Source organism: Sciurus carolinensis, chromosome 4, assembly GCF_902686445.1.
Source record: "Sciurus carolinensis chromosome 4, mSciCar1.2, whole genome shotgun sequence".
NCBI classification, from domain to species: Eukaryota; Metazoa; Chordata; class Mammalia; order Rodentia; family Sciuridae; genus Sciurus; species Sciurus carolinensis.
The window spans coordinates 110,145,621-110,288,455 of NC_062216.1; the positions used below are offsets into that span (position 1 = coordinate 110,145,621).

General features: G+C 45.7%; 3 protein-coding genes, 1 non-coding gene and 1 pseudogene across 10 annotated transcripts; all 5 read right to left on the reverse strand.

Annotated features, from left to right (window-relative positions):
• Nucleotides 1-6,196: 6,196 nt before the first annotated feature.
• Nucleotides 6,197-40,403, reverse strand: Nckap5l (NCK associated protein 5 like). Of its 7 annotated transcripts, XM_047548384.1 has the most exons (14): nt 40,274-40,356; nt 38,812-38,921; nt 20,432-20,491; nt 18,191-18,319; nt 17,498-17,566; nt 17,369-17,407; nt 16,500-16,619; nt 13,877-13,990; nt 10,326-12,940; nt 8,625-8,787; nt 8,276-8,357; nt 7,670-7,978; nt 7,453-7,592; nt 6,197-7,091 (listed from the first exon to the last, which is right to left on the reverse strand). In XM_047548384.1, exons 4-14 carry the CDS (start codon nt 18,299-18,301, stop codon nt 6,879-6,881), a joined length of 3,975 nt encoding a protein of 1,324 aa, XP_047404340.1. In that variant the 5' UTR covers nt 18,302-18,319; nt 20,432-20,491; nt 38,812-38,921; nt 40,274-40,356; the 3' UTR covers nt 6,197-6,878. The 7 variants fall into 7 exon arrangements, with proteins under 7 accessions (XP_047404340.1, XP_047404336.1, XP_047404338.1 ...); XM_047548380.1 differs by lacking the exon at nt 38,812-38,921 and having other exon boundaries at nt 40,274-40,403; XM_047548382.1 differs by lacking the exon at nt 38,812-38,921 and having other exon boundaries at nt 18,191-18,349; nt 40,274-40,403.
• Nucleotides 40,404-50,775: 10,372 nt separating this feature from the next.
• Bcdin3d (BCDIN3 domain containing RNA methyltransferase) lies at nt 50,776-55,450 on the reverse strand. Its single transcript, XM_047548386.1, has 2 exons — nt 55,182-55,450; nt 50,776-51,938 (listed from the first exon to the last, which is right to left on the reverse strand). The coding sequence occupies exons 1-2, from the start codon at nt 55,416-55,418 to the stop codon at nt 51,369-51,371; spliced, it is 807 nt and encodes a 268-aa protein (XP_047404342.1). The 5' UTR covers nt 55,419-55,450; the 3' UTR covers nt 50,776-51,368.
• Nucleotides 55,451-75,263: 19,813 nt separating this feature from the next.
• On the reverse strand, nt 75,264-76,390 carry LOC124982879 (bone morphogenetic protein 4-like; annotated as a pseudogene).
• Nucleotides 76,391-85,572: 9,182 nt separating this feature from the next.
• Nucleotides 85,573-113,869, reverse strand: Faim2 (Fas apoptotic inhibitory molecule 2). The gene is made up of 12 exons (XM_047551235.1): nt 113,717-113,869; nt 111,059-111,254; nt 108,078-108,181; nt 107,632-107,696; nt 107,140-107,193; nt 101,383-101,433; nt 101,092-101,131; nt 100,586-100,623; nt 99,994-100,081; nt 99,667-99,762; nt 98,026-98,079; nt 85,573-85,826 (listed from the first exon to the last, which is right to left on the reverse strand). The coding sequence occupies exons 1-12, from the start codon at nt 113,729-113,731 to the stop codon at nt 85,677-85,679; spliced, it is 951 nt and encodes a 316-aa protein (XP_047407191.1). The 5' UTR covers nt 113,732-113,869; the 3' UTR covers nt 85,573-85,676.
• Nucleotides 113,870-137,482: 23,613 nt separating this feature from the next.
• On the reverse strand, nt 137,483-137,589 carry LOC124984062 (U6 spliceosomal RNA). The gene has a single exon (XR_007108535.1). It is a non-coding gene; the product is annotated as a U6 spliceosomal RNA (small nuclear RNA).
• Nucleotides 137,590-142,835: the final 5,246 nt, after the last annotated feature.

The following is a 142,835-nucleotide window of genomic DNA, read 5'->3' on the forward strand; positions in this document are numbered from 1 at the left end:
GAGAATCTGCCCAGGCCTCTCGCCCAGCTTCTGGTGGTTGCTGGCAACGTCGTAGATGCATCACCCCTACCTCTGCTTTATCTTCCCATGGTGGCCTCCCTGTATGTTGTGTCTAATTTTTCCCTTTAAATAAGGATGCCAGTCAAATTGGACTAGGGCCCAGTCAACTGACCTCATTTTAACTTGATTATGTTTTTAAAGATTCTGCTTCCAGATAAGGTCCCCTCCTCAGATTCTGTGGGTTAGGACTTCAGTATCTTTTGGAGAAGAGAAAACAATTCAACCCACAACATACCTCATACTCTCGATTTCATGCATCCAACCTGTGACCACCACTTCATTTCTTCCCAACTTCTTTCTGACTCATTCTCACTACTCTTCTCTCTCTGAAATTCCTTTGATTCCACCAAGTCCTCCAACGGATTGATTCTGTCTCCTTCATGCCCCTTCCTTTCCTGTCCTCTCTTCCCTCTTTATCTAACTTAAAATCTAAAGTCAATTAATAGACATACTGTCTTGCATACACCTTAGATTCCCTTGCTCACTCTCTCTCCTTTGTCATATGCACTTGGCAAATTGCCAGTTCTGGCTAATCCAACTCACTGCCTATTCTGTGTCTAGCATGGATGGAGAAGAGAACAAACACATTTATGTTTGTAAGAACCCTTTAAATTCCTAATTGCCTCAAGTAGATCCTTTGGGCTGTGTGGTAATCCTACCACCTTTCCAGTTCAGTCTTTTTTTTTTTTTATTTAAGGTATTGGGATTGAACCCAGGGCTTATAACATGCTCGGCAAGTGCTCAAATGCAAGTGCTCTACTACTGCGCTATATATCCCCAGGCCCCAGTCACTCTTTTGAGTTAGGTGGCTGTTCATATTTTCTCCTTTCTTCTCAGACTTCAAATATCTCCTTCCCCCATCCTTCCTCTTAGCTGATGTTCTTAATTATTTCCTTGAGACAATGCAGCACAGAAGGTACTTCTACAAGTAGACACCACAACCTATACCTGGGTCAGTGCCTTCCTCCTTCCTGTACCCAGGTATACTGTTTAAGGTCACTTGTGCACTGGAGACCAGTTCCCTTTTCTTTCTTCTGCATCATCAAATTGTCTCTATTTTATTATTCCCAAACATATAAGAACATACTTTCATGGGGTCCAGTGGTGTGCACCTGTAATCCAGCAATTTGGCAGGCTGAGACAGGAGTATTGTTTGAGCATAGGAGTTTAAGGTCACCTGGACAAAATACTGAGAACCTGTCTCAAAAACAGCAAACATGAGGCCGTCGTTTAATCCCCAGTTCCCCTGCAAAGCTTTAATTTCTTCTATGTTTAAGAAACCCTCTCAACTGGGCGTGATGGCACATGCCTGTAATCCCATGCCTGCATCTCAGTGCCTGAAATTACAGGTGTGTGCCACCATGCCAGACCTGATGGCCATTTCTGATTTTGATGGTCTTGGGGATATACAGGAAAACGCCCTTGTTTGGAGAAAACAAAACTGAGATTCTAGGCATGTGCCACTGTGCCTGATTGAAACTTCACATTTGACTATCTTCCTCTCTCACTCATTTTCTCTACCTCTTAAATGAGTTGTCTATTCTCCAATTCTTTCCCATTTTCTTCTGACATACTCCAAACAGCTTACATTTCTACCACTGTTCTTGTTAAGGTCACCAATAGGTCATTGCTAAATTCAAAAGACAATTTTAATCCTCAGTTCACCAGATATGTCAGCAGAATTTGACAGCAGAGAATTTATTTCTTCTTGAAACATTTCCTTCACTTACATCCAGAACCCCACATTCTCCTGGTACCACCTTTTCTATCTCATTTGCTGTTTCCTCCTCATTTCCTCTGACCTCTAAAGAATAGAGGATCCTAGAGTTCAGGACTCAGATCTTTCCTCTTCTCACTCCTTTGGCGATCTCATCCAGTCCTCTGGTTTTAAATAACATCCACATGTGATGACTTATTAATTTATATCTTCAGTTCAGACCTCTTTTCTAAACTCTGGATTTCTGTAACCAACTGCTTATTCCAAATTTTCCTTTGGATGTTGTCCAATAAATATCTCAAATTTAACATGTCAACACTTAACTCCTGATCTTTTTTTCCCCAAGTCTGTTCTCTTCACAGTCTTCCCTAAATTAACTGATGGCAATGTCACCCTTCTAGTTGCTCTAAAACTCTTGGAGTTATCTTAGCTCTTCTTTCCCTCACATCAATTACATTCAGAAACCCTATTGTCTCTATGCCTCCACCTGGTCAGGTTACCGCCATCTCTCATGGGGGCTACTGAAGAGACCTCCTTAGTAGTCAACTTCCATACTTGCCCTCTAGTCTATCCTCATCACTCTGTGTGTTCCTTATTGTACTCCAAGTAAAAGCCACAGTCCCTACCTTGGGCTACAAGACCCTACATGATCTCTTACTCCTACCAAGTTGGCTAAGAATAAAAAGTTTGATAATGCTCAATGGGTGGAAAATATGGGGAGGTAATTCCACTTAATGTTGTTGATGGGAATGCAATTTATTTATTTCTATAAAAAATAAATTAAGCATACTCTATGACCCAGGTATTCTATTTATAGGAATTTATCTTATGCAAATACAAAAGTACATGTGTTTCACTGCAGCATGTTACAGCAAAACCAGTGCCATGCAATGGAATGGAGTACTATGCATGATAATGGGAGATTCATGGACTTTGGAAGGACCACCAAAATATTAAACACTAAAGGGAAGCATCAGATCAATTAACTATAATGTCCTTGTTAATAAAAGGTAAACATAAATATGCTGTGTTTGTGCATTTTAAAAACATCTGAAAAGATTACCAACTAACTCAGGTTGGTCAGGGGAGTGAGAGAGAGGAATGTGAGGGAGAGTCTTGTTTTTTTATTTTTGAGACAGGATCACCTGAAGGTGCCCCAGCTGCCCTTGAACTTGTGATCCTCCTGCCTGGGTCTTCTGAGTCACTGGGATTATAAGCATGCCCCACCATGCCTGGGACAAACATGTACTTTTAAAATTTGTACGTCTAATAATTCTTTAAAGTTTTTAAAAAAGTTCTTCCATACCCCTGGATCATAGAAATGCTCCTATATTTACTTCAAATTCATGTGGTTTTAAAAAAATGATTTTTATGCTTGAATGAATTCAGGATGACAAATCAGGAGTATACATCTGGAGTTTGATGTGGAGTGTGATTCTTTTTTAAATCCTTTTTTGATAAAGAAAACAAAACAAACTATTTGTAGAAAATCTAGAAAAGGTTAAAAAAAATAAAAATAAAACCACTGGCACCCTAGAGAAAACCTTGGTTAACATTTTTAAAGTCATTTCCTTCAAAAGGCAGAGTGCCCAGTGGAGTGGAACCTACTTCTTCATCTTGTGCAGATGCCTTGAAACCTTTTGTGGAATGGGCAGGTATATGGCAGTTTTGGCTTCATTTGGGAAGCTCAGCAGAAAAGGTCTTATACAATGATTAAAGCAAACATTTGCCCATTGGGATGTGTGTGTTTGTGGTACTGGGGATTGAGCATTCTACCACTGGGCTACATACATCCCCAGCCCTTTTTAGTTTTTATTTTTTAAAAATATTTTTTGATGTTGACAGACCTTTATTTTGTTCATTTATTTATATGTGGTGCCAAGATTTGAACACATTGCCTCACACATGGTAGGCAAGTGCTCTACCACTGAGTCGTTTAGTTTTTATTTTGAGAAAGGGTCTTGCTAAGTTGCTGAAAATTTGCAGTCCTCCTGCTTTAGCCTCTGGAATCACTGGGATTACAGGCCTGTGCCATTGTGCCCAATAGCCAAACCCTGAAGTGCAAGAAGAAATTGGATTCCCTAGTGTTTTTTTTTTTTTTTTTTTTTTTTTTGAGACAGGGTCTCGCTAAGTTCCTGAGGCTGGCTTTGAACTTGTGACTTTCTGCCTCAGCCTCCTGAATGACTGGAATTACAGGCGTGTGCACCACACCCAGCCCTAAAGTGTCTTTAAAAGTCACTTGCAAGTCCTCCTCTACACAATTATTTCAGACAGAACACTAGTCTGTGTGGAGGGCATACAGTCATGTGGGCTGAGCGATGACTCCACTAGGACCAGCACCCCTCTGTGGCATCTGGCAAGGGCGGGGAGTTAGGCAGAACAGCTGGTAAGCAGCTCATAGGAGATAGCTGGTAGGTGCCTTACAGCACCAGGTGTACCTTGCCCCAGTGCCTGACAAAGGACATTACCCCAATCGGTTCATACTGTCCCAAGGTGACACCTTGCATTTGCAAACACTATGGAACAGAGCCCAGCAGCAGACCTGATCAGACCCCAGTAGGAAGAATGTGGATGGATCCTTTGCTCTCAGCTTGGAAGAGGCAGAGCCAAGAATCAAGCCCACCATGCCAAACTTCTTCCCAGAAAGGAAATTGGAGAAATACCCTATAGGCAAACAATTCAGTTTTAACTAGGAAATGAGGTAATTCATTAGGTTCAAGCAGGGGAAATTTTTCGAAAACCCAAAAAATAAAAAATTAGGATGCAGGGCTGGGGAGATAGCTCAGTTGGTAGAGTGCTTGCCTTGCAAGCCCAAAGCCCTGGGTTCGATCCCCAGCACCGCAAAAAAAAAAAAAAAAAAAAAAAGTTAGGATGCAGACTGCTTTGAGCTCACTTAAGAAGAGGCAGAGATTTGCAGATTGGTTTTGTGTGTGTGTGTTGCGGGGGGGACAGAGGTTGTTCTGGGAACTGAACCCAGGGATACTCTTCCACCGAGCTACATCCCCAGCTCTTTTTGTTTTTAGACAAGGTCTTGCCAAATTGTCCAGGTTGCTCCTTGTTTGGGATCCTCTTGCCTCAGCCTCCCAAATTGCTGGGATTATAGGTGTGCACCCCCACCCCCCACAAGACATGCAGCTAGATAATATTACAATTAAACCATAAGGACAAAGGGGCGGTGGGAGAGGTACCTGGAAGTAGAAGTGGGTAAGAGAATGGGATTCTGACTTTAAGTAAAACCAAGACATTGAACTCAGCTGTTTTCTAAGGGCTGATTTCTTCAATGATGACATTAAGGAAAACAGGAGTGGGAGATGCCAGATGCAGGAGGTGGTAAGAAAAGCACACACTAAGGAGGTCTGGCTGACGGGACTGTCACCTTCCCCATGCTCAGCTTTCTTTGGTCTTAGAATTCAAGACTGGTATTTAGTGATACAATGTTTTTTTTTTTTTTTTTTGTGATACCAGGGATTAAGCCTAGGGGCATTTTACCACTGAGCTACATCTTCAACCCTTTTTATTTTTTTGAGACAGGGTTTTGATAAGTTGCTGAGGCTGGCTTTGAACTTGTGATCCTCCAGTCTCAGTCTCCCGAGTAGCTACTGTGCCCAGTTACTACTGGTTTGAATGGTCCCAGTGTTACCCCATCCAGTCACTTCTGACTCCAGCCCATGGTGCTAACACAGTGGGACACTATGACCATGTGTCTACTAAGGGACCCCACCTCTCACACACTGTCCAGAGTCTCAACCATAAGACCCAAGGTTTCAAGCACACATGTTGTCCTGGTGGCTTTCAGAGGTTATATGTCATGGGGAGGTGACAAGTAATGCTGCCCTTGAACCTGACAGGGAGGAGACCTTTCTCAATAGCTGGCAATGCCAGATGGGCTATCTGCCCTTGGCTTATTTACAGGTCCTCACCCAATTTCTGGCCCAAAAGGAAATCCACACAAAATTCGGAAGAGCTCCTAGAAACCAGAACCCTTCCCTTCAGTTCTCATTTCTGGCCTCCCTTTCTGAAATTGAGAGTTGCAGAATTGGGGGAACTTCTGGTTGAAATCTGAGACAGAAATTGGGCCTTTTTCAGATCCTCTCTCCTTAAATATGAGATTAGAAGGTGGCAGTGATTTAAGACTCAGTTGTGCCTTGCTTAATTTCATGGCAATAGGAGGCTACAGTTTACCCTCCAACACCTGAGGTTCCAAATTGGCCCACTTTGAGTGCATGCCCATAACACCCTCCCTACCTCCCTCCCCAAGGAGCTGCTCAGACTTGTGCCCCACCCAGCCCTGGCCCAGGGGAATCTCCTGAAGCCCACAACATACTGTTCCAGGCTTAAGCAAGCCCCATTTCCCCAACCTCCTAGGGTGATTCCACTTGTCCACCCTGAGTCCTCCCATATGACAAGCCAAGTCAGGGTGGGAAGGGGCCTCCATGTTTTATTAGGGATACGGCAGAAGCAGAGGCTGGAAGCAGAGCAGCCATGTTTTTAACAACAGATAAATTAACCGTAGTGTGGGTTGGGGGATAGGAACTGGGCCAGGCGCCTTAATAAAAAAAACAAAACAAAAAGACAGACAAACAGACCCCAAAGACATGGGGCAAGGGAGGGCAGCACCATTCAGACAGCAGGGAGGACCAGGGCAGAGAGAGAAGGCAATGTGTCCCCTTACCCCAAACTCCACCAGCAGGGGCCTCCAGAATGGCCCCATGGAGGCTTTGGGACAGGAGAGCAGCCAGGTTGGGCAGAGATGGCACAGCTGGTGGGCAGAAAGCCCAGCACCACAAGATGGCTCAGCCTGAAGCAGCAGCTGAGGGAGCTGAGGCAGTGGCTTTGAACCCCCAGTCCCTTAGAGGAAAAGCCTTATTCTGGGTGAGTGAAGGAACCAAGGGTGGGGTCTCTCCCTGAGCTGAGCATGGCCATCTCCTCCACAGCAGCGGTGGGCAGTGGGGCGTGCCAGGGACCTCTGTCATGTTCTTATCCACCTGCCTCTTTGGTCCCTTCAGACAGGGCCCCACTGGCTCTGAGGCATGGGGTATGAAGAGAGTGGGTCCAGTCCGTGGTCCCCAGATCCAGAAGGGGCTGTGGTGGGTGCAGCCCCTCAGCCCTGACTCCCGCAGGAGGAGAGTGAGTCATAGAGTGAGTCACTGAGGGACTCTGAGGTCTCCAGCCCTGGAGCACCCCCACTGGCCACTCTGCCTTCCTCACCCATGTCCGAAGTGCTTGGGGTGCGACTGCCCCCAAACGCCGGGCCCTGAGGTGTAGAGGCTGGGCGGCTAGGCTCCAGGTTCCGCTTCCGGTCCACAGGCAGGGCCTGGAAAGGAGGGACTGCTTGGAGAACTTTCCTCCCCACCTCTTGGCCCAGCTTGTGAGGCACTGGGCTGAGGGACATTCTGCCCACCTGGTGGGAGGTGCTACTATGGGTCCACTTGAGAGGTAGTGGGCTGCAGGTATAACTATTCACAGACCTACCAAGCTCCAGGGAATAATGGGAATCCTTTCCCCAAGAGGGGTGGGTGGGTTGCCCAGAGGGGCATCAAAGGGATGCTCCCTCCACCCTCCTCCCGGGCAGTGCTGGGTCTCCTGGGATATGCAGGACACGTGCTGTACTACTGTGGCCTCATATCATTCCCGCCTGTCCCCTAGTCCTCTTCTCATTCCCCTTCAACTCTCACCATGGGGGTCCTGGGCAGCCCCTCCAATTGTCGGGGTGGGCACAGGAATGGGTCAGAGGAGCTGCCAGCTGCCCTGGTATTGGGGAAGGTCCAGTTCTTGGCCAGCTGCATAGGAGAAGGGCCTGGGTCTTCACAGGGATCTGTGCAAGAACAAGAGGAAGGTGGGTGGAGCTGTCTAGTTCCTGGGGATGTTCCATTCACCCGCCAGGACACTCACCATCAGGACAGGTCTGGTGGCCCCGATGGCCTGGAGTAGCAGTGAGCAGTGCAGGAAAGGCTGGCATGCTGGGGTGCCGCCCACTCACTAGCAGCTCCTCTATGCCCGGCACCTCCCGCTCTAACGTATGGGCACGGCGGGGAACTTTGGTAAGGGCTGGGGGCCGAGCTGGGGGCACTCCTGGGGGAGGTTCCAGCCGTGGTGGTTTGGTCTTGGGAAGATTCTTGCTGGGGGTCCCACTGTTGCCATGGTCTGGGGGTGGGAAGGTCCCAATGCCACTGTCCAAGGTTCGTGTCAAGGAGCCACAGGCTGGGGAAGAGAGGGCACATGGAGGATGTAAGGTGGAGGCTGTGCCCTCTGCCTCCTTCCTCTAGCTTCCCACTCCAGTCCAGGCTCCACTCCAACTCTCAGGGCCCTCCTGGCCCAACATGCCCATCCTACAGAAACTGCCTGCCCACCCTCATGGGTTCTGGCCTCAGAGTGGGTACCCTTGATGGTAAAGAAGGGTTTCACTTCTGTGCAGACCCAGAGTTCACTTGGTGTTTGTCCCCAAGATGGCACTTGGAGCCTGTACCTGCCATGTACCTCAGCCCCGGTCCCACCAACCTGTGAAGTGTGAGCTGGGCACTGGCTCGGCCAGGCTGTCTTCTGAGGGCATCTCTTCCCGCTTCCCTGGCTCACTGCTCAGCTGTGTGGGTACAGAAGACCTGGGTGTTCATTCCCATCCCTCCTCCAAACCCTGCTGTGCCTCTGGGAGTAAGAATGTGAGTACAGGAGCAGAGGAGTAGGGGCATTAGGGCCTTGGAGGATGGCTATTGTTGCAGGCCCTCTGGAACCCCCTCTCCTCTCCTCAGTTCCCCTTACAGACCACAAATGCATCCAGCAGCTCCCAGGATCAAGCGAAGGGAACCCTCCAGAGTCAGTCCTCCTACCCAGTCCGACCCCAAGAACTTACCTTTCCAGGAGGTTTCCCACAGCCCTGAAGTGGGCCCACCAGGCCATTTCGGGGCCCACAAGCTGGCCAGGGGTTCTTGGGGTCAGAGGACACTGGTTGGAAATCCCCATATTCAGCTTTGGGCTCCCGCCAACTCTTAGGTGGCAGCTCCTTGCCATCCACCCTAGGGGTAACAGGAGAGGGAGGTGAGGAAGGTGAGTAAGGTCAGTACTCAGAAGACTACACCAGCCTCTATGGTTTGGATATAATTTGAGTGTTCCCCAAGGCTTAATACCTCATTGCAAGGGAATGAAAGTGGAAACTTAATCTACAGTGTTTAGAGGCAGAACCTTTGCAGGTGTGTGTGTGTGTGTGTGTGTGTGTGTGTGAGAGAGAGAGAGAGAGAGATCAGGATTAGGTATGGTCACTAGGGTGGAGACTGTGTGGCTGAACACTGGTGGACTTCTGAGAGAGAACAGCAGAGGCACACATACTCATGCTCACTCTCTTGCCATGTGACATTCTATGCCACCTCAGGACTCTGCCAGCAGGAAGGCCATCCCCAGATTCAGCTCCTAGACCTTGCACCTCCTAAACTCTGAGCCAAAATAAACCTCTTCTTTATAAAGTAGCCTGCTTTGGATATTTCATTACAGTAATGAAAAATGGACTAATATACCAACCTTTCATTTTCCAGGTGTTGCACCTGCTGGCAAACATCTGGGGGAAGGGGACATATCAGGGGTGGTTGTTCCCACCAACCTCTCCTGACACTGGCAACAGGTAGGGACTCTGACAGGTGGGGGGAAACCCAGGGAATAGTAGAGGGAGGGAAGGTGAAACACCTCCTCCAAAGCTACCCAGGGTCAATGTGCTCTGGTATATTGGCAGATCAGGTCACATCCTGGTCCATGCACAATATCCTGCCTGCTCCCCCTGAACTTCTGAGCACATCTGCCACCCCAACCTCATACTATTGAGGCCCAATTCCTTCAGACTTTCTGTTTTATAAGCACAGAAAGTGCAATCCCAAGATGAGTGGGTTTCTTTTCTAAACCACAGATCCCCCTAGTGGCAGGTGTCAAAGTGTGAAATGGGACGAGACCTTCCTTGTTGCTGGAGGAAGACTTTTATTAGCCTCAATTAGGCTCTAGCATTCATTTGACTCCCATATGCAGGCACCTTAGGCCAGCTTATCTGACACAAGATAATCCTGAAAAACAGGACTGGTAATTTGCTGGGCATAGTGGTGCACACCTGTAATCCCAGTGGTTTAGGAGGTGGAGGCAGGAGGATTGGAGTTCAAAGCCAGCCTCAGCAACTTAGTGAGGCCCTAAGAAGCTCAGTAAGACCCTCTCTTTAAATAAAATATAAAAATAGGGGCTGGAGAACGTGGCTCAGTGGTTAAGCACCCCTGGGTTCAATCCCTGGTACCAAAAAAACAAAACAAAACAAAACAAAAAAAACCAAGACTGTTAACTCCTCTCAAATTAAAACTGGTCTCAGCAAATCTGGATGACAGCCAGCCAGTTAGGAGGGGAGTAAGGGGTATAAGCCCGACTTCTGATTTGAATCCTCCAGGCCAGGTCACTAACCCCCAGACTTCCTAGCAGCATCCTATCCCTTTTGACCTCTGGGAAGCCCAAGTTGCCAGAAGGGCAGTCTTAGGTCCAGAATCAGGTGTGTCTGCTAAGAATCTGCCAACTGATCCCAGGTCCTCACCTGTTGAGCAGTTGTTGCATGAAGGTGTCGGCACCCTGGTACATACCAGCCACCTGCCCTAGACCAGGGCTGGGTGCTGTGGTTGGGCCCCCAGGCCGTGGGCGGGCCCTGCTGCTCAGGTAAGCCTTCTCTTCTTCCAGGGCCCGACGGAGGTCTTCTGCCTTCGCCATCAGCTTGGAGATGTTGAGGCTCTCAGCCTCCAGCTTGCGGGCTTCCATCTTGACCTCCTTCCGGAGTGGGGAACCCCCACTAGCCCCTTCCTTGCTTTTGGTGGCCTCTGTTCGGCGGTTCAGTGCTGGCAGCTTGCTCTTCTTAAGGCCAAACCAGCTGGCGATGCTGCTGGTATTGCGGTGCTTGGCCTCAGAGCCTGGTGCTCGTTCCTGGCCCTGGAGTCGCAGCACGTTCTCCTCAATGCCCTTCATCACCTTCTCCTCAATGGCTGAATGTGGGGCTGGCCCCTCAGGGCCCTGGCTTGGGTCAGAGGGGCCAGGCACAGGGGATGTAGGCTGGCCTGTAGTGCTACCACAGTCTGTCCAAGGAGGTCCCTTCCCCTTTTCAGGCTTGGATGGCTCCTTAGTGACTGGGGGGGCCCCAGGTCGTGGCACCACCTTGGTAGGTGACTTGGAGGGTAGTTTTGTAGGGCTGCTATGAGGGCTCTTGTTGGGCTTGCCCAGGCTGGGGGCCGAGGTTGGCACTTTTGCAGGGGTGCGAGGCACCTGGGGGCACAGGGCCCCTGCCAGCCGGCTCTTGGCCAGTTCCACTTTGGTGAGGCAGCTCCTTGGTGAGACAGGCTCCAAGTCAATCCGGGCCCCCATGGAATGGGATGAGTAGACACGGGCCCCAGGATCCCCAAGTCCAAGTCCAGGTTCCTGCTGCTTCAGGCTGCTAGTGCCTAAGGCCACTGCCCCCCGCAGGACCACCTTTGCTTCTGGCTGCTCAAGGGGTCTAGTAGAGGTGGGCACCATATCTCCAGTACTCTCCCCTGACCTCCCTGGTCCTCGGGCCTTCTCAGTGCTAGGCCTGGCAGGCACCCCATTTTTCTCTGTGCCCAGGGGCCCCTCAGAGCTTGTTTTCAGTTTTCCCAGTGCTGCCAGTCTGTCCCGCAGAGGTGTGTAGCTGGTATCCCCAGGTCGCCGCCCTGACCCCTGGCTGGGCTTCTTGGACGAGCTGCCCGGGGTCCTGCGGCTGGGATGGGGAGACTCTGAGCCTGCCTTGTCCAAACTCTTCTCCTGGGGGCTCCCATAGGGGCAGGATTCTGGGAGGCAAGGGCTGGGGGGCACTCCAGGGCTTCTGAGTACCTCAGGAGCCTGTGGTACCTCTAGAGTCAATTGTGGATAGGTGGGCACCTGCAGTGGGGATGGAGGTGGCTCTGGGGAAGGCCCCCTAAAGGTGCCCCGGGAAAGGTCCAGGATGTTTTCATAGCAGGGAGAGACCACTGGTCCTGGGGATAGTGTGGTAGACAAGGCTGACTGGGGGGGTCTGAGTTGTGCAGAGTCTGGGACTGTGGAGCAGGGTGAAGGACTAGTAGGCAAGCCCTGTGCCCCCTCTGGGGATAGTTCTCCAGCCAGACCCCTGCGGGCCAGCAGTGGGGAGGGGCTGCCATCTGAGCCACTGTTGCGACAGGGGATTCGGGAGTTCCGGGGTAGTTGGGGGCTGAGCTGGGGGCCTCCTGGGCTAGGAACCTTCTCTGAAGCTGAAGGCAGCTTGAGAAATTTGAGGCCTCTGGCAGGAGAGGGCAGAAGGGGTCCTTGGGCTTCTCCAGAAGGGGGCCCAATTTGGAGCTTGCTTTTCACCTGAGATGAGGAGTGGGGTTGGCCAGGCCGCGAACCCAGTGGGGCATCCCCAGCACCCATGAACATACTGAGGAAGGGGAGAGGCCCCTGGCCCTCTGAGGTAGCACCAAAGCCCAGCCTGTGGGCCTCTGGGGTACCCCCACCCCAAGCTGACTTAGAGAGGCCTTTGGACTTGGACAGCTGCTGAGGCCCCTGGTCTGGGGACGATGGCTGCCCAGGACCTGGGTGGTCCCCATTGAGTGGGCCTGTAGCCCCAGCCAGGAAGGCCTGCAGATAAGTCTCTGTGTCCTCAAGGAGCTGGCCCAGGTTCAACTGCTTGCGGGCTAAGGCACCCAGCAGGGTGTCAGGACTAGGTGCCTCATTGGGGTCACCTGCCTCATCAGAAGAGGAGGAGGAGCTACTGCCTGGGGCACAGTGTGCACCAGAGCTAGTGCTCTGGGCTTGTGGTGGGGCCCTGTTAGGGCTCCAAGGCTGCCTGGTACCCTCTTCCTCCCCTGGGCCCCCCAAGAGGCGCTCCCAATGCAGCAGACCTCCTAGGTTACCAGGTCCAAGTAGCAGGTAGGGGGCCCAGGGTGAAGGTTCAGGTTGCGGCGGGCCACACAGCTCTCCATTGATGGGCTCTGGGGAGCTAGGACCCTGGCCTGAAGGCCGCCAGGGGGTAGCAGGTGAGCACAGAAGCAAGGGATCAGTCTCTTCCAGAGCTCGAAGCACCTCCAAAATCTGGGCTTTCTTCCGAAGGAATGGGGATAGGGCATCTAGTGCTGGTGGTGGGGTGGCTGGGGGACCTGGGCCTCCTGGTCGCAGCTGCTGCTCCCAACACACCTGAGAAGGAAGTGAGAAGACTTAGATATTGGGCATTCAGTCTAGGCCCAGGCCCTAAGTTGGGCATGAAAATATGCCAGGAATAGGGTTGACCTGGTTGTGTGTCTGTGATCCCAAAAGAAATTCATAGCTCTTGGGGTATGATGGCTCAAGGGGTGCTGAGATCTGGTTACCCCAACTTGTATGTGGCACACTTCCAGTAGAGTGGGCACCCTGCATCCCCTTCTTAAATCCCAGCCTCCTATCCCAGCTATAACTATGACATTTATGCTTGTCTCAGGAGGGAGGCCTGTCCATTTTTCATGTTCCAGAATGAATGGGGACTCAAGAAGCGAGTATGATGTGGCTAAGACCTAAGTCACTGTAGGCAAACGCAGGCTTTCTCTATCCAGCCAAAATGCTGGCCTGATCCCCAAAAGGAGAAGTGGCTTGGGAATAACTCCATGCAAACCTTCCCTGCTGCTATCCTGCTCCTTCTTGAGTCTGGAACAGTGGTTAACTACATCCTCTCTGGAGTCAGACTGTGAGGGTTCAAGTCCCAGTTCTACCTAGCAACTTGACCTTCAGCAAGCTATTTGACCTATGAGCTTCATAGTGTCATCTGTAAAATGAGATGGTAATTATGTTTAAAATCATAAAATAAGATAAAAGAGCCCCAAGGTGCCCTGTGCAGTGCCTGGCATGGAATGAGTTCCATAAGTGTTAACTATGACTCTCACTGCATTACTAATGCATTTGCTCACAGACCAGGGGTGGGGGTGGGAATCTGGTTTTCTTGGTTATATGGCTGACGGCTGAAGGCTCATACTTCAAGCATGGACAAGAGTCTGAGCATGAGAAACAGCGTCCCCTGCATCTTGTTAGGAACCAGCAGTGGAGCATTGACTGACGAGCCCCTAGCCAGGAGGCCAAGACCACTATGCCCACCTCTCCTACCTCTCTGTGACCAGCACAGCGACCCAAAGGCAAAGAGGTGGCTGGTCCCTCAGCGGCACTCAGGGAGGGGGTGGTTGGTGGGTCTGAAGGTGGCTGGAGAGGAGTGAGTGGGATCTGCAGAGGGAAAAGGAGAGTTAGCACAATGCTGTCATGAAGCCAGGCCTTCACATCCAAGTGTGCCTCCCAGGGACATTTCCTGGTCCAAGGTGCAGTTCCTGCTGCTGCCACTAACTGCTGGTTAAGAGGAGGATAACATGGGACAGGGAGGGGGGACTTTGGGGAGAAAGATATGTGCCTTAGGTCTGGAGAGCAGTAGTGGGTCTAACCCAGGGTACCTATCTCCAGCACTGCTCTATTTTTCTGGGGTGCTTCCTCCCCTATTTAAAAGGGAGTCACCATGAGGTCTCTTTCTGTTATAGCCACCTATTATTCCAGCAAGGCTGAGACTGATATCTTAGAAAAAAGATGGCAGGGAGCCATTATTTCTGCCTCCCCAACCTAGTCTCATCTATTCTGAGGATTGCAAAAGTAGGATTTAATCAAGGGCCACTTTTCTCAGTCCTTGAGAATGTGATTTCCTCTTCTCAGTCATCTCAACTGGTTATGAGTCAGTTTTAACTCTTCCCTCACCCCCACTCCCTACAGTCTTTAATCCTAGTCTCTGTAGCCTCTCTCAGCCTTGCCTCTGGTCATCCGCCAGCAGTGAGTTCAGTCTGAATTTTCCCACTTTTAGCCTGGATGCTGCTGGGCATTTCAATCAGTTTCCTTGACCTGATTTTGTAGCCTTTCCACCTCCCAGCACAAGGCAGCCTAAAGCATCTTCTTTATCTTTTTCCTAAAGCACTTGTGTGCTCAATGTGCCTACCACTGTCTGAGGAAACAAGTCTGAACTCCCATGGGGCTCCTGGCCTGGCCTGCAGGTTCCCTGGATATGTCTTCCCCTGATACTTGTCTGTAGCTTTTATCACTCACTGTCCTTTCACATATCCTTTGTTCCTGCCAAGCTGAATAGCTTGCTACTCCCTAGGCTTCCTTGCCCACAGATCCTTACTTAGGCTCTTCTTCCCACAGGAAATCCCTTCTCCCCAATACTCATGTCATTCGTTGTGAATCTCCTATCAATCTAGCACAGGTCTAATGTTAATTCCCAATAGGAATCTTCCCCAGTCCTTCTGAGGGCCCGTCTCCCTCCTGAGTGGGCTCTTGGACAGACAGCACTGTTGCATTCAGTTTTGTAGCATGGCCGTCTATAGATCTTGTGGGGTCATGAACACCCTGCACAGGCCACAGCCCCTAAGGCCTTGAGATCCAATTCAATTCCGTATATGCTGGCAAATGCACTGCTCACAATAAGAGCTTAATTAGCATTTGCTCAAAGAAGTGTTCATCCTAACAAACATAACTTTGAAATCACATTAATAATGATAAACAGCTACCATTTATTGATTACATGCTGGGTCAAGCACTATATATTATCTAATTTAATCATCGCAACAATATGCAATATAGGTATTTTCATGCCCATTTTTGAAGATAAAAGAGTCTAGTTTTCAAAGTTAGATAATCTGCCCAAGGTCACACTTAGCTAAGAAGTGGCTAAGTTAGGGATCTAACCCCAGTTTATATGAGGCCAGGGTTTTCCTTCTTTCCATTATGTCCATTTATCTCTGGGGAGGATAAAACTATTGGTCGAAATCCTAAGAGGTCCCAGACTTCATTTTGGTAAAAAATACATGATTTAAGGATGTTCAATCCTCTGTCATCAGCAGTCACTGAGAAGGGGTGAACTTGGCTGGTGTGGTTGGACCTCATGGGATTTCTGAATGGATTCTTCAAAGCAGGGACGACTATAGGGCAGGGAGAACTATAGTCTTCACTGCTGATGCAGAATCAGTTCTGCAATGTCTGGGTGAGATGGGGCCTTCAGAAACATCATCATGGTCATGAGTTGCTCCAGATCTTCCAACCACTATGTCTTAACCATATCCTTGGGAGTTCCTGAAAGAGTAACCTTAAGGGACATCTTGGCCCAGAATTCACCAGGAGCCTCTTGCTGCTCTGAGGAAGGCAAGAGTCAGGGCTAACAGCAGAGGCCACTGTCTATGACATGTGTATACACCAGTGACAGGTGTACGTCACTAAGTGTGCCCATAGTTATCAGGAGTGAAACACCCTTCCCGACTGCTCTGTCACAACACAAGCCCTGGGCTGCCTTATGTGTAGCTCCACCCCTGCCCCTGGCCAGGAAGCACCATGTCAGTGCCAAAGGGGCCTCTTGGGAGCTTGAAATAATTGCATTTGCAGCCTCCACCCATCTCCTCACACGAGGCAGGAGCAAGTATGAACCTTCTCTGTCAGCAAGAAGGGATGCTGTTCAGCTGGGTGGGGAGCAAGTAGGACGCAAGGGCCAGCCAAGCTTGCGGGAACTCAAGTAGTTTTTACTCCATCTAAAGTGTAAAACCATCAGGCTGGGCAGGCTTTTCCATGATGGCTACAGACCCCAGTATGAAGTGGGGGTCGATGATGGCCTGTTTTTCTGTGTGTCTGTGAGCAAAAACAGCACGGATGACAGGAGACAGTAGGAACCAGACTAGGAGAGGGCAGAAAAAGGGCATGTGCCCACCTGGGGGAGGGAGCCTGTTGTGAGCTGAAGTTTCTGCTGAAACAGAGCACTCAGCATCTGGTTCTGTCGTTCCAGGTCAAACACCCTCTTCTTTAGCTTGATGCACTCCTCTCGTAGGTCCTGCACCCGTCCAAGAGGCAGAGGAAGTGAAGGGAAGGATGGTGGGGACAGGAAGAGCAGAATGAGCACAGACCTTTTCATCCCAGTAGGGGGCACAGATCCTGCCTAGGAGCCCAGGGCACTTGCTGGGCATGTCCTTCTCCTGCAACTTCCTACAAGGGATCTGAAAGTGCCTGTATGCAAATACAGCCTCTTTTGGGGATGGTAAGTTTCTAAGGGTTACCACCCTGATGGGAGATAAATCCCATCCTCTTTCCATTTTTCCTATCCCTGGAGCCAACTCTTTGCTTCTTAGAAACCATACATCAAAGAAAGGTGTATTTCAGATGGAAGAAGACCTTGGAGTCAGAGTGGTCCTTATGTCAAGAAGTGATCCACAGTACTTGAGTAAAATTTATATCCCACTTATGCTCACAATATCAACATTACTATGAGAACCATCACAAACTGGGGAAACCAGCTGTGACCAGGGTAAGGGGAGGATTCAAGTCCAAACCATAGTTACCATAGCTCAGAGACCTGGCCTTACCTACTCACACCTCTGCCTCCAGGAAGAAAAGCATGGACCTGACCAAAACAGGTAGAGGGGGATAATTGGAGGAGGGGGATAGGTCATCTCCTCCAGTTCCTAGTGAATGCTTAGCTGAGCTAGTTGGGGGGTCCTGGGGAAGGCCCTCCCCATCTGCATTCAGGGCATTTCCCCTGGGTAGCTGGGCTTGAGGGTGGGAATATTTCCTGTGGTCACTCACCTTCTGGTTCAGCAATGCCTGCACCACGTGGTTAGCAACCTAAGGACAGAAAGCCCCAAGGCTTATTAGCAAGCAAGCCATGTCTCCCCACCCCCAACCCAGCACAGTCCCACCACAGACTCCACAGACCTCATCCAGGCAGCGCTCATAGGTTTCCCTCTGGTTCTCATTGGCCTGGGCCAGCGCAGAGTTTTCTGCCTGCAGGAGTGAGGAAGAAAGAGGGTACGAGGGAAGCTTTGGGGACTGCTTTCCCCAGGGCAAATTCCTTTTAAAGAAGAGGAGGAAAGAAATCTACAAGCTACAGTTCAGGTGGGGAGGCCTGCAGAGGTGAACCAGGAGTAGCAGAAGGGCAGAGGTGAGACAACTGGGTTTCTGTAAATCACAACGTCAGGCAGTGAGGCTGGAGAGCTCAGTGAGTAATGCCAAAAGTAACCCTGGGAGGTGGACACTGGAGGCTGGAGGGAGGAGGAGAGGGTCTTAATGTGGCAAGGTGTTTGGTTTGAAGATCCACACCTTGTACTTCAACTCCTGGGCCCTGAGTCATCTGACCCCTTCCTCCTATGTCCCCTGTGACCATCTGCTGCCCTAGAGCCAGTAGAGGTATAAAAGCAGGGGTGAAGAGAGACATTTGGGGGTTAGGACAGCCCACCCTGTGCTGCCACTTGGGTTGGAGAGCTTTAAGAGCAAGAAAAGGGCTTCTTGGAGAAGCTCTGTTGCAGCAATAATCAGTCTCCTCTAGCCTGGCAGCAGGGTGGAGAGGTAGCCCAGCCTCCTCAGGGGTCTAGCGTGCACTCCCATTCCCACTAGCTCCCAGACACACACCTCTAGCTCCCGCAGTCGGTGCAGCAGCTCCTGGCAGGTGCCTGGCTCCATGCTGCCATCACCACCCTCTCCTGGCCTCAGGTTTCCAGGATCACTGGCTGGCTGGTCCATGGCCTCTGATGTCAGGCTCTGGGAACAAGTGGGAGAAGCCCTAGAAGGCTACTTCAGGCATGAAGAGGGGTGAGGGAGGACAACAAAGATGAAACTCTTCCTATTTTCAGAGTTTAGATAGGTGTAATCTATATGCCACAGACATTGTGACAAACTCACGGTCAGCCTGGGAGGTTTCTGCTCACTCTTCCTATCTTGAGAATAGAGCATTGTTTTAAAAACCACTGTACTGTCTGATGGTACCGTAGGTCGGACAGACACTGAGCAAGGGACTGAAAATCTTGAATTCTCTGTAGGTGTCAGCCTGGAACTGGCAAGTCAATCAAGCTCTGGACTCAGTGTTCCCATTTACAAAATAACACCCCAAATCACCTAATCTCATTCAGTACTGACAAACAAAATATTAGGTCCATAAAAGTGATTTGAAAACTTAAAAAAAAAAAAAAAAAAAAAAAAGACTTAGCTGTGGTACAGTGCATGCCTGTAATCCCAGCTACTAAAAAGGCTAAGGCATGCTGGGCGTGGTGGTGCACACCTGTAATCCTAGTGGCTCAAGAGGACGAAGCCGGAGGATTGCGAGTTCAAAGCCAGCCTCAGCAAAAGCGAGGTGCTAAGCATCTCAATAGACCCTGTCTCTAAATAAAATACAAAATAGGACTTGGGATATTGCTTAGTGGTAGAGTGCCCCTGAGTTCAATCCCTGGTACCCACCTCCCTGGCCAAAAAAAAAGAGGCTGAAGCAGAAAGATTACAAGTTCCAGGCCAACCTCAGCAACTGAGTGAAACCCTGTCTCATAAAAAGACTTAAAACACATGACTATTATCCATAACAGTAGTAGTAATACTAATACTACCTAAATAATATACATTAATATAACAGGTAAGACGATGAGGATTTGTCCAGGGGATCAGAGGTCCCTTGTTTGAGGCAGGTACATGCTCAAGTTAGTGGGGCCATGGGCAAAACCCCTAGCTTTGTAGCTAAAAGGCTCTAGCTGGCTTTGCCCAATGTAAGCTGGATGAACTGAAAACTTTGCTTGGTTTGGTCACTCATTTGGTCAACCAACTGATCCTCAGTTTCCTAATTCTGAGAAATGCTCAGGGCTTCTTGACAGGGCTATTGAGAGAGTCAAATGAAAGCACTATGGGACAATACCCTGAGATGTGGCCTCCAAAGGGTGGATATGACTGACTCAGGGGTTCCTGTGAACAGAGTTTCAGGAGGGGCTTGGTGTGAAGACCCAGCCCTGGCTTGTTTCACTTGCTGGATGACCCTGGAGCCAGGCCCCTCTCCCTAGGCCTCATCTCCTCCTGAATACCTGCTTGCCTCCAACTCTTCCTCTTCCAGTTTCAGCTGCCCTAGGCACCCAGTACCCTGGGAGGAGTAGAGGGCACTGCCAATGAGGTCCCAGCAGACCAGCCTCTCTGCTGGGGACTCCTGATACCACTCCCTCCCTCCCACTTGGCTAGACCTCCCACACCAAGCCCCTCCTGAAGCTCTGTTCCTTCCTCAAGGCTCTTACTCCAAATCTGGGCTGGGTACTGCTCCTGTGTTAATTCTGAAACAGTCTCCCCACTAGGCTATCAGTTCCTGAGGGTAGGGACATTGTACTCACTTCTCTGTCCCAACCCATACTCCTCTCAATGTGATACCTGACATGTAGGAGACATAGTAATGATGAAAAAGTCTCCTATGTCACCAACCACACAAATACAGCAGTGTTCTGACCCCACAGTGCTAAGTGATCCTCCTCCTGTTGCCATCATTAATTTTAACTGTCTAGTCTTTATCTTCCAACTGAGTTTCAATTTCTCTGTTAGAAGAAAGCACTCACTTTCTTCTTTGGCATAAAGACTGAGGATTCCAGCAGATGGGAAGCCATTCTTGCTGTAAAAGTGTAGATACCCTTGTCTACCACTGACTACTCCATTGCCTCTTTCTTGTCCCACTGAAACTCCAATGAAAGTGGCTAGAGGCTTTGTACCAGAGAAGAGGGGGGCCCTCAGCAGGTCACCTCCAGGCATCTGAACCTCACTCCTGTCTTCCAGTGTGGCGCAGGGACACCTCTTCCACTTTCAGTGCCCCTCTTTAGTCCCCATCACCAGCATACACAGGCTCAAGGCCCTTACCTGTCTCTGCCCCTCACCTAGGCTGGCACACTCACTATGGCAGCTAGACAGTCACCTCACCTGTGGAGAAACAGAGGGAGATGTCAGTCATGCACTTCTCAAATATTTCCTAGGCAGTGCTATGTGCCAGGTGCCAGGGCATAGGGACGAACAAGTCCAAAAGCCCTGCCTTTACGAAGCTTCTGCTCTATTACTGTGAGAGGCAGACAAAATACAACGTTGGGCATGATTAGGCACCGAGGGGATGACGATTAGGCAGAGACCTGAGTGAAGTCCAGATGAAACCCCAGGATGGAAAAAGCACTCATGGCAAATGAAAGAGTCAGTGCAAAGCTCCCCAGTTCCTTAGCCAGGATTCACTCAGCTAACAGGTAAGACTAAGAGTCACTCATGGTGCTTTACTGCCCTTCCAAACATGCATTGTCTTTAATCCTCATGACCACAAAGGGAAGTAAATGCTACCATGAAAACCTATATTTTAAAAATTTATTTACTTATTTATTGCGGCGCTGGAGTTTGAACCCATGGCCTCATGCATACTAGGCAAGTACTCTACCCCTGAGCTACATCCCCAGCCCAAGGCCTATATTTTTTTAGATGAGGAAACTGATGAACTGAATATCTCATATGCTGCATAGTGCCCGAACTTTTCTATTTTGCACTATGACATCTGATTTTGCTCACAACCTTGGCAGAGGGCATCAGCCTGGGAAAAAAAGCAGGCTCTGGAGACATAAGACACTGCTGAAGTCATATGGCTAGAGCATACAGCACACTGGACAGGCCTGGATGTCCCTGTTCCTCTGTAGCTTCTCTGTACACATCCAAGTTATACTGCCAACTTCACAGAATAAACTACATGCAGACTCCATATAGTCCCAGGGCCCCTGGCATACAGACTCCTGGAGCCTTGCAGTTGGACAGACCTGAACTGAAATCCTGATGCTGGAGAAACCTCTTTCATTGCTTATAAAATAGGGGTAAAGATACTTGGTCCAAAGAGTGGTTGGAAGATAAAATGAAAGCATAGTGGCCAGCATAACCTCAGTAACTGGAAGCTTTTCATATTATGGTGGGCTGAAATGCACAGCGCCAAGCCTGGGGTTGCTGTGGAGCCTGCTGTTACCCTCAGCTGCTACACAGGCAACACTGGGTCCCAGCTCCTCACCCTTAGGTCTCAGTTGCAGGGGCACCTACAGATCTCACATACTACCCAGCCTGCCTTGCCCTCTCAGGCCCCTCCCTAAGTCTCCCCTAGTACACCAGCACCAGGGTGGGCCCAGCCTCCATTGTCTCTGCCTCATACCCTACAAAGGAATCAGTTGGAGGTTTTGAGGTCAGAGGTAATGGGCAAAGGGAGAAGTCTTCTTTCTGAGTGTGTATGTGCATACCATAGTAAAAAGGGGACTTCTGAAAAAAATAAGAAAAGGAAAAACTGTGTAATACTTATTTTTAATACTCCACAACAATTCAAAGTTCTTTTGTTTTCTGATATGGTAAAAATGCATTGAATATAACTTGGTTTGCTCTGACATTATCATGCTTGATAAATTTAGAAATATACAAGCCTGGGAAAAAATGACAGAAATTCAAGAAATATTCTCTCTCCCATACAAACAGGGTTAGAACCAAAAAAGGCCTCAGGTTACCTCTACCATTCAACCATTTCCACCCACTCTTCAACTCTGGTCTCTGGACATCATCTCTCTCCAGTGGGTAGCTCCCACTGCCCTAGGCCTGGCTCCAGGGATCACTAGTTTCTCCCTTGATTCTATACTACTTGTTTTCCCAGTGGCAACTTCCAGGAAAGAGAAGAGTTGAAGTGTGTATGTTCATGAGCATCTGTGTGCACTATGGAGAAAGAGAAAGCTAGGAATGCAAAGCAAGGGAATGGAACAAATAGGGTCCAGAAAAGAACAGAGCTAAAGTTAGGGGAAGTCCCAAGTTTTGTGTTCTTTGCAAAAACAAAACAAAACAAAACAAAACAAAACAAAACCCAAACACAGGATAATGGCAGTTTGATAGAATATCTTTTACTAAAAAAAAAAAAAAAAAAAAAAAAAAAAAAAAAAAACAGATAAGAGCAAGGCCTAGATGTGAAGGCTCACTGTTAATAATTTTCTTTCTTTTCTTCTTCTTCTTTTTTTTGTGGTACTAGTGATTGAACCAAGGGCCTCACACATGCTAGGCAAATGCAAATGCACTACCACTGAGCTATGTCCCTCAGCTCTTTTTATTTTTAAAATTTTTTAGGGTCTCCCTAAGTTGCTGAGGCTGGTCTTGAGCTTGCAATTCCCCTGCCTCAGACTCCCAAGTAGCTGCAATTACAGGTGTACACCACTGCACATGGCCTGGCTGTAGATTATGTGTATGTGTATGTGATAGTTTTATGTACTGAGGAGGGTTGAGACCCAGTACGCCACACTAGCTAACCACTGCCACCATCCAAATCTGAGCCCCTACAAATCCCAGGGCAGGGTAAGGCAGGGTGAGTACCTTTGTGAATTACGGTAGGCCTTCTAGTTGCTAAGCCTCCCAGGGGTAATATTTCTCTCCTGCATACACTGCTCTGTAGGCCCCAGCTGAAGCCTGAGTAGAGACTCCGGAAATGTTGGCTGAAGGAAGGCTGTGACTCATCCCCACACTTTGGGAGAAATGTTTTCTGCCCTTGCACCCGATGGTCTGGGCCAACTCAGGGTGGAGAGTCTTCTCTGTGTCTGCAGGGCTGCCACAAGCAGAGGGCAAGAAACTGTCAGTCTGACTGGGGAGGAACATATGCCTATGGATCTGAATTTGAGATTTCTTAAAAAAAAAAGCCACACAAAAAACAAAACAACAACAAAAACAGCTGGGCATGGTGACATAAGCCTATAATCCCATTTACTCTAGAGGCTGAGGAAGGAGGACTGTGAGTTCAAGGCCAGCCTAGGCAACACAGTGGAAACTCTTATCCCCCAACCCCACCTTTTTGTAGTCCTGGGGATTGAGCCCCAGACCTTGCTCATGCTAGGGAAGCACTCTACCACCGAGTGACATTTCTAGCCTGATTCAGTCTCTTAAAAAAAAAAAAAAAAAAAAAAAAAAAAGATTTCTAAAAGAAAACTTTCTGTGTCTTTATACCCCTCTAGGAACTAACAGAATGCAGACAGACACTACCACCTCCATCTCCAAAACAGTCTAACTAGGAACTTGGCTCTTCAGAGTCTTCTAAGTCAGTTCTTCAGTGGCTCTCCATCTGTGGTGTCAGTACCCACTTCAGGGGTCAAGCACCCTCTTCTTCCCTCAGGACCCATGACTCCTACTCACGGCCTCTGTGCTCAGCTCTGTGTAGACCCTGGGAAAACCCAGGCCTGGGCCTTTCAGGATGGTCCTGGTTCCAAACATCCTTCTGCATGGTCTCACAGCACAACTCAGATGTTGGGTCTGGAACGCTTGCTACAGCCAGGCTGGGCAGAGAACTCTAACTTGAACTGGAAGCTTCTCCCGCCAGAACTGCCAACGAGAGGTTCCCCCCTCCACAAAGGCCTGATTCAGAAGGAGGTGACTTTAGTGCTGAGGGGAGGGGAGGGCAGGGCAGGGAGGAAGAACAGAGAGCTCGCTGGATGTCCTTTAGAGGGCGTGGCGCGTGGGGGGGGGAGGGCAATTTTAAAGAGTTAAGAGACAGGAAAGGGAAAACTTCTGCTCAGGAATCTCTGGGAAACCTGGAGACATTGCTGAGTGAGTCTGGATGACTGCTAATCTCTTTGGCCTTGGTTAGATAGAGCCCTGGTTCCGCACCACCTTTTTTGGTGGTGCTGGAGATTGAACCCAGGGCTTCAGGCCTGTTAAGCACACAGTCTACCACTAAGCCACAACCCCATCTCCAGCCCTGGTTTCTTTAAAGCCAGGGGTGGACAGGAGCTTCTAGGACCATTCTGGCCTTTCTGTCTGCCAGAAAAGGGTCTATAGCTCCCATCCATCTCCAATCAGGGTACAGGCAAAATTCCTTCCTGAACTCAGAGTCCAGGTCTAGGAGGAGGGGCCAGAGAGGTGGCAGCAAGCCTGGTCTCCATCCCAGCTCAACTTGTCCCTCAGCCAAGGCCCTCTGGCCCTGGAGGATCCCCTCACTCCCCAGCTGTTCTGTCCAGAGTCCTCCAGGGAGAGAAGCCAGGGGCTGGGGTGGAGGAGGGATGGGCAGCTGCAGGAAGGCAGAGAGAGTTGAGGAAGCTCAGAATCATCCCTAACACCAGGCGGTCCCTTCCACTCCCCTCCCCAGCTGCTTTCTGGAATTCCTTTCATCAGTCCCAGTGTTACACCCAAGTCCACTTGTAAACAGCAACTTATTCACCCACAGCAAAGACCAGCCCTGGGCTGCCAAAGGAAAGGATGTAAGGACTGAGGCCTGGTTCCCATAAGGCACTCCTGGCCTGACAGTGGCCACTTAATCCCTGGCCCAAAACATCTTTTAGCTTTAAGAATTTCAACTGGTCCCCTCCCCACCTCACCAGGGAGAGGGCAGACAAGAATTTCCTTCCCTCCTCCTGACAACTGGCACCAAAGACACAATAGTCCTTCTGAAAGGCATCTGTCCTTGGGGAAGGGCCCAAGCATCCCCCTCCAGCTTCCTCTTCACAGGCATTCCAAGAACCTCAGCTACCACCATGGTATGGGATCTTTGGAACAAAATGGACAGCCAGATCAGCCCCTGCCCTTTCAGGTTGGTCAGGAGAAAGGACAGTCACTTTAACAGTCCCAAAGGCTTCTAGATTTCAACATCCCCCTGCCCCCGTCCCTTGTCCAGAGTAGAACCCAGCAACAAAAATAGCAGCTGCTGGGGTGGGGAGAGAGAAGGGGTTCCAACACAATGGGTTTATTTATAGGACCACACACCAGGAGTTCTGCAGCCAAGCAGCATGTCCCCCCCCACAAAGTCCTGGCCAGGCCCATCCTAGCCCAGTCAAAGGAAAGGGAAAAGCCACAGACCAGAAGGCAGAGGCTTGAGTTTAGCCTAATTCTGCAATGTACTTCTTGCTGTGTGACTTTAGGCAAATCACTCAGTTTCTCAGGGACAAACACCTTCTACCAAGTGCAGACTGCTCTAGTACAGTGGTTCTCAAAGAGTGGCTTGGGGACCCGAGGTCCTTTCAAGTTACCCATAAGGTCAAAACTATTCTTTTTTTTTTTTTTCCAAAACTACTTTCGGAGTACTACTAAGATACTGTCTGTTTTTAGTATTCTCATTCTCTCATGATTTTCCAGAGACTATGCTGTGTGAGATCATAACAGACTGAATACAGAAGCAGATATGAGAATTCAGCTGCCTTCTACTAATCACACATGAGAGATTTATAGAAATGAACAGTGATATTTTTTCCCAATATTTTTGTATTGAAAAACGGAATTATTTTTCATAAAATATATTAACGTGCAATGGTTTATTGTTATATTTACATGAATGAAATAAATGTTTAAAATTTTCAGCACCCCCGGCTTCCTTACTAGGGGCTGATCCCAGCTAGGCATGTGCTCTAACACTGACCTACTTTTAAAGTCTCACTAAGTTTCCCACACAGGTGTGCACCATCATGCCTGGATAAAACTCCTACGTTCTAACTTACACTGTATAACTGTCAATAAATAGAACACACATAAATGAGAGCTCTTTAGGGTTTTCAATTTTTTAAGTGTATTTGGGGTTGGGTCTTCAGACAAAAAAGTTTGAGAATCACTTTTCTGGTAGAATTTACTGTGATGAAAATGCTTGGTCTGGGCAGTCCACTATGGCAGCAACTAGCTACAGGTGGCAATTGTGTACTTGAAATATGGCCAGTTCAACTGAGAACTGAACGTTAAATTTTAGACAGCCACATGTAGCTAGTGGCCACTGCATTGGATGGCAAAGTTTGAGAAGACCGCTGAGATCTCTTGATTAGAACACTGTAGGTCAACAGACAGTATCTTAGTAGTACTCCGAAAGTAGTTTTGGAAAAAAAAAAGAATAGTTTTTACCTTATGGGTAACTTGAAAGGTCCTCGGGTCCCCAAGCCACTCTTTGAGAACCACTGTACTAGAGCAGTCTGCACTTGGTAGAAGGTGTTTGTCCCTGAGAAACTGAGTGATTTGCCTAAAGTCACACAGCAAGAATGGGAGTGGGGAAGCGATAGGACCTGATGCTCACTGCTTACACTATTTTTCACTCTCTCTGCCCCAACCAAAGGAAAGCCATGTCAGATACACTGTCAGTCTTGGTGGCCATTCTATTTGTTGGAGTTGCTCTCCAATTCTCTGCAACGACTCTATTCCCTTTCTATTCTCCTCATACTTCTGGGCTACTACCTATCCTCCTGTTTTCCCAGAGGGTTAAAACTGGCAGGGGGACACTCCCTCAAATGTCCTGCCACTATCTTCCCAGCCCCATGGGAATCCTACCTATCCCCTCATCTCCTCTATTACAATGGAGGGACTGCCTCTACTCAGCCAAGGCCAGTCCCTCCTGCCTCAGACAGCCTCCATTTATGTCCTCAGAAAGAACATCCTGAAGGGATCTTTTCCATTCACTTTTCTTTTTTGTTCTGGAGATTGAACCCAGGGACACTTAACCACTGAGCCACATCCCCAGACCTTTTCTATATTTTATTTTGAGACAGGTCCTGCTGAGTTGCTTATGGCCCGATAAGTTGCTGGGGCTGCCTTTCAACTTGGGATCTTCCTGCCTCAGCCTCCCGAGCTGCTGGGATCACAGGTATGTGCCATCACACCTGGCTCCTATTGACTTTTTTTTTTTAATATATATTTTTTTTTTTAGTTGTCAGTGGACCTTTATTTATATATGGTGCTGAAAATCGAATCCAGAGCCTCACACATGCTAGGCAAACGCTCTACAACTGAGTTATAATCCTAGGCCCCCTCCCATTTGCTTTTTATTTTTATTTTTGGTGCTGGGGATTGAACCCATGACCGCAAACAATGGTAAGCATATACTCTATCATTGAGCTAAGACCTCCCATTCTTTTTTTTCTTCTCTTGTTTTGGTACCAAGGATCCAACCCAGGGGCACTTTACAACTAGCTGCTGCTGTATCCCCAGACAGGGTCTCACTAAATTGCCCAGGTTGGCCTTGAACTTGTGATCCTCCTGCCTCAGCCTCCCAAATTACTGGGATTACAGCCATATGCCACTATGCCAGCCCTCCCAGTCACTCTTTTTTTTTTTTTTTTTTTTTTTTTTTGTACTGGGGATTGATCTCAGGGGCACTCAAACACTGAACCTCATCCCGGTCCTCTTTTTTGTATTTTATTTAGAGACAGTCTCATCGAGTTGCTTAGCACCTCATTTTTGCTGAGGCTGGCTTTGAACTCATGATCCTCCTGCCTCAGCCTCCCAGGCTGCTGGGATTATAGGCGTATGCCACCACGCCCGGCTCCCATTCACTTTTAAAACTTGTTAGGCATCTTTCATCTTAAAAACAATCCTTTCCTGACATTTCTGCAGACACTGCCCATCAAAACCAAACTAATAAATAAAAATAAAAAGCTGTCTCCTCATCCTTGTCTAATTTAGCAGTAGCTACAACAATAAACCCAAATATTTTTCAGGCTTCATTGCCTTCTCAGGTATAAGTGCCTTTGAAGATCTCTTCCTCCTGAATTTTTTCTTTTCTTTTTGGTGGCACTGGGGATTGAACCAGGGGTGTTCTACAACTGAGCTACATCTCCAACTCTTTTAATTTTAATTTGACACAAAGTCTCACTAAATTGCCCAGGATGGCCTTGAACTTGTGATCCTCCTGCTTTAGCCTTCTGAGTTGCCAGGGTTATAGGCGTGTGCCACCCCACCCAGATGTACTTTTTTTTTTTTTTAAGTTTTGAAATACAGTTCACATCCCTTACAATTCACCCATTTAAAGTGTTCAATTCAATATTTTGTTTGTTTGTTTGTTTGGATTGAATCCAGGGGCACTCTATCACTGAGCTATATCCCCAGTCCTTTTTAAAAAAATCTAAAAAATTTCAGATAGGTCTTGCTAAGTTGCCCAGGCTGGCCTTTAACTTGTGATCCTCCTTCCTCAATATCATGAGTAGCTGGGTTTATAGGCATGTACCATTGTCTGGCAACCTGGGCACTTTTGCATTTTGGAGAATGTTTCCCAACTTGGATTTGTCTCATATTCTTGCTGATCAAATTAAGGTCATGGTTTTGGGGAAATACACCAAAGTGTGCTTTTCTCAGTGATTGTACTGGAGATATGCATGAGGTAAAGATGTCTCACTATTGGTGATGTTTTAACCTTGACCACTTGGTTAGGTAGTATCTATTTGTGAGTTTCTCTACTGCAAATTTACTGTTTTTCCTTTTGTATTTAAGCAATATTTTGGAAGGCAGTACAATGTAATTATTCAACTATTCTGATTCTCTTTAAAATTTCATTCACAGATTTTAGGCTTTATCAGTGGATCTTGCTTGTAGCAATTACTATGATGTTCCAATGATAATTTTCCATTTCCCTTGTATTCTGTAAGGAAGAACTGTTCATTCATTCCCATTTATTTATTTTTATACTTACATTGCTAGAATAACTTATATTACTATGAACTAACTGATATTTATTTTATTCTGTGGGTTATAATCCAATACCATCCTCAGTTATTTTATTGTTCACACTCTGGCTTTGGCCATTGAGAATCTTTCAGATTGCTCATGCGTCCTTTCAAAATGCCTTTTTATTTTGGCACTTCCTTAATTTCTGGCTCCATAAGATATTCAGTTTATCTTGTATCTTCCCTGTCATAATCACTTTTCCAAGGAGCATTCTACTGAAGCCATTTTCTAAAACTATAAATCTGATTGTGTTTTTCCCACTTCAAATCTTCCCACAACCTCCTACTTCTTTGGGGACAAAAAAACACCCTCAACATGACCCTAGAAGTCTGTTGGTCTGGTCCTAAAGCAATTCTTCTGAAAAGTTTTCCTGGGTTGATGTAGCACTCATTGGTCTCTCTTCTTAAGGTGACTCCAGCAGGATTCCTATTTCGAAATGCAATGTGTCCTGTGTTCAAACAGATCCTGTGAGGAGGGATTTCCTATGCTCTGCTGGAAGGAAAGCTCCCTGGGGAGGGAGGGCTGCATTTTTGGACAACACCCCCCCCCCCCCCCCCCCCCCCCCCCCCCCCCCCGCACACCCTGTGCCAGTGTACCCTCTTGCTAAGAGGCTGCATGGCCCTGAAAACCTGTCTCCAACCTGAAGGGATTGATGCTCTTCTTTTATTTAAGCCAGGAACAAAACAAAACAGAAAAAAAAAAAAAGTGACAGAGTGGGGAAGAGGCGTGGGGGTGGGAGGGCGGGGAGAAACAATCCAGAAAGAAATGATAGGTAAGAATGTGCAATGGCTCATCAAATTCTCATAAAGACCCACAACTATTTCCCAGCCCAACGACTCTGAGGACCCACAGACAAACCATACTGAAGGTGAGCAAGGGACATTTTTACATTTGCCTCTGACACTGAGATGACCTTTTCAAAGCCCTCAACCACTCCCAGGTCTCAGTGATTCCCTCAGGCAAACAGGATTAACCTATTCATTCTATGGATATTTTTGGACAGATCATCCAGTATGAGAATTACAGGCATTCCTACCTGCTGGGGGAGCAATTAATTTTCTAGGATTCATTGAACTTTCAGTCTAGTAGGGGACATAAGATATGCAGGCACAAAAATTTGTAGTATTTCTATAAAAAGTAACAATAAACTATCAGAAAAAAGAAAACAATTCCATTTGTAAGAGTTATAAAATAATAAAACTCAGGAATAGATTTAATCAAGCAGGCAAGCCTGGCACAGTGGTGTCCTCCTATAATCCCAGTTACTCCAGAGGCTGAGGCAGGAGAATCACAAGTTTGAAGTCAGTCTGGGCAACTTAGCAAGACCTTGGCTCAAAATAAAAAGGGGCTGGGGATATAGCTCAGTGGTAGAGCTCTCCTGGGTTCAATTCCCAGTACTACCAAAAAAAAAAAAAAAAAAAGAGGAATAGAGCAAAGAACCTGAATAGACATTTCTCAAAAGACATATAAACAAAACAGCCAATAGGTATATGAAAAAACGTTCAGCATCTCTAATCATCAGGGAAATGCAAATTAAAACCACAATGAGATAACCTCTCCCACCTGTTACAATGGCTATTATCACAAAGACTAAAGATAACAAGTGTCAGTCAGGGTATGGAGAAGAGGGAACCCCTGCACAGTTGATGGGAATGTAAACTAGTACAGTCATTGTTGGAAACAGTATAGAAGTGCCTCAGAAATTAAAAATAGAAGTACCATATGATCCAGCAATTCCACTACTGGGTATATAGCCAAAGGATATGCAATCAGTAAGTTGAACAGAAATCTGTACTCCAATGTTAATTACAGCATTATTCACAATATCCAAGAGATGGACTTAGCCTACATAAACAGATGAATGGATAAAGAAAATGTGATACATATACATTGTAGAATACTATTCAATCTTAAAAATGAAGGGAATTCTGTCATTTGCCAAAACTGGATGAATTTAGAGGACATTATGCTAAGTGAAATAAGTCAAGCACACAATACCACAAGATCTCACTTACATGCAGAATCTGAAAAAGTAGAATTCAGAGAAGCAGAGAATAAAATGGTAGTTAACAAAGGCTTTGGGGGCTTTTCAAAAGATACAAAGATTTCAGTCAGAAGAATAAGTTGTATGGGGACTATAGTTCACAATGTGTTATAAACTTGAAAATAGCTAAGAAAGTACATTTTAAGTATTCTCACCCAAAAGTGAGAAAATGCATATGCTAAATTGCTTGATTTAGCTATTCTGCAATATATCCATATATCAAAAAAACATTCTGTACACCATAAGTGTATATAATTTTCATTTGTTAATTTAAAATAAGACAGGCAAATAACTATTGCAAAGGAAGGTTCACTTGAGAAGTCTTATGAACAACTTAGAAAAAGGCATCAAGTGAATTGAACCCTTAAAGACAGACAAGATTTAGATAGAAGGGAAAGAGGATCATTTGAAGGCATCAGAGAGGCACCCGGAGAAGTGAGGAGGCAGAAACCTCAGGTGTATATGTAAATGGAAAGACTCAGAACAGCTGGATCTGGGGGCACCTGAAGGAAACCTGAGTGTTTCCTGCTCCCCTAGTCTGGGCCAGTTCACAAGTTGCCAAAGGAGGGAGTCAGCATCTTTTTAAGATCCTAGGCATAACTAGAAAGTACGCCAGGTCCCATAGGAGGAATGGAGGCAGAGAGTCTCCTGGAGGTGATAGTGGAGCTGACTGTTGAAATATCAGCTACATACTCTCAGATCTGAGATGAAAGGGTCTGAGTTTTTAGGCTGTACCTACAGGCCTGGAGAGCTGGGCAGATACACTTCCAGCTCCCCACTATGTCCATCATCTAGTGCCCACACCCCCAAGCTTCATACCCTGCCTTCTTCTATAAAAGAATCAGGCTCTGGCAGCCTTCTGCACCCAGACAGTTCTAGTGCTACATCAGTGGGTGCCATCCAGCCAGTGCACAGATGTCACTTTCTAAGCTGCCAGCTCTGTTCCAGAAGACAGCAGCTCTGGTTCACCCACAAACTTCTACTGGGTTCTGCTCTTGTTTATGCTTACGAATGGGAGACAGGCTTTTGGATTCTGGTTCTGGCTTGGCATGATCCTTGGGGAAGTAGAGAAAAGTCGAGAACTCTTCTGGGCCTCAATTTTATTATCTTTAAAATGGAGATAAGTCCTCTCTGACTCCTCTCTCCCAGCAAGGCTCAGAAGAAAAGGATGATATCATGACTAGGAAAGGACTGCAGCTGAAAAGACAGGTACCCTTGTGCAGAATAAGTGGGAAGGGTAAGGAACTTCGCCTGCCAGCTTTGATGTTGTCTTTCTCCAACAAGGGCTGCAGGCTTCTTGGGAAAACAGTGGGGGAGGACAGAGGAAGGGAGAGCAAAGCCAAGAGCTTTAGCCTTCTTCTAGCCTAGAGGACAGGAAGTGAGGTGCTGTCTACAGAGGAAATGAAAAGCGAACACCCCCCAACTTCCCTTCAGCCTGTAACCCTTAGCCAGCTTCAGGAACCTGCAGGCTCAGAGTTGGGGAACTAGAAGGCCACATGGTGGGGTGGGAAGGAGGCATTATCAGCACCATCTGGCAGAGAATGGGGGTCTCTATCTTGGACACTGTAACACCCAAGGGGCCCAGGATATCCCACAGATTGGGGAAGAGATGAGAAGAGAAGCCAATGAAGCCAAATTGAGAAACCCAGTACTCATGTGTTTGTGTGGTGTGGTACCATATCTGCAGTCCTGGCTGGACTTCTGCCTCCTGCCTCCTGCAGGGTGTCATGCCAAGCCCTGGGCACATCCCTCCCACAACACGCCCACACAACCCTGTGTCCTTATTCTTACTACACATCCTTTCTGTCCTGGGGTATGAACCCTGGGGCACTCCACCATTGAGCTACATCCCCAGCCCTTTCAATTTATTTCACTTTAAAACAAGGTCTCACTAGGTAGCCCAGGTTGGCCTTGAATTTATGCTCCTCCTACTTTGGCTTCCTGATTAGCTGGGATTACAGGCATGTGCTACCATACCCAGATATTTTTATTTTTTAACTGACATATAACTGTACTGATTTATGAGGCAAAAATACTGTAATTCAACACATAATGATCAAATCAGGGTTGCACATGTCCTTTCTTTGCAGCCCCTATCATAACTATAATTCTAGAACTGTTAAGTTATTTGATGAATGTGGACTTTTTTCTTTTGGTCCTGGGGATGGAATCCAGTGGTGTTTAACCACTAAGTCACATCCCTAGCCCTTTTTCTTTCTTTCTTTCTTTTTTCTTTTTTTTTTGTGATGCTGGGGATTTGAACTCAGGGTCTTATGCTTGCAAGGCAAGCACTCTACCAACCGAGCTATATCTCCAGCCCTATTTCTTATTTTGAGATAGGGTCTCACTAAGTTGCTGAGGCTGGCTTTGAATTTGTGATCCTCCTGCCTCAGTCTCTCAAGTCACTGGAATTACAGACTTGTGCCACCATGCTCTACTGAATGTGGACTTTCTTGATCACCATTGTAGCCCAGAGTCTAGCACAGTATAAGCATACATTATGTTCTAGGATATCTACTGCCTAAATGAATGGCCTGACCAGACCTGAAAATTCCTCACAGGCTTGTTTGGGCCTAAATCCCGACATCTAAGTGAAGATCAGAATACAGAGGTGAATGACTCTGCTCATGGTTTAAGGTCAACTAGGGTAGCTTTGGTCTCTATGTTTGCATCCCCACCCCTCTAAATTTATACACTGAAGTCCTAACTTCTAAGATGATGGTATGAGGATGGTCTCTAAGAGGTGATTTGGTCATGGGAGTGGTGCCCTCATGAATGAAATTAGTGTCTTTATAAAAGAGGCCCAAGAGAACTCTCAACTACTTCTACCACATGAGAACATAGAAGGCTTTGTCTAATGAACTAGAAGCAGGCCTTCACAAGACACTACATCTGCTGCCACCGGGATCTTGGACTTGCCAGACTTCAGAGGTATGAGAAATAAGTTTCTGTTGCTTATAAGCTACCCAGCTTATGGTACTTTTGTTATAGCAGCCTGATAAGACTAAGACAATCAGAAACAGCAGATCTAACAGAGGCAGCAAGTACTTTCTAAAGCTCCTCCCAACTGTGGTCATCCATCTTCTTCCTGTATGAGAAGGTAGGGACCACATCCCTAGGACATGGAAGCATGTGAGGTCTGTTCAGATGAAAGTGGGGACTGACTACAAGACACCAAGGCCCTCACTTCCTTTCTCCATAAAGCTAGGAGAGGCCCTTGTTCCTCCAGGCTGTAGTGTGGCATGGTATCACTACTATTGAGTAGCTAGTCAGGGGCACTTCTGCCTATTTAAGAGCTGGGTTCATTCTAGCAAACTGGAAAGGGGACAAAGTCTAGCCAAGAGCAAAGGCAAGGGTAAGAGGCTGGAAAAGGGGAGAGCTTGAAGTAGATGGGGGTAAGGTTGGTAAATGACTCCTGGAATGAGTGACTGGAGATATTGCAGACACGTTCTAGGGGTGTCTCAACAGATCTATGCACAAAAGGACCAATTATATCCCCCACATCAAGCCAGCTAAGGGTAAGGTGAATCAGCCTCTGGGAACTTGGCTGCTGAGAACTCCAGGGCTGTACTCTGGGAGTTTAAGGGCCTTCTGCAGCCCTGTCTAGGAAATGTCATTAATCCTTCCCCCAGAGGGTCAGGGTCAGAAACAAATCCAGGCTGAGAGAGAACTGTAGACTAGTCTCCCTGAAATAGCATCCACCACACAAGTTCTGTGGGCTAATGGAGAGCAGAATGGGGTATTCCTGCCTTTAAAATAGCTATAATTTTAGCTGGACACAGTGGTGCACACCTGTAATTCCAGCAACTCAGGAGGCTGAGGCAGGAGGACTGCAAATTTGAGGCCAGCCTCAGTAACTTAGTAGACCCTATCTCAAAAAGGAAAACAAAAACGAAAAATGGGTTGATGGTGTAGTTCAGTGGTAGAGCACCCCTGGGTTAAATCCCCACTACTACTACTGAGAAAAAAAGGACATGTAAGAGCACTTGCCTGGCATGTATGAGGTTCAATCCCAGTAACAAAAACAAACAAACAAACCAAACAAACAAACAAACAAAAACCCAGCTATAATTGTATTTATTTAAAGCTTAGTGAGTACTGGAAAACTCCTAGAGCTCAAGGACCAGCATGAGGTTCAGGGTGCTATGCCTGAATATGTTCTTCTCAGCAGCTGCTGGGTTTTTAGAAATCAGTAATAACAGCAATGATAATTCACCTTAATAACAGCCTGGCATCTCTGTGCCTCTTTCATCTACATAACTTCCAGAGCTGGGAAAATGGTAATTATGGAGCAGGTACCACACCCCAATGATGATGTGTTATTAATCCTTGAGTACTAGCTGAGAAACTGAGGCCCAGGAGAAGAATCCTACCTTGCACAGAATTAAGAACCTAGATGTGGAGGGCAGCTGTGTGGTGGGGAACTAGAGATGACAACTCTGCCATACCTGCTGTTTGGAGAAGATGCTGAAGACAGGGGCACTCATTTCAGATTTGGGTTTGGCAAGAAGGTGAGGAAAGACCCTGAGAGTTTGTCCCAACTCCCCTCTTCAGGTCCTCTGCTAGGAGTTCTTGAGCTACTACACTACTTTCCTGCTGTGTGGCAAAGTCAGTCAATAGCTACCTGAGCATCCTCACCATCTCTATGGTACTCTCAGGCATCACAGGCTAAGTGAGGCCTGAGTCCTCTGAACAGCTCCATACTATAGGCACAATCCATGGTGAGGGAGTAGAGTGCAGCTGGCAGCTGGGCAGGAGGATCAGATCAAGAGCATGTCAAGAGGTATTCTTTTAGCTCAGTGGCTTGTCTCACATACCCAAAGCTCTGGGTTCAATCCACAGGACCAAAACAAAACAAAAAAAAGTGGGGATCCCAGCTTATCTTTGTAGACTCTGTTAATCTTTGGCATTGATCCAAAAATAATGAGATATTTCCTTCAGATAAGGTCTGTCTGGTCACTGCTCTAGAAATTTGTAGAGAAGGCCCAGGATGGAAAGTTTGGGTAAAAAGTCAGTAGAGCAGGGCTAGGATTGTGGTTCAGTGGTGAAGAGCTTGCCTAATACGTGTGAGGCATTGGGTTCGATTCTCAGCACTGCATACAAATAAATAAAAAAAAGGTTCATCAACAACTAATAAAATATTTTTTTAAACAGTCAATGGATCAAAGCTCCTGGTGATGAGGAAGCAGCAGAATCAAACTGTAGCATGGAGAAAATGGGCAGAAACCGAAACTAGTTTGGAGGAATAAAGACAGAGGCATTGCATATGCAGATGCACACACAGCCTACTATGTGCCGGGTACTGTGGCAGATGCTGGGAAGAGACAAAAACCTCAGCTCCAGGGCAAATATTAAGTGCTAAGCCAAGGAGCAACTAATGGCCTTGTCCTCTACCCCTCCAGGACAGTGTCTAGGGGAAAATATTCAGGTCTTCTTCTAAGGGATTTAAGGTTTTTCTTCAGTATGTCAGAAAGCTAACCAGAGTCCCTGAAGGCCCTGGGATGACCCTCAAAGTGCCAGCTCTCTGCAATCTAGGTTCAAAAACTGGCATTCTCTGCTTAAATACAACCACAGGCTCTCTCATGAATGAAAAATTACAGCAGAATGCTACCACGTAAAACTAAAGACCAGAGTCAAGCGTCCTGCTTCTGACAGACATCCACCACCGCATGAATCATTTCCCCCTCTGGACTTCAGTTTCCCCATTTTAAACTTGAGGGCGTTGGACTAGACTGTTTTTAGGATTCCTTCCAGCCTGTGGAAGCTCCACGTTGTTTTGATGTGGTGGCAGATCTCAGACTGATTTACATAAATTTGCATGTTCAATCAGAAATCCCAAACTCCAAGTATAGAAAATCCAATCAGTCCATTAGCACAACCAGACAGGCTGGAGAAGCCTGCCAGGTTCAGTTGAGGGTTGTCAAAGCAGACAGTGGTAGTAATGGTGATTTGGGGGAGAGGCTGGGAGAAGCAGGAGTGAAAAAGGGCATTTGTTCTGAGAAATGCAGCTCTGGTGTCCCAGAACTGATGGGGTTAGGAACCCTGCTCTGGCAATCAGGTAAGGGTCCTTCTTTTATCCTTCTGCTTCTAACGGGGCCTCTGGCTGGCCAGCCTCAGAGCCACACCCCAAGAAGGAACAGCAGTTTCTGCCTAGCAACAGCTGCATCCTTCACTCTGACAGGGACTCTACCATTAGCCACTTTCTGGGAAAATGACCTCTCTGGGAGCTTCCATTACCCATTTCAAGAGCTCACAGTAGTGAGGCAGGTTTCCTTGGGGTCTGACCTAAATACCTCCTGCTGCATCTTCACTATATATACAGGGAAGAAGGTTTCCCAGGCCCAATAGAGTCAGCAGAGGGTAAAGCAATGCAGGAGAATATGCCTCATATTCAACTAATTTCAAGGCCTCTCTAACCACCACCTCTCCTTCAACATTCCCCTTCACCTGGGAGACCAAAGATGAAAACAAACAAGAACGTGAGGCCTTTGGCTCTTGGGCTGGAGAGCAAGTCCCAACCTGGAAAGCCCAACTCCTGAGAAAGCCCTACCCACAGGAGACAAGGGGGCTGGGAAAGATGGGGTGGGGGTAGCTTCTTCTTGCTGGGGCTGCTTGGTTGGCATGGCAGGATCTGGGAGGCTGACTGGGCTAGGTGAGGGTAGCAGGGAAGAATCCTTAGCCCTTTGCCTGGGAGCCGGGGCTGCAAGTACAGAGGTGAAGTGGGTAGGGCCAAGGGGTGGGATGGGCAACAGCAGTGGGGCCCTCCTTGCCCTTTTCCCATAAGAGGTAGATGAGTGTGTTGTGCTTCCTGGCCCAGATCCTAAAACAAGTCCCAACAGCTGAGATGCAGACTGTCTCCTGGGAATCTGCTTACCCTGCTGGCCCTTGGCTGCCTCCTGCTCTCAACCCCTCCCAAAAGGTCCAACTCAGAGACTGGCTGAGCCAGATGTCTCATCAGAGGCCTTGATGGGTGGGCCAAATCCAAGCCAGCAGGAGTTCATATCCCAAGGCACCAGGGGTGAATAGGACAACGAGTATTCTAGGGCAGGACAAGGGAGTCTACTCTTCTCTAACTTTAGTTCAATCCTAAGCAACTATGACACCTCACACCGTAGCTGTCTAAATGGAACCAACCTGCCAGAGGATCATTCTCACCTCTAGAGTTGCCTACCAGTGTAATCATTCAATGTCAGAAAGTGAAAGGGGATTTTAGAGCTGTAGTCTCACTGTTGAATTTAAAAGATGAAGGAAACTGAATCCCAGAGAGGGAAATTGTCTTGGCAAGGTCAGATAGCTCGATAGGAAGAGTAGGGCCCAGAGACTCTCTGGGTATATGTATGAGAGTATATGTATGTGTGTGACTTTATTTATTAATCTAGTGTGTGTGTGTGTGTGTGTGTGTGTGTGTGTTTATTACTGGGGATTTTTTTTTTTTTTTTTTTTTTTTGCGGTGCTGGGGATCGAACCCAGGGCCTTGTGCTTGCAAGGCAAGCACTCTACCGACTAAGCTGTATCCCCAGCCCTATTACTGGGGATTGAACCCAGGGGCGCTCTACCAACAAGTTACAGCCCCAGCCCTCTTCAAAAATTTTTGGACACAGATTCTAAGTTACCCAGGCAGCACTGAATTTGTGATCCTTCTGCTTCAGTCTCCTGAATTGCTGGGATTATAGCGTGCACCACAATGGGTCTCTCAGTCCATATTGATATCAGCTCAGTCCTCATACACACAGGTTTCCAACTTCCTATCATGAAGTACCTTCTGCAGTCAAAAACATTGGCCTCTCTGGGTTCTCACTCTCCCCTCAAGGGCCTGAACTGGAGAAAGATGCTGGAGGACCAAAAGCACAAATGCACAGACCACAGATTCTGAAAACAAATTTGAAATACTTGGGATTACCTCCTTAGACAGGAATATATATGATTTCTCTGGGGCAAGAAACTCACTAATCACAGCTTGGTTTTAGGAAGGGGTGCGGGGAATAATTCGAGAGGTAAATTTTGTGTCTTCCTTCTGGATGGACAAGGGGTCTCAGAGAGCCAGCTGTCATAACGTCTCTAAGAGAGGGTCTGCAATAAGGCAACTGGGCTACATTCATTTTTGCTCCAAAGCGCTGACCACGTAATGGTTAAATACTGATCCCCTCTCTATCCGCTCCCAGACCACTCCTGTCCCAGGCCTCTGCCTCCAACTATTTCCTCTGGCTGACAACTGTGCTTAGGCAGGAGGACTTCGGGGAGGCATAGAAGTGGTAGGGAGGGAATAGAGGGATTGCCTCTAAAGCCTAAGACCTAAATAGCAGCTGGGCAGGCTGGGTGGGATTGGCTGATATATGTCTGAGCAGCCTGCAAAACCAGGCCTATGGAAGGTGGGGGCCCTCTGTGCACTTGGGGCAGTGCCAAGGCTGGAAAGATCTAGGGGCCTCGGGCCTGGGATAAGGAGAGGGTAGCTAGGGTAACCTCCAGCCACTTTCTTAGGCTCTAGGCTAACTAAACCAGGGGAGCGGCAGGCATAGATTCTCTGCATTCTTTTGACACCAAAGCCAGGACCCTGTGAGCCTTTTCTGCAGGCATTGCCCTTCCCTACTCCTGGCCCAACCCTTCTCTCTTCCTCAGTTTTTCTTCAGTTTTCAGCCCGCCAGTCTCCCGCCTCCTTCACGCAGCCCCTAAACCTTCAGAAGGGCTGTTCCGGGACACCAGGTCTCTCGGCCTTTTCCCGCCCTACCGCCCCAGGCCATGGGGACTGGAAGAAGTGCGAAGAGGAGCCTCAGGCTCGTCTCCGCGCCTGCGCTTTGGGGACAGCCCCCCCCCCCCCCGCAACAACCTGGCACCGCTAAGCGGCACCCGGACGTAGGGACCCGGGTGGGGTAGGGTGCGCAGCTGGAGCAAGGTCAGTGCTTTCGAAGCGGGAGGGAGACAGGCCACCGGAACATCCCCCACTCCCGAAAGTTTCCCTTCCGGGGCCACGGAGTGTGCGCGAGGATGGCGCAGGGGGCGGGAGGGGGTGGGGTGGGGGTGGACAGAGTCTCAGCCAGACCCCCTGGGGAGAGTGCAGCGCGAGGGAGGGGCACGCGGCGAGGTACGCGCAGGAAGCCGTGACGCCCCTCCGACCCAGAGCTGCCACGAGAACCTTACCCTCCACACTCCCCAGCCCCTTGCCCGGAGCTTACAGGCTTCCCCACCTTGCCGCCCTTTGAATTCCAAGTAGGCCCGGAACTCACCGAAATCAGGTGTTGGGCTGGACCAGGGAAGGCCGGATCCACCGGGTCCATGGCCGCAGCTCGGGGGCGGGGGGCAGAGAAAGGGGGGTGCCGGAGCCGCCTCTTGATGTCAAGGCTTTAAAGGGGCCAGTGAACCCCGCCCCTTACCTAGACTCCGCCTCCTTCGTCCTGCGCAGCCAATCTGTATTCAATCTGGATGCACGCCCCTCCCACCCCCTCCAGATGTTCCCAGGACAAGAGCTAAGTCTGCCCGGCTGGCGCGCGCCGCTTCCGCCCGGGTGGGAAGGGCCTCTCCCCCTATGGAGAAATACCCTAGGGCTTCAGGCCCTCCTGGGCCTGTCACACAACTCCCCAGTGTCGCGGTCGGGGACACCGGGCTGCACCAAGCAGGGGTAGAATGTGGCCGTCTACCGCAGAGAAAACTTAAGTAGGTACGCGCGGGCCCACGGGCATGCGCGTCGACTTTCGTGGGGCTGGGCGTGCACGTGTGTATGGTTTTGAACATTGGTGTTTGCAATTTTGCCTTCCTAAGTACATGTTGGGTGTATATCCATGGGAAGAGTCTTGAGTGCCTCCTTCGTCCTCCAGGGTTGGATCTTCCCAGTAATCTGGAAAACTGGGCACTTAGAAAACGGCTATGCTTGTGGGTGAATAGCGCTGTCCGTTTCCTTACTAGTTTAAGAGCAGGCAAAGTGCACAAAAAGAATACAGCCTTGTTTGGGGCCACTTACTGTCTTCGGGGAGGGGCGGGGAGACCAGTTTGAACCACCTGCTTAAAAAGGAAATAAGTAAACAGCCCACCAAGCCCATACAGAGAATCAGAGCTCTCCTCAATGGCATTCTCATTGTCCTTAGTTTAACATCTGTTTATCATTGTCTGGATAATTTATAATCCTCACAAATCCTCATCTGGGCACTGGCCAGGATATGCAGGTTCTGAACCATATTCTGCAAGGAAATACAAAGATATCACTAGACAGTGTTTGCCTATTGCTTCTGTTGCAGATATACACAGGATGTGACTTCTAAGTCGCATATTAGTCCAATAAAGGATTATAATAACTGAGCGAACATAGAGTGCTTAAATGGCTAGAATTAATTAAGAGCTCCTCTCTGAAGGAGACTTCTTATTTAAAATGGAATTTTAAGGGCAGAGAGAACTTGAGTAAGATCTAGGCAGTGTAAGGACAGAAGGAGACTCTGGTAGGAAAGAGCAAATTATCTGCATGAGACAGTAAGCAGATTACCTTAGTGGGAAGTGGGAGAAGTTCATGCCCCAGGTTTTCCATGGAGATAAAGAATGAGGTTATGGACTTGACAGTTGATAAAGAAGTCATTTTGGATTCTGGGGCATAGGACTAACTTGATGAAGAGAGTATCTGAGGACAGTAATGGTTGGAGCCTAATAGAGGTCATGATGATTATCCTCACTAACTCTCTCAGTTTCTTGCTTAAAACTTTTTGTATTGATTTATTCTTAACATGCAATAAAATGCATGTTAGATGTTGTTTAGTGAATTTCAACAATATATAACCTATGTAACCAACACCCCAAACAAGATACTGAATCATCATCCCAGAAAGTTCCCTCCTGTCTCTTTACAGTTGATTACCCTGTGCCTACCACTACCCTTCCTGACTTCAAATTTCATTACCATAGTTTTGTCTGTTCTCCTACTTCATTTAAGTGGAAGCTTAGAGTAAGTACCCATTTGTGCCTGTATTCTTTAGGTTAAGAATGTTTTTGAAATACATCTACACGTACTAGTAGCCTATTCTTTATTCTTTTTAATTATGGAGTAATATTCCATTGTATGACTATATCACAATTTAAATGATCGATTCTCTGGTTGATGGATATTTGAGTGCTTCCAGTTTGGGACTATTATGAATAAGACTGCTATAGAAATTCTTGTGTAAATGAACATATTTTCATTTCTTTTTCACCTTATTTCTTGATTACAGACAATGGTATCTCTGGAACCCTACAACATTGATTACTTGCTATTCTGTTATCCAACATTTATTAAATAGAGATCAGTGGCTAGTCCTGGGATTATAAGAAAAGTTAGACATGGTCATTTCCTCAAAAGACTAAAAAACCCCATATAACTCTTAAGTATCTGCTGCATTCTAAGCCTTGGGATGAAAAACCTTGAAAGTCTGCCAGGCATTTCTAATTATTATTGAATGTTTGCAAATAACTGAATTTTTGGAAGCAAACAGAACATCTAGACAATGTCCTATTTTTCATTCAGATGTCTGCCCTTATTTAATAAACAGACAAAATCTGCACTTGTCAGAGCAAGTACCTGCCTTCCTTAAAGGCACAAACACTTGATAGATTAGGCAGATCAATTCAGATTTTGACAGATTTTCTATGCTTCACAAACCTTCATCTTCAGTGTCAGGAGGTGAAAGTATAGTTACATTGCCCCATGCTCCTTTTCTGTCTTTGATGAGGCTTAAGACACTTTCATTTGCAGTGTTATTATTTACTTAAATTATTAAAAATTAGAAGTCCCAAATTTGGTTCTCCACCCATGTTATGTACCACTAATCATATATTGTCCCTTCCTTGAGTTATTACAAAGTGAGCCAGGTTTCCTAGGTATCTGGAGCTGTAAGCTGTTGGTAACAAATCAGTTTGGTGGTGTGGCAAAACTATGTAGACTGGTAGAAGATCTCAGAGAACAACCTCCTCACTGCTCATGACAGTTCTTTGAATAGGGTTTCCCACTTCATATTATGTGGTCATTCCTTTTGTGTTGGCGCATTTTTAATCCTCAGATGTTCACATTACAACAATTTAGCCACTGTGTTACACTGGTTGATAAGCTGACCCAAGTTTAGAACTCATGACATCAAGATGGTCAAGTTAGTAACTGGTCACTCAAAACATTTTAATGTGGCTATTCTCCAAGTTGGATTGATTTCTAGACACAATCTTGATGTCTTTCTTGCTCAGTAAGAGGAAGGAAGAAACTAGTTAATGTTTGATTCATTTGCTGAAGGAGTAGATGTTGCTACTGCTTCTTAATTCTGCATGGAACAGTCATGTTCCTTGGATTCTGACAGCATTGTCAATATTTGCTTTAAAATCTTTTTACCTGGCATAGATATGATGGATCTGCCTAGATTCTTGAATGTTTTTCATCTTTCAAAAAACAGTTGTGCCTTTATGCCAGCCACTGTGCATATTGTATTAGGTAAGTGATATGGGTAGGATATGCAATGAGATTGGAAAGGTAAGCAATGTGAAGATCATTTTTTATCCTAAGAGCAATGCAGAACCTTTGAATTACTTTAAAGTCGGGTAGCATAATCAGATTTGCATCTTGGAGAGATCACTGTGGTTACAGCATAGAGAACAAGATTAAAGCCAGAGACACCAGAAAGGTTTTATAGAAACTGAGAAATGTGAGAAATGATGTGGTCTGGATGAGGAAAGTGATAGATGGATAGATGACTTCAAGAAATAAATAGGCTGGGTTGGTGGTGCATGCCTATAATCCCACCGGCTGAGAAGGCTAAGGCAGGAGGATCACAAGCTCAAGGCTAACCTCAGCAATTTAGTGAGACCTATCCCAAAATAAAATAAGGACTGGGGATATTGCTTTGTGGAAAAGCAACCCTGGGTTCAATCCCTAGTACCAGAGGTTGGAAATGAAGAAATAGTAGTAGAGTCAAAAGAAATTTGGATTGGAAGGGAAAGTGGAGAGCTATGCTAAGATCTCTGGATAATTTGCAGATGATAGGGGCACTCACAGAAATCGAAAGCACTGGAGAAAGATGTGGTTTTGGGAATGGCATGCCATTTCCAAACATGTTGACTTTGAAATGCCTGGAGGACATCCAAGTAGAAATGTCTATCCAAGAGATCAACTTCCCAACTATTGTGCCTCAAAAAGAGGTTACAGATGTGCTGCATATTGATCTCACTTCTTAGGGCAGCACAAGCTCCCTGAGACAACGTAATCTTGATTGTATTGGACTGCATCATCCAGCTTAGCAAATGCCATCATTTTCTGTGTGTGCCATGATGTGGAAAAGCCTGGAAAACAATGATGTAAGCAGTTGGATAAATAATTCTGAAGCTTAGGAGAGGGATCTAGACCAAAAAGATTTGTGAGTCATCAAAACATTGGGAGTAACCGAAGCAACAGAGTGGAGGAGATCATGCAAGAAGAGGGATTAGAACAGAATCTTAAAGAACATTAGAGAGGGGTCTCCAGAGAAGAAAGAAAAAAGGATGAACAGTGTTATCAGAGCCCAAGAAAGAAGTTTAAAAAAAAAAAAAAAAAAAGACCAAATAGTTTCCAGTGTTACTGAGGTCAAGGACAGTTGGATTAGGAATGTTCCTACTGACTTTTGCACATTATTGGAGGGTGCCAAAACCAGATTTTGAAGCATTGAGAAACTTGTAAAAAGTAAGGAACAGACAGGAAGTGCTGAAAACTCTTCCAAGAATTTTGGCTATGCTATGAAGGGAAAATTAGGCAGTGAGACAGGTGGGGCAGTAGGGGATAAGTGTTTTAGACCAGGCTTGGAGGCACATAACTGTATCCTTAGCAATTTGGGAGGCTGAGGCAGGAGGACTGTAAGTTTTGAGTACAGCCTGGGCAATTTAGTGTGACTGTTGTCCGAAAATAAAAAATAAAAAGTATTGGGGATGTAGCTCTATGGTAGTGCCCCTAAGTTTAATACCCACTAACACACACACACACACACAATTATTTTAGAAAGTTGTTTTTAATGAAAGACATGCTTAAAATTTTTAAAAAATATGTGAAATTAAGTTTTTTAGAATAAGTGCATATGGTTAAAAAAGCAACATGGGAGCAATTATTTGCTGTATTTCCTAGCCCCAGCCATGAGCCATTTTAACCTGTTGGTTGATTCTTTTACATGACCAAATATGCTTATATTATTATTTTTTGCTGTTTGTTTTCTATACATGTATTCTTTTTAAAAGGTACAAAAGCAAGATGTTACCATTCACACTAATTTGCACCCTACTCCTTACACTTAAGATTATCTTGGAGACCTTTCTATATTGGCATATATAGATCTATTTTCTTCTTTTAAACAATTACATAGTAATCCATTTATACCAGTCTCATGTTGTTTGTTTCCTGCTTATGGGCATTTAATTTGTTTCTAGGTTTTTACTTTTATCAACTAAATGCAATGAATTAACATTGCATACATATCCTTGCATAATTATATATATGAGCATATTGGCAGGATAAATTCCTAATGGAATTCCTGGGTATATGCAGTATTATGTACTTTTTAAAATACATACACACACACACATTTTGGTTGTAGATGGGCACAGTACCCTTATTTGTTTTTATGTGGTGTTGAGAAGTGAATCTAGGCAAGCATTCTACCACTGAGCTACAACCCCAGCCCTGTACATTTTGATAAATATTGACAATTGCCTTCCGAAATGGTCATGCTAATTTAAATTTCCATTAATAGGGCGTAAGAATACCTATTTTCCTACATTCTTACTATCACTGGTTTAAGTTTGTGATATTATACTAATCTGTGATAAAACATTCTTTTGTTTTTATTTGCATATAATTGACAAGATTAAACAAGTTTTGAGGTATTCATCTGCTATTGTTTTCTGTGAATGTCTTTTTTTCCGATAGATTTATGAGTTATTTGTATTATAATGAAATTAGCCTTTTGTCACATTGCAGATAGTTTTCCTATTGGTAGTTTATCATGCAACTTTATTGTATTTTCTTTTTTGACTTAGTCAAATTTATTGATATTTTCCTTATGGCTTTTTTTTAAGTACTCCATTTTTTAAACTGATGTTATTTTCTGGTGTGTTTATGGTTTTCTCTTTACGTATAAATAAATATTCCATCCAGAATCTAGTTAAGCAGCGAAGATTACTGTTACTGGATAAAAGAATTGCATCCAGCCTAAACTAGCCCATCTTTTTTATTCTGAATGTGCAAACACCCATGCCTATGTGCCCTTTCCAAGAGATCCTTTTCTCTAGGCTTATAGGAAATGCCTTTTTCCCCCTCTTGTCCTTCATTCTACAAGCTATATTCCTTTCAGAGACGGCTCAAGTCCCACATCTGTTAGAAAGTTTCCATGCCCACTGCAGCCCACAAAGACTTTTCCATTTCTGAAGCTAGTATGATAAAATATTACCTTCTATGAGCCTCTCCTTTTCTCAACTTGAAACCCACTTTCTGAGTGAACTGAATCTAACCTTTGGATATTTGGGATTGTTTTATCTACTTTCCCCCCTTACCCCTATAGAAACTAAAAACATGCTGAATATTTGGAAGGAATTAAATAGTACTTCTTGATTTGCCATGACTGGTACAAGTGGAGTTGAAGTGTAAGTATAAAATGCATACCAGACTTTGAAGACTTAGTATATAAAAGTATCTCAATTTTATATTGACTGTATGGTGAAATTATAACATTTTGGAAATGATCGGATTATATAAAATATATTTTTTAAAATGTTAAAGTATGAGCTGGGTGAGGTGGCGTGTGCCTGTATCCTGTAATCCCAGCAACTCCAGAGGCTGAGGCAGGATTCCAAGTTCAAGACCAGCCTCAGAAATTAGCAAGACCCTGTCTCAAAATAAAAAAAATAGACTGGGGATGTAGCCCATGGTAAAAAGTTAAAGTATATCCAGGACTATTCTCTATTTAAGTATACTCCAGAGAGGTGGTACATACCTACAATCCCAGCAACTCAGGAGTCTGAGGCAGGAAGATCAGAAATTTGAGGCTAGCCTCGGTAATTTAGTGAGACTCTGTCTCAAAATAAAAAAAATTATAAAGGATTGGAAATGTAGCTTGGTGGTACAGCATCAGTGGGCTTATCCTCAGTAAAACACACACACACGTGGCTCATTATTCTTGGTGCTGACTCCTAAGCCAAAGATATTCTGACTCCGAGCGCTCTAAGACCATTATGCAATCATTAACTTCTTGGTACCAGGGCCTCATCTTTATGAGTGCTAATTACACATTTTCATTTATACTAACTGCCACAGACTTGAAATATAACAGTCCCTCTCAACAGGTCAGGTAACTGCTTGGCCAATAGAATGTTACTAGGAAACAAATCAGGTTCAGATACTGAAACATCTCCCAAAGTGGTGTGTGGTTTTAAATGTTCTCAGTTAACCAAGTAGACACAGCCTCTGTATATCCATTTAGTCACTGGGGCTATTTGCCATCATCAAGTTGTTTGGGACAGGTGCTACTTGGCTTTGTAAGCCAGTCTCATTTTAGTTGGAGCCCCTGTGTTACTTTTACTGCTACAATAGATCATCACAAACTTAGTGGTTTAAAACAACAAATTTAGTCTTATAGTCCTGCAGGCCAAAAATCTAAAATCAAAAGTTTTTGCATTCCTTTTGGAGGCTCCAGGGAAGAATTTCTTTGCCTTGTCTATCTTCCGAACGCTGCCTGCATTTTTTGGTTTGTAGGCAGGCCTTCCTCTTATTACTCCAATCTCGTTTCTGTCATTACATCTTCTACTGTGGTCTCATCACATCTGCAAAGTCCCTTTTGCTATCTCAGTTAGCATTCGTAGTTGTTTGTTGTTTTTTGTTTGTCGTTGTTGGTACTGGGAATCAAAACCAGGGGTGCTTTACCACTGAGCTATATCCCCAGTCCTTTTTATTTTTTATTTTGAGACAGGGTCTTGTTAAGTTGCTGAGGCCTGGTACTTAAATCTTCCTATATCAGCCTCCTTAGTCACTGGGACTACACTGAACCCAGCCTGGATACTATTTATAGTTTCCAGGAAATGGTATGTGGACATCTTAGGGGTCTATTTATTATTTTGCTTACCTCTGCCCCATAAAAATTTCTTTGCACCACCTTGGTGAAGGGTGATAGGAGAGAGCACCTTGCAGGATCAAAAGGTTTATAGGTGTTCCTAAATTAAGATCTATAGAGAATGGGTAAACTCACCCCTGTAACCACTGTGATCACTGAGATCATTAAAAACTGGTCTTGGGCTGGGGTTGTGGTTCAGTGGTACAGCACTTGCCTAGCATGTGTGAGGCACTGGGTTCGATCTCCAGCACCACATAAAAAAACTAAATAAACAAAATAAAGGTATTAAAAAAAAAAACAAAACTGGTCTTATTTCCGTTAACTCCATATCCCTCCCTCCCAATACAGCTTCATCTGAATGCTCTGTATTAGTGTTAGGTGTGGTGATGCACGCCTGTAATCCTAGGGACACAGGAGGCTGAGGCAGGATGATCCCAAGTTCAAGGCCAGCTTCAGCAATTTAGGCCCTAAGCAACTTAGCAAGACCCTGTCTCAAAATAAAATATTAAAAAAAAAAAAAAAAAAAAGAAAAGCTGGGGATGTGACTCAGTGGTTAAGTGCCCTTGGGTTCAATCCCCAGCACCCCCCCCCCAAAAAAAAAGAGGAGGAAAGAAAGAAAAAAAGAAGCTCTACAGTGCTGAAGCTGAACTTATTACTACATTCTGAAAAAGTAATTAGACATAGTAAGATGCAAGTTTTCTATGATTTTTTTCCTCATAAACCTTTGGTCTACCAGGTATAATTGTAGTCTGCACCATGCTTGGAGTGTCATCAGAAGGTAATAGCACCATATTTTTTTGCTTAACACTATACTCTGCAAAATACTTTCACATTGTTTAGCTCACTTAGGCACAGGAAAAGGAAGGTTTTGTTGTTGCTGTTTTGGTACCAGGGATTGAACCCAGGTGTGCCTACCCACTGACCCTGAGACCTTCTTTATATTTGATTTTGAGACAGGGTCTCACCAAGTTGCTGAGCTGGCCTTGAACCCGTGATCCTTCTGCCTCAGCCTCCCAAGCTGCTGGATTACTGGCATGCCTCACTGCAATGGACTGTATTATTTCAGTTGTACAGATGAGTAAACCATGATTGCAAAGCAGGGAATGGAATGGAAGTTAGGTGACTTAACATAGAAACCTCTGGTAGGCATCAGCCACATGGATGGAATGAGTGAAATTTACATGTTATTGGTAGAATTGGCTGGATTTCCCAGCTACCTCCCAGGCTGAGGTAGGAGGATTGAAAATTTGAGGCCAGCCTCAGCCAGCCCTATCTCAAAATAAAAAATAAATGTGGATGTAGTTCAGTAGTAGAATGCCTCAGTTTCAATCATCAATACCAAACCAACCAAACAAACAAAAACCCAAACAAAAAAGAATTGGCTGGACTTCATGATTATTTCAGCATGGCAAAGAGTCAACTGAGGTTTCTGATTTGAGCAATCAGTGGATGCCACAAATTGTGACAGGATTAGATTTGGAAAGAAGGTATTGAGTTTGCTTTTGTGATATGTTGAATTTAAGATGCCTTAAGAATTTATTTAATGGGATCGATTATAAAACAGGAAAAATATTAATCTGAAACTGTGGGGTAGGACTAACCAGTATATTCAGGGACCATTAACATATAGGTAGGTGTTAAAAGCATGGGAAAAGAAATCACCCAAGGAAAAATATGTCAAAGGCTGAATGGAATCCTAAAGAACCCTAAGCATTCTAAGTGTTGTCTACTGCTTGCATCAGAATCATCTGAGAGGGCTGGGTTGTAGCTCAGTGGCAGAGCACTTGCCTAGCATGTGTTGAAGCACTGGGTTTGATCCTCAGCACCACATAAAAATAAACAGAATTTAAAAAAAAAAGAAAAAAAGAATTACCTGAGGAACCTGTTAAAAACAGAATTCTTCAGGGTTCAGCAACACACACCTGTAATCTTAGTGACTCAGGAGGCTAGGCAGGATGATTGTAAGTTTGAGGCCAGCCTCAGCAACTTAAAGAGACCTGGTCTCAAAATAAAAAAAGAGCTGGAAATTTGGCTCAGTTGTAGAGCTTCCCAAGTTCAATCTCTAGTACCCAAAATAGCAAAACAAAAAACAAAAACAACTAGAATCCACACTATGAACATGGTGAATGCCACATTAATTATACACTTAAAAATGGTCAGCATGGTAAATTTTGTTATAGTTTACCACCATAAAAGAATACAAGAAGATAGAATAGATTTCTAAGTCTTAAATCCAGACCTGAACCACTACCTCTGGGTTCATAATTAAACCTTTTAAACATCTTTAAATACTAATTAATAGATCTTTCCTAGTATCTGTAATTGCTATGCCAAGCCTGAGCATATTAGAGACTTGACCTGCCACAAAAAGATACTTTCCCTACTAACCACTTCTTTTGGTCAGGCCAGTGGCTCTTCATTACAGATTGCATTGTGAGTTTTGCCCAAAGGCAGGTCTAATTAGTCCAGAAAAACACCTGAAGAAATCAGATCAGATTTAAGGAGCCCAGGGAACTGATATCTTCTAAGGCTACATCTGGTCTAATTTTTTTTTTTTTTTTTTTTGTACCTGGGATTGAACAGGAATGCTTTATTAGAGACATTCCCAATCCTTTTTCTTTTTTTCTTTTTTTTTTGTGGTGCTGGGGATTGAACCCAGGGCCTTGTGCTTGCAAGGCAAGCACTCTACCAACTGAGCTATATCCCCAGACCCCTTTTTATTTTTTTGAGACAGGTTCTCGCTAACTTGCTGAGGCTGGCCTTGAACTTGGAACCCTCCTGTCTGTCTCTGGAGTCATTGAGATTACATGCTTGTGCCAGCAATCATGATTGGCTTAGCCTGGTCTAATTTTTAATGACCTTTAAGGGTTAGGGATGTATATCAGTGCTACAGCATTTGTCTACCATGCACAGGCCCTGGGTTTAATCACCGGTACCACAAACAGAAACCTAGGAATAGTCTGTTCCACGTCCTACTACTAAGGATCATACTCTGTCCAGATACCCTTGCTCACTGATCTATGGATTCATTCTCTTCAGGGATTGTCCCAAATAATGGGGAACAGACATTGTTTCTTTCAGTTGCATGCCTTGGACATTTTGCCAAAATCTTCTGCTAGGTTTTGAGGCTGTCTCACTGTTCCAGGGCAGTGAACAGAATACTCAGTTTAAAATCTCTTCAGTATCTCTTTCTGCCTTTCCATTTTACTGCCTCCAGAATCTTAATCTGTTCCTTTCTTTCTCTTCTATCAGTGACTCAGGGATCAGATGCCCTGAAGAGTAGAAGGCTTCGGTCCCAAGTGGTGTTGCCAAAGCAGCATACTAATTCCATGCCATGGTCCTGGGTCAAGATCTGCACAATCTGATTTGCCATATCACCTCGGATGGCAAGGGAATGGAAGTGATCAAAGTCATGGAGTCCCAGCTTTCGGAGACGCCTTGCAGCTGCTCGGTAACACTTCCAGGGCTGTGGTTCCACGAGGAGGTAGCGGCAGAGGGAGGAAAGATGGGCGAGGAACTCCCACAGACCATGGTCCCCATGGTTCAGATGAATCCACATGGTTATTGACATGCAGAAGCCAATGTCAAAAATTGAACGTCCAAATTGACTCAAGAAAGAGCTCAAGAGAACCTTCCGGGTCCTTTGATTCATGAAGTCCAGGGTGATAAAAGTCAAGGCATCGGGAAAAGGACATTCTTTTTTGGCTCGCTCCACCAGGACTGGATCTATGTCACAGCATAGGAGACGGAGTTCTCCGGAGGCATCTGAGCAGTTCTCCCCATCATGTGAGGAAAGGAAGTGTTTGTATAGAGCCACACTCAGATCCTAGAGGAATCCAAAAGAGCTTTGTCATTGCAGTTTTCAACAGTGAATGTAAGAGAAAGCTCACTCTCATCCTCTGAGACTGCCATACTTACCTCTGGTTTTATAGGATGTGAGGCTCCTAAATCATAACCTACAGAGGTTGTAGTTTTTCTTGAGCAGACTCTCAGCGCCCTCCAGGGGTCATAGACTGTAATGCATCATCCCTGTATTTTTCTGATACTGCTGGTTGGGTTGTATGCTTCAAAGTGATAGCCTAATCATGCTGCAAGGGAGCCTAGAACAATATTTTCTGGCTTAAGTAATATGCTGGTAAATTCATTATCTTTTTCTGGGTATCTCAGACCCAAGGGAAAAGGAAAGGGTTCCAGAAGCATAACCAGTGTCCCTTACCAGGAAGGTGAGGAATAGAGCAAGCACTATATTACAAAAACCTGTTTCTCAGACCTGTGGTTGGGAAAGGTATGGATTCCAAAAATCCTCCTTTAGCCTTCATTCTACACCTTTTAGTTTACATACTGTTTTATACTTCATCAACTCCTTCTGAGACTTATTCTGCTTCTGCAGCCATCATTCCCAAGTCACTACTGATTTCCTTCTAGCTAAATCCAATGATTTATGATTTATGATTTTCACCATTTTAGCAACTTTTTGACTCTTAAGTCACTCTGTCCTTTTGCTAACTTTGATTTCTATTACCATTATAGTTAACTCTAATTTGTGTTTTTCTATATAGTTTTTTACATTAGGTTTCTTCCTCTGTATCAGGATTCTTAAGCTTATCCCCCCACCCCCCACCCAGTACTAGGAATTGAACACAAGGCCACCAAGATAAATACCCTGTCCTTTTTATTTTTCATTTTGAGACAGAGTCTCACTAAGTTGTCCAGGCTGGCCTCCAACTTGCTATTATCCTGCCTTAGCCTCCTGAATAGCTGGGTTTACAGGTGTGTGCTACCATGCCTGGCTCAGTTGCTCGAACTTTAATGGACACCTAAATCACCTATAGGTTATTCTAAAATATACATGCTGATTTAGTAGTTCTGGGGTGAGGGCTGAGATTTGTATGTATGAGTGTATTTTTTGTGGTGCTGGGAATCAAACCCATGGCTCACACATGCCAGACAAGTGCTGTACCACTGAGCCAAATTCCCAGCCCTGAGATACTGTATTTCTAATAAGCTGTCAAATCATGGCACTGTTAAAAAATTAGTATCAAGGTCCCAATCCAGTGCTTATTTTCTTCCCATTCTCTGTTCACTTCTTCCCTGTCTTCCTCTCCTTATCTGATCTCGAGTGTGGCCCCATTTAACTAGTCACTTCATCACATCAGTGCCGGGCTGGATCCCCAGCACTATGCAAAAAAAAAAAAAAAAAGACATGGATATTTCCCAAGTAATTAAATGAAAAGCAAGGTACAAAATAGTGTGCTTCTATTAGTAAAATTACAATATGAGGGAGGGGCTGGGGTTGTGGCTAATTGGTAGAGCACTTGACTAGCACGTGTGAGGCACTGGGTTTGATTCTCTGCACCACATATAAATAAATAAATGAATAAAATAAAGGTCTATCAACATCTAAAAAACTTTTTAAAAAAAGATAGAGGATATTTAAACATGTGTAAATGCTGGGGTGCATAGGATGAATACCCAAGCAATTACGTACATCTGTGCCATTGTGTACGGGGAAAAGGAGGATGTAGTAGAGACTTTCTTTTTACTATAAAGTCATCTCTTGTTATCCATGGGGAAAGAACTGGTTTGAGGATCCCAGAGGTACTGAAATCCAAGGATGCTGAAGTCCTTATATAAAATGGTATAGTACAACCTACATATATCTAATATGCTTTGAATTCTCTCTAGAATTACTTATATACCCTGCTATAAAATAAAAGCTATGTAAATAGTTGTTTACTAAACTGTGTGGTTTAGGGAATAATGATAAAAAAGTCTGTTTGTGTTCAGTACACTTTTTAAAAAAATATAATTTCAATCCATAGTTGGTTGAATCTACAGGTGCAGAACCCATAGAAAAGCCAACTGTAGCCTTTGTATTTTGATTTTTTAAAAATGTTGATAGACCTTTATTTTATTCATTTATTTATATGTGGGGCTGAGATTTGAACCCAGTGCCTCACACATGCTAGGCAAGCACTCTACCACTGAGCCATGACCCCAGCCCCTGTATTTTCATTTTTTTCAAATCAAATATAAACATTTTTTAAAAAGTGCAAAATAGAAAGCTCTTTAAAATGCATGGTCACATTTGGGACCACTTCTTTAGTTAATTCCAACTATGTCCTTGCTTCTAATATGTATAAGATATACTATTCAACTTTAAAATCTCTGGTGTTTTCTTAATTCCTTTTATGAAATTCCAAGCCATAAGCCCAATGTCTCTTTTCCATTGCTTTACCCCTCTGATTTCCTGTATCATAATGGTGGAGAAATGTGTGCAGGGGACACCTGACACCCACACATCTGCTCATTCCAGTCTTTGGACTGTATCCAGATGTTCTCCTGTGTCCCTCACGGTCTTCCATCCTGCACTAAAGTCTTTTGCCAAAGGCCATTGACAGTAAAATTCTCTGCACCTCTTCCAGCCCCTACTCTGCTGTGATGAAGATGTGGAGTAGGGGAACCAACTTTTGAAGCATTTGCCATCATGGAGTGAGATTGCTTGCTCCTCTAGGATATCCCACTGGCTACAAATAGGCGAGAGGCATTTCCATATTTTGCATGTAGTTTAACTACAATTATTTTATGTCTAAGAACACTCAATAGTAAGAAGAGTAGCAAGGCCTCCATCTGGCTCCAGGGCCCATCCTGCACTGTACAGCATGGCACATATGAGTATTAGTTTCAGGCATATTTCTATCGCTACAGGCTCATCTCTCCCAGTTGACCAATCCCAATTGCACACTCCCAAACATAGATCCCCGGAAGCCGCCTCTCCCTAGTCAAGCTGAGAGGCAAGCGCCGGAAGTTCAGGTACCGTAGCCCTCCCCGGGTCTGGGCGAGAGAGCGGGAACTTGGAATGTGGTTGAGGATTCCTCAAGATTCGTAAGAGATGGTAGTGGCACCTTTGCTAGCAGGATGAACCGCAGGGGGTCGGTCAATGTTACGTCTTAAGCCTATTTTAGGCGAGTTTTGGTGGTGTCATGCCACGCCCTAGCCAGACCCACACAGGACGTGGAGACAGCCAACCACTCATTCCCGCTACTCGGATCCCTAGCCCGTCACTCACCCCGGAGTTACACCCCACGTCGAGCCCCAGGATCGGCCTTGCCTCGGAACGCTCGAGAGGGAAGAGCCTTCGAAGCAGCTCCGGGGGCAGGAGGCGAAGCCTTTGCTCTGGAGGGTGGAAGCGGGAATAATGAGGGAAATTTCCGAACGGAGCGGCCCCGGGTTCCAGAACCCGTGGTTCCTCTTCTGCCGCGTTCTCCTCAACGCCCCCTCCCGCCAATTTGGCAGACGCCGCCATTAGCCTCAGCCCCGCCTCCGGCCTAGGGAACCGGAAGCTGGCATCCTGCGGCCAGAGGGCGATTGCGGCACCCGCGCGTGCGCAGAGTGGTGAGGGAGGGCGGGCTGCAGTGCTGCGGGAGGTGAGAAGGTTCGTTTTCCGAGCAGTCTTTGTGTGCCTGGTTCTGTGTTGAGGCCCTGGTTTAGCTTTATCTTATAACGCTGGCCACAGTCCTAGGAGGGGTTTAGCAATGTCATCCACTGTTTACAGGGAGGGTACAACGCAGAAATCCCACAAGCCCAAGCCCACAGTTTGAAATGGGCCGCTTGACCAGAACCAAGGACATTGTTGGCATCTTGGAAATCAGTCTTGGTCTAACTTTCTTTCTTTACAAATGCATAGAGTAAGACCATGAGAAAAGAAACTATTTGGATTTACACAGTTAAATTGTGACCCAAACATGGTTTGAGGAAAGAGTAGCCAGGAGCTACAGGTTACTGATGCCAGAAGTCTCAGATGACCCTGCCTGCCAGGAGGGACAGGGTGGACAAGGCAACTTTAGACAGTTGCACTCATTCAGAGGCAAGGACCATGCTCTAAGATTCCGAATTTACCTTCTAAGCCCTTTACATATATTAATCCTCACAGAAACCTGGTAAGGAAAGGACCATAATTACGATTCTTTTTACATAATGCACAGTGAGTAGTGTTCTAAGTACCAGTGCGCAAGAAATCAAAAACGTGCTCAGAAGTGGGTCTGTTGCCAAAAGCTCAGTCCTTGTTCCTGATGCCAATCCAATAAAAGGACAAGTTTTGAGAAAAAGGAAAAAGGTTTATTGCTTTGCTAGCAAAGGATAAACACAGGGGACTCCTGTCCCAAAGGCTGTGTTTTCTCCCCATCAGCAGGACTGGCTTTTAAAGAGGTGACTTAAAGGCTACATTCCACATGTTCTCTGTTGGGAGTTGTAATTCACTTATTGATTTGGGAGATTCTCATTTCTGGGATTTTCTGGTATCATCCCCAAAGTCTGGATTACTTCCTTCCTGTAGTGGGTGTGTACTCAAGGACAGATAAAAATGCCCAGGATGGGGAAGAAAGGTAATCTTGTTTTCCCTAAGCTTAGGGAGGAGGAGAGGTTGAGAAGTAGCAGGGAGAGAGAAAGAAAAAAAATGTCGATTTAAAAAATAAATTGCAGTTGGTAGAGCAGCAAGGGCTATATTCAAAGCATAAAGTGAACCACTGTTTATTAGATATGGAAAATGAAAAATCCTCCCCTAAAGCGACATTAATCTCCTTCAGAGTAAGTCTCCAGATGCACACAGACCCCTGATCCAAAAGTTCAAATTCCTGAGTGCTTGAACTGACACATTCATTTGCCAATAAAACAGACCCCATAATCTTGAGTGCCCAAGAAAACTGATATGCTCACTAGACCACCTCTCAGAATAACCTATATAAGCCCAGTACCTTTCTTTGTTCAGTGGCTCATTTTTCTACCAGGAAAGTGGGTTCACCGGCATCACCCTGTTCCTGCATAAAACTTCATTTCTGGATAAACAACTGAGATGATTTGTGAGGTTTGCTTCCTGGCCTGGTCTTTTTGTGCTAACACTGTGTAAGGAATCCCACGAAAACCACACCGGACACGGGAAATCACATAAGGGAGTTTATTAAGCAAACAGAGTGTCTCCCTGCAGGGTGAGAGAGAAAATGAGAGGACAAGAAAGGAAAAGAGAAAGGGCACGCACTAGAGAGAGAGTGGAAAAGTGAGGAGGAGAAAGCAAGCAAGTGTGTAGGAGAGAAAAGCAAGAGAAAAGGTGGCAGGGTAGCGACTGTGAAGCAGTTGAATTCTGCCGGGCTAACGGGACCAATAACAGAGAAGGATACTTGCAAGCTGACTGATGAACCAATAGCTAGCTAGGATGTTCACAGACTCACAGTAGTTGGGAGGCGGGGAAATGGCTGCAACGGAAAGGGCGGGGAGAGCAGCTTTGTACATTATTCACTGTTACATATCAGCAAGTCAAAGTTGCACTTGTGCAGGAGGGTGTTCCCCCAAAGGGAATCCAGGGAGCAAGCATGCCTGGGCAAGCAGTCTGTCATTTTTTGTTTTGTTTTGTTTTGTTTGGTGGGGTACCAGAGATTGAACTCAGGGGCACTTAACCACTAAGCCACATCCCCAGCCCTATTTTGTATTTTATTCAGAGACAGGGTCTCACTGAGTTGCTTTGCACCTTGTGGTTGCTGAGACTGGCTTTGAACTAGTGACCTCCTATTTTAGCTTCCTGAGCCTCTGAGATCCCAGGCATGCACCACTGTGCCCTGCCTGTTTCAAGAAGCTGGAATCACCTTGCTCTGTGTGTGTGTGTTTTGCTGGGGATTTACCCCAGGGCTTTGATCATGTTAGGGCAAGTGCTTTACCACTGAGCTATCCATCCCTAACCCCAATCACCTTGCTTTCCTAAACATGTTTTTCTGTGTTTAAGTCCCTCCTCCTTTAAGCCATCCTATTCTACTTTTTCCCTTCCTTCCTCCCTTCCTCTTTTTCTTTCTTTCACCAGTAAAGAATTAACTTTTACTAAGGTCATAGGCATGTTTTGAGTTCTCAAAACACTGTTTACCAGAAGAAAAATAGGCAATAGACATAGATGGAGAATAGCTGGTTTCCCCTGAGCGGCAATTCGTGCTGAAGCAAAGATAGATGTAGGCTTCGTAATGTTACTGGTGACCTAAAATGCCTCACAGGTGACCCTATAAAGAGATCTTTTAGTTTGAGTCACTCTGATGACCTTTCTAACCTGTGCTCATTTTGTAGAGTCTGATCAACCCCAGGTGACCTGACAGTATGCAGCTTCTGGGCCAGGGGGTTTAAGTAACGACTCTCAGCACCTCAGGCAGCTGTAGTAGCCCCTAAGAGCTTGTTCTGTACTTTGGTCAGCCAGGTTTTGTGGAGTTTGATACTTAAGACATTTCCCAGGTATGTATGATGACAGAGTGGGGGTATCCTCTGCAAAAGAAAAAAACCTCACCAAATTACAAATATAAAAACATATGAAAGAGAATATTTAGTTCAAGCACAGTGGCACACACCTGTAATCTCAATGACTCAGGAGACGGAGGCAGGAGGATTACAAGTTCAAGGCCAATCTTGGCAATTTAGCAAGACCCTGTCTTGGAATATAAAAGGAATATAGCTTGGTGGTAGCATGTCCCTGAGTTCAATCCCCAGTACTGCAAAAAACAAAATAAAGATAATATTTATAACAAGTAACAACAAATTATAAATATTAAAATTATAAATATTAAAAACTGTATTTCAATCATCATAAAAAATTCCCATAATAGTTTGATTAATTAGATACTAGTCACACTCAAATATTATCTTTTCTTCTTACATTTTTTTTGACTGCATACTACTTGATTACTTCTTTGCTTGATTACACCATTTTAGAGAGTGACTAGAAAGAATTCAGTCTTCTTAGCATGGTGGATCAAATTTGTCTCAATATTTGTGTAAGAACCCAGAAACCACTCTGGATGTGGAAACTCACGCAAGAGAGTTTATTAGGCAAACAGGCAGAGTGTCTCCCTGCAGGGTGAGAGAGAGAAAATGAGAGGAAGAGAGAGAGAGAGAGAGAGAGAGAGAGAGAGAGAGAGAGAGCGAGAGCGCGCAAGAGAGAGTGAAAGCCAGGAGAGAGCATGAAAGCGAGGAGGAGAGAGAGAGAGAGAAAATGGCGGGGGAGCCATTCTTAAGCAGTGGAATTTTGCGGGCTAATAACAACAGACCAATGGTTGGCGAGGAGGTTCGCAGGCTAACAGTGTGGACCAATTACTGGCTAGGAAGTTTGCGGCCTAAGATCTGGGTTGTAAGGTGGTGTCGGGGAGCAGAATAAAGGCAGTGGCAAAATAGCAAATTTGATGCCAACAATTTGATAGTTTATAAGAGTTTCTTTTAGGTTTACAAGTTGTTACTGGCAATGTCAGTTCAATTTTTAGATTCGTTATCCAACTGGGGAAAAAAGCTTAATCATATTTCTTTCATTGGGACTTGGGGTGCATTGCTTAGTAGTAGAATGCTTGCCTAGCACATTCTTGGCCCTGGTTTTGATCCTTAGCATAACACCCCCACGCACACCAAAAAAAATTTTTTTTCTTTCATTTCTGAGTTGTAAAAATTTTAGGGCATTTAAAATTTTTTGTGCGGGAAATAATCTTACACACACTCTTCAAGTTAACTATATTCATTAGCCAATTTATTTGAAAATCTCATTATGCAATTATACATGGAATAAGTTTTCTTTTTCTTTTTCTTTTTTTTTCTTGGTACTGGGGAATGAACCCTGGGTTGCTTAACCACTGAGCCATATCCCAATCCCCTTTTTATATTTTATTCTGAAACAGGGTGTCCCTGAGTTCTTAGGGCCTCACTAAGTTGCTGAGGCTGACTTTGAACTCTCAATCCTGCTGCTTCAGCCTCCAGAGCTGCTGACATTACCGTGCCTGGCCATGGTATAAGCTTTTTTTACTACCTGCATTGATATCAGTAATTTGTGCCAAGTCATCATCAAATTTAAACAGGAGCCTGGTGTAGTGGCACAGCCCTGTACTTCCAGCAAATGGGAGGCTGAGGCAGGATTGAAGTTTGAGACCAGCCTGTCTTAAAATAAAAAATTAAAAGGGGATGTAGCTTAGTGGTAGAATGCACCTGGGTTGAATCCCCAGTATTGAAAAAAAAGTTTTTAAACATAGGAATTCTGATAAATTATATTTTGTACAATTCTCATCAAAAAAGAAAAAAATACAGTGTATTTATAATTATATATGCTGTGTTGTTGAGTATATTGCCTGAAGGTCAAACTTGTTTTGACTGGTGTCCATATGGGATGGAATCCTCTGCTTATTTTTTTGCATGGATGATGTTTGGAACAGTTTTCTTCAGACCAACTTTGCTTCATGTATTTTTCAAACCCTGATTCTTTACTCCCACATACTTCTGGTGCCAGGTGCTGTAGGATATGTTTATATCCTGATTTCACCTCTGGCTGTAGACCTACAAGTCACAACACGTGGTGAGTCATATGGTGGGTAGATAAGAGTACTTCTGGAAGGTAGTCTTGCATCTGGGCAGTGGGTAATACAGTCACATGGAGGTGACTGTAAACCATATGAATAGATCTAAAATGAGTCTGTTCTCCCCTAAAGTTCCCATTAGGTGGATCCCCAAAATGCCTGTGGCCACTCCTCTACCATCCAACACAAACTGGAGGGGAAGTCAAACTGGAAGTAGATGGCAACCTTAACCAACTCCAATAAAACATCTTTTTCAAATTTTACAGAAAAAAAGTGACCTCATGTACACATTGCTAGGGTCTTGGAAGGTCCTGCATGGGAGTGAAGACCCTGAATCTTGAGCTTCATTAGATCCATGGGAAACCCATCTCTGCCCTGCACAGGACATGTACTAAAGCACAGCTGAAATGAATAGGTATCTCTTATATGCTGTTAGTGGGAATGTCAGTTAGTACAGCCATTATGGAAAAATTAAAAATAGAACTACCATGTGATCCAGCAATCCAACTATTGGAATATAAACACAAACAAAAGGAAATCAGTATGTTAAAGAGACATCTGCACTCCCATGTTTATTGTAGCACTATTCATAGTAGTCACACTATGCAATCAATCTAGGTGTCCATCAACAAATGAAAGGATAAGGGAAATATGGTTTATATTCACAGTGAAATATTATTTAGCTATAAAAATAATAAAATCCTGTAATTTGCTATAACATCTGTGGAACTGGAGAACATTGCATTAAATAATATAAGCCTGACATAGAAAGACAAATATCACATGTTCTCATGTACCTGAGGAAGCTAAAAAAATTGATCTCAGAAGTTGAGAATAGAATGGTTACAGAGGCTGGGAAGGGTGGTGGGAAGGAAGGAATGGAGAGGATGGTCAATGGGTACAGGGCCCATTGGATAGAAGAAATATTTTCTTTTCTTTTTTAAAAAAAACTATTTTTTATTTTAGTTATACATGACAGTGGAATGTATTTTGGCAGAATATACATACATAGAGTATAACTTATTCTATTTAGGTTCCTACTCTTGTGGTTGTACATGATGTGGAGTTACTCTGATCTTGTATACAAATACAAGGCTAGGAAAGTTATGACCAATAATTCTACTGTTTTTCCTATTCCCCTTCCTGTCCCTTCTGTTCATTCCCCTTTGTCTAATCCAGTGGACTTCTATTCTTCCCCTTCCCACCCTCCCTTATTGTGGATTAGCATCCACAACTCAGAGAGAACATTTGACCTTTGGTTTTTTGTGATTGACTTATTTCACCTAGCATGATATTCTCTAGTTCCCCATTTACTGGCAAATGCCATAATTTCATTCTTCTTTTTTTTTTTGACTGAGTAATATTCCATTGTGTATATATACCATATTTTCTTTATCCATTCATTCATTGAAGGACACCTCAGACACCTCGGTTGTTTCCATAACTTGGCTATTGTGAGTTAAGCTGCTGTAAACATGGATGTGGCTGCATCACTGTAGTATGCTATTTTTAAATCCTTTGGGTATAGATCAAGGAGTGGGATAAGTAGGTAAAATGGTGGTTCCATTCCAAGTTTTTTAAGGAATATTCATCATAGTGCTTTCCATAGTGGTTGTACCAATTTGCAGCCCCACCAACAATGTATGGGAGTACATTTCTCCCCACATCTCACCAATATTTATTTATTCATTTATTTATATGTGGCCATTATTATTATTGTCCTCCTTTACAGATGAGGAACATAAGGACCCCAAGAGGCTGAGTCACTGGCCACATTTAGCTAAAAGTGGCAGTGCCAGTATTCAAACGTAGGTGATGTGGCCCTGGAATCTGGGCTCTGAGTCATTTCACATGTGGCCCCTCTGAGGGGATAAGTATCACTGAATACTTACTATTTTTTTTATTAAAATTTAAAAAATTTTTACAGACTGCATTTTGATTCATTGTACACAAATGGGGTCAACTTTTCTTTTCTATGGTTGTACACAATGTAGATTCACACCATTCATGCAATCATTCATATACATAGGGTAATACGTAGGATCTGTTTCATTCTACTATCTTTCCTTCCCCTACCCCCTCCCACCCTATTTTCCTCTACACCATCCAAAGTTCCTTGATTCTTCTCTTCCCCCCATCACCCTCCCTTGTTATATATCATCATCCACTTATCAGAGAAAACATTTCGCCTTTGGTTTTTAGGGCTTGGCCTATTTCACTTAGCATGATATTTTCCAACTTCATTCATTTACCAGCAAATGCCATTATTTTATTCTTCTTTATGGCTGAGTATTATTCCATTGTGTATATATACCACAGTTTCTTTATTCTTCAACTGAAGGGCATCTCACTTGGTTCCACAATCTAGCTATTGTGAATTGAGCTGCTATGAACATTGATGTGGCCCCATCACTGTAGTATGCTGATTTTAAGTCCTTTGGGTACAAACTCAGGAGTGGGATAGCTGGGTCAAGTGGTGGTTCCATTCCAAGTTTTTTGAGGAATCTTCATACTGCTTTCCAGAGTGAGTGCACCAGTTTACAACTCCACCAGCAATGTACAAATGTGCCTTTTTCCCCACATCCATGCCAGCACTTATTATTGCTTGTGTTCTGGATAATGGCCATTCTAATTGGAGTTAGATGAAATCTTAGGGTGGTTTTGATTTGCATTTCTCTAATTACTAGGGATGATGAGCACTTTTTCATATATTTGTTGGTCACCTGTATATCTTCTTCTGTGAAGTGTCTGCCCCGTTCCTTAGCCCATTTATTGATTTGGTCCTTTGTATTTTTGATGTAAAGCTTTTTAAGTTCTTCATAAACTTTGGAGATTAGTGCTATGTCTGAAATGTGTGTGGAAAGATTTTCTCCCACTCTGTAGGCTCTCTTTTCACATAATTGATTGTTTCCTTTACTGAGAAAAAGCTTTTTAGTTTGAATCTATCCCATTTATTGCTTCTTGCTTTTATTTCTTGCACTATAGGGGTCTTGTTAAGGAAGTCTGATCCTAAGCCAACTTGATGGAGGTTCAGGCCTGCTTTTTCTTCTATTTGGTGAAGGGTCTCAGGTCTAATTCCTAGATCCTTGATCCATTTTGAGTTGAGTTTTGTACAGGGTGAGAGACAGGGGTTTAATTTCATTTTACTGCATTTGGATTTCCAGTTTTGCCAGCATCATTTGTTGAAGAGATTATCTTTTCTCCATTGTAAGTTTTTGGCACCTTTGTCTAGTATGAGATAACTGTACTTATGTGGGTATGTCTCCGTGTCTTCTATCCTGTACTATTGGTCTACCTGTCTATTTTGGTGCCAGTACCATGCCGTTTTTGTTACTATTGCTCTATGGTAGAGCTTAAGGTCTGTTATTGTGATACCTCCTGCATCACTCTTCCTATCCACGATTGCTTTGGATATTCTGGGTCTTTTTGTTCTTCCAGATGAATTTCATGATTGCTTTCTCTATTTCTGTGAGAGATGTCATTGGGATTTTAATTGGGATTGCATTAAATCTGTATAGCACCTTTGGAAGTATGGCCATTTTGATAATATTAATTCTGCCTTCCCAAGAACATGGGCGATCTCTCCATCTTCTAATGTCTTCTTCAATTTCTTTCTTTAATGTTCTGTAGTTTCCATTGTAGAGATCTTTCACCTCTTTGGTTAGATCGATTTCCAAGTATTTTATTTTTTTGAGGCTATTGTGAATGGAGTTGTTTTCCTCATTTCCTTTCCAGATGTTTCATTGCTTATAAATAAAAATGCTTAAGATTTATGTATTGATTTTATATCCTGCTATTTTGCTGAATTCATTTATGAGGTCTAGAAGTTTTCTTGTGGAATTTTTTGGATCCTCTAAATATAGAATCTTGTCATTAGCAAATAGTGACAGCTTGAAATCTTCTTTTCCTATTCATATCCCTTTAATTTCTTTGGTCTGTCTAATTGCTCTGGCTAGTATTTCAAGGATGATGTTAAATAGAAGTGGTGAAAGAGGGCATCCCTGTCTTGTTCCAGTTTTTAAAAGGAATGATTTCAGTTTTTCTTCATTAAGAATGATGTTGGCTGTGGGTTTAGCATAAATAACCTTTATAATGTTCAGGTATGTTCCTACTATCCCTATTTTTTGTAGTGTTTTGAGCATGAAGGGGTGTTGTATTTTGATGCTTTCTGTGCATCAATTGAAGTAATCATATGATTCTTAACCTTAAATCTATTGATGTGATGAATTACGTTTATTGATTTCTGGATGTTGAATCAACTTTGCATTCCCCGGATGAACCCCACTTGATTGTGGTGCACTGTCTTCTTAATATGTTTTTGTATGCGATTTGCCAGAATTTTGTTAAGGATCTTTGCATCTATATTCATCAGCAATATCAGTCTAAAATTTTCTTTCCTTGATGTGTCTTTGCCTGGTTTGGGTATGAGGGTGATACTAGCTTCATAGAATGAGTTTGAAAGGGTTCCTTCCTCTCCTATTTCCTGGAATACTTTAAGGAGTATTGGAATGAGTTCTTCTTTGAAGGTCTTATAGAACTCAGCTGAGAATCTGTCTGGTCCTGGACTTTTCTTGGTTGGTAGGTTTTTGATGGCTTCTTCTATTTCATTGCTTGATATTGATCTGTTTAAATTGTGTATGTCCTCCTGGTTCAGTTTGGGAGGATCATATGTCTCTAGAAATTTATCAGTGTCTTTGATATTTTCTATTTTGTTGGAGTATAGATTTTCAAAGTAGCTTCTCATTATGTTAGGTATTTCAGTGGTGTCTGTTGTGATATTTCCTTTATCATCACAAATTTTAGTAATTTGAATTTTCTCTCTCCTTCTCTTTGTTAGTGTGGTGAAGGGTTTATCTATTTTGTTTACTTTTTCAAAGAATCAACTTTTTGTTTTGTCAATTTTTTGAATTGTTTCTTTTGTTTCAATTTCATTGATTTCAGTTCTGATTTTAATTATTTCCTGTCTTCTACTACTTTTGGTGTTGTTCTGTTTTTCTTTTTCTAGGGTTTTGAGGTGTGATATTAGATCATTTAGTTGTTGATTCTTTATTCTTTTCTTGAATGCGCTCCATGAAATGAATTTTCCTCTTAGTACTGCTTCCATAGTGTCCCAGAGATTTTGATATGTTGTATTGTCATTCTCATTTAACTCTAAGAATTTTTTTATCTCCTCCCGGATGTTTTCTGTTACCCATGCTTCATTCAATAGCATATTATTTAGTCTCCAGGTGTTGGAGTAATTTCTGTTTTTTTATTTTGTCATTGATTTCTAATTTCATTCCATTATGATCTGATAGAACACAAGGCAGTATCTCTATTTTTTTGCCATTACTGAGGGCTGCTTTGTGGCATAACATATGCTCTATTTTAGAGAAGGATTCATGTGCTGCTGAGAAGAAAGTGTATTTGCTCATTGTGGATGGAATATTCTATATATGTCTGTTAAGTCTAAGTTATGGATAGTATTATTGAGTTCTATGGTTTCTTTGTTTAGTTTTTGTTTGGAAGATCTATCCAGTGGTGACAGCAGTGTGCTCAAGTCACCCAGAATTATTGTGTTGTGGTCTGTTTGATTCCTGGAATTGAGAGGGATTTGTTCAATGTACATGGATGCACTGTTGTTTGGGGCATAAATATTTATGACCATTATGTCTTCCTGATTTGTGGTTCCTTTAAGCAGTATGAAATGTCCTTCTTTATCTCTTCTGACTAACTTGGACTTGAAGTCCACTTTATCTGAAATAAGGATGGAAACTCCCGCTTTTTTACTGAGTCTGTGTGCATGGTAGGTTTTTTCCCATCCTTTCACCTCTAGTCTGTGGATGTCATTTTCTATGAGATGAGTCTCTTGAAGGCAGCATATTGTTGGGTCTTTCTTTTTAATCCAATCTGCCAGTCTATGTCTTTTGATTGATGAGTTTAGGCCATTAATATTCAGGATTATTATTGCAATATGATTTGTATTCCCAGTCATTTGGGCTTCTTTTTGATTTTTAACTTGACTTGTTTTCCCCTTTGATTAGTTTTTCCTTTAAGGTAGTTCCTCCCTTTGCTGACTTACATTGTTGTTTTTCATTTCCTCCTCATGGAATATTTTGCTGAGAATATTCTGTAGCATGGGTTTTCTATTTGTAAATTCTTTTAACTTTCGTTTATCATGGAAGGATTTTATTTCATCTTCAAATCTGAAGGTTAGTTTTGCTGGATATAGGATTCTTGGTTGGTGACCATATTCTTTCAGAACTTGAAATATGTTGTTCCAGGCCCTTCTAGCTTTCAGGGTCTGGGCTAAGAAATCTGCTGATATCTGTATGGCTTTCCCCCTGTATGTAATCTGATGCTTTTCTCTTGCAGCCTTCAAAATCCTATCTTTATTTTGTGCCTTGGTGTGGATCTGTTGTGATTTTGTGCATTTGGTGTTCTGTAAGCCTCTTATATTTGATTTTCCACTTCATTCTTCAAGGTTTGGGAAATTTTCTGATATTATTTCATTGAATAGGTTGTTCATTCCTTTGGTTTGTATCTCTGTGCCTTCCTCAATCCCAATAATTCTTAAATTTGGTCTTTTCATGATGTCCCATAGTTCTTGGAGGTTTTGTTCATAATATCTTACCATCCTCTCTGTTTGGTCAACTTTATTTTCAAGATTAAATATTTTGTCTTCATTATCTGAGGTTCCGTCTTCCAAGCGATCTAGTGTGTTTGTGATGCTTTCCATTGAGTTGTTTATTTGGTTTATTGTTTTCTTCATTTCAAGGATTTTTTTTTTTTTTTTGAGAATCTCTATCTCTTTGTTGAAATGATCTTTTGCTTCCTTCAGTTGCTCTTTCAACTGCTTATTGGAGTAATCATTCATTGCCTGCATTTGCTCTCTTATCCTTTGCTTCACAAATCATTTTAATTATGTATATTCTGAACTCCTTTTCTGACATTTCTTCTACCATGCTATCACTGGATTCTTTTAATATAGAAGCTAAGTTTGTTTTGATCATTTTCTTCCCTTGTTTTTTCATGTTGTTCACATATCTTTCCCTCTAGAAGAGCAGATCTGAAGTATTGCAGTTTCCCCCCATAGGCTTATAGTGACCTTATAGGTTTCCAAAACCTATAAGGAGGAGATCTTCTTTAAGGAGGAGATCAATATTAGCAGCATCCAGTAGACAATATGCAGCCCTAAACCAAATAGCCCCTATGAAGATGTTAACAGTATTATCATAATAAACAGAATGATTTCAATTATTATCTTCAGTATAACAAATAGATTTGCAATAAGGTCTGCATTTTCTAATGGAGGACAAAGAGGATGGGGAGGGGTGTAGAATGTAACTCTTAATGGGATAAGAAAAGAGTATATAGAAGTTCTAGATCATAGAAAGAATAAAAGTGCAATCAAAAGAAGTTGGTTATTAGCATGAGAAAGGGAGAAAGAGACTGAGGAAACAGGTAAACAAAAGGAAAATAGAGCAAGAAAAGTAAAGAAGTAAAAACTTAAAATTTTTCAAAGAGGAGAAAATAGAAAGAAAGAAAGAAAAAAATCTACACTTTAACAGTATTCAAACCTCCCAGTCTTCTATAGCCTGATGAATTAGAGGTACCTGACAATGAGCTTCCAGTCTCCAGCAGGCATCTCAGGATGGGATTTGCCCCACCTAAAGATGGGAGCTACCACTTCCAGGATAATCCAAGATAGCCACTCTGGTTTCCAAATGTGTTGGCAAATGGGGAGCCGCAGCTCTGGGTGTGGGCTTGGTCAGTCAGGGGTCCTGGAGGCAGGGTGCAGTTGGTCGGGCAGCGATCCTGGAGGTGGGGTGTAGTTGGTCTGATTGAGGGGTCCTGGAGGCAGGGCTTGGTCAGTCTGGCTGGGGTCCTACAGGTCCTGGCTATTGTCTCAAAATGGCAGCAGCCACTTGTAACCAAACCTGTAGGTACTGTGACAGTGGACTCCCAGGCAACAGCAGGCAACTGGTGATCCACTAGCAGTCTGCGATCAGTCTGCTGGCTACTGGTGGATGATCAGCAGGTGGACCGCAGGCAGTGGGCGATGGGTAGGTGAAAGGCAGGCAATGGGCAAGCAAGAGGCAGGCAAATGGTGGATGAGAGGTGCCAGTCAGTGAGCAATCTATACTCAAAAAGTAGTCGATATGCTGGCAGACTGCAGGTGATCGCAGTAGACAAATGGGGTAAACAGCAGAGGATTGATAAGCAGCAAAAACTGCCTCACCAAGAAACAGATATCCTCTGCTTGAAATCCGAGTTACGGAGTAACAAGGAATGCAGCCCCCCTCTAGTCTGCCATCTTGGATCCTCCAGATCAATATTTATTGTTACTTGTATTCTTTATAACTGCTATTTTGACTGGAATAAGATGGAACCTTGGTGTAGTTTTAATTTGCACTTCTCTAATTGCTAGAGATGTTGAACTTTTTAAATGTTTTTTGATTTTTCATATTTATTCTGTGAAGTGTTTGTTTGGTTCCTTTGCTAATTTATTGATTGGATTATTTATTTTTCTGGTGTTAAGTTTTGAATGAATATTTTCTAATGTTCTATAGCATAGTAGAATAACTGTGACTGGACAACATTTAATTGCATGTCTCTAAAAACCTAGTAGAGAGGATTTTGAATATTCCCAACACAAAAACATGATAAATGTTTGAGGTGATAGAAATACTAATTGCCCTGATCAGATCATTAAACATTATATACATGGATTGAAATAGCACACCGTACTCCATAAATATTTATAATTATTGTGTGTTATTATGGTCTGGATCTTAAATGTCCCCCCCCCCCCAAAAGTTCATGTGTTGAATACTAGGTCCCCAGCCAATGGTTCAGTTGGGAGGTAGTGGAACCTTAGGAGGTAGGGCCTACCAGAAGGCAATTAGGTTACTAGGGCATACCTGTCAATGTGATATGGGGTCCCCAGCTCCTTCCTCTGTCTTTGCTTCCCCGCCACCATGAGGTGAGCAAATCTTCTCTGCCCCACTCTCCACATGATGATGTTCTGCCTTGCTACAGTCTCAAGCAACTGTGTACTGAAACAGTGAGCCATGCATGCTAGGCAAGTACCATACCACTGAGCTACAGCCCCAGCCCAGTCCTCAAGAGTTTTAAACCACTCGGAAATAATAACCAAACAATTTATTTATTTATTTTGGGTCCCAGGGATTGCACTCAGGGGCACTCAACCACTGAACCACATCCCCAGCCCTATTTGTATTTTATTTAGAAACAGAGTCTCACTGAGTTGCTTAGTGCCTTGCTTTTGCTGAGGCTGGCTTTGAACTCATGATCCTCCTGCCTCAGCCTCCCCAGGCAGGCACGCTTGGACAAACAATTAATTAATGGAGTGTTATAGTTAAAAGCCAATGGGAGAACACCCATTCTAAGCCCCTTATTTTCAGATAAGAAAACAGACTTAAGGTAAAGGCAGTTTCTCCACAGCTAGGGCTCAATTAGGGTAGGCTAAGGGCTGTAAAAATGAGCCTACATCTCAGTGGCTTTGAATCATAAACTTATTTCTCCCCCATATCATAGGCCTTATGTGAGTCATGGCAGAGAGAGAGAGAGAAAGTGAGTGCTCCTTTTCAGAGATTCCATGAACCCATCTGGAAGTTCTACCTTTCCCTGGGAGTTCTTGGAGGCCTCCCATGAATGCTGTGTATCTGGCTGCAGATAAGGGAAAAGAGATCCTGGAGAATCTCAAGGGAAGATTTGGGGGCCAGAACCAGAAAGGTGTTCCTCACTCACATACACATTCCATTGACTGAACTCAGTTCCCACAGTCTGTTAGCAGGTAGTTTAGCAATGTGTCCAGGAAGGGGAAAAAAAAAAAAAAAAAAAAAAGGTTTAGGAGAAAATTAACAAGCCTCTGTCCAGGAAGGATGTGAGAGGAAGAGTGATATTTGTGGAATATTGACCAGAAGGTTGGCTCTGAGTTTTATACATTATTTAATTTAATCTGGTTTAGACATCAGGTTCTCCTATTCCCATGTTGGCATTTTTTTTCACTTTGGTCCCAAACAGAAGGTGAAATAGAAATAAGAATATTTCTCATCTTCCATCTCTGTCCCAAGACACGGTTTAGACCTCAGGGGGTCCTTAAACCCGCAAGCTGTCTTCACTAATTACAGAGAAGATAGAGAATGAATATGAAGATCTTTGGACAGACTTTTTCTGGCCTACCTTGTACAAGGTGAACTATTTTCTTGTCCCTTTAAAAACACCACAGGACCTGTAGATGACTGGCAGACAATCTCATCATCTGTTTTCAGAATCCTCTCTTTTACCCCTCTGAAATAAAACACTTTTGTCACATCTCTCTGGATTCTTGGTGGCAATCAACAGAAATTGGCTCTGTCTGATAAACAGAAAAGGAATTTATTAAAAGGATATTCGAGAGTTCATAGATTGTAAAAGGAATATAAGAGAATCAGGCTTGAAAGGGGAATAAGAGAATTCCAGTTAAACATGGTGGATTTTTCACACACACACACACACACAATTGTTTTTGTTCTGTAAAACTCCACTAAAATGATAATGAAAGGCACAAATTCTCAAGGACAAAGAAAATGGGAGAAAGGACAATAGTAACAAGTGTGGAACACAGGACATAGCCCACCAAGAGAGTTGACTCCTATGTGATTAAATGGGAAAATCAAGAAGCAACATAACATATACTAGAGGTCTGTAAAATTTCAGGGACTTGGACTGGGGTTGTGGCTCAAGGGTAGAGCATTTGCCTAGAATGTGTGAGGCTCTGGGTTCAATCCTCAGCACCACATTAAAGAAAAACAAAAAAAACAAAAAAAATTAAATAAAATGAAGTGTGTCCATCTACAAATAAAAAGTAAGAAAATTTAAAATTTTTTTCAGGAATTTATGCAATAGACACTTTGATATATGACATGTAGATGTGTCTCAAAAACAAATTATTTCTTTCAACCAGTGTTGCTTAAACAATTAGATATCAATAGGTAAAAAGAAATAGAATAAAAGAACCAAAACCTCAAAACCTATGCAAAAATTAATTCCATGTGGATTATAGATTAAATACTATGTAAAATCACAAAACTTTCAGAATATAGGAGAACATCTTTAGAACCCAGGACTCAATAAAATATTCTTTAGAAGTGACACCAAAAGTATGATTCACAAACAAAAAAAAATCAATGAATTGAACTTCATCAGAGAGAAACACTTTGCTTTGTGAAAAAATTCCATGAAGAGGATAAAAAGATAAACTAGAGTTAGGGAGAAGATTTACAAACCATGTATCTAAAAAGGATTTGTATCTAAAGTATACAAAGAACTGTACAGCATAAAAGACAAATCTAACTAGAAAATACATAAAAGATCTGGAGACATTTCATAGTTTTTATGTTCCCTATCCTAATAGATGTATAGGGTATCTCATGATGGTCTTATTTGCATTTCCCTCATGGATTGTGATGTTTAACATCCTTTCATGTGTTTTGTTCTGTAGATTTTTCCCATGATGGGAATTGTTAAATAAATAAATTTCTTTTCTTTTTTTTTGTCTTTTTTGGAACTGGGGGTCGAACCCAGGGCTTTGCGAATGCAAGGCAGACGCTTTGCCACTGAGCTACATCCCAGCCCAAATAAATTTCTTTACCTTGTTTTCAATATAAACTGTTAGTTTATATTTTATATTGGTCAGATCTAGATTTGGGTCTTAGCAGAAAAACTGCTAAATATTTATTACTGCATCACTTTGTGTGTGTGTGTGTGTGTGTGTGATCAAACTCAGGGCTTTGCTGGGCTGTGTCACTCTAGAGCAGGTGACCCAGATCATCAGGGGAAACTCTCTAACATGAAAAATAGAGTCCAAAAAGCATATCAATAAGCAAGTCAGAGAAGCAAAGACTACACAGGAAGAAGAATGCATTTCTAAGAAATCCTAAGAAAATACTCTAATAGAGATATTGCATCTATGAAGTATGCTATAAAAACAACATTCAGCCTTGGTGATGATTAAATGGGAGTTTACCATAAAATTCTTTCAACTTTACTATATATTTGAAAACTTTCATAACAAAATATGGGGGACGGGAATATTTACAGAACAACAAAGACCTTTTGGATGTTAAAAATATAATCGCAGGGTGGAGGTGTATCTCAGTGGTAGAATGTGTGCTTAGCATGTATGAGGACCTGGGTTCAATCCCTGGTACTACAAATGTGTGTGTGTGTGTGTGTGTGTGTGTGTGTGTGTGTGTGTTTGTGTGTGTGTATGCAGAAGTTAAATACTCCACAGAACAGCTTGTTATGATAGAAGCAATCTTGCACAAAGTATTACAAGATGCTGCCCAGGCACATACTGCAATAATCCCAGCAACTGTGGCTGGTGGGATGGGAGTGGAATGGGCACCTGAGACAGGAGGATCACAAGTTCAAAGTCAGCCTCAGCAATATAGGGAAGCCCTATGCAATTTAGCGAGATATTTTTCTCAAAATAAAAAGAACATGGACTGTAGTTCAGTGGTAAAGCATTCGTAGGTTCAATTCCCAGCACCCAAAACAAAAACAAAGTAGAACAAGATAGACAAAAGATGAAAAATAGTACACAAAAGATAGAGTCTAGACTCAAGAGATCTGATATGACATTCGACAATGAGAGTTCCAGAGGAGAAAGTAGAGGGAGCTATCAAAATTATCTCTCAAATAACAGTCAAAGAAATTAAAGAACAATTCAAGAAAATATCCCAAAACTGAAGGCCCTTGAGGTGTCAATGAAATGAATGAAAATAGTTTCATGAAAGACACCACATGGCAAATTTTCAGAACATTGAGGACAAAGAGGATATCCTACATGTATTTCAGAAAGAGTACAAAAAATTTTCACAATCATAATAGTTGTAATAGTAATTTCTTGGCAGCCACACTGGAAGCTGGGAGGCAATGTGACAATGCTCTCAAAATTCTGAAGAGAACTTTCATTCTACACATAGCCAAATTGTAACCAAAAGCTCTGTCCTCGTCCCTGATGCCAATCCAATAATGAACGAGGTTTTGAGAAAAGGAAAAAAGAAGTTTTATTGCTTTGCTAGCAAAGGAGAAACACGGGAGACTCTTGTCCTAGAGTCTGTGATTCTCCCTATCATGGAGAGTGAGGGGGTTTTAAAGAGATAATTCAGAGATATCTTATTTCCTGAGATTAGAGAGAAGGTCAGGGAGGAGAAGTTTGGGAAAAAGAAAAAAATGTCAGTTTTAGAGCAACAAGGGATATGGTTAAAGCATAAAGTGAACCACTATTACAAAATGACAGTGTGAAGACATGTCCAGAAATGAAGGAACCAAATAATCTTCCATAAGTTCTTTCTCAGGAAGATCCTGGAGAACATACTCCACCAGAATGAGGTAGAAAACCAAGAAAGTTCATGGAATCTAGAAAGCAGTTTCCAATAGCATAGAGTGGTGCAGAGGATCCCCAGGATAGAGATGAAGGAAAAGTCCAGGACAACAACTGAGCAGCGGAACTTCAGATCGAACAAGTAGTTTAGAAAAGTCAAGAGATCCTGGGAAGAAGGCATCAATTTGATGAAATTGGTAGAACATCTTATGAATTTGGATATATACATATGTATTTTTAAATATTTTTATTAGTTGTTGATGAATCTTTATTTTATTTATTTATTTGTTATGTGGTGCTGAGGATCGAACCCAGTGCCTCACACATATTGGCAAATGCTCTACCACTGAGCCACAACCCCAGTCCTGGATATGTTAAGAGGATATGCAACCACGTAGGGGTGAGTTAAGAACTAAGTTACTAATAAGGACATAAAAAATTAAGCAAATGAGCAAACAACTAACAATTTGTGTGTGTGTGTGTGTGTGTGTGTGTGTGTGCGCGCATGTGTGTGTGTTACTGGGGATTTGGGGATTGAACCCAGGGAACTGTACCACTGGGCTACATGTCCAGTCCTTTAAAAAATTTTTATTTTGAGAAAGGACCTTGCTAATTGCCCAGACTGTCTTTGAACTTGTGATCCTCCTGCCTCAGTCTCTCAAATTGCTGGGATTACAGGTGTGTACTACTGCATCCAGCAATAACAATCAACTACCAGAAAAGCAAAACATTGTATAAGAAAGGAAAAGTAATCATTATACATTACATAGTTCAGTGACCAACATGCTTTACAGTCTTGATAATGTAAGCATTGAATATTGATCAATCTATACTTACAGATATAGCCAAATCAGAATGAGGTAGGGGTGATGGAAGGTAGTAAGAAAAATGTGTGTAATTATGTTTGTGTGTGTTCATACCTTGATTTCTATATCTCTTTCCCAGTTTGTTTTTAATACTTTCTGATTTTTTTTCTGACTGCCCTTTGTTTTCTTCTTCAAACATATATTTTCTAAGCTTTCTATAATGCACATATAATAATTTTATAGTCAGGAAAAAAACAGTACAGATCGTTACAAAGAAAAGGTTAGGAACAATGTCTTCAAGCATTCTGTTTTTCTTCTTAATTCATCACATACTACCATCTGTGATTTTTTCTGAATATTATTTGAACCTACTTATGTTTTCAGTAAGTACCTCTGTTTGGGCATAATGAATTCACAAGGTCACCCTGCTCTGCAAATTATTTCATAGTATCATAGAACCTTACACTTTAATTCATCATTGTTTAACCCATTGAATTCCATTCAAGAATTCTACAAAGTGTGTTTAGGACAACATGACTGAGGCATGGTCTGTGACAATCGGAACACATGTTTGTGTGAATGTGTGTATGTTCATATTCAAGGACTGCCTGATCTCAGCAATATCCACATCCCTCTACCACCATTGCTGATAATTTTTCAGTACCATCTTGCCACGCTCATCCAGACACAGCATGGAGATGACACTCATTCAGTGGATATGAAACAGGCCTTGAAGATACTGGAATTGACAGGATTGACCCAGGTCTGCACAGTGGCTTGGTTGGTTGAATTGAGGTGGTCCACCAGTGCAAAGGGGCAGTCTCCATGGCAGTAGAAGGCCTGGTAGCCTGGTGGGGCCACAATCCTGCCATTCCAACCCATGTTGCTGAAGTCCACACAAAATGAGTGGTGCCAGCATTTCTTATTCTTTTTCCTGGACTGCTGTGGATAGTGTTTAGGGTTACCCCACTCTATTGAGGTAACCATGTGGGTCTGTATATGATGATGGTGAGTCAGTTCAGTGTCCTGCCCATAGTTGGTCTGCTTCCCCTGGCTCACTTTAAAACTTTCCCACCTTATCACATTGTGGTAGACCAAACTAGTGTACAATAGTCATGTGATGAGGTGTCCAGGCACTTCTGCCAGGGACTTCAAAATCTCAAAAATGTTTAGTCTGTGCCCTGCTCCCATTCTCAGTTCACCTGCTCCTGAATGAGCCAAAGTTCTTCAGAGAACACCTCTTTCTCTGGGATGGTGCTGAGGTTAAAGAGGTAAGAAAAAGCAGTTTCATCTGATCTCAGATGTTCTCCAGATGTTCTTCGTGGTGGAAGCTTCACATGGTATTTGTACGACTGGAGGGGCACACTGCGTACTCCAGACCCGGCGGGTGGGTCTATCTACTCTTCCTCCTCCTCCCCTCTAGATTTGAGCCAGAAAAGATCCCACATGTAAACCAGAATGAATGAGCTCTTGCTCTGCTGCAGTGCAGCCCGAACATCTGCAGAAGTGGCAACTCAAAATCGTGGTGCATGGCTTAGCCCTGAGTGGTGTCCTCCTGAGTGGCCCTGGATCTTGTGACATTATTCTTCCCCATATCAGGTGTCATCAAACTAGCATGGCTCACTCCTCCTAGAAGGACTTGGCATAATGAAACGACCATCAGAATTTGGTTACCAGGAATCACGGTGTTTTGACAGAAAACAAGGCATATAACAACAGTCCATGTTTCTTGACAACCCATCTTGAACAAACTTGCTGGAAAGGCTCAGAAACTTCCAGTGTGTTGTTCAGAATGGCTCCATAGGTCTGAACAGTAGTAGGCCCACCAGCAGCAGCTCCTAGGGAACTCCAAAGAGCTGATATGAACTTGGGTGAGGGCCTGGGACTGAGGCGCTGCAGGCTTGAAACACTTGGATGGAATCCCACCAGGGACAGAGGCCGGATACTCAGGCTGGGCCGTAGCCATGTCTTAGGCTCTTGTCCCTCATCTCGGGTGACAAACTCACCTAGCTTTCACGCTCCTTCCTTCCCACCTTCATCATCTACCTTCCCACATCTACTGTAAGGGGTTTACTTAGCTCAAAGTTGTGGAGGTCTAAGATCACAGTGCTGGCATCAGATTCTTTTTTTTTTTTTTTAATTGTAAACAAATGGGATACATGTTGCTTCTCTGTTTGTACATGGAGTCAAGGCGTACCATTTGTGTAATCATAAATTTACATAGGGTAATGTTGTTTGATTCATTCTGTTATTTTTTCCCTTTGGCATCTGATTCTGATGAAAGCCTTCTGGCAATTCTACTCCTAGGTGTATACCAAAGAGAAATGAAAATATGTCTATACAAAAAAAAAAAAAAGCAGTACTATTAAGAAAAAAGTGAAAACCAGCCAAATGTCTACCAATTGATGAGTAAAATGTAGTAGATCCATACAGTAGGATATTATTTGGCAATAAAAAGGAATAAAGTATCAGTTAGTACTACAACATGGATGACTCTATAGAAAATATGCTAAGTGAAAGAAACCTGTTATGAAAGACTACATGTTGCATGATTCCATTTGTATGAAATGTTCTAGATAAGTAAATTTATAATGGAAGAGAATGGATTAGTAGTTGCGAGGGGATGGGGGTGTTGGGGAGGGAATGGGGACTAACTGCTAATGAGAGGGAGGGAAAAAGTTTTCAAAATTAGGTTGTGGTGATGGTTGTACAACCCTTTGAATTTACTTTTTTAGCGCTGAAGTGAACATTTTACTGTTTTTGTTTGTTTTTCTTAGAGTGTGCATTTTGAATGAATTACATGGTATGTGAATTATATCTCAAACAGTTTAAACAAAAAGAAAAACAGAATTCATGTGGAGATAAGTTGAAAGTATATATTGTTTTCTATCAAACTTTCATCTAAAAGTTTTAGCATTCATTGATGATTCTTGCCTGAATCAGTTATTACTTTATTACAAAATGCTAATTTTCTAATTCTATCATTCCTTCTACATTAGTTGGCATTTTATTATAAGGAAGAGTCATAAAATCTATTTAAAAAGACCAAAAAAATGGAATTATACTCTTCATAGTACTTTGTAATTTGCTTTATAGTTTAATATTATTCAGCTTTGTGACTAGGTAAATATTTACCCATATCATCATTTTTAAGTGGCTGCTAAATATTTAATGGAATAAGTGTATCACAATTGTTAAACAACCCCTTATTGTTTACTATTTTTTTTCCAACTTTCACTCTTAGGAGTAGTACTTCAATGGACATTCTTGTTTTCTTTTGGTATTTGCTCATTTATTTAATCAGGACAAACATCTAGAAAGACTGTTTTGAGCTTTTTATACCTCCTCTAAATGCTGTTTAAGAACAGAATCATTCCTTCTTGAGTTTTTCTTTGTTTGTTTGTTTGTTTACACTATCTGTATCTTATGATACAAAGCCAAATAAGCCAACTGACACTTCCAACATTTGGCCTGGAAATCCTAGCCAGTCTTCAGTTAATTAGATATTTTTCTGCTTTTCACATTGGTGCAGATAAAAATCTTGCTAAACATTCCATCACTGTATAACAAGAGTTTTTCCTTCAAGTTCCAATAACATTATCCTTGACTTTCCCTTGAACCTTCACCTGCAGCCTCCTCAAGGTGCTTTCAGCTTTTCTGGTCTCATAGAGGCCTGTAGCCATCTCCTACCATGTGATTCCAAAACTAGTGCAATATGTTTTAAGATTTATTATGGAAGTACCTGAATTTCCGATGCCAAATTCTGTTCCAGTTTTCTGTTAGGTGGCATAAAACCACATCATTTTATTATGCTCATGGATTCTATAGATTAGGAATTTGAACAGGGCACTGAAGGGAGATTTTTCTGTGCTCCATGGCTTAGACATCAACTGGTTAGTCTCAGATGGCTGAGGGTTTGTGTTAGTCAATTTTTCACTGTTGTGACCAAACTACCTTATAAGAAAAACTTAGAAGAAAGATTTTTTATTTTTGGTTCATGATTTCAAAGGTTTGAGTCCAAGGTCAGCAGGCTTTATTTCTTTGGGCCTGAGGTGAGGCAGAACATTATAGGGGAAGAGTTTTGCAGAGGAAAGATGCTCAGTTCATGGCAACTGGGAAGCAAAAATAAAGGAACTGGGGAGAAGAGAAATCCTTCCAGGATTTGACCCCAGTGACCTATTTCCTCCAAATAGGTCCCACCTCCCAAAAGTTCATTCAGCTATTAATGGATTAATTCACCAAATGGATTAATCTACTGATGAGGTTAGAGCGCTCATGACCCAGTTGCCTAAATGCCTTGCTGCATTGGGAACCATGCTTTCAACACACGAACCTTTTGGGGGACATGCTAGATCTGAACCATAACAGGAACAGCTAAAGTTTGATAATTTACTTCCAAAGTGACTTTTCCATCATACGGTGACCAACTTGGTAAGCACTGCTGGAAGACTGGACTCAGCTGGGTTTCTTGGCAACTATCTACATGTGGCCTCTCCAGCATGACAGCCTCAGGGTACTTGGGCTTCTCTTGGGCTCAGGAGGAAAAAGAAGTTAACAAAGAGGAATTGAGGTTATGATGGACAATGAGAGGCTCATTGTTTTTGACAGGGTTTTTCCAGAAAAGAAAGACCCTGGAAAGGAGTTGGGGTTGTAGGCTGGGAAGAAAGTATCTTAGCCATCTGTGGTGTGTGTGAGTGTGTGGGCACAATCCATGAGAGGGAAAACAGGTTTGCTGGGAGTAAGCAGACTTGAGTAAAGACAGATGGCCTATGTGAGCTGGATGAGGTGGCTCAGCTCTGGAATTTCTCCAGCATCAATGGGGGTCAGGAAATGGGAATGAAGAGTGAACACAATCCCAATGGTGGGGAAAAAGGTGCATGAAGGTCACAACTTGGGTAGTAGCTACTTGAAGGTAGTAAATGGAGTAGTGGGGTGTATAGTAGCTCCACAAAGAGACATGCCAAAATCCTAAACCCCTGTACCTGTGAATATGACCTTTTTGGAAATAAGGATCTTGAAGTCAGGCACCATGGTACATACTTGTGATCTCAGCCACTTAGGAGGTCAAGTTTGGGCTAGTCTGAGCAACTTGATTAGATGGTACTTCAAAATAAAGTTTATTCCCAGCAGCTGGGGAGGCTGAGAAGGGAGGATTTTGAGTTCAAAGTCAGCCTCAGCAAAAGTGAGGTGCTAAGCAACTCAGTGAGACCCTGTCTCTAAATAAAAATGCAAAATAGGGTTGGGGATGTGGCTTAGTGGTTGAGTGCCCCTGAGTTCAATCCCTCATACAGAGAGAGAGAGAGAGAGAGAGAGAGAGAGAGAGAGAGAGAGAAAGAAAGGGGGGGGGGAATAAAAACATGGAAGTTATTAAAGAACATTTTAAAATAGATAAAAAATAAATAAAATAAAATTTATTTATTTATTTATTTAGTGGTATTTGGGAAGGAACCCAAGGGTGTGATCCTCCTCCCTCAGCCTCCCCAGTAGCTGGGGATTACAGGCTTATGCCACCACACCTAGCTCAAAATAAAACTTATTAAAAGGGCTGAGGATATAACCTAGTGGTAGAGTGCTTACCTAGTGTGTATGAGGCCCTGGGTTCGATACCCAGTACTGAAAAATAAATAAATAAAATAAGGATCTTGAGATCATCATCCTGGATTTATCACAGGCCTTAAATCCAAAGGCAGGTTTCCTTTTAAGAGAAAGAAGAGATTTGAGACAAAGACTTGGGGAGAAAGACCTCATGTATATGGAGGCCAAGACCGGAGAGCACCACAGCCAAGGAATACTAAGAATTTTCAAGAGCTGCCTGAGATTAGGAGACCACATGAACTCTCCATTGGAGTCTTCAGAAGAAACTAGCTGTGTTGACAATTTGATTCCAGGCACCTAGCCTCCACGACTGCGGTTGAATATATTGTTTACGTTGTTTTAAGCCACCCAGTTTGTGGTGATTTGTTAGGGGAGACCCCCAGGAACTAATAGACTGGGTAGGAGACAGGGGAGGCCAAGGGACTCTAGAAGTTGGATGAGGCATTGATTGGAGCCCAGAGTCACTTCCACACGATTTGCACTACACATTCCTTTCCTTTCCACCCTTTCCTGACCTCCATCTTTCACAGAGCAGGCCCTGATTCAGAGGCCTCTCCCTGCCCCATTTCAACATCTCTGCACTGACTGTTCACTGGGGCTACAGTGAAGAGTGTTTACTTGGAACACTAGGTTATGTGGTTTCAAACTCTTGTGTTTTCTGTCTTGTGAAGTGGGTGGCATCTTTTCCTCTCCTATCTCTTGCTACCTATTGAAGTCCTTTGTATACACTGGGTGCTTAATAAAAGTTATTTATTCTCTCTTCAGCCCCTCACTCTTGTTTCTGCTTCTTTTCTTGTTGTAGCTGAATTTATACCAAAGTCTCATCAGAGACAAAGGATAATGTCCCTCGCTATTCCAGTATAATTGTGTCTCCTCTCACATAATGCCCCCAGCCTCAAGTTCGCCACAGGGACCTGGCGATATAATCATTCACTCATGTGTCTTCCAATCCTACTCCCAATCAGTAATTTGTGCATAAACTTGGACAAGTCACTGCAATTTCTGCTCTGTAGTTTCCTCCTACGTAAAAGGAAAAGGTTGGAGTAGATTCCTTCCTTTCTGCATTCAGAAGTTGCTTTGAGGGCTGGGGTTGTGGTTCAGTGGAAGAGCACTTGCCTAGCATGTGTGAGGCACTGGGTTTGATCCTCAGCACCACATATAAATAAAATAAAGGTCTATCAACAACTAAAAAATATTTTTTAAAAAGTTGCCTTGAACTTCTTCGGAGGTTAAGGCAGGATGATCACAAGGTTGAAGCCAGCCTTGGCAACTTAGTGAGATGACATCTTAAAAAAAAAAAAAAAAAAAAAAAAAGGTCTGGTTGTGTAGCTCAGTGGTAAAGTGCCCCTGGATTCATACCCAGTTCACTGGGTGGAGTGGGGCGGGCGTTGCTTTCTGGGACTGTGTGCTATATATCCTATGGATTCTAGGTGAACAAGATAGCTCCTAGGAGCTCAAGTTTTATAGTTTTAGAGCTGCCACTATGGGGGAATCTGTCCAAAAGCACCATAGGCTTTCCTTTTAGGGAAACAGATTTTCACTGAAAATAAGAATCTTAACAGGACTGTCCACAAAAGAATAGGCTTCCATAGATGGGGTGAGCCTTGGTGCAGAGAAGCCTCTTAGGGAGTCCTTCCAGCTCTGTGAACCTAAGTCCTCCAGAAATGTTTTTTATTTGTTTGTTTTTGTTTGTTTGTATGTTTGAGAAGAAGGAGCAGTCACTTTTTTCAGGTAAATATAGGTGGGGACTTAATTCAAACTACAGGGAGAAACACACTGCATGAGAGCTTTCCCATTGCTCTGAGTGAAGCCTTACACGGGCACCAGGAGCCATCAGAGGGTGCAAACAAAAGATAATCAAAGGAAACAGCTCAAATGTCATAACTGCTTTTATTCTTATCTCCAGTCAATCACAGACCCTGGGAAAGTGTGGCCAGGGAAGGGGACAGGGCAGGCCAGGGACCTTGGAGCAACTGAGGCCAGAAGGGCAGCAGTTGGGTCTGGGGCTGTGGCAGACAAGCCAGCATCCCTGGTGCTGAGTCTGCCCTTAGAACCTTGGGAGTAGCTCAGCTCAGGGCGGCATAGGGGTGGTTTTCAGTAGACAGGTAAGCAGTGTCTGAGAGATGTGACAGTCGTTGGTCAAAAGGGAACAGCTGGTGGTTGCTGAGGAGACAAGTCTGGGAGGACTGAGAACTGGGAAAGCCAGCACGCATGTCCTGTCCCTCACCACCAGCCATAGCCACCCTATTTCTCGCCCACATTTCCTCTAGAAGCCACTGGGGAGCAGCAAAGTGCTTGTGTAAATCTCATCATGGGGCGGGGGCAGACAGGCCACTTTGATCCCAGGTGAGCCAGGGAAGGAAATGCACAACATTCTGAATGAGGGGTCTGTTGGATCCTGAATCCCCCAGGATGAAGAATAGAGGGTTGAAGAACCAAGACTCTTGGGCTTCCCGAAATTATACAGAAGGAGCCACACATGTACCCAGCAATTGGTGTGGGGCCCTAGGACTTCCATGTGCCTCCCTGGCTCTGATCTGCAGCCTCCAGGAGAGGATCTCTTTGTCTGTCACCCCTCATCAAAGACACTTCTGGCCTCACATCACAGATGGTTAAATTCCTGGCTTCCTCTAACCTTATAAAATGCAACCTATCCCTTCCCAGGTCCAGCCCCACCCAGGCCAAAAATATGAGAGGCCAGGAGAGTCCTTCCTCCTCTACAGCTTATGGCACCTGCCTGGTTTTGATGTCTCATAATCCAGCATTCTGTTCCCTGCCCTTTCTCCTCTCAAGACTCATCCAGGTGTTCCTGGAACTCCCCACTGCCCAGATGGGGAGTGGTACACACAGGCTTCAGTTCTGGCCTTGCTGTCAGCTCTGCAATGCCCTGATCTCACCTCAGGACCCAGGGCAGAAGACTGCAGCATCCTCTGCTGGGCCTCCCCACCTCCTCAGAGGAGCCATCATTGATTTGTTGTGATTCGTGCCTGGGTCACACACATTATTTATGGCTGAGGGCTTGCCCTTCCCCCAATCTTTTGGAGCTCAACCTTAGAAAAACTTCTCAATCCCCAGTTTCTGCATACATTATCCCAGGAAGAGGAGGACTTGGACAAGTAAATTCTGGGAAGCTGGCCAGTGTAGGAGTGGCAGGTCAATAACTAGGAAGAGGGGTTAAAGGCCAGAGATTAGGAGAGGAACCCAAGGAACCTTGGAAGAGGGATGTCAAGTGGATGAGAAAGTCAGGGAAATCAGTATTCTGATGATTCTCCCTACCCCACACTGCCACAGACTTCTACCTTGCAGATAGGAAAATTGAAAGCCTTGCCTGTGATCATGAGCCCACTGGCAGTAAGGCTAAAGATCAGAAACCAGAAATCCTGTCTCTCAGGTGGTGTCCAGGCGTTGGAAACCTCAGAGTGCACAATCTAGTGGTGGCGGGGAGGGGGATATTAAATGCATGGCACTATGGACCACAAATCCCCAGAGATGCTGGGATTTGACCATCCACCTTTATGGGCTCTCATGCAGTCTCATTTCAGCCCCGACTCAGGCTGGAAGGAAAGAGTGATGCCTTCTGAGCCAGGCAGCCATGGATTTGAACCTCAGATCCACCCACTGCTAGCTGTATGACCTTGGACTCATTATCAAGCTTTTCTGAGCATCTTGGCTTTGCCCTCTGCAGTAGGGATGTGCAGAGGACTGCCTTTGTAGGACTGCTGCGATGGATTAATTTAGACCAGCACACAGTGGGCACCCACTTCCCCCGCCCTGATTGCCTTTACCTCACACACACCACCTGCTGGTTCTTGGTTCCTTCTTTCCTCAAATACCCAAAATGGAAAAAAACTCTGTTTCTGCAATATTTCTTGAAAGCTAGAAGTAGGAAGGGTGGAGAGGGGTGGGGTTGGGAATGGATAGGTAGTACACCTAGTCACCTCTTCCAAGGGCTAACAGCATAGAGCCCAGGAGAGAGAGAGGCCAAGGGAGGGTCCTGGTATCTACTCAGAGTCTCCTCACCTCCACCCAGTAACTTTCCACTGGCTCTGAGTTGGCCCTGCGCACATGCTGGCTGCACGCTGCCCCAGGTAAGGCCCCCTGTTGCCCTCCCCAGCAGGCACCCAGCCAGGGGCTGGGTGGCTGACGCACACCCTGCCTGAGATCCCAGCCACCTGGAGGCTGATAAGGAACCTTGGCCTCATCACATGGGACCAGCTTGAGCTATTGGCCCTGGCTGTTAGCATCAGCTGGACAGCTTCCAAATTGGAGAGATGTGCAGATAAGGGTGGGGGTGGAGGGTTCAAGGACTCTGGGCTGAGTGAGTGGCCAGGGAAGCTGGGGGAAGGGACATGGGCACTGCCAACTCCTAAGGCCTCAGGTGGCTTGGCTGGGGATAAGCCAGCAAGTGGCAGTAGATGGGGTAGGGCCTAGGAAATAAGAGGTGCAGAAGGGACTTTTGGGCATGACCTTAGGTTAGGGCTAGGGGCAGGGCAAGATCCTTCCACATGGGGCTGACCTGGCAGCTAGAACTGCCTGCTCCCCAGAACATCCAGCCAGAGGGCCCAGGCACACCTCACTCCTTCACAGGTCTGTGGGGAAGCCCTTGGCAAGCGGGGAGTGAAGACAGCGAGACGATGTGAGTCTTAGTATCACAAACCTACTCCTTAGTGGACCCGGGTCTAGGTAGATTGCCCGTACTGCACAGTTCAGTCTCCCCAGTCGACCTTTCTGCCCCTACCTCCTGGGAACCCAGGACAGGCCCTCAGGAGCAGGGCCTCCTGCCCCTATCTTCTGCCCCACGGGGCTCCCAAGAGGGTAAACCAAGGCAAGTAGCAGAGGCATTGGGCTTCCTAACCCTTTTCCATTGCCCTCAGCTCCGAGGCCCATTCCCAGATCGAGCCATTGGTCCTGCAGTTGAGAGATGGGCAGCCTGGGACACCTTTCCTTCATCTCCCAGTGGTGCTCCCCACCCGTTTTCTTATAAAGTGTCAATGCTTGACCTGTAAGAGAGAGAAGGGCTGCCTCAGAGTCACCTGGTTGTGACAGCCCTGGGAGCAATCCTGGTAGGGGTACAGGTCTCGGTTGGGCTTTTTAGGGTCTCCTTCTCACTCTGAGATTCTGTTGGGTTCCTCCCACTTGTCCCTTGGGTCCTCAAACCCAGAGAGGCCTTCATCCTTGACTGTCCCAGTTTGGAAGATGTAACTGGGGGGAATGGGGTGGCACAGGGGATGATGTGTCCTCAGTTCCTCAGGCCCCAAAGGATGGCATATGTACAAGCTGCAGAGGGTCAGGTGAGGCTGGCTGAGGGAGGGAGCAGCTGGTCACAGGCTGACTGCAGCAAGGTTTTATGTCTGGTTTTGCAGGAGTACAGGGAGGGTCAAAGGACAGGGAAGGGGCATTCTCTGGAGGAAGGTGGGACTGGGGAGAGCTCTTCATTCCCGGTTGGTGCCAAAAAGCTGCAGGAAGAAGGTGAAGATATAGATAATGTCTAGGTAAATGTTGAGGGCTCCAAAAATATACTCCTCTGGGCTCAGCGAGTGGCGTCGGTTGCCCATCAGCAACTGGGTGTCAAATGCCAGGAACTGGGAAAGGGAGGAGAGAGAGAGGTCAGAGGTCTAGTTAATGTGCCACTCAGACAGTCCAGCTGCCACACTCAGACCACCTCTGACTTTTTTTACCCTTACCTGCTGCATGGATGTGCAGTGACCCTGCTGTCAGCACGAAATCTTGCACTTTTCCAATACCTTCCCCCCCTAATTCTAGTCAATACCTATTTACTGAGCAACTACTACATTCCAGACACAGGAGTACTGCAAAGAGCAAGAGGGACAGTATCCCTGATCTTGGAGAGCTCTATGTCCAGTAGGAAGGAAGTGCTAGTGTGATGAGTGTGACTAAAAAGGGTTACAAGACCTATGTGGGTGTGGCAGGGAGTTAGGGAAGGAGAGGACCTTCAAGCTGAACCTGGTCTTCATGCTTCAGGCAATAAAAGCAGGAATTGAGCATTGTTAAGTTATTTACAAACATCAGCCCATTTAGACCTACTAACATCCCCTCCCAATAGGACTTGTCATCCCTAGAGGAAACCGAGGTCAGAGATGTTAATTTGTCCAAGTTTACCCAGCTGGAAGTGGCAAGCCCAGGATTCGAACCCAAGCAGGCAGGCTCCAGAGCCCCTAGGCTTAACCATTCTGCTCTGCTGCTCACTGGTAGCATCTGGGTTAGTGCATTTCCTCCCAAGAAACACCCTCTCCCTGGGCACCTTGGTATCCTAATGGACTCTGAACAGATCCCTAAGGGTCAGTGCCTCTCTGCCACTGCTGCCCCTACCAGGTCTTGCCACTGCCCCCAGCAACTCCCTCTCCTCCCACATAGAATTCCTTTGGGGTCCAAGCCTACATAACAGGACTCCCCAGTAACAGTATATGGAATTTGGTAAGCATGTGCACCTTTCTGGGGAGAGAGACCAAAAAGGCCACAGTGTCTCAAAAGTTAAGAAGCATTGGTCCACGTGGGATTGGAATTCTTTAAATCCATTCACATTCTTGTTAACTGGGCTGTGACCAGCTCTCCCATCACTTGTGTATGGAATACTTGTGTGCTTATGGTCCTCTGAACCTCACTCATTATACAAACACTTTTCACGGAGTGACAGCTGCATGCCAGGGACTTGCTGAGAGCTGAAGAAACAATAAGGGACACAAAGTTGTGCCTGCCTTGGGGAAGCTCACAGCTTAGAGGGGGATACAGATAACTACAAGAAAACCTGGGACATGCTATAATTGGGGCTATGGAGAAGGGAGCTCCTGATTGGTCAGGAGGAAGATGTGGTGACATTTTACCTGGGGTTTGAAGGATGAGTAGGAGTTTGCTAGACTGAGAAGACCTGGAGGAGCCTTGAGGACCTGAGGTGCCTGGTGAGGAATTCAATGTGGCAGGAACAATATGGGAAGGGAAAGAGGACAAAGGGGCTGGGGCCTGCCCTTGAACTTGAACTTTGCTCTGGAGGCACCTTCCTTCACCCTAGCCAGGTTCCTTGACTCCCAGGACCTATTCCTTGGAGTTGCTTTCTATCTAGTCCCATGGAATCCTGAGAGAAGCCCTGCTGATGTCCCCAGTGCACAGGTACCAGAGGCTCCAACAGGGAGCAACTCTAGAATGTGGGACATGGAGTCACGCGCTTGAAGGTGAGGTGGTGGGGGTTATTATGAGCTCAGTCTCCAATGTCAGCCTGCCACTCACTAGCTGGGGGACCCGAGCATGGTACTCAATCTCTCTGAGCCTGATTCCCTAGCTGTGAAAGGGAGATGGGAGTACTTGCTTCATGAGGTTGTCGTAAGAGTAAGATGAGCAAGCAAGGCACCTGGCACGGAGCCTGACACGCGGTCAGCACTCAATGAATCGTAGCTATGACTAACGTTTTATTGTTATTATCTGCAGAAGGAGAGGAGCCTCTTGAGGACATGTAGACGCTGCTGATGAGACCCAAGTGGCTCCTGCTTCTCATCAGGGAGGTAGAAATGTTTCTAGGGGAAGTTGTGTGGCCTTAACAGAAGGAAAATGGGGAACCACAGCCAGGATGGAGGGGTGCCTGCATGGGTCAGGTTCCTGAACCCAGCAGCACTGAGGAAGGACACCCATGATTGTGGGATTGCAGTGGTAATACCTTCATATGACCTCAGTGTCCTCATCTACAAAATAGGACAGTAATATTACAATGGGCCACTGTATGGCACTATCAACTATGATTACTCTTTTTTTTAGATTTTTTAGTTGTAGATGGACATGATACCTTTATTTTATTTTTATGTGGTGCTGAGAATCGAACCCAATGCTTCACACATGCCAGGCAAGCGTTTCACCACAGAACCACAACCCCAGCCCCTGCTATGATTACTCTTTAGTTTCATTTTACTTTATTCCACTCTGCAGAATTTGATTTGGGTTCCCAAGTAGATTTTTCTTCTGTAGAGAGAACAAGCAAGCAGAGAGAACAACTCAAGTGCTACAGGCTATTTATTTAGCAGTCACAGCTGCCAGCAGAAGTTAATAAATTGTTGATCTGCCTTATCAATCAGGAGCTTGCTTGGTTGACTTCCCAGAGCCTGGTCACCCCTGGGTGAGCTAATGAAATTGAATCTCTCAACCTAGAAGACTTGGACCTGATCAGGTCTGGGGCTGGCTCCTCCAAGGAGCACCCAACCAACGAGGTCTCTGCAACCAGCTGGCTTTTCTCCTGGAGAGAAGAGTGGAAGGATTTCTGCCCCTGCCATTGGCCTGAGGCCATGGATACTTATCCACTTGGTACTATTTTCTATTGCCTGCCCCAAATTTCAACCCTCTACTGGTACCACCCATCACCACAACCTCAACCCTATGAGTCAAATGAGACTTGTCACCCATTTATCCTCAACAATATTTACTGAGCACCTACTATGTGCTGGTGAAGTTGCCCTCACAGAACTGACAATCTAATGGGGGAAAAGACATTATCAGAGATTTTGTTATGAGTGTGTATTCATTACAGGGAAAGGTTGTCTGCTGGTATCTCTCTGGGTGATGGAAAGCACTGTTAACTAGTGTCTTAGTTAAGAGCAGGTATCTTGGTTATGGTTAACATCTTAGCAGGCAACTAGGATTTTAGTTGAGAACTAACAACTGAGTTGACTGCTAACACCTAAAAGGACAAGTGGTGCTTGAGTTAGGACCCACTGTACATAGACATTTAGAAGGACTATGTGAGAGGGGGCAGGAGGTGGGGGTGGGACTAGGATGCTATTAACTTACATAGGAATAGTCCTCACCAGGGCTAATACTCTATCTTATCTCAATGTGCCCTGGAAGGTGGGCATTGTCACTATTTATATATGAGGCAAGGAGGCTCAGAGAGGCAAGTGACTTGCTGATGATCATTTATCTAGCACTGGAACCACATCACCCACTTCCTATTCTGGTGGGGCTCGGGGAAGAGCAAGCCTACAAGGACACCTGCAGGGGCCAGCGCAGGGAGCAGAAGAGCTACAGCAGACCTCCCTGGTTCCCTCAGTGCCAAGGGCTGCACCTGCTCAGAGCCCCCTGGTCACACACCTGACTTGACCTGGAATGAAGCCTCCGAGGTGAGGCTGAGGTGCTCTAGGAGCACCACACCATGAAAAGGCCAGCTCAGGGCCACCAAGAGACAGACTGAACACAAAGAGCGGGAGGTGCAGTGTGTTGAACCAGCATTAAAAGCAACACGTGGGCCACACCCGTCCCACAGAAATGCCAGCATGGTGCACCGAGTGGCCCACTGCAGGCCGCTCTCACAGCGTTTGCTCTAACAGTGATTTGCTGGCAACAACCCAAACTATCAACAGGGGACAGTTAAGTAAACTGGCAGGAGTATTGAGGTGGAAACATATTTGATATTTACTCTTATGAGAAAAAATGCGAGTTGATTTTTTCCATTTTAAAAAATCCATATTATATGATCTCACAAAGCTACACACGTCACAGGAAATTATCCATATGGAAAGGTTTGGAAGGAGAGCTGCCTCCCCCCCGAGGTTACCTCTGGGGAAGGTCATAAGAGACATGGTCATAATGACATTTCCTTTATCCATATGTAAGAGTTTAAAAAATAAAATACCTTAATAGATGTATTTATAATTATGAAATTGGAAATTTAAAGGAGGCGCTTATGAACTCCATTGTTCAATGCTCACCACAAACCTCTGCATCCCGTGTTTCATTACCTTTTTTGTCATTGACTGAGGAGACTAAGGCAGAGTGTAAGAGAACAGTTCAAGTCTTCTGACCCCAAAGCCCAAGAGAAGCAAATGTGGTGTGTGTGCACATGTGTGTGTGTGTGTGTGTGTGTGTGTGTGTGTGTGTGTAGAAAAAGAGGTTGGAAGAGAAGCAAACTGAGTTCATGGCCCAGAACACAGGCTTCCTGGGAAATGAAGAATGCTGGGCCCTCCTGCCCCGACTTTTTCAACTGGAGGGTTGGCTTGAGTCTTGAGGATTCTTTTCTTGTTCCCTTTTTCAGTACTTCAGACTGAACCCATGGCCCTACCACTGAGCCTCATTCTCCCCCTCCCCTTTGCTTTTGAAACAGGGTCTAAGTTGCCCAGACTGGCCTGGAACTTGTGGTTCTTCCTGCCTCAGCTTTCTAAGTTGCTGGGATTATAGGCATGTGCCGCAGTGCCCAGCTGGGTAGTCTTAAGAGAACACACTGCCAGCCATAAGTCCTGGTGCCCCGGTCTGGGCTTCAGGACAGTGTGAGGAAGCAGGGGAGTGAGGAAAGGTTACTGAGTGGGAGCCTGGATTCCATTTTTTGCCTGATGCCAACAGAAGGTACTTCTCTCTTTTTCATTGACCTGAGGGTAAGAAGTCTTAAATGACACAGCATTTGCACCCTCAGGAGGGCTACTGAAGTGGCAAGTCTGGCAGGCATTTGAGTCCAAAAGCCTGGTCCAGGATGAAAATGGAGTAGTGTACAAATGTGTATGAAAGAACCCATGTGGCCAGATAAGAGGGGCTGGGCACAAGGTCGTGCTTAAGAACACAGGCTGGAGAGACATGCAGACCTGGGTTCAAATCTTGGTTCTGACTTTAGGCAACTCACTGCTCCTAATGGGTAAGAGTTATTGATCACTGATGATATGCCATGTACTGCCCATGTGCTTTACATACATCAGTTCACATAAAAATCACAACTACCTATGGCTGGGTACTATTTTCATCCCCATTTCACAGATAAAGAAACTGAAACACAGAGATGTTACCTAGGTTAATCACTCTACATATAGTTTGAATGTGGCACAGAAGTACCCTAAACCCAGTCCCTGGCTCTAAAACCTAGTGCTTCAAGTACAAAGGTTAACATTTACAAAAGAGTAAAAGCTACCATCTTTCATGTTTCAGGTGCTAGGTTTCCTTTCTTCTCCTTTGCATATCATCTTATTCAGTCTTTACAACAGCCTTGTGAAGTAGGTAATATTGATCCAATTTTAAGGATGAGGCAACAGAAACACAGAAAGAACGAGTAACTTATTCAAGGTCACACAGTGGTAAGGATGAGTGAGGCCCTGAATGCAGTTTGGTGAGGTTTCTTGGTCAGCTGGAGAGCTTCCCCCAACTCCATATGCCTCCTGACCCTGTCCATAGCTGCTTCTGGCTCTGCCCTGGAGAACTGCCTCCAGGATGCTACCTGCCTGCTGCCTACAGGGCCTCATCCCTCCCTCAAGCCCCGCCCTTGGAGATGAGGGGAGCTCTTTTGCTTCCTCCTCCCTATCAGGCTGTCCTGACCATCCAGGTTTGAGCAGGGCGTTGGTTCTGAGGATTAGCAGTCAGAAGGTGAGGCTGAGGTGAGGCCTGGGAGGGGGACCCAGCACCCAAGTCAGTCCAGCCCCAACCCCTTGAGGAATCCACTCAACCTCCACTTGATGTAGGTGAGGCCTCAGTGAGGCCCAGAGCTATTTTCTTTCAGTGGTGAGGGTGGGTGACTGATAGAAGGCTCTCACTGATCTTTTAGGCTTATGTAAACCCTGGAGGCAAAGGAGCCTCTAAACTCTGAGTGAAAGAGATCCACCTAAGATTATCCTGTGGCCTTGGACTTGTGCAGCCATCATTACTTCTGCATAGGAGGCTGGGTGTACATCACAGCTCACTGGTGTAGTAGGGCTAAGGGGAGACTGGAGTGTTTTTTCTTAAATCTTCCAGAAGCTGTGGGTTGGGCCCAAGCAGGTCATGGGCAGGGAACATTGATTCTCTACTGGGACTGGATAGAAGTAACTGTCAAAAGCTTCACATTATAGGTTACAGGGATTGAGAGGGATTCTCTGGTCTAGAGAATCTCTCTAGGCCTCCGTATTCACATCTTTGAAATGGACAGAGAGATGCTGAGCTAAGAGTCAGGAAAGCTGGGCTTTCATCCAATGTGGCTGTTAGTACTCTGTGTGTGAGTGTGTGTGTGTGTGTGTGTGTGTGTGTGTGTGTACCTGTTCTCTCTGGGCCAAGGAGAGCTGGCTGCGATTTACCTCCTGGTCAGGCCTAGCACCTCTACAAAGCATCTTCCCATCCCAGTTTTGCCTCTCTATCAGGTCTCATAGCATCCTGTGACCACACACAAACTCCCTGCTACCCTGTCCCTGACTCTGGGACACTGCTGTGGTTTTCTATCTGGTCTCTGTTTTCTCAACCTCTGACTGATCCAGTTGGCTTCTCACTAATCTTCCCTGTAGTGTGTTGACAAGGATGTTTCTTGTCAACTCTCAGTGGCTCCCAGAGTTCTTAAACTGACCAGGTTGGTGGGGAGGGGAGGATTCTATTCCAAATGGGCCCATCACTTGATTTTTAAATCTCTATGCTTAGTTTCTTCTCTAGATCTCTCAGACTTGGCTTCCTGATTTGGGTGGCTCAGAGGTCTTAGCTTACCCCCAAAAGGTGCAACTCTACATGGAGCATCCTTCAGAGTCATGTGATCTGGAGGATTAGCCAACTGCCACTAGAAATCAGCTGACCAGGTCCTTGGTCCCACTCCTCTCAGTTCCTGCTCCAGTCCCTCAATACTGTCCCATTGCCCCAGACCAGCCCATGAGTTTCTACAAAAAAAAAAAAAAAAAAAGCACTCAAGAAGAGGGCACCAGGAGGTGAGAGGAGGATGCAGCCACTCTGAGGTCGGTGCCTTTCAGCTGACTCACCCACTTTTCCTGGCATTTGAGTTCTGGCATCCAGTAGTAGAGCCAGGTGGGGGTTGCTGAAAACTCAAAGCTTCCTGACCATGTACCAAGGCTGGATGTGGGTGAAGCCCAGTAGGGGCCTGTTCTTCAAGGCTGAACCAGAGCCCTAAGAAGCCTCGACTCTCCACCCCCTGAATGCAACACAATTCAGCTGACTAACCCTGCCCTCAAAAAATGGCAGATTGTCTCAGGGCAAAGGCTAAGGTTTCTAAGAGAGAAAAATCACTGGATTCTCCCAGCCCCTTTAAAGTCCAGGCTGGTGGGAAGTAGGAAGGAGCATCCCACTGGGGATCTGTAGCCCCTTTTGACGCTTCTCCTCACTTCTTTCTTGCATATCCTTGATGAGGCAGCAAACTGGGCAAGGATATACTAAGTGCTTTCTGCAATTCTCACCTAGCTGCAGGGCTAGGACAGCCCTCCATTGTGCTGAGGATCCACCCCCTAAAGGCTGGCGTTGGGGATGACAGTAAGGACAGGAGGAGACCAGGCACTGGGTTGGAGCCGGAAGACCACAGGTCCCACAGGATAGAGTGATGCTGGAAACAGGATCAGAACAAGGCCAGAGTGTGCCTCTAGGTTGAGGTTAATGCAAAGACTTGGGGATATTAGTTCTATGGGGTGAACTCTGAGGGTCCCTGTCCACCTGAAACTAAGAGGAAGAGAGCAGAATGAACCTGGAGGCTCCTCTCCTCAGCCTTCCCCTGCACCACGAGATCCAGAGACCCTGTTTTCCCTCTTTTGATCAGATGCATCCACCCATGTGCTCTCGACCAGGTTTATGCAACCCGCAGGATGATCCTAACCAAGCTCTTCTGGTGTATTAATCTAATAAGACATTAACGGGTAATTGGATACTGCAGTTCCTTCTCCTCCCCCGTGACTCAGGCGAGTGCTGAGGCCATGCCTAATTCAACTGTGCAACTCGTGCCATCTTAGCACCTCATTGGACCCAGCTCTGCCCTGGCCACACCTCTCAGGCATCCATTCATCACAGAAACACCTATGGGTGCCTGCGCTAGGTGTTGGGGCTGCAGCAATAAACAAACCAGGCAAGACCCCTGCTCTCAAGGAAGTAAATTCTGCTAGAAGGGAAAAAACAATGAACAACAGATCAGAAAACAATACAGTGTGTCTGAAGAAGACCCGTGCTAAAGAGAGAATTAAATTTGGGGGTGTGAGAGAGCAACACAGGAGTGCTCAGGCACACAGTGTTGTAAAAGAAGTGAACTCTTGAAGGAGGGGGGAAATGTTGAGAAGACACCTGGGGACAGAGAAGTCACACGAGCAGGGTCCTAGGTGTGATGAGTCGTGCTCAGGTGGCCAGAAAGGTTGGCTGTAGCCGAGTGGGTTGGGGGAGGTCAGAGATGGCTTGTGGGAAGCAACTGCCCGAGGCCAAGGAGAAGACTGACTTGGTCTAGCTCACTGCCACATGGTGCACAGCCTGTGAGCCCAGTAAGGCAGCCTGCAGGAGGCCATCGCGACAAACTCAGTGACAGATAATGGTGACTGGCACCAGGGAGAGCCATGAAGGTGGACAGAAATGGTCAGGTTTGGGATAGGAAGGAGAGCCAGGGAATTTGCTGCTGGGCCCCAAATGGGGTATAAGGAAAGGGGAACATTTGAGGCTGTCACCAGAGCATCTGTCCTGAGCAACGTGAAGAAGGGGAAGGCTGTGGGAGAAGTAGGTACCCAGGGAAAGAGCAGTAGGTCAGTGTCGCACGTACTGTTGGAGGTGTCTGATAGATTTCAAATGGAGACACTAACTAGGCAATTGGATATTCTAGTCTGGAATTCAAAAGAAAGATCCAAGCTGGGGATGTAAATTTACTGTCACCAGCATAAACAATGATATTCAAAGCACTGGGGCTACCTGAGACTCCTAGGAAGGGAGAGGGGCCTGGCCTGGACACTCCCAAGGAAAGATAATGTTTCTAGGGGAGGGAATGAATGACTGCATCAAACGGTATTGAGCGAAGGTCAATAGGAAGACTGAAACTTGAAAGATGGATTTGGCAACATGAAGGCCACTGGTGACATGAATGAAAGCATTTTTTTTTTTTTTTTTTTTTTTTGTACAAGGGATTGAACCCAGGGGTGCTTAAACACTGAGTGACAGTTCCTTTTCATATTTTTATTCAGAGACAGGGTCTGGCTGAGTTGCTTTAGGACCTCGCTAAATTGCTGAGGCTGACTTTGAACTCACAATTCTCCTGCCTCAGCCTTCTGAGCCACTGGGATTACAGGTGTGCGGCACTGCGCCTGGCTGAATGAGAGCACGTTGAGGCAGGTTGAGTGCTGAGAACTAGTGGGAGCAGAGCACCTGCTCAGCACGCAGAGGTCCCGGGTTCAATCCCTAGTCTCTCTCACACACAGAGGGTTAAGGGAATGAACTGGAAGGAGGGGAGGGACAGAGGAAGGACAGGAGTTGGGGTGGTGAGTGCAGATTTTTTAAAAGGAGTTTTGCTATATATGGGGAGTAGAGGATGGGGCAGGAGCTTTAGGGGGATGTGGGCCAAGAGTATTATGTAGGTTTTTCCTTCAGATGGGAAAAATTATAGCACACCATGCTGATGGGAACAATCCCATAGGGAGGACAATCCTGATGGTATTAACGAGAGAGAAGAAAAATAGCCAGAGAGCCCTTCTTAGTTCCTCCCCAGCCCCAGGCCAACAAAAGCTGTTCTCTTTGAGGATAACTACAAGAGTGCTGGAAATGGTAGCAGGTTGGGCACAGGACCTCTGGGTCCTGGTCCCAGATTTGTCCCTTTCCGGCCATGGGATTGTGCTGACCCCTTAACCTACGGGGCTTTTGATGTGGAAGGCAATTCTTAAAATAACATCAGTGATGCCTCCCTCCCTGGACTATAGTGGCAATCCAATAAGTTAATAGGTGTGAAAGTGTTTTGCAGAACCTAAGGAGTAGAAGGGATGACAGGGATTATTTTTATTATTCTAATAACGCAAGGGATTATTAAGAAGATTTAAGGGCTTACCATTCACCCAGCCCTACTTGTGTGTGCAGCCTCCCTGCCTAGCCCCACACTTACTGTGACCTGAACCTCCTCAAGCCAAGCAATGCCCTGACTCTCCATGGATGTTCACCCTCCCTCCAATTCCATCGATCCCACTTTCCCTGGCTTGACCGTTCTTCTGTCCCTGGCAAATGCTGTCCTCTGAGGCCTCCAGATGCTACTGCTCAGGCTTGCTCTCCCGAATGCAGCCCTCTTTCTTTCCTTCCAGTCCAATTCCCCACCCCATCCTTTTCTTTAGAAGGTATGACCTGGAGTCAGGAGAAGAGTCAGGAGAAGCGAGTATCTTTAGGATGACCAGCTATCCCAGTTTGCTCAGGATTTGGGGGTTCCCCCCAAAAGTGGGACTTCCAGTGCCAAACCCAGGAACATTCCAGGTAGACTAGGATAAACTGGCACCCTAATCTTGACCAAGGCCACACTTAATTGATTTACCATTATCTTGCCAGAAAACCTTGGACTAATTATTGAAATTTGGTTTGTTCATCTAAAGAAGAGGACTTGGAGTTCCAAATCCTTCCAGCCATCAAATTTAAAGGCTGGAGGTCATTGGTTTATTCTACAACATTTTAAGTGCTACTATGTGCCACACACTGTGCTCTTCCTGTTGACCCCAGTGTCCAGGCCTGCAGCCCAGCACCTCACACATAGTAGATGCTCAATAAAGACCTGCAGAAAGGATGAATGCATAAACCTCCACACCCCTATTTCTGGCTTGATCCTTATCTGATCCCTCTAACATTTGCTCACAGTTCTGACCTATGTCCTTTTCCCCATGTTAAGAGAAAGAGAGTGGGGGTGGGTGGAGGGGCCACATTCTCTCCCAACCCCAAGCCAAAGAAATTTGTCCTCTTTAAGGGTGTCCACAGGGGCACTGGAGATGGCATTAGGGTGAACACAGGACACCTGGTTCCAGGTGTGTTCCTTACAGGCAGCGAGACTGTGTGCAAGTCCCTTAACATCCAGGGCTTCAGATGAGGAAGGCAATTCTTACAACACCAGTGTTGCCTCCAGTTGTGGTGGAGATTCTGTCACCCATAAGCCCTAAAAATCTGTGACTAAGCTGGGAACTCTGGCCCTTCTGTTGAGCTGAATGTACCACCAAGGGAAAGGGGAGTCTGGTCACTGCTTTCACTGGCAGGGGATGTTTACTTTGGATGTCTTCCCAAGATGTCACCAATGGGCTTGCCCAGTTGGACCCTGGGGTGCTATCACATTCAGATACTTGGAGCCCATCTGTGCAAAAGGTATGCACTGGACTGCTGTGGGCAGATGTCTGTCCCAGGTCATCTCTTGTCTCTGGGGCATCTGCTTCCAGGCACTCCCCACCTAGTTTTTGACCCTGAGCAGGACTCTGGAGCCAGACAGTCTGAGTTCCTAGTTTGGCCCTACCACTCACTTCTTGGGATGCTGTACGACCTTGGGCATGCTATTTAACATCTCTGATCCTTGGTTTCCTTATCTTAATTTAATAACAATAGAACTTATAGACTTAGGGTAAGAATTAAACACACATGGAAAGCTTGCTGGGGGGAAGCAAGTGCTCAACAAATACTAGCTATTATTGTTATCATAACCACTGTCATCATCCTCAACACTCCCAGTTTGGTGAGAACATCAAAGAACAAGATCACTCAGACCGTGTCTTTTTCACAGGGTATTTGGAATCTCCCTATTCTCACATTATTCCTAGGGAAACAACACTAACAGTCCACACAGCAGGACATTTCCACATTTCCACCTCCACTAGTAGTGTTGGCCCTCTCCAGAGGGAAGGGCGACTCCTCGCAGCTCTGCCTCTGTCTACAGCTTCCATCCTGAGGTTACCAGCTTCCAGCCTCCCTGCCGGGTCAGCTAGTCTGTCTTGGACACCAGAGAGAATTCCCAGCATGCAGCACTGAGCTAGTCCTACCCACAGGCACTCCAAAAGAGTTCTGGGAAGAGGACTGTGAGAAAGACAAGGGTCGCAGAGCAGGCTGGGGAGATCACAAAGCAAAGAAGGTGGCCCCAGGGAAGGGGGCCAAACTCACCAACGTAAACACGCCTGCTCCTAGCACTGCATAGACCGCATGCAGCCAGGGCACCTGTGGAGCAGAGGAAGCATGGCTTAGGCATGGCTAGAGCAGCAACAGGCAGAGGGGGCAGGAGGAGGGCAGTCCAGAGAATGGAGGATGCAGGGTAGCCCTCCCCAGTGCTCCCTAAGAAGCTGAGGGGGTCCTTGATTCTCTGGGTTCTCTCTTGGGGGTGGGGGTAGGTACCCCAAGATAATCATGGAAGAGCTGGCAGGGAGCTCCCAGCCAACCTGGTACTTCTTCCCTCAACACACAGCCCTAGGCTCAGGCTGGGCGAGGACGAGTCATCTATTGGAGCCCTGTCATCCTCCTAGCCTGGGTCTGGCTTGAGGCTGTTCCTGCCTCTCATCTCTGTCCAATCTGGTGTTTGTCTGTCCCTCTGTCAAGGAGCTCCCTGGCTCTGCCTTAGGGGTAAGGGACTCAGGTGGAAGGGGACAAAGATTTGAACTCAGTATATGTGGGGGAATCTGGAGCCTGCCAGCTGTGCACGATGGGCTTGCCTGTAGCAGCCAGAACAACACTCTGTCCCAATCTCTGCTCCCTCAGGTCAAAAGGGCACCCAACCGTGTGTGGAAATCATTCACACAGGAGGTACCACACTAGCCCTGCTCTCTGTGGGGCCTCCTGGGAATATTTCCAGAAGATTCCTGGAAACAAAGGCATCCCATCAGTGAGACCTGGGTCAATAAAGTGTTCTTTGAAGTTCTGGGGCTCCTTCCTGTAACCCCCCTCTCCATCCTAGATACACAGAGGGCCCCCAGGCCAGCTCCGGCTCCTCCCTTCGTCAACAGGATCCTGAGAAGAGCCAAGGAAATGCCAGAATCAATCTTGATGTCGGGAATAGGAGCCAAATGCCTGAGGCTGGGGTAGGGCAGGATGGAGGGAGGGAAGGGGCAGTGAGAAATACTCTCCCAGTCCTGGCAGACAAAGGGTAATGCGGGACCAGGAACCCTGAGTGCAAGTCTATGTCTACTTCCACCTGGTACCAAATATGGTTAGGGTCTGAGCAATGAGTCCCCACCAAGGCCCAAACTGCCTCCTCTCTTGGCTTTACAGGATTCAAAATTCAAGGCCTCCTATGATGCCTCCAATCTGCGTGGTCTAGTTGGCATTCCTAGGGCAGACTGGACATCCCTAGAAGAGCTAAAAACTGACCTCCAGTCAGTGGGTGCTCTATGGGGTGAGGTCTGCACTGGGCCCCCTGCCCCACCTCCCACCAGCTAGGCCAGGAAGATTCTGCCTCTTTGGACTTGGTTGATCTCCCAGAAGGCCTGGTGGGCCCAAGGAGCCCCAGCAAGTCCTCCCCTGTTCCACACTCTCCCCTTACCCTCCCCTCCATCCTATAGAGGAGGATGGAAAAGGTGAAGCCGGATGCAGCTCATGGGGCTGGGCAGGTGCCCAGGCCTGTCAAGAAAAGCCTCCTTGTTTGCTTGCTTATACTGCCAACATGCCCTGGGCAGGTGCCAGCAGGGGCTGGACAGGGTGGCAGGCTGTGGGGTTTTAGTCCTAGGACACACGAGAGAATCGCAGGAGGGATCACAGGAGGGGACAGCACCCCAGGCAGAGGTCCCTCCCTGGGTCTGCTGCCCAGAGACTCACATATTGGAAGGGCAGGAGGATGGCTAGGATGAGTCCACTGAAGAAGAGAGTCATGAGCAGCACGAAGAGGACACCCTGACAGGAGGTGAAGTCAAACTGCAAGAAGGAAAGCTGTCAGCACTGTGGCTGGGGCAGCATGGAGCCCACTCAGGCTGTGTGCTGACCAGAGGGTGAGGCCCAAGGTCTTGAGCTCACGCCTAGAGCCCAGCATTCCCCTTCTTCCCCCAGGTCTCCCCAGACCCAATTCATCCCTTTACCTCTCCCCAGTCCTACCCCCACCGCCCCCGTTTAGAGCCCTGCCCTGTGTGCCTTCCCTTGCCTACTGACCTTGGTCTGGAAGCTGAAGACCGTGACCGAGAGGCAGACTAGGGCCGTGATGCCCAGGCACAGCAGCACAGACGTGGTGTTGTAGTAACTGAGGACCAAGGACCTGGGTCAGTTCCAGAGGGGCTCTGCTCTCCCCTAGCCCTCCCTGTAGGCCACCTTCTGCCAGGACCTGATTTCTCATACCAACCCTGTTCCTTTTCCCGACCCTCCCTCTCTCGGCTTTCCCAGAGTCTCTCCTGAGCCCTCATGCTTAGACTCGTGATGTTAGAAGGATCTTAAATAGGTGGAAGTAGGGGTGAGAGTGATTTCTATAGTTTACAGGTAAATTCAGGAATATGAGTCTGGGGTCTTTTGTATCACAGCTTGAGAGGAGTCCCCTTACTCCCTACCATCCCCCACTTCTGCCCTCCCCAAACTGGCCAGGTCCTGGAGCCACTGGCCAGGTGAGCGCCTGAGAAGAGGGTTGTAGGCTGGAGCCTTCTCTCCAACCCATGTGTTTCCAGGAAGGATGGGTTTGGGGACAGCTCCCTCAGGTGTGGGCAGTCCCTGGCATCAGGCCTGGCCCTCCTCTCCTATCATCTGTCTCCTTTACCTGGACAACATCCCAGTGAGGTAGGCCATGGACAGGGTCTGAAAAGAGAGGCAGGAGAAGGAATGTTGGAGTACTCAGATTTGCAGGAACCCAGGCACCCTCAAGATCCAGCTCAGGCCTCTACTCCATGCATATGCCCCTCAACATCTACACAGGACTAAGGTCCAGCTACACAGTATCTCCCAGGTCAGCTGTCCCTTTCTCTCTTAGGCAGCCTGCTCTCCCCCAGTAAGAGCCTTTCTTCTTCATTATCCATGCTCTGGGACACCCATAGGAACCTCCTAAGAACAAAAACACAAGGAGCAGACAGTGGATCAGAGGGGAAGGCTAAGCCCATTTGGAAACGGAAGGTGAAAGCTTCTGGTAGAAGAGATGGGGTGAAAACATCCCTGCCCCCAGGGACTTCACACTGAATGTCCCCAACCGGACTCCCTGGCTCTCAAAGCCCATGCTTCCCTTCCTCCACCCCCATTCAGCACCCAACCCATCTCACCCCAATTACTTACAAAGATGGTCAGCAGAATCAGGTTCCAGGGGAAGTGCCTCCTGTAAGGCAAGTCACAGACTTGGGGAGGGGGGTCTCTGCTACCCTCCTCCGCATTCATTGGAACCTTTTCCTTCAGCCACCCCTCCAAATGCCATTTGTCTACCAATTTTCCCCACACCTTGGAGGTGCCAAGTGAAGGAGGGAGGGGCAGGCTGCTTGAACCAGTACACTGGTGGTGGGCAGGACTCGGTCAAGACTGTCAAAGTCCTGCTCATATTTCAACAAGTTGATCCTCAAGTCATTAATATACCTGGGTCCAGAACAGCAAGCCAGCGTCAGGTAGGTAGCAAAGAACACAGCACTGTAAGAGACAGATGGATGGATAAGTCAGTCAGTCCCTCTTGAGGCTCTTCCTAGTCCCCTGGTGCATCCACTTGGCTACCCCTGCCCACAAAATGTGAGGCAGGATGATGGGGGTGGGGAGGAAGGAAGCTGGCAATGGGCAGGTTCTAGATCCAATCCCAGAGAAGAGGAAGGGGGATGGGACAAACCTGCTTCTAATAATTTTGAATCTTGGGTGCCATGGGACAGCTGGTCCTGACCAGCCAAGCCACAGTGACCTCCCAGACATCACCTTGCTATTTTAAAAGTTCATGTGCAGTATTTTTTATGTGGTAGAGTTTTTAGTTCTTTACAAATACTAACTTATGCGATCCTTGTCTTTTTTTTTTTTTTTTTGAGATATGTTCTTCACTTTATAGCTGAGGTCCAGTGAGGTCAGGTGACATGTCTGTCATGCATACCCTATTGCAGCAGCATGATTGGAGCCCAGGCTCTGGCTCCAGGGAGATTGCTTACAACCACCACCCCACACTGCTTCTTTCAGCCTCATCATTGCGTGTAATGATCTTTACTTTATTATTGGTCTGTCCTACTAGGCTGTGAACTCAGCATGGGCAGGGCCCTTGTGTCCTGCCAGTGCCTGGCATAAGCAGGAAGTGGCACCTGTGGAATGAATGTCTGGATCAGGTGGCCAGAGACAGCAACTGCACATCAAAGTTTTTTTTGGGAGAGCAATGAAGGCAGAGGCCAGTCCAGGAGGTGGGAGATGAGGGCTGAGGACCCAAAGATGGATGGGGTTAGTGCTACCACCAATGCATGGTCTCCAACTGCCATGAGGCTTCAACATGACAATGCCATCCCTTCCCCTTTCTTTCCTCAAGTTCTCTTACCCACACTCCACAGCAGCAATTCCAAACTACATCCTCCTTCCCCAAATCTCCCAGGCTGCCTCACTCTCCAGCATAGTCTGCCGGTTGTGTTCCAGAAAGATCTAAGATAATGAGGTGGGGCTCCCTTGGCTTCTGGCTTGCCACCTGCCAACTTATGCTATGGGTCCTCCTGTGTCTCCTCCCATCCCAGGCCAATCTCCCCCAGCTTGGCCTCTGGGTTCCACCCCCTCAACTGCCTGGTCTCTCTCACTTTAACCTTCCCACTGGCACCTCTCCTTCCGCACAAACCTCCTCAGGCATTCTCCATCTTTATCTCACATCTTCCCCAGCTCTAGTTACAGCCATTCCAACTGCCTCACAGCCAAGTTTCTCAAAAAAATGGTTTCCACTCTGGGTGTCTTCTTCTCCATCTCCCCAACCAGCAAGCCCCATCACAACTCTACTTAATGAGAGCTGGCTTGCTACATCAGGGTGACCTTGTTGAGTCCAAGACATTTGTCTGTCCTTACCTGACCTCTCCATGTCTGATCACCCCTATTGTTTCCCTGGTTCCACAATGACACACTTTTGGGTCCCCTCCGCCCTCCATGGCCACTCCTTCTCAGTCTCCTCAGGGAGTCTCTGAATATGCTTGATTCCTTCAACACAGACTCTCCTCCCTTCGTACTCCCCCTAGGTGGGCTTACTAACCTACCGGACTTGCACCCCCATGTTTCAGATCTACATTTTCCTTCTCAACTCCAGATGGAAACATCCAGCTACCAATTGGGCTGATGTGGTTCTTCAGACGTGTCAAGCTCAACAGGGTAGAACTGATCTTTCCATCCTCTCTGTTCCTTCTGTATCCCCTGTTGCAGAGGACACCATGTACCCGCCAAGCCACCTACCCAGAGGCTTCCAGCATCATCCTTGACTCTCACTCTGCCACTCCCAATTAATCACCTGGATCTGTTTATCCTCCTACTCTGGCAGTTCTCAAATCTGCATTCTTCCCTCCATCCCCACCACCACCCTTTGAGGTTGGGCCACCTCTTTCTCTCTCTCTGGCCTGGTCTACATGGCAGTACATTTGATCCTACTGTCTCCTGCCCTGGCTTCCACCTTCCAAGTTACAGACAGACCAGGTCATGTGACTCCTCTGTATAAAATTCCCAAAGGCCTGGCAATGCATGGTCCACCCCGCCCACCTCTCCAGCCCTGCTCTCACCCCACTCCGCCCCTCCACTCCACCCTTCTCATCGCAACCTGCTCTGCATGCTGGAAACGTGCTCATCACACTGTTCTTGCTGTAAAGAATGGCAAGGACACCCAAGGCTTCCTCCTCCAGAGGGGCTTCCTCTGTGCATCATGGGTATACCTCAGCTGAAGCCTGTACCCCCACACCCCTTGGGCCAGCTCACCAGACTCCTCATGCAGATGGAGCATCTGGGGGCCAGACTGGAACTTATTCATTTTGCACTCCCACATCTAACATGGGTCCTCATACCTGATAGGAGCTCTTTAAATATTTCTGAATGCAATGCACAAATAAAAAACAGGCAATGCAGGGGTCAAGACACGCCATATTGGATTTGGTGAACAGGATCCCTCCATTTTGACCCTTTTCTATTCTTTAGTGGATCTCAAATAATGTGGAGCCATTGCCACAGCAATTGGGGGGTTCTGCTGGTAGTTGGTGCCAGGTGCCAGACCTGCTGAACACCCAGCAGCACTTGTCCTGCCCCAGTTGAGAAACATTCCGGCATCTGCTCTCTTTTGCTCTGCCTTGAGTCATTGGCCAGTCACCTCAACAATGATAATAGTACCCTTGTCTACGTGTATCCTTGGTGTAGGTCTTGTCGCCCTGGCCAGACTAGAAGCTCCCTGAGGGCAAGGGCCCTGTCTCCTTTTCTCTCTGAACCCTACTCCTCAAGCCTCATGACAACGCATCAGAAGGGCAGGCAGAGGGAGCCGAGACCCAGGACTATGGTGCAGCTCTGGGGCCCAACTCAGCGTTCATGTGCCACTACCATTGTAATCTTAGATGAGCTCCTTGATGGCTAAGTCCCTGTTCCCTCCTTTGTAAAATAGGAGGCTGCCGGGAAGCCTGATGAGAGAATGCAGGTGAAGCAGTCAGCACAGGGTTTGGCGCAGAGTTCGGACTCCTCCTCCACCAGAGCTGCTATTATTGCAATTAGAAGTTGGCTGACGGACAGACGGACGGGACAGCCCACCTCCACCCCAGCTCTCGCCTCACACTCTTCCTCCTCAGCTGTGCTGCAGACATCATGGCTCAGTGGGAGCAATCAGACAATAAGGCGAGAACCCACGGAGGGAGTCTGGGACCTTGAGAAAGCCAAGGCTGGTGTCCCAGGGGGCAGAGAATGAGTTAGAGAAGGCAGAGAGAACAGCTGATTTGCACTTCAGAGCCTGAGCCCCAGGGCCTGGGATGGTCTGTTTACAGAGTCAGGACAGGGAGTGAGGCTCAGGTGAAGGCCAGCCAAACCCAGTGCTCCTCCCCGACTTGTCCTGCTCTAGAACCCGGTGTAGGCAGCACAGCAAAAAGGGTAAGTGCGTGGGTTTCACCATCAGAAAGACCTGGGTTTCTATCAAGGCTATGCTGCTTGGGAAGCAATGACCTTCCACTTCAATTTTCTCATCTGTAGGATGGGGATAATAATAGTACCCACTTGGTAGTGTTGTGGAAGGATGAATGAAAATTATTTGTACAGTGCTTAGCACAGTGTCTCAGGCACAGAAAAAGAGCAGTTTTGTTCTCACTGCTATTACTACTACTCTAAAAGGAACAGACCGTGATGGAGCCCTCAAAGCATTTGGTGTATTGGAGTTGGTGAGATCCATTGGAATCAGGAAACAGACTCAGGCACAGGATTGGGAGGGTTGAAGGTGAGGAAAGGGCAGAGCAGAACCCCAGGTGGACTTTCTGGAGGAAAGGACAGCATCCTGTTGTTGAAACTCCTAAGCACCTTTAATGCTTTGCGGCACCCCGTGAAAAGCACACTGCCCACGCCCACTTCTGATTTCTTTCCACCTGTACTCCACCCCCAAGCCTGAAGATGGTGAGGAGGAGGGCTCCAAATCTCACCACTCAGAGGCCAGATTCTTCTGACCTCTCTTCCCCCAAGTCCCATTCTCCGCACGTGCACACACACCATGGAGTGGACTCTGCCCCACTTCCTGAGCCTGCTCATTCCCAGGCTGTCCTCTGGCCACCATCTGCTCGGGGCACAGGATCTGGCAGACCCTCCCACAGAAGGACCAGAGGGGGACCTAAGGACTCCACTCCCGAGTTCTCAGGGGGCCCGAGGCTGCCAGGCAGTGGTGACTACGTGTCAGGAGCCATGCCAACCTGCTGTGTGGGCTGGCTGGAGTGGCAGTCCCTGGGGCCTCATTAGCTTTAGCAAATAATGCCTCTCATCTCCCAAGACACATGCCTCCCTGCCTGCTCTGCAGACAGGGCCTCTCTTCTGTGACCTAGGATGAGCTCTGAGTATGAAAATCTCTTCCCCTGGACCCCTACCTTCAAGAAGTAGCCCAACTTCTTCAAGAAGCCCAAGGCTAGGATGAGTCTCCTGCCAATCTTTGGCTGGTTTGGGCCAATGCTGGGTCCAACTTTGAGACTGCTCTGGGCTCAAGGTGGTCGAGGTGCTTTGGGCAGAGCCTACCTCTCCACCATATCCCTATCCAGGAACAGTCCCGGGACAGCCACAGTGCGCAAGTCCCTTAGTCGGGTGATGGGAGCCGTGACCCCTAGGGCCCCACAACTCCCTGAGAAGTCCTTTCAGCCCTTTGCCAGTCCAGTCTGTCCTTGACCAAACGCAGCACTGAGTTCTCACTTCAGTCATTCCTCTCCCAGCAACAATGCCCTTAGTCCTCTGGGCCCATCTTTTGAAGAGTCCTGGTGCCCGGCTCACTCTTCCTTCCTCCCCTCCACTGAATATCTTAGCATACTGCCTGTTCTGACCATTGTCTTATCCCTGAAAGCCTCGGTACAGGGATGGGGGCTCAGGAACACTATCAAATGAGCCTTTCTTCCCTGAGTCCTAGTGTGGTTCTGGCCTGGAATTATCCAGAATAACTCCTTATTACCCAGAAAGGAGGATCAGAATCACCTGCAACTCCAAACCTCTTCTCCCAAGTTACTAGCCATGTTCTTTAAAAGAGTACAGGACTAGCAGGAGTCAGGTGACTTGAGGGCTAAAGAGAGACTGCCAAACAGAGGGATTAAGGTCACAGGTTTTAACCTGAATCTTGGGTTTGTATTCCAGCTCCATCACTGACTAGCTGTGTGACCTTGGGCAAATTACTCAAGCTCTCTGAGCCTTCGTTTTCTGAGGTAATCATACCCAGTATTTCGAGGATCAAATGCAATACTGTACATCAAGTACACAGAAGAATGCCCAGCCCTTATTAGGTACTCTTTAAGTGGTGACTATTATGATTAATAATTTCATAAGCCTTAATAACAGCAATGCTAATAAGAGTAGCAACATTATCATTAGTATGGGTCAAGGTGTTCCAGCCCCCTCCTCTGTTAGGACCAAGATACTGGCTCTCTCCAGCCATGGCCCCAGCCCCACCCTTCCCAAGTTATGCAGGTATCAGAATCAACCCTCCTCTGCATCTGCCCTGTCAGACCTCAACACTCCAGACAAATCCTTCTGGTCATGTGCTGCAGCCAGTAGAATGGGGTAAGGCAGGGGGGATCTGGGAGGACAGTCCCCAGGGGTATGGGGAAGTCATGTGATTGGATCTATCAACAGAAACGCAGAGATTCCCTCCTACTGCCATTAGATCTTCTCTGGGAGGGGACTTCAAGGGTGGAGTATACTCACTAGGATGCCCAGTACCATCCTGGGTTGGCCTGGACATAATCCTTAACAGGGTCACTGCGGAGAAGAGAAGAAGAGAGAGAGAGAGTCATAATTTACCATAGGCCTCTATTTCTGGTTCAACATTTGCATTTGTCACATACAGTTCACAAAACTCCAGAAGGAGGAAGGAGGGATGTAGCCTCTGGAGACTCAGGAAGTTATAGCCCAGGTCCAAGCTGGGACCAGGGGGTTCCTGAGTTTGTGGCCGGTGGATCAGTGAGAAATGACTGCCTCACAGACACCTGTAGGCCCAGAGGTCAGCAAGTTCACCCTACATTGGATAGAAGATTCCTGGAGCTGTGCACTCTTAAGATTCCTTCCCAGCACAAGGAGATCTGTTGTCCTCCCAAATATCTCTGGTGAACACTCCAAATGAGGTTTGATTGGGAATCCCCCTGCCCCAGGCTTGACCACAACCACCCTGGACAGTGCCAGTCCACACTGCCAACTCACCAGAAGGTAAAGAGAGCCACGACACCTAAGGTCACCAGCAATTGAATCAGAAGGATGGTGTAGACCTGGGGATAGAAGGGCTCTGCTCAGTCTGGGAATCCCTGTTTGGGGTCAGGCAGACTCAGGCTCCCAGCAAGGCTCAGGAAGACCCTTGCCTCCCAGGGACTCACTTAAATCTCCACCCTCCTTCTCAGGAATCACTGGGATGGATCCAGGACAAGTGGAAAGGGAAGTACAGGTGCCCCAGAGTCACCCATGGAACTCAGAGGTGAGTGCGACAGGGGCCTGGGCGAAACCCAAGAAGCACTTCCTATTAGGGATGTCAGTCAGCTGGAATCACAAGAAAGGGGGGAAGTTGACTTCTGCAAGCAGAGACCAGGGCAAGGGACTTTGAAGGCTCACCTAATCAAGACCCCAATTCTGGAGAGCCAGGGAGAGGCACTCACCTTTCTGATGAAGACCCGGCGAACTTTCTGGTCATCCCAACTGTAGATGGTGAAGAGCTCATGGTGTCCCGTGGGAAAACCACCGTCATAGCTGGAGCTGTTGCCTGTGTGGGCAGGTGGAGGGTCATGAGGGCTCCGTACACAGAAATAACATCCCAAATGACCATCTGCTTGGTCAAGCTGGCTCTCTGGACCCCACGAAGTTTTTTTCTACAGCTCCGTTATCAAACAACCCCTTCCAGTCCACAGTCAGATCTCTCTCCCTGGTCACTTCTTACCTTTACTGTTCTGGGTCCTGGAAATGAATTGTCATCTCCCCAACCTTTCCCTCTACCCTGGTTGGGGCTCTGGGGGCTGAGCTCTGCCATACAGGTATGTCCCTTCTGTCTGTGTCCCCATCCTCCTCCCTGGGCACCCTGGCTTCCTTGTGGTCAAGGATCAGAAAAGGGACAACCATTCTCCAGGTAACTCAGCATATTCCAGGATCAAAGATTCTGACTCTGGCTTCCTCTGAGGCCCTTGGGATGGGATCTGGGGACTGGAGGGATGATGGGTCAGACTTGTTGGTGCTCCAGCTGGAAACCAGGGCTGTATGGGGGCCTGGTGGGGAAATAAAGCCAGGACAAGGGCAAGAAGGGGGGTGGTTGGGCAGGGATAAAGGTTCAGGGCTTGGTTTCAGAACTCAGACTTTTGGAAGAGCATGGACTCTATGGTCAAAGAGATCCATTTTCTAGGACTGACTGTGTGATCTCAAGCAAGTCACCAGCCTTCTCTGAGCTTCTTCTGCTATGGGTTGGTGATACTCACTTCATGTGAACCAAATGAGATAAAAATTAAAGCCTATGTCCTCTATGCCTCATGGAGACTACAATACCCTGTCCTCCCTCAGGGCCATTCCAAAGTCTTCAAATGTTTCCACTCTGTTTCCCTTCATTGGCCCCACCAGGTCTCCAGAATCTCCCTCTCAGTCACCCCCCAACAATAGCCTCTTTCTTGGTCTTTTTTTTTTTTTTATGACTTTATTTTATTTAGTTTTGTATGTGGTGCTGAGTATTGAATCCAGTGCCTCATGCATGCTAGGTAAGCGCTCCGCCACTGAGCCACAATCTCAGCCCTCTTTCTTGGTCTTTTAAAACTGACACCACCTTGCTTCAAGCTCTTCAATGGCTCCCCACTGCTCATCACCCAAAGACTCCATCACCTTCAGGAATGGAGTCCTCCAAGCTCCCCTGCATATCCCTCCCTCCCACTTTTCTTGGCCTGAGTACATTTTTTTCAGTCACATACTGGCTTGACTTTGGACCTATGCACGTTCTATTCTTTCAGTCTCAAACACTCACTTCTCTACCTCTTCCCTAGGCTCACACTTGGCATTCTTCAGGACTCAGTATGGATACCCCTTCTTCCAGGAAGCCTTCTGTGCCCCGCAGATTAGGTTAGGTGAGCTGCCCAGGCCTCTATTACTCAATCTGTGCTTCTGGGTAGTAGTCATTCATTTCCTTGCAGTTTCCTGCATCCCTGGAAATGAGCTCAAGAGCCAGACATCACCTGGCACACACCTAGGAAATGTGTGTCAGTTGCTGATTGAAAGGAGTATTCTTCCTGCTTTGACTGTTCCTTGGAAAACATTCCTTAAAGTAAAACAGCCCAGGGGCTGGGGCTCAGTGGTAGAGCACTTGCCTAGCACATGTGAGGCACTGGGTTCAATCCCCAGCACCACAAAAAGATAAATAAATAAAAAATAAAGGTATTGTGTCCATCTACAACTAAAATTTTTTAAAAATAAAATTAAGATATTGTATCCATCTACAACTAAAAAAAAATTTTTTTTTTAAAAAGTAAAGCAGCTCTCTCTAGCAACCGAGACTTGAGAAATGAAGAAGAGGTAGAGAGGCAGGTTCACTGTAAACCTAACCTGGGACCTGGCCACCTTCACCCTCTTATCTTTCACTTCTTCACATTCTGCCTTTTTCCCCTGCCATCCCAAATGGCCAGGCCTCAGAGAGGGAGAAAAGGAGAGGGAAAGCAGGCCTGCGAGTGTCAGGGGCAGTGAATAGGGTCTCACAAACACCGGACCTTTGACATTCCAGTAGGTCACACCGGAATGAGTCTTCTGGGTTCCAGGTCCAGCGGGTTGGTAGCGGGAGCTGTGGACCATGGTGGTCACTCCCCATAAACAGGGGCTCTGTCTGGAGCATTGTCCCTGTGCTCCCTTCTAGAATTCTGCAGGTGGTAGAAGTGGGGGGAGGTGGCAAAATGGGGGAGGGGTGAGGCTACTGGAGGACACAGAGGGGGTTGAAGAGTATTTGAGGGGCTCTTCATTACAGCCTGTGGGAAGTTGCCTGTTCCCAGCCCCAAGGAGAACTCCTGCAGGAATCCTTGGTCAGCAGGAGCTGGTGTCGGCATTAGGTGTGCCTGTGAGTTGTGCCCAGTCTGGTCTCTACACACCTCCCACAAAGGCTAGGGAATGTGAAGGGAAATAAGGAGAGCAACTGGTGATGTAGATCCCTAGACCCCTAATCCCCAACAACCCTGGGGTTTCCATGGAGACCGGTCCCTGCTAAGGTCTCAGATCTGTCAATGTGTAAATGTTGTTCCCCCATTCATAGGGAACCAGATCCAGCTAAGGTTATGACCAATCTCATACTGTATTTCTTCTAGGAAGGCTTTTCTAAACCAGGTCCTGGCTTTTGTTCTATATCTATCCCTTTCACTTGGTCTAGCCTGATGACCTGGAAAAAAAAAATCCCCTTTTCCCAATCAGAGAGCAACCTGACTACAGACATCTCCTCTCCCTTTTCATGAATCCTCTTCAATCTACCCTTAGAACAGTCCTCCAAATTCTAAGTCTTTGATGGTACAACTTCATATAACAACCACACAATGCATCTGGCATTTGGGCAACGTCCTCCCACTCAGGTTTTCCATGTAGGCCCACCTCTTCCCACAATGCTCCAGTCTCCAGGAGCTGAGTGACTTACTGGGGTCCACATAGGCCCAGCTTGGGTGGAGAGGCACAGCCGTGGGGCCTGGAGGGAAGGCTCCTGCCTTCAGCCCCTCCCCAGAGGTGGCCTCCTCATAGGAAGGTGGGGCTGAGGGTACTGCTGGAGCCTCCTTTTTCTCACCATTCGTCTGCTGCTGCCCCTCGGTCCCAGGGGCCTTATTAGCCACGGAGAGCTGTGGAGTGGAGGCAGAAAGACAGTCACCAGGGAAAGAGAGCTTTCCACCAAACCCCTCCTTCCCAGCCCAATTCCTGGAACATCCCTGGGTGTTTTCACCTGCACTAGGAGGGCAGTGTGTAGACAAGAATCTCCCCATTTTATAGATGGCAGAACTGAGCTCCAGGAGGGTGGGGCTAGCCATGGGTGGACTGTGGAGTCGGGATAAGAATTCAGGAAGGGGAAAATTCTTAGCAGTGCCCACCATTGGTGGTCACTGTCCCTGGGGCAAGCCTTGGGTCTCTGTGGTCCCACTGTTTCCCTGAGAAGGGCCTGGCCCATTGTAGTCACTCAAAAATAATGGATGAAAGATACTTTCATTTCATCTTCCTACTACCTTGCTGGTTGTATTTTGATCCCTGTTTTAAAAAATGAAGGAACTGGGGATCACAGAGGAGTGATTCATCCATGGGCACAGGGCCACACAAGGCCTGGGGGTGGGGGGCCCAGAGCCTAAGTTCCATGCACTGGGACTGGTTTCGTTCGGCTGGGCTGGAAATGACACAAGGAGAATGGGACGGGGAAGAGAGGGCAACAGAAAGGGAAAAGGAGAGGGAGAAAGGAGAAAAGAGGATGGAGACTGCAGGGTGCAGGGAGGGCGTAAGCCCTGGTTAGGTTCTGACTTCATCCTATGGGAACCTCATCTTCTCCCCCAAACAGACAGAATTTCAGAATGTCACTACTGGAAGGGACCTCAGAAGACATCTAATTTAGTCCCTTCCTTCACTTAACAAATGAGGGAACTGAGGCCCAGAGGAAAAGACGCTCACAGCAAGTTAAGATCTCAAGTCTGTTTATCCTCAGATATGTCCCAGCCCCCTCATGCCCACATTTAGTTTTGTTGGGAGACTATGAGCTGTGCGGGTCTCCACAACATGGCCAGAGAAGGAAAGACTGGTGTGGAGGAGGCAATGTGAAAACAAAAGAGCGACAAAAGGACTGAACTCAGAAAGTGGCATTTAGGTCTGATTCCAAAAGACCAAGTTGGAGCTGATAGGTCTTGGGGAAGACTGCAGGGCTCCTGAGCTGGAAGTCTGGCCCAGGCAGCCCAGGATGGGTGAACACCAGAAGACTCCTGGTTCCTACCTAGCCCAAAGAACTACTGGACTGGAGAAGTCTAGTCCATTCCAGTGGGTGAAATGGGGCAAGGGATTGAGGCAGGAGGTAGCAAGTTCACCCCAGGCCAGAAAGCAGTACCTGTAGAGATACTGGTGAGGGGTGAGTTGGGGAGCAGAAGTGAAGGCTCCACAAAAGGCGTGCTTTTCATTTTCACCATGCTCAATGTCCCCAGGTCCCTTAGGGAAGGAACCAGGAACCCAGGCCTGTGGGATTGCATTTCTCCCCCTCCCAAATCCCCTTCATCATGCAGACCACAGGGGTCATGCTCAGGAAAACCTATCTCATCCCCACCCTGACACTCACTCCCCAGAGCCTTCTGGGCCCTACCCCCAACGCACACACATATGGCATTCCCAAGTGACTTCTGGTCAACTGCAGGAGGTGGTATCACCCAGTGACATCATTTTGAGTCCCAAAGAGTCTAAAAAACAGGGAGAGGAGGGACTGAGGGCCCAGGGAGGGATGCCATTGGCTCAGGAGCTCATCTCAAAGCTAAGAAAAGGGAGGGCCTTCTCCTGTTTTCTCTGCCCAATCCTTAGCCCTCCAAACAGAGGACTGGCGGACCCTCCTCTTTTGCCCTAGGCCCTAATGGTTGTATAATTCCACAGGCTGTTGATGTTACATAACTCTACTGGGCCAGCCAAGTCTCTGCCCAGCCCTCCCCTACAATTCAAGCCTAAAACTAGAAAATAAGAGAATACCTTTTTATCAGATCCCATTTAGTCTCATGCCTGGCCAAAAAAAAAAAAAAAAAAAAAAAAAAAACCAAAACCAGAGCATCCTGATGCAGGGTTTCCACAGTAACCCCCAACCATAGCATACTTATCCAGATATCCAGCTGTGAAATAATGACAGGGAGTTGGAGATGGGGGTGGAGAGAGGGGTTCTGTGGAAGGTGTGAAAGATGACCATAAAATGGTTGGGTCTGCAATTGGAGGGATGCCCACAAGCACTGCCCCTCAAGGTTCACCCTGGCATACATATACACACGCACATAGATACAGTCATGCTGCACACACAGGCCAGCTGGCTACGGAGGCCTTGGCCCTGTGAAGTCCTGTGATGCCAAAGTATGGGGTGGAAAAGAGGGGAAGGGGGGAGAGCCCTTGGGTCCAGAGAGGAGCCAGCCATTTCTTGAGATGGGCCTTTTGGCCCTCTGACTTCAGCAAGGATCACAGAGGACCTTTGCCCTGGAGCCAAGGGAGAGATGCTTAAAGTGGTCCAAGGGAGCTTACTCAGAATGACAGGGAAACCGGGAGCCCGGTGGATAGAGGATGGTGCAGGTGGGGGAGATGCCGGTACCTTTCCCTGGGTCATGGTGCCGTCTCTCGGGGAAGGGGTCCCTGAGGCAGAGGCGGCCGCTTGGGTCACCGCAGCCTGCCTGCGTCTCTTCCTTCCTCCGCGTGGGTTCTAGCAACATCCACTGCAGCCGGGCCAAGCGGACCGGAGCGTACCATCCGCGCGAGGGGGGGGGGAGTGGGGGCGGGGGGGCGGGCCTGGGAGGATGCTGCGGAGGACGCTGCGGATTCGCGAGCTCAGGGAGGAGGCGCTCGCCGCCCCCTCCTCCGCTCCGCTCTCCCCTCCCCTGTACCCTCACCCCTCCCCCGGGACTAGGGAGCTCGGTGCTGCGGAGCAGCCCAAGTGGATGGGTCCGTGGGGGCGGGAGGAGGCGCGGGCACTCCGTGACACCCGACCAGCTGATGCTGGCCTGCTCGTAACCAGAGCTGTGTCAGGGCCTCATCTCTCCACCATCAATGCCGCAATTAGGCTCCAGCCAGGCTCCTGCCTTGTTCCCTCCCTTTGTGTGGACACGGCCCTGATTTCTGTTTCCATCATCTATTTCATCATCCAGGGTAGAGGGGGAAAATCCTGGATATTTTGTTTACTCTGCCTGCCTCTTACAGGGCCTCTGGGCCCTGAGTTCCTGTGGGCCTCAGTCAGGCCATGTAGCCACCTTTCCTTACCTTGGTTTTCTCACCTATGGGATGGCAGCAATAGGATAGGCCCCTGCCTCTCTTGTCTCACAGAGATGTGTTTGGAGGGATGCAACGTCTGTTATTTTCAACAGTTAGGTCATTTAACCAGGTCTTTCTGGAAACATCAATAATTCTGTCTCAAAGTCTCTCCTGTCTTCCTGCCTCTGCTCAGTCTCCATCACTCAGTCTCCATCCCACACCCATTTCAGAGACCAATCCACCACCTTCCCCAACCTTGTCCTTGGGACTTAGTCACCACCAGGTTCCATTTGCAGCAGCTGCTGCAGTGTCACTGTGAGGTCTGCAATCTCAAGAGTTGGACTGGAGTTCCACTTTAGTCACCCACTGGCTGTCTAATCTTGACAAGCCCTTAACCTCTTTGAGCTGCAGCATCTTCTATGAAAGGGAGGGTGAGAGCAGAGCTCTGCTCTGTTTTCCTAGATTGTCTGTAAGTCACACAGGTCAGGGCGGCACATTGAAAACCAGGAAGTACTGCCAGTATGTAAACTTTTCTTTACTGAGGAATCTCCTACCAATGCCTTGGGCTGCCCTGGGGTGAAGACTCAGAGCAGACTAAAAGAGAGTCTGAACCTTTGAGAGTGGAGTAAGAAACCAAGACATAGTGGGAGTGGCCACTTACTTTCTGATTTCCTGTCATCTCCCAGCTAGATCCCCCCACTCAAAGACCATAGAGAAGGAGGACCCTGAGTATGAGGGAAATTAGGGAAGTCTTTATTCTATCTCATCTCACCCTTCACCCTCCCTGCCATAACCAATTTGCCACATGCACACGTAAGCCTGGGCCCCCACTTTCAGATGCACTTAGTCCCACATACCCAAGCCCCTCCTCCAGTGAGTTATCCCTGGGTCCCAGCACTGCTGTTTGAGTTGTTCCCCAACCAGACCGGGTCTGACCCGCCTTCCCTTTCCACATCTGTGTTCTCAAGGTGTTTTCCTTCTCTTACTTGATGGTTCAAGTGCCACCTCCTCAGGAAGGCTCTTTTCTCCTGAATCTAGGCTAAATGCTCCTGTTTTGTAGTTGCAGATCACCCTGAGGTAGTGCCTATCACATGGCACTATGGAGTATCTTTGTCTGTCTCCCATTAGACTCAAAGGATCCTGCCGGTAGCAGTTTTTGTGTTGGCAGGACTGAGTACAGTGCCAGGCGTGTGGAACACACTCAATAAATTGTAGCTATTAATATTTCCAAGACATGTGGCGTCATGAAGAGCCTGACTTTATATAGGCCTCGGCATTTTCATGTTTGCGAATCCACCTGTTTCTTCTCTTTCCATTCACTGTACTCCAGTCGCACGGGCCTCTTGACTGCTCCTTCTCTGGGCCAAGCAACTCTTAGCTGGGAACACTGAATGGATCCTTCCTCACTTGCTTCGCTGCTCTGCTCAGACATCACCTTCACAGGGAGGTCTTCCTCATCTTGTGCCCAGTGGAAGTGCCTCCTGCATACCCCACCCAGCACATTGAACTGTCCCTTCTTCCTAACCTGTTTTATTTTCCCCATGGCAATTGTTACCTCTGACTTTTATTTTTTGTTTCATTTTTCTCTCACACACTCTCTCCATCTCCTGCTAGAATATCAGCTACAGGAGGGAAGCAACTTGGGGGTATCTTGTCATTGTTCTACACAGTCAGGTATAAACAGCTATACTTTTTATATATTTGGGTTAAAACAATACCTGGTTTGGATGTGGTAGGGGTTCTTTAAATTTGGTTGTGTTCTGCAATACTTGGGAATTGAACCCACAGGTGTTCTACCACTGAGCTGTATCTCCAGTTCTTGTAATTTTGAGACAGGATCTCACTAAGTTGCTCAGGGTCTCGCTAAGTTGCTAAGGTTGGCCTGGAACTTTCAATCCTCCTGCCTCAGCCTCCCAAATTGCTGGGATTATAAGCATGCGCCATAGTGCCCTGCCAGTGGATGTAATAGGTTAATAAGTATTTGGATGAGTAAAGTTCTTTAAACAAAATCCTTATATTCCTCATGTATTTTTATATTGTCTGTGCAAGTGACACTGAAAAGCTGGAACATCCTGTGGCACTCCTCTGGCATCTGGATGCAGTTAGGCATGGTGGTCACAGCATGGGCCACAGAGGCAGATCCTATCTCCCCTATTTGGAAGCTGTTTGACAAGTGAGTTTCCCTCTGAGCCTCAGGTTCCTCGTCTGTAAAATGGGGGAGAGGGATAGCACAGACTTCAGGGTCTGTATGCAGCAAGGATTAAATGACACCGTGTTCAACACAGAGGCCAGCATACAATAAGCTCGAGGCGTTAACTGTTAGTGTTAACCTTAAGGGTTGCACAAATGTTGGTTAGTGAAATAATTACTTTCCACCCTCATCAGGCAACTCAGTTCCACAGTTATGCATGTGTTCATTCATTCATTGTGCCTACTGTGATTATCTATGTGTGACACACTCAGGTAGGCGCATTGGTGGTTTAGAGGAGAATGACATGCTTGAAGCTTCAAGGAGGGTGCAGTCCCCTCGAGCTCTATTTCCGCCCTTCTTCCTGCAGGGAAGAGGTGGGCAGACCTGGGGGCTTGGAGGGGCTCAGGCATAGACAGAATGGCTAGTGGAATGAGTGCCTGAGGGGAGCTGGGAATGGTGAAGGGTTCCCCAGGGGAACTAGGAGGTTGTGAGGTCACATTCTTGAATTTCCATCCCACAGATGGACTTTATTGTTTGCAGGAGATGTGGAAGTCTGAGGAGTTTTAAGGTTTTATGAGCAGAGTAATGACACATTCAAAATCATGCTTTGGAAAGATAAAGCTATTGTAATAATTTTGTTGTTAAACATTTTTGTTTTTTTAAAATATTTTTAGTTGTAGATGGACACAATATTATTTATTTATTATTTCTAAATGATTTATTTTTAAAACTTTTTTTTAGTTTGCAATGGACTTTTGTTTTATTTATTTATAAATAAATAAATTGAACCCAGTGCCTCGCACGTGCTAGGCAAGCACTCTGCCACTAAGCTACAAACCCAGCCCAGCATTTTCTGAAATAGGAAAGGAAGGTTTCATCGGTTAGTATCCTGTCTGAGAAATTGAAAGAGAAAGAGATTGAAAGTACAGGACAAGTTGCAGATTCTCACAGTCCTTGTGTGGGAGGTTCAGAGCCCAGGCTCTGAACTAGTCTGCTTGGTCCCAAATCCTGGCCCTGGCAAGATGCTCAATTTTTCTGTACTTTGGTTTCCTCATCTCTATGCCAAAGGTTCTCTAAGGAAGGTAGAATTTGGAAAGCACTTAAGACAGAGTCACGCAATAACAAATACTCTATGCATCTTTCATAATTAAAATACAAGTGAACCAGGGGGCAGAAAATATGAAGAGAAGCAGACAGATTGGGACAGGATTGACAGGACTTGGGAAGAACTAGGTGTGGGATTAAAAGAAAAAGAGAGTCAGAAGGGATGGAAGTTTGGAGGTGGAGGCCCTGGATACCAGTGACACTATTAAAAGGAAGGAAGAGCTGCTGTGTTCAGGCTGAGTTTGAGTTGTGGGGGTTGTCAGGAGGCAGTGTCTGTAGGCAACTGGCTGGAGACTCCTAGAGCCCAGGAGAGAGAGTAGGTGGGGCCTCCTGTATAGCTCCAAGAGGCGCCATGCACCATATTGTGGGGAAGGCTGTGTCCTTCCTGTCCTTGAGCCCAGTTCAGGTCCTCATGGAGTTAAGCAATGGGCAGCCAACTCGGGCTTATTAGTGTGTGGACAGTAGCTGAACCCGGAGTACATGAGGATGTCCCAGAAGAGTGAAGCCAAGAAGGAGGGTCAGAACAGGCCCAGGGCAGCAGTTGGAGGGCCCAGGGAGACAGAAGGGGAGTTCTTTCCTCCTTCTGGAATCCCCCTTATCATCTTCAAAAACAAGTCCAGAGCAGAGAGATTCCAAGGCCACGTGTGAGTATTTTCAGACCTTTCCTGGAGGACGGGGAGGCGGTGGGCCCCAGTCATTTCCTCTCTTCTCCATTCAGGCCCACACCGTGGCAGCCCATCCCACTCCTGGTTCTGCTCTGGTTGCCAGCCAGCTCTGTTTGGGGGCAATGCCAGGAAGGGAGGGGGCTGAAGTTGTGAACAAAGGACACTCTCAATTTACAGACACAAGGCTAAAGAGGATGAGTGACTAACCCAAAGTTACATGACCTGCTGAGAGCAGGGCGTTAAGAGGGCATTTGACCACAGCTCTGGGACCCTCCCCATGGGGTTTCTATGATCACATGTAGGTTGGGGTGAAGGAGAAGTTGGGGGTTCTCAGACTCGAGACTGGTGAATCAGAGCTATCCTAGCGCACGTGTGTGTGCATGTACACAATCTGCACACTCTCCACCCCCTTTTGGGTGAAGGGAGAGTGAGTGAGAACAGTGATGGGAGGCAGGGGCAGGGCAGAGCCCAGCTGCTCCCAGTGGGTAGGTTTCTCAGGGTGGGCCACAGGATGTAGGCGGGCCAAGCCAGCTCAGGCATCAGGCTGTTCCGACCGACTATCCTCCTGGACAGACCTGCCTTGGTTGTCCCTCCAACAAATTTCAAAGCCTGTCATTCTTCTGTAGACTCCTCCCTTCCTCACTGTTATTCACAGGGGCCCTCCCTCCCTTCCTTTTCCCCCAGCAGTCTTACAACCCCAAACTGACACCCCTGTCCTGGTCAACCATAGCCTGGTTGCACAACTCTTCTTTGTTGGGGTTTCTATTCCTGCCCCAGCAACCCCTCTCATCCCAAGACACCTTGCACCTTCCCAGATACAGTCTCCAAAACAAGACACAAAGCCCAGGCCTTGGCAGGTGTCAACATCTTGAGGCATTTTAGCTACTGCGGGGATTGCTCAGTGAATTGTGGAACCACATTGCCTCCCTCCCCTTTCTTCCTGCCTGCCCCCTGCCTGGGCTCCTCATTCCCAGCCTCACATTGAGCCCCCTGTGATCCAGCAGTGCCAAAACGCTCCTTCATAGGCCTGGTTGAGGTCCCTTGGAAAGTAAAATCATGGAAAAACACAAACTGGTGTTCCAGTCCAGACTTGACCACTCACTTGCAGGAGGTCCTAGAGTTTTTTCTTTCCTCTGTGTTTTGGTGTCTGCCCTGCCCAATTCCTGGGCTGCTTTGTATGTGCATTTCTGCTTGTCCACCAGATGGAGAGTTCCTTAAAGGCATAGACCATGGCTCTCAATCCTTATAGTCCCTGCCCTATCCCTTGCACCTGGTAGAATTCTTGTTTTTTGTTTTTGTTTTTTGGTGGTGCTGGGGATTGAACCCAGGGCCTTGTGCATGCTAGGCAAGCACTCTGCTAACTGAGCTATATCCCCAGACTCTCCTGGTAGAGTTCAATAGCGAAGAATAGAGGCTTTGGAATCTGATCAATCTGGGTGCAAATTCTGGTTCTTTGCCTATGAGATGAATGACCTTGGGCAAGTCATTAAACTTCTCTAAGTTCAGTCTCCTCATCTGTAAAGTGGATATTCATTAATTAATTCACTTAGCCAATGAATATTTATTGAGGGCCTACTACACGTCAAGCATTGATGTATATATAACAGTGACTACATCAGACAGGAATCCCTGCCTGTGGGGCTTACTTCTTAGTGGGGGCTGTTAGTGCCTGTCTCAGAGAGTGATTGTGAGGGCCTAGTGGGATGACATACACACAGGGCTCAGCCAAGTGCCTGGCACATGGTAGGCCTGACAAATTAGAGCTGTTGTTGTAAACATCTTTCAGAACCATTTATCAAGAACCTGCCGTGCAGCAGCACCATGCTAGGTGCTAGGGAGACAAAGATGTGGAACACCAAGCCATTCCCTCAAAGAACCCACAGTGCAGTATACCTGCCATTGTCAAAATGGGCACCCTCTTCATCATTGCTGAAATTTATAACCAGCACCAACTTGTGCATGCTGCAAAGAACCATAAAATTCTAGGATGCCAGGTAAGCAGAGATAATATTTGTCCCCCAGTATCTTTCAGACAAAAGTCATACATGATTGACAATTACCAGCACTGTGCTTTGGGGGATTCAGAGAAAAGGAGAGGTTATATCTGGTTGGGAGATCAGAAAGGATTGGAGAGAGAAGGGGTGATTTTGAACAGTTTTTTTTTTTTTGGTCCTGGGTGCTTTACCACTGAGCTACATCTCCAGTCCTTTTTTATGTTTTATTTATTTTTTTATATAGGTTCTTGCTAAGTTGCTGAGGGCCTTGCTAAGTTGTTGAGGCTGGCCTCAAACTTGAGATCCTCCTGTCTTAGCCTCCCTAGCTGCTGAGATTACAGGTTGTTGCCACTGTACCTGGTATGAACAGTATCTTGAAGAAAATAATAGAATTCAACAGAGATGAGGGGTGGGGGAGAGGGAGACCCTTTAGGGAACCAGAATGGTACACAAAGAAGAGTGCAGAGGAAGGAAAACATGAGGCACCAACTTTGTGCTTTAATCCGAGGAGGAAGAGGGCCTATCCCAGGGGGAGACCAGAGGCTGATCCAGGAAGGCAGCTATATTCACACCTGCAGGTGTGGTTTGAGGGACCCCCTTCCCTGTCCTCTACTCTTGGCCAAGACGACGCCAGGTTCAAAATTTTACATTAGAAATTAATTTTCTTGTGCAAGCATTCAGAGTCCAAGGGGCCCTGATAGGGGACAAACCATAACCAGATGGATGACAATAAAGGAGGGTCTGGTTCAAAGAGGAAATGGTGAGCAAAAGAGACCGGGGAACAGTAGAGAGCCAGTGAGGGCCAGAGCCCTTGGCCTGCTGGGTCTCACGTGTGACCTCAACTGTAAAAGCCATCTACAACCAACAGGGCACTCCTTGGCTGTGAGACGCTGGTCACTAGGAAAGGATGAGTAGATGTTGGTGCTGTCCCCATGCATTGCCCCCACAACTCAGCCAGGGCTCCTCAGCTCTTCCCACTGTGTCTATGGAGGTGGGAAATGCAGAGTCCATACGGCAAGGCCATTTCTCAGTGCAATTTGGCCTAGCAGCATTGTGCTTGGGTGAGACCAGAACTCATTCACTGAACCAGTTGGATTCGCCATGGCCTGTGTACTCCTGCAATGAGCTGGGAAGGGAATAATAAGCGAGAAACACCCATCCCTGCTCTCCCGGAGTTTGCAGTGTGGAGGGGGAAGCAGACCTTAAAGAGGCTTATACACATGTCTGATCACATGTGGCCAGGCCTTGAAGCAAAAGTCCAGCTGCCTGGAGGGAGAGGGAGGGCAGTGGTTTAGATGGGGGAGGGTTGCATTCAGGGAAGGCTTCCAGGAGCCCTAAAGGACAGTGAGAGAGAACCAGTGGAAGAGGGTTCAGAACTCTGAGATAGGGGGCCTTGTGGGCTGGGGAGGATTGGAAAATTATGGGAAGGGGTTGAAGGCGGAGGTGACCCATGCAGATTCTAGTTTTAGAAGGCACCTCTGACAGCAGTAGAGAAGAAACTGAGGATACCATGGATGCCTTCAGGGGAGGTAACCATGGCCAAGGTCCTGGGCTTGGGTTGGGTCGTGAAGGTGGAGAAGATTCACAGATTCATGAGTTATTTCAGGTAAAATGGCCAGAGTTGATGAAGGACTGCCTTAGCAGTAGAAGATGAGAAAAAGGGAAGGTTTTGGGCTTGAGCACCTGGATAGCTGGACATGAGGAGGACAGAGGAGGCCTGGCCAGTTCTTGGAGTGTTGCCGTTGGTAGGGAGTGACCTTGGTGCCATCCCCTTCATTCTCCAGCTGTGCGATGTGATTGCGCCCATTAGTAACAACGGCTAACGTTGAGGGGGTGCACCACACAGGCTAGGCACTGCTAGTGCGCTGCGCGGATGATTCTACTTAGGCCTCACAACAGTGATAGGCCCTCTTATTGTTCCCATTTTACAGAGAAGAAACTGAGACTTAGAGAGGTTCAGTGACTTGCCCAATGTCACTCAGAGTTGGCAAGAGATGGAGCCACCTTCCCAGTCCCCACAGTCAGACACTAGAGCCCAGCTCTCAGCCACCATGCAGTGGTACCTCAGGGGCTCAGGGCCCCAACAGTTAAATGGGGGTTAGTGGCAGCTCCTTCGTGAACCAGGAGGCTGTCTGCATGGTGTGGTGTGTTGTAGGCACTCAACAAGGACCGAGTCTCCTCCCTTTCTTCTGAGCTGAAAGTGCTGTTTTACGAGCCAGGAACCTCGTAAATATTTCAGTGGTGCTTGTGTGGTGGAGGCTGTGAAGCCTGTTCTCAGCAGCACTTGAAGAGTGAGATCTGGGAGACGTCTTGGGGCCTGTTGCAAGTGTTTGATCAGCGCATTTTCCAAAAAAGACTTTTTTTGTGGAATTGCTGACAGTTGCTGGCCTGAGACAGATTTACAGACTTTTTCTGGTGAGAGGCCAGAGCATGAGTTGGCCCAGGGTCCCATTCCAAATGAGACCACAGCCCAGCCAACATGCATTAGCCATCCACGGGCTCCTCCACCTGTATGCTCAAGCCCAGACTGTGCACTGTGCCAAGGGTTCTGTCACACTAGAGGTCCCGGAAGGGCCACAGAGAACCCAGAAAAGAAAAACAAAGGAACTGCTTGTGTCCCACAGCAGGAACTGAGGCCAGAATGGAGGGCAGGTTGATCTGACTGTCTCTGGGAAACTTTGAACACCCCTTAGCCTCTCCAGGTTGAACCCAGCTGGAGGAAGCACATAACCTACCCAGAGGCAGGGAGGAATCTGGACAGTGTGACCTCTCCAGGTGTCCTCTGGCTTAAGGGTTTTGATTTTTAAATATTGGAGGAGGAGAGTTGCTGGACTGGGTTAGCAAGAAGAGGGAACATCTACGTATCCATTTAAAAAATAAAAATAATTAATTAAAAAAGAGGGAACTAGGTGCAGTGGTGCATGCCTGTACTCCCAGTGACTTGGGAAAATGAGGCAAGAGGATCACAAGTTCAAAGCCAGCCTCAGCAATTTAGCAAGGCCCTAAGCAACTTAGCAAAAAGAAACAAAAAAAAAAAAAAAAAAAAAATGAAAGGTAGAAAAACACTGGGACATGGCTCAGGGGTTAAGCACCCCTGGGTTTAATCCTCAGTCTAGATAGATAGATAGATAGATAGATAGATAGATAGATAAAAGAGAAAGAGAGGGAACAAGACTGTAGAGCCCTAAGATATGCAGCCCAGTGGGAGACTTTTGGGCATCATCTTCGGGGGAGATAGAGCTTATTTCTTGGGCAACTGGGTTGAGTTCCAGCTCCAAAACTCAGTAAAGCAGACCAAATCTCAGGATAATGTATATCTACAGCATTCAGTATAACAGCTACTGGCCACATGTGATAACTGAGCACTTAATATGTGACTGGTCCAAATGGAAATGTGCTGTAAATGTAAAATACACACTGGGGATCAAAGACACTGGGAAAAGCAAATGCAAAATACTTTATTCATAATTTTTATATTGATTACATATTGAAGGACTAATATTTCAGGCATATTTGATTAAATAAAATATATTACTGAAATTGATTTTACCTGTTCTTTTTATTTTTTCAAAAAATGGGACTATTAAAACAATCTGAATTACTTATGTGACTTGCATTTGTGTCTCGTGTTCTATTTCTTTCTATTGAAAAGTGCGCCATTCCCCATTCCCCACTCTTTTAAGGAAAAGCCCACAGGGAGATGTTGTGGGGAGTGTCAGGAAAGGGCCTGTGATGCTTTGGAGTTAGACCTGGTGGGTGGGGAGGGAGGCAAAGAGGGTGCATAGCTAACCCTAGGAGGCCCCTGAGAAGAAGGGTGCATGGGACAGGGATTTTTGCTCTCACCCACGTATTTCTCTGCTCAGGTGTTCACCTCCTACTAGGCTGTGAGCAACCTGAGAGAAACAGAACCAGGCTTCACTTATCCTTGCATCCTCAGGGCCAAGCACAGGGCCCGCCATGGAGTGAGTGCTAGGAACCATGCGGGTAATTAATGACAAGGTGAGGGATAGGATGGGGAGAGAATCAGACAGCAAGGAACTGTGCTGAGATGGTGCCAGGCCTGCCTGGATGGCTCCAGGGCTGAGAGTATTTGGAGACTGTAATCCTTAAATCCTTTGGGTTATAATCTCCCAGAAAGCAGGAAAGCCAAACCCTACACCCACATATGTGCTTCTGGGTGGCTAGAAGACAGCCGGAAACAGGTAGTGAGGAATCCCGAGGTCATCGCGTCCAGCCTCCGCCTCTCTGCCCCGCTTTAAAAGAGCAGATTCTCCCACTCCCACAGTCAGCCTGGGCCTTCCCCTGGAGTGCGCCGCACACGCAAGTGTACACACACACACACACACACATGCACACCCCTGGGAAAATATTCAGCAGGTCTTTCAAGACTCAGGCCAGGGTGGTAAAAGGTAAAGGCTGCTCCTGCTGTGGGGAGAAAGAGGAAACATTCAGCTGCCCCAGTCTGGCGCTGCCCCAGTCTGGCGCTGCCCCAGCCTTGCCACTTCATGGATCAGTGACTTTCAGGAGCATGCTGCTCACACACCTTGACTCTCAAGGTGGGGTCCCGCCAGCAAATTCCTCCAGTCCCCACCCTCAGCCAACCTCCTCTGGCCCCATAGTGGGCAAGGCAGGGATGCAGCAGGAACGGGGGTGGGAGGGGGGTGTGAATACAGAAAGGACACCAGAGTGGCTCAGATGGGTGGATGGTTGGTTCTGCATATTGACAGGTAGCCTATTGCATACTGTCACCGCCTTCTGCTAGGATTCTGAAGGACTGAACTCAGGGTGTCACACATGCCAAGCGAGCACTCTACCACTGAACTACATCCCCAGCCCCTTTTTAAAATTTTGAGACAGTGCCTCCCTAAGTTACTCAGGCTGGTCTTAAACTTATCGAGGCTCCCATCTCAGCCTCCCATGTCGCTAGGATTACAGGCGTGTGCCAACACACCTAGCCCAATTAACTTCTTAAAATCTTAATGATTTTTTACCTCTAAAACAGGCACAATGCAAGTCCTCTGCCTATGATTTGGTGATTGAAAACAAGTTAAGTGCTTAGAACAGCGCCTGGCGCACGTAAGCATTCAGTGACAGTGATCCACGTCTCTGACGGATTAGGCCCCTTGGCAGCAGAAAGTGAGGCTCATAGGAGCTGCACCTGGACACATTTTGAAAGACAATATAGTTTTATATTATTCTGTCTTTTCTATTATGGAAAATCTCAAACACAGACAACAGTGGAGAGAATGATATAATAACCCCCACGTACTCATTGCCCCACTTCAGTGACGATCAGCTCAGTCAGTGGAGGTTCGTCAAACCCTGCCACCCCTCTGGGTTCTTTTGAAGCAAGACTCAGACACTGTGCATTTCAACTAAATATTTCAACATGTAATTTCTAAGAGAAGAGGACTTTAAAAAATAGCCACCCAATTATTATACCCCCAAATGAACAATAATTATTAATATCAAATACTCAGCCACTGTTCTAATTCTTCAATTTTCTCATTTCTAAAATAATTTGTGTAAACCAGGGTCCAGGTAAAGTCTGTATGTTGCTAATGATTGATACCCTTTAAATCTTTTAAAAATAGTTTCCTTTTTTTCTCTTGCAATTTATTTATTGATGGAACCAGATCATTTTTCTGGTAGTTTCCCCCAGCCTGGAGTTTGACTGGTTCCTGCATCTAGAGCTCCATGGGATCAGGTTCAGGCGTGGGGACGATTCCTCCACAGTGTTGCTGTACTTCCACCAGGAGAAGCGCAGCGTGAGCAGCTGCTGAGGCTCAGTGCTTGGGCCCATCATTTTATTAGGGGTTGGTTGCTAAGTAGTGGGATTCTACCACTCCTCCTGAATTTAGTAGCTGAGACACTTTTACCAACAGACATCTCCTTTCTCAACGATCTAATCGTTTTGAGTTTTGAGTCTTCCTTCCCTCCTTCCTTCCTTTCCTCCATTTTTCTTCCTTCCCTTTCCTTCCTTCCTTCCTTCCTTCCTTCCTTCCTTCCTTCCTTCCTTCCTTCCTTCCTTCCTTCCTTCCTTCCTTCCTTCCTTCCTTCCTTCTTTCCATCATTCTCTCTCTCTCTCTCTCTTTCTTTCTTCCTTCCTTGTACCAGGCATTGAACCCAGAGGTGCTTTACCACTGAGCTATATCCCCAGCCCATTTTATTTTTCATTTTGAGACAGGGTCTCACTAAGTTGCTGAAACTGACCTTGACCTTTTGATCCTCCTGCCTCAGCCTTCCAAGTTGCTGAAACTACAGGTGTGAGCCACTGCCCTTGACAGTGAGTCAACTTTCATAAATAGTACAAGAAAGGTAGAATCTGTGCTTCTTTCCCTTTATTTATAGTTTCAAAATAATGAACTAGTTTTCTAGCATCTCTTAAAGTGATCAATGATTTTTTTCTTATCAAGAACTCATGGATTCAAATATATTTGAAATGTTTCAACCTATTGCCAATGTAATTAGGGCATTTTAAAAAAGTTTTTCTACTTGGAATGGAATCACTATTTGACCCAGTTCCTAATCCTTGGCATATACCCAAAGGACTTAAAATCAGCATACTATAGTGACATGGCCACATCAGTGTTCACAGAAGCTGAATTCACAATAGCTAGGCTATGGAACCGTCCTAGGTACCCTTCAATAGATAAATGGATAAAGAAAATGTGATACACATACACAGTGGAATATTACTCAGCCATAAAGAAGAATGAAATTATGGCATTTGCCAGTGAATGAATGAACCAGAGGTTATCATGCTAAGTGAAAAAAGCCAATCCCCCCAAACAAACAAAGACTGAATGTTCTCTCGATATGAGAATGCTCACAATAGGTGGCTAGGAGTAAGGGATGGGGAATTGGGAATGGGAAAGACAGTAGAATGAATCAGATATAACTTTCTTATGTTCATGTATAACTTCATATCATGCACAACCACAAGAATGGGTAGTTATACTCCATGTATGTATGGTACGTCAAAAAATATTCTAGGGCTGGGGAGATAGCTCAGCTGGTAGAGTGCTTGCCTTGCAAGCACAAGGCCCTGAGTTCAATCCCCAGTACTACAAAAAAAAAAAAAAAAAAAAAAAAAAAAAAAAATTCTACTGTCATGTATAACTAAAAAGAACAAATTTTAAAAATTGAGTAAGACTAAAAAATAATGTTTTTCTGAGCCAGGCTCGGCAGCACATGCCTATAATCCCAGCAGTTTAGGAAACTGAGGCAGGAAGGATCTCAAGTTCAAAGCCAGCCTCAGTGAGGCCCTAAGCAACTTAGCGAGAAAAAGGGTTGGGGATGTGGCTCAGTGGTTAAGTGCCCTGGGTTCAATCTCTGCTACCAAAAATTTTTTAAAAATTAAATAAATAAATTTTTCTGGCTTAATTTTAGGCAATGAGGGTAATAAAAATGAGGGGCGACATGGAATAAGGGGTTTGAAAGGATTCTGATTTTGGAGTTAAGCAGCCCGGAGGTGGAATCCTGGCTCTGCCACTTATGAACTGGTGACCTTGGTCAAGTTACTTAACTTCTCTTTTCGTCTATTTCCTCATCCCCCAAATAGGGAAACAGTTAATAATGACTAACATTTACTGAGTGCTTGCTGTCTTCTAAGCTTTACACTAAATGCTTCAAAGACATGAAGACATTTAATCCTCTTATCAGCTCAGTGAGGTGGGAGCTATTATTGTCATCCCCATTTTAAAGATGAGGAAGAAGTGGGAGTCAGAGTGATCGAGCAATTTCTCCAAGGTTATACACCTAGAAAGTGGTGGAGCCTGGACTTGAACCCAGGGTGGTCTGACTGTGAAGCCCACTGTTCCCTCTTGTGACCGTGCTGTGAGAGGGTGATGGTGATCACTCAGCACACGCTGTGGCACCCTGGGCACCATGCCAGGCACAGGCCCTGACTCCACAGTCCACACCCTTAGCCAGCGCTGTGGTGTAGCACTGTGGTCATTGTGCTGGCCTGTAGTGGTTGCTAATTAGTGAGAGTTTCAGTGGTTGCAGAAGGAACCATCATGGGAGTAAGGGATGGGGCAAAAGAGATGACAGAGGGGAAGAGCAGGGCAGACCCAGAAACCCCTAATGCAGCTGCTGCTCCTCCCCTCCCCAGACTCCCACCTCACCTGCTATGACCCAGACCCTTGCCTGAGAGCTACCTGTTCCTGGTGAGCTCCATTGTCACTGCCATTATCGCTCCATGGATCAAGGTTGATGCAGGGAATTTCCCTCTGGTTCTCCAGAGTCAGTTGGTGGCGATGGCGGTGGTGGGTGGGGGTGTTGAGTGGTCTTAGAGGACAGAGATCCCAGGTGCAGTGGGGAAGGTGAGCTGTGGATAAGAACCCTAAGAGTAGCAGTGGCAGTCACCATTTCCCAATTCACCCAACAGGGACCTGCCCTTTCTTATCTCAGCTCACCCTCACAATGCCCTCACAATGGGAGGTGGGGCTTGTTATCCTCTCCATTTTGCAGATGAGAAAACTGAGGCTAAGGGTTGTTAAGCAATTTTGCCTGAGGTGACTCAGCCAGCAAGAGTCTAACTCAGCTGCCCAGTTCCACATCAAGCACAGTGGAGTAGGGTCTGCAGAGGGAGGGTCTGCAGAGAGAGGGAGGCCTGTGATGGAGGAATTCTCAAGGCAGCAGGGGAGGGGGCATTCCGGCAGAAGGAACAGATTGTGCAAAGAGTGAGGTGTGAGCCGGTGTGGGATGCAGGCTGGTGACTAACACGGTGGCTGCAGTGAAGGGTGTGGACAGAGGAGTGGCAGCAAATGTGGGGAGGGATTAGGGGCTGGGGCCAAGAAGGAAGAACCCTGGGTTCCAGGCCAGGAAGCTGGAGCTTTGTATTGGGTAGAGGTCACCGCTGGAGGCGTTAAGTGGGCCATGAAGAGTGTGACAGGTTGCATGACGAGCTGTGGTTTACAAGGAACTTCCAAAGGTTCATTATTGGGGGAATTCTTGTGGAAACCTGGGAGTTAGCTTTTTTTTTTTGTACTGTGGTTTGAACCCAGGGGCATTTAACCCCTTAGCCACATCCCCAGCCCTTTTTTATATTTTATTTAGAGACAGTCTTGATGAGTTGCTGAGGCTGAACTTGAATTCACAATCCTCCTGCCTCAACCTCCCAAGCTGCTGGGATTACAGATGTGTGCCACTGTGCCAGCTAGCTAGCTCATTTTATACATTAGGAAACATATTCAGAATGGTCCTGAGACCTACTCAGGACATAGTAATAAACTGCCGCAGCAACTACAGGACATTGCTCTAAAAGTCAGGCTTCATGAAGAAGGCAGGGGCATCCTTCAGTTCTGATCTCTCTGGCTGCTCCTGCTCAGCCTCACTGGGGAGTGGGGGATGAAGATGATGCCCAGGCCCAGACATCTCTGCTTACCAAGAATATGACAGTAAGCAATAGAAGAACATTCATTGAGCTCCAGCTATGTGCTAGGCACTGGGCTAGAGGTAACTAGACAGAGAACAATAGCACCAAGTACTCTCCCTGAGAACCAGTATTCTGAATTGAGTGGCCCTATACTGGACCAGGAGGTGTCCCCTCCTCTGCCTAAAGAGCTAGAAAAGACTTTCATTTGAGAGAACTGCAGGATTGCTAGCCCCTAACTACCCTGTGACCCTGAACAGGGCAGGCCATGCGGGGAGTCCCTGGCAAGACAGTTGCTCAGTGAGGGGCCTGTGTCAGAGAAGTGTTTTAGTTTTCAAAGCCTGGGAGGCTTTTCAAGCTGACGCAGGTCCAGGGAAGGGACTCTGGCCCGTACATCTTAACAAGCTCCACAGGGGAACTCTGAAAGCACACCCACTTGGAAACAACCAGATTACCAGGTCATTCCAAATTCGGTTCAATAAGTTCGATACGACATGTGTTTATTGAGCACTCACTATGCCAGGTGTGGTTCTGCAGTCTTGGGGATTGATCAGCAAACAAACAACAAGATAAGTAAATAAAGTTTCTGGTGGTTAGAGGTGCTATAGAAAGAGGAAAGTGGTTTGGGACAAGGTGATGAGGAGTGCAGGGTGGGGACAGTTATAGGACGCAGGTGATGGACGGGTCTGTCCTCATTGAGAAGGGCTCTGAAAGGAGGCGAGGGAGGCCACCGAGTGGATGTATCGGGGAGAGTGCTCTAGGCCTTCTAGGGCAAGGACAAGGGTCCTGATGGAGGAGCATACTTACAAGATGTCCAGTGTGGCGAACTGAGTGGCCCAGAGTCAGGGTGAGACGGGGACAGCCACGGAATGCTGTTTCTATGTGCTGACATTCTAAGACACGTCAAGCACTGCTCTGAGTGTCTTGACCCTGCTCTTGACCCTGATGAGCCTGACCCTGCCCTGACCCCTCCCCACTCACCTTTAACTTTAAGGACCCACCCATCACAGTAAATGCCAGAACCGCCATACCAGAGCAATGTTATTTGAATAGGAATGTATTTTAGCTCCTTTAGCCTCAGTGTCTTCAGCCTCTCCTGTCCCACCCAGGCATCTGCCCTGCCCTTCCTGATTTCTTCCAGGTGCCCCCAGGTATCTGTGACCTGGAGGCAGGGGAACAGGGCACCTGGAGAGCATGTGGCCATTATCTTCCCCATTGTCCCAGGGAAGTAGTGGCTAAGGATGAAGCATAGGGGAGAGAGTGAGGATTCCATCAATAGCTTTCCCTGTAACTGGGGGCATCTTCTCTGAGCTTCTTCTCAGGAACCCCAAGGTGAACAAGAATACCCTTGCCCTCTGGAGCTCCCTACTGGGGTGAGGTGGGAGGAATGGAGTTGGGTAAGGGAAGAAATAAACACATACCCAGAAAATTCTAATTCACATATGATGTGCTGTTCGGGATCCTCCAGCACTAGCATTGTGGAGAGGAAGGATGTGACCACTCCCTGCAGGGTTGCAGAATTCAGCTGGCCACTGCTGACCAGCTGCAGGACCCTGTGCAAATCAGTTAACCTCTCCTTCAGGCTTTGAAAAGCACTGACTCAATACGAACTTATTAAAGGAATGCACTTCAGTTTCTTTGCATGTTAAATGGGGGCAAATATATGCTATTGTTAACTGAGGGCTCCCCAGAGTCAGGCTCTAGCCCACTTCCAACAAGCCTGGTCCCCACCTTCCTCATCTTTGGACCCTCCCCTCAGCAGTGTCTGCACATCCTCTCACTGTGGTGTCAAGTATGCTACCTGATCATACCTGTTGAAAGGAAGCTCATACCAGCTAATGGATGTGATCTTGTCTGCAAAGGGCAGCATGCAACTGATGTAATGATCATTCAAGTGTTTCACAAATGTAAGCTGTTGCTTTTATTGTGATGGGTGATCAATAGTTAGGGTTGCCAACCTTAGCAAATAAAAATACAGGACACACAGTTAAATTTGAATTTCAGACAAGCAAAAATTTTTTTTTTTTTAAGAATAAGTATGCTCTATGCAACATTTGGGACATATTTATACTAGAAAAGCATTTGTTGTGTACCTGAAATTCAAATTTAACCGTGTGTCCTAGATTTCATCTGGCAACCTTATTGATGGCAGCTTATTGATTGGCTGGGGATTACAGGGCTGTGAGGCCAAGAAAGGGCTCTGCGGAGGCTGTCTGGAACAGAATGGAAGGAAGGAACAAGAGGATGAGTCACTGTTAAGACTCCCCCTGGGGCTGTGGGATCGTTACCACACAAGATCCTGTTAAGCCTTTATTTGCTAGCGAATCCCTCAGAATCAGACTTTCTTCCCTCCGTGTCTGAACACCCGTCCTACTAGGTTTACTAAGTAGGACAGGCTTACTAAGAATGAACTAGAGTGAGCCAGGTGCAGTGCCACATGTCTAACCCAGGAGGCTGAGGGAACATGAGTTCAAGGCCAGCCTGGGCAACTTAGTGAGACCCTGTCTCAAAATAAAGAGTGCTGAGGATATCCAGGATGTAGCTCAGTGGTAGAGCAATCTCTAGTACTGCAGGGGGGAAAATAAAAGGAAAGAAAAAAGATTATAGAATGAATACAGGAGTGAGGGAGTGGGGGTGGAAAATGGAGGCAGCCCCTTTTTTGTCCCTTCCCCAATGCTTTGGTACCAGGGTGCTTAACTACTGAGTCACATTCCCAGCCCTTTTAATTTTTTTTATTTTAAGACAGGGTCTTGCTGAGTTGCTTAGGGCCTCCCTAAGTTGCTGAGGCTGGCTTTCAACTTGTGATCCTCCTGTCTCAGCCTTCCTGGTTGCTGAGATTATAGACGTGCACCACCACACCCAGCTGTCACTCCCTTTCTTGACAGTCGTGACTCTCTCACCGTGACCACACTTCCCTACCCAAAGCCCAAGGTCCTGGGAAGCAGTCACCTGCCATCCCAGGAGACCCTGGTCCTGGCAGGAGGGACAAAGTCCAAGAAAGGTTACTGATTAGGGAGAGAAGGAGTTGGCTCAGGCTACCGCCAAGAGTCCAGCCCTGTGTGAGCACTGTCTCCAGGGACCCAGACCCACCCAAGAGAAGAGGACCTGTTTAGGGCTGCAAGCCTCTCTCCAAAGGTAGGACAAGACTGAGAAAATGTAGACACACACATCTTCCCACAATGTGGACACATGAAAGAGGGCAAATTACTTAAGTTTTGAGGTGGGACAGATCTGGGTTCAAACGCCTGCTCCACCACTTAACCTGGGCAACATTTACAAGGTAATAGTCACCCAGAGAATGAACCTCACAGGAATGTTTTTTTGTTCAGACAAAATCTTGATAAGTTTTTGGCCTCAAACTTGTGATCCTTCTGCCTCAGCCTCCAGAGTCTTGCTCTATAATTTGTAGGGTCAAACCATACTAATGCTGGAAAGGGCCTTGGGAAACATCTAGTTTTATCTCCTCTATTTTTGGAGAAGAAACAAAGACACAGCAAGCATAAATGATTTGTTAGAACCATACTTTAAGCAGATGATTCAGAGGCTTAGAATCTCCCAGTCCAGGGCTCTGTCCACCACTGTGAAGCTACACCTGTGTCATCCAGTGGGTTGGCATCCCTCCTGACATAATATAGAACCCAAAGGAACAGAAAGAAAGTTAAGGAAAGGGATCTAAAAAGTTAGTGGAAGATTTAAACAGTTCCACTTAATGGGAGAAAGAGAGTATTCAATAAAAGGTATTGGGATACCTGGATTATTGTTGGGGGTAAAAAAAAGTGAAGCCAAAGCAGATTCCAATTGGAGGAAAGATTTAAGTGCAATAAAGTCAGGTAAGTTCTAGCAGGAAATGTGGGCAAATCAATTTATAATTTTGGAATGAGAAGAGTTTTCTAATCAGGATGGAAAAACCAGGGGTCATAAGGAAAAGATTGATACAGAAGATCACATAACAATTTTATTTTTAAATTTCTATATGGAAATCTACCATAAAAATATTTTATTAAAGGGGTTTTTCCAAGAGTATTTGCCTACCATGAGCAAGGTTCAGGGTTCCATCTCTAGCACTGAAAAAAAAAAATTTCCAAGATCAGAAAATATACAAAGGGACATTTCCTTAATTTACAAATAAACTCATACTAATGCATAAAAAGTCTAATATTGTAATTGCTAATATTTAATGACCATTTCCTACATGCTAGACACTATTTTAAGTATACATGTATTATTTCATTTAATTCTCACAGTAACTAACTCTATGAAATAGGTGCTATTATCTCTACCTTATAGAGGAGGACATTGATGCAGTCAAAAAATAGTCAAAGAATATGCATAAGTAGTTTGCAGAAAAAGAAATATAAATGGTCAATAAAGATACAGTACGATGTTTGATATCACTCATTATTCAAGAAATGCAAAATAAAACTGGAATTTTGACATCACTTTTTCACTTCTGTTTGGCAAAAATGAAAACATTTGCTGATACTCGGGGCTGGCAATATGAAAGCTTACTTAAATAGCTGGTCCTCTCATATGCCTTGTTCTATCCTAGAATTAGTTCATGCCACCAGAAAACTATATATTTGAGCCACATTAACTTAGCTGCCCAGAAAAATGCCTTCAGCAATTTCCATTTTAATATTACCCTTAGAGTCTTTTGGTGGTTGGCAGAAGAAATAACCACATAAAAAACCTGTCTTTGTTTTCCTGGAAAAATTATCACCAAAGGCACTATCTGCTATGGCAGTCTGTGTTACTTATGAATGAAGAACCTGCACAGTGTAAAATCTTTAGCATTTACCATCAGGAAAATTTTTTTCTCTCCTGAAGACCTGAAATGTTTCATGTTACCACAGAATGGTAATTATATAAACCATTCTGTTTCTCTTTTCTCCTTGGCTGCCAGAAAGCTCAGAACCACATTCAATGGTCCACAATTAATGACATTAATAGGGTAGTTGGCATCTGACTTCTCAGCCCAATCTAACCACATCTTAGCTCTTTTTCTTTTTTCTCCTCTTCCCTTCAACTGGCTTCTCTCCTTCCACTTCTTTTTTAGTTTTCTAATTTAGTTTAACAAAATTATGTAATGTGTGGTTTTTTGGAAATACTTTCAAAGTCTTTTGGAAGCAGGTAAGGTATAAGTTATAAACAGTCACCCCCTTTGTTTTATAGATGAGAAAATCTAAGTCCTCTCAAAGTTAAATGGCTTACCCCAATCTGCGATTAGTATTTAAACTGTGTGCACACATGACACTTACACTTTATTGTAAGCTCCTTAGAATTGGATTTGTGTCTGCTGGGCACAGTGGGAGGGAGTGGGGCGAGTGTCTATAATCCCAACTACTCAGAAGGCAGGAGAATCACAAGTTTGAGGCCAACTTCAACAACTTAGTGAGACCCTGTCTGAAAATAAAAAATAAAAAGGGTTGGGGTTGTATATAGCTCAGTGGTTGAGCACACAGGGGTTCAATCCCCAGTACTGTAAAAAAAAAAAAAAAAAAGAATTGTATTAGACTGAAATCCTGGTAGCCATCTCCGAGGCAGATACACAGTAAGTGTTCAATAAATGTATATTGGCTGAAAACATTGTACATATTAGGAGGAAAGGGACGCATTTTCATGGAACAAGGTTGGGTCAGTAGTAGCTGTCCTTGAGAACTGAATTAGCAACAGGGTATGGACTCACCCTCGGGCCTCACCCCACTACACCTGAGCCCCACCATTACCCAGGACGCTCAGGGTTAGGTCCAGCACAACCCTCTGCCTTTTCCTCCACCCTTCCGTCTTGGCCCTCTTGCTTGGTCCTATCAGTTCCCAAATATTTTTGAGTTTCACAGTGGGTGGGGATGGCACATGTTCTCCAAGTCTCTGAGCCCTGTGATGCCTGGAGGTTAGGGAATGGCATGACCTTTTGACCCGTGTGCAGTATCCAGTGTGGGCTGCTCATTAGTAGTAAGGAGGAGAAGGAGGGTCTGTGGTTATGGCTGTCTCTGTCCTCATGACCCTCTACTGAGTCATGTTTCTATACTCTGTGGGGCAGAGGGGCCAGCAGAGGTTGATAAGATCACTCTTTCCCCACTTTCCCATCCTTCCGTGCCAGGAGGGAAAAGAGTGAGAGGCAGACAGGAAGGTCAACCTGGATAACATGAGGAGCTGGGGCTTCCTCTGCATGCCTTCCTGTGATGCAGACACGAGCCGGCTTCCCAGGGGCGGTCACCCTGTGCCCTCTCCTCTCCACTCTCCACCTTGCTCTTCTTCTGGGCAATCTCTAGAAAGAGAGCTGAGGTCTGGGCAAGGCCTCTGACCCAGATTTCCTGGCCTGATGGACAACCTGGGCTGGGAAACTGACCTGGCAAGCCAAACTTCATGGGCCACACCTGCCAAGCCACAGGAAACCTCAGGCCTGGGGCTCGTCTGAGCCAGTCACAGTCCCAAACTTTAGCCTCCTGCTAGGATTTGGGTCAACCACCAGTAAGGATCATCCTACCTGAACACGAGGCGCTCTTCTCACCCAGGACTTCATATTCATCTTCGCAACCTACATAGCGAGGCTACAGGATGGAGGAGTGGTCCCGTGTGGGGTCCCTGCCCTGGTGTCTGCAAATGTTAGATGTTCGCCTACAATGTGTGCTCCAAGGGGTTCCCATCTGTACAGATCGTGAATTTCCTCATTGCTCAGGCAATTCCAGAGCCGTGGCAAAGACTATGAGCACCATGACTCTAGACGAGGTATTTATTTCCACTTCATCTCTCTCTGGGTGTCAGAACTCCCAGCTTGAGTTAGAGGTAGCTTATGTGGGATTCGAACATTCTACAAACTCTTGCCCCTTCTTTGAGAAATGATGACCCTGTGCCTGGTACCAGGCCCAAGCTTACCTCCTGCAGGACCCAGGCAACTTCTCAAACCATGTGACTACATATTGAAACATCATCAATTACACAAACAAAATGTTAAATAAAACAAGTCCTATCTGCCTACCTTGACAACATACTTTTATATTGACAAAACTTAAAAATGTATATAAAGTTATAGTTTTTACATAGCTAAAATGTGGTATAACATCAAAAGACTAAATTGAACTATTATTATACATGACATGCTAGCAATGTTCAGTTGAATAATAAATGTATACATAATTCAAAAACTATTGCATGATTGCATATTCAATAAAATTATTTTATTGCTTTTGTCAAAATAAAATCACCAATTATGTAATTATAAACAATATTTGTACATAATTTAAATTCTGTTGACACTCAAGCCAAATTAGACAATCTTTCTTGAGTCATTACAAGTCTTGGTGCTTTGTGAATTTCAAATTATTATCAACATAATTTTTGAAGCAATAATTGGATACAGAACTAAACCATTGATTTTATATATCATATACAACACACTAATGGGATGGCATATGATAAATTATTGCTGACACACCCACAAAAATTACAAAGTGTTTTTATTTCATTCTATAAACTGCTATTTCTTACATCATGAAAATTTCTTAGAGCAAGTCAGGCGCACACCTGTAATCCCAGCAATTTGGGAGGCTGAGGCAGGAGGATTGAAAGTTCAAGGTCAGCCTCCGCTATTTAGCAAGGCCCTAAGCTACTCAGGGAAACCCTGCCTCTAAATAAAAATAAAAAGGATTAGGGGTGTAGCTTAGCGGTTGAGTGCCCTTGAGTTCAATCCCCAGTACCAAAAAAAGAAAAAGAAAAAGAAGAAAAATTCTTAAAGGACTATCTGTATCTATAGATCACCAGCTCTCAAACTTTTTTTTTTTTTAATATGGAACCCTTCACAAATTTGTGTGTCAGCCTTGCACAGCAGCCACGCTAATCTTCTCTGTATTGCTCCAGTTTTAGTGTATGTGCTGCTGAAGGGAGCACCCTCAAACTTTTTAAAGTCAGAATTCCTTAAAAATTATTGACAAACTTGAGGAGTTTTGTCATGTAAATTATGATTATCAATATTTACCACTTTAGAAACTCAAGTTGATTACTTTTAAAAGACAACACACAAAGGACTGGGAATGTAGCTCAGAGTAGAGTGCTTGCTAGCATTTTGGAGGCCCTGGGTTCCATCCCCAGCACCAGAAACAACAAAACAAACACCAAAGCACATGCTCTGTCAGTCATCAGAGCAGTGGTGACACCATAAATCAAGTAGCTTCTGGAAAACTCCACTGCTCACTCTTGAGAGGATTAACGTGCAAAGAACAAATGGCCTCAGTTATTATTAGAAAAATGAGTTTGACCATTTCCAGAGGGTTCTCAGACCTGCTGGAAGGGTTCAGGGAACTCCAGGAGTTCTCAGGCCATACTTTGATAACTAGTTCCACAGAGCGCTGTAAAGGACTGGCATGGTGCTGTTGGTTTTATACAGATCTATAAACATACAAATAAAAGATTTATAAGAATTCATCTTATGAAACATTACACAACTGCCATGTGCAACTTTGACCAGTTCTGCCCTAATTCATGAATACAGCCAGGACTACAAATTGGAACATGAAGAGAAGATTAGGGACATTTGGCATTTCCAGGAAATGATACCTTGTTAGGGAGAAGTCTATGACATTCATGTGCTCTGGGACAAAGGCTTGCATGGTGAATTGTTTTTTTATTTAATTAAATTAGTAAATTTTTAAAATTCAAGACACTCTTACTGCATTGCCCAGGCAGCTCTTGAACTCCTGGGTTCAAGTGATCCTCCTGCCTCAGCCTCCGGAGTAGATGGACTACAGGCGGGTACCACTGTTCCCAGCAGAACTAGTCTTTTAGTAATCAGTTTTGTGCTCAGATCCTTCTTGTGCTCCACCCTGAAAGCAGTGTCTGTCTCCCATGTGGCAGGAGCATGACCCACAGACCTTCCTGTCATTAGGATTCTGCAGTTTTTTGCTTTGGAACTCAGGGTGGAGATGTGGAGAAGTATTTCCCTGGGGCCTGATTGCTGTTGGTCAGGAGAGTGTATGCCTAGGTTCGGGGCCATGCTGCATCCTGAGTGTCCAGGCTCCTTAACTGATTTGTGGGTGCATGTGATACGGCAGGGCCCTGGAAGTGGGATTCTGGCTGGTCTGAGTTTAAGTGCAGTGCTCCTGCATGGACGGTAGGACACAGAATCACGAGTTCAGTCTCAGAAGGCCCTCAGTGGCAGGAGGCTGGTGCACCACTCTAGCGGCAGGTCTTCCACCTACCCTAGCTGGGGCAGCTATCGTGGAGCTTGTGATGCTGAAGCTCCAGTGCCTCTGGCTTGCGTGGGTCCTTCTTGGACCTTGCAAGAGACCCTAGCAATGTAATTTGTATTCTCTTTCTTAAAGGCCTCCTCTCAGATTGTACAAGCTTCAGGACCCGCACAACCTGGACTCACCTCTGCACAGTGGGGCTGCCCCTTGCCCACACTCTTCTCTGAAAGGAAGTAGAATTTTGAGCCAGAAGAGCTGAATTTTTTTTTTTTTTTTTTTTTTTTTTTTTTTTTTTTTTTTGCTACTGGGGATAGGAACCCAGGGGCACTTAACTACTGAGCCACATCCCCAGCCCTTTTTAGTCTTTGTTTTGAGACAGGGTCTCTCTAAGTTGCTTTAGGTCTTGTTAAGTGGCTGAGGCTGGCCTCAAACTTAACAATCCTCCTTCCTCAGCCTCCTGAGTCACTGGGATTACAGGTCTGTACCACTGCACCTAACAGAAGAGCTGGATTTGAGGACTAGTGCAACCTTAGAAATAATAACAGCAGTTGACATTATTGAATTTTACTATGTGTCAGGCACTCCTAAGACTTGGACATGCTTTATCATGTGTAAAATTCAGAAATGCTTCTCAACCTCTCAAAGCTTCAGTTTTCTCTCTTGTGCAATGAGAACAACATCCATCTCTATATCCCATTTCAGTTCTGTGCTTTACTTGAGGGCAGACCCTACATTAGTCATCACTGCATCCCCAGCACCTGGCCCAGTTCCTGGTCCACAACTCATCAAGTGTCAAGGAGGTAAGCACACGCCTCAAGGTTGTGCTGATAAAGGTGGTCATGACCTGACCTTTGGAGGCCAGCTCATTGATGGAAGTACCATCAATTCCAAACCGGGAAACCTGGGTGAGTTGCTAACCTATGTGAGGGAGTAATTATGCTGGTAACTACTTCATAGGATTGTTCAGAGGACTCAGTAGGCACTTAACGCATAACAGGTAGGAAGCATTTGATAAATGTTCACTATTACCAACTCTACTAGGCAGGTAAACTTTGCTTTTGGACAGATAGATGTATTATAAATCAAGTCCCAGCTTGGCCAGGGCAAGGACTGTATCTTGCTCACATTCTCACAGTAATGGCCTCCTAACAGTGTCAACCCATTGCCCCTGTGCCCTTCATGGCTGCTTCTTTCCTGCACAAGGGCTGAGCTGGCCTTCAGGCCCTCTGCCATGCTGCACATCACCCCCACACTGGCTACCACTCACCCCATCCTTCCTTCAGGTGAGAGTTTGAGGAAAACTTTCTTTTCTTTTATGAAATAATTGTTTCCAGATTTAACATAATTTATTTAACATGAATTACCTTTTTTAAAAAAATATATATTTTTTTAGTTGTTGATGGACTTTATTTATATGCAGTGCTGAGAATCAACCCAGTGCCTCACACATGCTAGGCAAGTGCTCCACCACTGAGCTACAACTCCAGCCCCAAATGACCCTTTTCAATGTGATACGATTATATGATGTAAAGTCACCATTTTCTCAAAGTGTATATTTCAGTGTTTTTGATATCTCCACAAGGTTGTGCAACCATCCTCACTATCTAATTCCAGAACATTTTCATGACCCTTGAAAGAAACTCCAAATGGGGCATGGTGGTACATGGCAGTAATCCCAGTGGTTCAGGTGGCTGTCAGGAGGATCACAAGTTCAAAGCCAGCCTCAGCAACTTAGCGAGGCCCTAAGCAACTTAGTGAGACCCTGTCTCTATAAAACATAAAAAAAGAGCTGGGGATGTGACTCAGTGGTTACTGTTTTAATCCCCAGTATTAAAAGAAAGAAAGAAACTCCATATCCTTTGGAAGTCACTCCCTAATCAACCACTGACAACCACTAACCTACCTGTTAGTGAACTTGCCTACTTAGGGTATTTCATATAATGGAAAAAGAAAACATGTGGCCTTTATGATTACTCATTTCCCTTCACCATCTATCATTGAGGTTCATTATATTGTAGTAGGTCTCAAAATTTCCTTCCTTTCTAAGGCTAAATTGCAGGATATACAACTGGGTCTATCTATTCATTTGTTGATGGACCTGGGGTTGCTTCTACCTTTGGCTGTCGTGAATAATGGTGCTATGAACGTAGCATACAAGTACCTGTTTGAATCCCAGTTTGCAGTTCTTTTGGGAATTACCTAGAAGTAGAAATGCTGAATTATATGGTAAACTCTATGTTTCATTTGTTGAAAAGACCACCCACTACTTTTCACAGGTGGCTGGCACCATTTTACATTCCACCAGCTATGAATGAGGCTTACAATTTTCTGCATTCTTGCCAACATTTGTATTGTCTGTATTTTTTATTGTAGCCATCCTAATGAGTGTAAAGTAATATCCCATTGTGGCTTTGATTTACATGTTCCCAATGACTAATAATATCGAGCATGTTTTCATCTATTCATTGGCCATTTGCATATGTATTTTAGAGAAATGTCTATTTGAATCCTTTGCCTGAGCTAGTCATGGTGGCACAAGCCTGCAATTCCCACTATTTAGGAAGCTGAGGTAGGAGACTGAGGTAGGACTGAACTTGCAGTTCAAGTCCAGCTTGAGCAGCTTAATGAGACCCTTGTCTCAAAATAAAAGTTTAAAAAAAAACAGACAAACAAACAAATAGGGCTGGGATGTAGCTCAGTGGTACAGCAAGCTTAAGTTCAATCCTTAGTACAAAAACAAAAACTAACAAAAAAATTTTACACATTTAAAAACTAGGTTATGGTCTTTTGATTGAGTTATAAGATTTCTTTATGTATCTTGAATATAGATATATGATTTGCAAATATTGTCTCCCATTCCATGGGTTGCTTTTTTTTTTCCCCCCTGCATGGTGTCCTTCAAAGTACAAAAAGTTTTTGCTTGTTTGTTTGTTTGTTTGTTGGGGATCAAGTCCAGGGCTTTGGGGCTGGGGTTGTAGCTCAGTAGTAGAGCACTTGCCTAGTATGTGTGAGACACTGGGTCAATTCTCGGCACCACATATAAATAAATAAATAAATAAATAAATGTCCATTGACAACTGACAAAATAAAAATAAAAAAAAGCAAATCCAGGCTTTGCACATACTAGTCTAGTGCTCTATCACTGAGCTACATCCTGGTCCCCAAAAGTTTTAATTTTGGTTAAATTTAATTTATCTTTTTTAAAAAAACATATGTTTTATGCTTTAAATATCTAAATTGCTAATTTACCTAATCCAAAGCCAAAGAGAATTCTTTATATTTTCTTCTGAGAGTTTTACTTCTTGTATTTAGGTCTTTGATCATGTTTAGTTATTTTTTTTAGAAGTCCAAATTTATTCTTTTGCATGTAGATATCCAGTTGTCCCAGCATCGCTTGTTGAAAAGGCTATTATTTCCTAATTTCTCCATTGTCCTGGCACCTTTGTTGAAAATTAATTGCCCATAAGTATCTGGGTTTATCTCTCGACTGTCAATTCTATTCCATCAATAGATCTATTATACCTAGCTTTATGCCAGTACTATAATCATGGTACTTGATGCAGAGTCTCACCAAAGCTTTATGGTGAGTGTTAAAATCAGGAAGTATGATTCCTACAACTTAGTTCTTCTTTTTCATGATTGTTCTGGTCATTCTGAAGCATTACTTACTTCCAAAGAAGGAAAAAAATACATATTACTATTTTTTTTTTTTTTTTTTTTTTTTTTTTTTTTGCGGTGCTGGGGATCGAACCCAGGGCCTTGTGCTTGCAAGGCAAGCACTCTACCGACTGAGCTATCTTCCCAGCCCCCCAAAAATACATATTACTATTAACAAAATCCTACATATTCAACACATTCCAGCCCAGTGGCTATTCCTCCTAGGCAACTTGCCCCACACTCTCCTCTGGGGCTCTGCCTTCCACCGGACCTCTTATTAGTGCCTCTCTTACA

Bases quoted from the DNA above. Each gene is read 5' to 3' on its own strand.
- Nckap5l (XM_047548377.1), bottom strand. From the start codon at position 40,324: ATGGACCCGGTGGATCCGGCCTTCCCTGGTCCAGCCCAACACCTGATT. The intron at 13,991-16,499 runs GTGGGCACATGC...TTCCCTCTGCAG, and splicing joins CAACAGGCTCCCTCCCCCAG to ATCCCACTCACTCCTCTCCA. The intron at 7,593-7,669 runs GTGAGTGTCCTG...GTTCTTGCACAG, and splicing joins CCACCAGACCTGTCCTGATG to ATCCCTGTGAAGACCCAGGC.
- Faim2 (XM_047551235.1), bottom strand. The intron at 100,624-101,091 runs GTAAGTAATTGG...CTCTCTTTTCAG, and splicing joins TGATTCTGCTGACCATCTTT to ACCCTGTCCATGGCCTACCT. The intron at 100,082-100,585 runs GTAAAGGAGACA...CTTGGTCCTCAG, and splicing joins CTCACTGGGATGTTGTCCAG to TTACTACAACACCACGTCTG.
- Bcdin3d (XM_047548386.1), bottom strand. From the start codon at position 55,418: ATGGCGGCGTCTGCCAAATTGGCGGGAGGGGGCGTTGAGGAGAACGCG. The intron at 51,939-55,181 runs GTGAGTGACGGG...GGATTCCTCTAG, and splicing joins ACGTGGGGTGTAACTCCGGG to GATCTGAGTGTGGCTCTATA.